The sequence below is a fragment of the Salmo trutta genome, chromosome 38 (genome assembly GCF_901001165.1).
Source record: "Salmo trutta chromosome 38, fSalTru1.1, whole genome shotgun sequence".
Lineage (NCBI taxonomy): Eukaryota > Metazoa > Chordata > Actinopteri > Salmoniformes > Salmonidae > Salmo > Salmo trutta.
Genome location: NC_042994.1, coordinates 11,738,159 through 11,866,834, shown reverse-complemented (window position 1 = coordinate 11,866,834; position 128,676 = coordinate 11,738,159). Strand labels below are relative to the sequence as shown.

Genomic DNA, 128,676 nt, shown 5'->3' with positions numbered 1-128,676 from the left:
CGTACCTTCAGGCTCTGATCAGGCCCTACACCCAAACAAGGGCACAGCGTTCATCCACCTCTGGCCTGCTCGCCTCCCTACCTCTGAGGAAGCACAGTTCCCGCTCAGCCCAGTCAAAACTGTTCGCTGCTCTGGCACCCCAATGGTGGAACAAGCTCCCTCACGACGCCAGGACAGCGGAGTCAATCACCACCTTCCGGAGACACCTGAAACCCCACCTCTTTAAGGAATCCCTAGGATAGGATAAAGTAATCCTTCTAACCCCCCCCCCTTAAAAGATTTCGATGCACTATTGTAAAGTGGTTGTTCCACTGGATATCATAAGGTGAATGCACCAATTTGTAAGTCGCTCTGGATAAGAGCGTCTGCTAAATGACTTAAATGTAAATGTAAATGTGAGTCAAACGTGGTTTCCATATGTTTGTGTTTGATACCATTCCATTTATTCAATTCAAGCCATTACAATGAGCCCGCCCTCCTATAGCCACAGACGTCTATTCAACGTTGGTTCAACCAGTGTGTGACCAGTGGGTAGGCTTCTGTTGGCCTACTTATGGGCATTTTAGTTTACAAGCTGTGACTACATTTTTAGAAGTTTGCTGTAAAAATGTATTCAAATTATTTTAGCCATTTTTCTCACAGCAAACGTGAATATCAAATGAGCCCATTGAACGCATAGACATTTCTGTGTTCCTGAGCTTAGACGTTTGACACCTGACAGATCTTACAACGCCCGGATAGGTTTTTTTAGTATCAGCTAACCATATGTTGTAGAAATATGTCAGTTGATGACAGTCGATGACGTGTCATGCAACCATTGGTTAATGCAAGCAACGTCTGAGCAGAGGAGCGCAACCATTGGGCTTGTTCGACATTGCAGGCGACTGCCGAATAACTGATCTACAAATCCCCTTGCATTATAAATAACAACTCTTGAATATTTGTAGATCAGTCAGTCACCATTTACCCACAATGCATCATGGATTTGATGCTCTCGAACATGGCCAATGGTATCTTTTGGTATGGCCAATGGTATCTTGGTATATTCTCCTTCTCCCAAATCCAGTCAGCTGATGTTCTGAAAGAGCTGCAAAATCTGGACCCCTACAAATCAGCTGGGCTAGACAATCTGGACCCTTTCTTTCTAAAATGATCTGCCGAAATTGTTGCAACCCCTATTACTAGCCTGTTCAACCTCTCTTTCGTGTCGTCTGAGATTCCAAAAGATTGGAAAGCAGCTGCCGTCATCCCCCTCTTCAAAGGAGGGGACACTCTTGACCCAAACTGCTACAGACCTATATCTATCCTACCCTGCCTTCCTAAGGTCTTCAAAAGCCATTTCAACAAACAGATTACCGACCATTTCGAATCCCACCGCACCTTCTCCGCTATGCAATCTGGTTTCAGAGCTGGTCATGGGTGCACCTCAGCCACGCTCAAGGTCCTAAACGATATCGTAACCGCCATCGATAAGAAACAATACTGTGCTGCCGTATTCATTGACCTGGCCAAGGCTTTCAACACTGTCAATCCCCACATCCTCATCGGCAGACTCAATAGCCTTGGTTTCTCAAATGATTGCCTCGCCTGGTTCACCAACTACTTCTCTGATAGAGTTCAATGTGTCAAATCGGATGGCCTGTTGTCCGGGCCTCTGGTAGTCTCTATGGGGGTGCCACAGGTTTCAATTCTTGGGCCAACTCTTTTCTCTGTATACATCAATGATGTCGCTCTTGCTGCTGGTGAGTCTCTGATCCACCTCTACGCAGACAACACCATTCTGTATACTCCTGGCCCTTCTTTGGACACCGTGTTAACAACCCTCCAGACGAGCTTCAATGCCATACAATTGTCTTTCTGTGGCCTCCAACTGCTCTTAAATACAAGTAAAACTAAATGCATGCTCTTCAACCGATCGCTGCCTGCACTTGCCCGCCTGTCCAGCATCACTACTCTGGACGGTTCTGACTTAGAATATGTGGACAACTACAAATACCTAGGTGTCTGGTTAGACTGTAAGCTCTCCTTCCAGACTCACATCAAACATCTTCAATCCAAAGTTAAATCTAGAATTGGCTTCCTATTTCGCAACAAAGCATCCTTCACTCATGCTGCCAAACATACCCTCGTAAAACTGATCATCCTACTGATCCTCGACTTCGGCGATGTCATTTACAAAATAGCCTCCAATACCCTACTCAATAAACTGGATGCAGTCTATCACAGTGCCATCCGTTTATCTCTCTGGTCACCCCCAAAGCCAATTCCTCTTTTGGCCGTCTCTCCTTCCAGTTCTCTGCTGCCAATGACTAGAACGAACTACAAAAATCTCTGAAACTGGAAACACTTATCTCCCTCACGAGCTTTAAGCACCAGCTGTCAGAGCAGCTCACAGATCAATGCACCTGTACATAGCCCAGCTATAATTTAGCCCAAACAATCTACCTCTTCCCCTACTGTATTTATTTATTTTGCTCCTTTGCAGCCCATTATTTCTATTTCTACTTTGCACTTTCTTCCAGAACAAATCTACCATTTCAGTGTTTCACTTGCTATATTGTATTTACTTTGCCACCATGGCCTTTTTTGCCTTTACCTCCCTTATCTCACCTCATTTGCTCACATTGTATATATACTTATTTTTCTACTGTATTATTGACTGTATGTTTGTTTTACTCCATGTGTAACTCTGTGTTGTTGTATGTGTCAAACTGCTTTGCTTTATCTTGGCCAGGTCGCAATTGTAAATGAGAACTTGTTCTTAACTTGCCTACCTGGTTAAATAAATAAATACATCTCCCATACCCCTATAAAGGCCTACATGATCATGGTTTTGCTGCCCTCTAGTGAGCATACATTTAACTACTACAGTTTCTGGTACTGTCTGCGAAATGACTGTCACATATTTTCCAGCTTACAAGGGAGGCCACAGCAGAGCATCTATCACTGTAAACACATCTTATACCTGTGTGATGAGGCAGCCTTAGCATGGCCTCATCACCATTTTAAAAGATAATTCATGAAGTTAATATTGTAACGACCCTGGGTTAATAAGCGTGGAAATCAATCCTGCTGCATGAGCATGCTTGTGCGGCACAATCGACAGCGCGCCAAGCCGAGGGTTCGAGGAATGCTCTTTCATTACAATATCTAAAATGTTTGAAAGTATATATGTGTGGTTTGGATAAAGTGAACTAGTGCAGAGCTAGCTGCCATTTTAGGTGTGCCTGACCTTAATTGTTTGCTACTAAGTTGATTGCTCAAGTTGTAGCCAGGTGTGGTGAGATATGCAATTAGCAAGCAGCCCACACATGCTTTCAGTCTCTAAGTAGTAACACTAATCATGTTCTACTTAATGCAGCTCTATGTTTTAAACTAAAATCTACTTGACTAAGTATGGTTATGGACGGCAGGTAGCCTAGTGGTTAGAGCATTGGACTAGTAACCCGAAAGGTTGCAAGCTCGAATCCCTGAGCTGACAACGTAAAAATCTGTCGTTCTGCCCCTGAACAAGGCAGTTAACCCACTGTTCCTAGGCCGTCATTGAAAATAAGAATTTGTTCTAAACTGACTTGCCTGGTTAAATAAAGGTTAAAAACTGCTACAGCCATCTGTTTTTCAAGACAAGCCATGTATCCTGAAATTCTTCATCTGCAATACATTAAAGTATTGCTTTTCTGCAATTTCCACCTATCACCTCCCTTGGCTACTTTGGATCTGCTATTCTACACAACCTAGGGCTGGGGGATATGACGACATATCGTGTGACGATAGAGCATAATATGAAACGATAGAAAAATGTCCAGTTTATTTCGTTGTGTCGCAAATCATCCTTTACGGCAATATTTTTCGTCAATTGGACGACGCTTTGCGTGTGGAAGGAAATTTGCAACACAAACAAACATGGAGGAGTGTTAACGTGACACAGAGCTCGTACTTAAAAGAGGAGCTACTTCGGTCGCATGGACGTGGTTTGGGTATGAAAAGTCAAGACACTAACCAGAAAACCGTCCTCTCCCAAATATGCCGTAGACAACAGGCTCAAACACCACTAACCTCTTACCACCTACGCAATAATCATGTGAAACAGTACGGAGAGTCTACGGATGAGACCCAAGAAAGTACTGTCGAGTGCTCAAAACAAGAGTTTTTTTGCCCGCGGCACACCATATGGCAAAGAATCACGAAGATGGAACGAGATAACAGCTGCCATTACAACTTACATCTGCAAAGACGTAGCCCCAATTTACACGGCCGAGAAACGGGGGTTTCGTGAGTTGGTGCTAGACCCAAGGTACCAAATTGATATGTGACACGTAATAGTTCGTTTCACTCAGCTGCATGTGTTTTCAGGGTTAAGAGCGAGACTAGCTGTAGGTTAATATGTAGATTTGATGCCTTTCTAGTTATCTATAGATAAAATGTATTCATAAGTACTATATGCTTTTGTACAGGTACTGTATATTCAGCGGAATGGGAAATATGTGTTTGTATAATTTCTCTTTGATTCCTTGAAAGTGGAAAGGAAATGGGAGCTCAAACTCTAACTGTATTCCTGCCCTATCTTTCCTGTCCTCTTACAGGATGGAACACCTGCTCCCAGTATCACCTCCTACCTTACCTTGTGCATTCTAAATAGCAAACCTGCCTTAAGTTTCTCACCTTGTTTATATACCCATTAACTTCAACCTATATTAACAAAAGGGCACAGGCCATGGTTGCAAGACAACAGATTGAGCAGGAAAACAGCTAAGAATAGTGACGTAGTGTCTCACAAACGACAAGGCTGCTTCACCACACTTTTCTCACAGTTGATAACGTACACGTGAAGGGTAGGCAAATGGATTCAGCTGCGAGAAAGTATTTGTAGGAGCGAATGGCAGTGGGGCCAGAAAATAATTATAATTTGTACATTGCAAAATGTAGGCCTCATATTTCAATCACTCAACTTGAATGTGTGTGTGTATATATATATATATATATATTAGTGCCTTCGTAAAGTATTCAGACCCCTTGACCTTTTCCACTTTGTTACATTACAGCCTTATTCCAAAATAGATTAAAAAAAATAGTCCTCAGCAATCTACACACAATAGCCAATAATGACAATCCCAAAAAAGATAAGGATATTTTTGCAAATGTATTAAAAAACAACAGACGCTTCATTTACATGAGTATTCAGACCCTTTGCTATGACTCAAAATTGAGCTCAGATACATCCTGTTTCCATTTATCATCCTTGATGTTTGTACAACTTGATAGGAGTCCACCTGTGGTAAATTCAAGTGATTGGACATGATTTGGAAAGGCACACATGTCTGTGTATTTAAGGTCCTACAGTTTACAGTGCATGTCAGAGCAAAAACCAAGCAATGAGGTTGAAGGAATTGTCCTTAGACACAATCCTGTCTCGGAGCTCTAGGCACAGATCTGGGGAACGGTACCAAAAAATGTCTGCAGCATTGAAGTTCCCAAGAACACAGTGGCCTCCATCATTCTTAAATGGAAGAAGTTTGAAACCCCCAAGACTTTTCGTAGAGCTGGCTGCCCGGCCAAACTGAATAATCGGGGGGGAAGGGCCTTGGTCATGGACGTGACCAAGAACCAACCCGATGGTCACTCTGACAGAGCTCTAAAGTTCATCTGTGGAGGTGGGAGAACCTTCCAGAAGGACAACCATCTCTGCAGCACTCCATCAATCAGGACTTTATGGTAGAGTGCCAGACGGAAGCCACTCCTCAGTAGAAGGCACATGACAGCCCGCTTGTTTGCCAAAATGTGCCTAAAGACACTCAGACCATGAGAAACAAGATTCTCTGGTCTGATGAAACCAAGATTGAACTTGATCTAACGTCTCTGGAAATACCAGAAAATAGCTGTGCAGCAACACTCCCCATCCAACCTGACAGAGCTTGAGAGGATCTGTAGCGTCATACCCAAGAAGACTCGTGGCTGTAATTGCTGACAAAGGTACTTCAACAAAGTACTGAATAAAGGGTCTGAATACTTATGTAAATGTAATATCAGTTTAACATTTGCAAAAAAAATTTGAAAACCTGTTTTTGCTTCATTATGGAGTATTGTCTAGATTTAAACCATTTTAGAATAAGGCTATAACGTAAAAAGTCAAGGGGTCTGAATACTTTCTGAATGCACTGTGTGTGTGTATATATACACAGTGCATATGTGGACACCCTTTCAAATGAGTGGATTCGGCTATTTCAGCCACACTGTTGCTGAGAGGCATCAAATAGAGCACACCGCCATGCAATCTCCAAAAACAAACATTGGCAGTAGAATTGCCTTACTAAAGACCTCAGTGACTTAAAGTGGCACTGTCATAGGATTCCAACAAGTCAGTTTGTCAATTTTCTGCCCTGTTAGAGCTGCCACAGTTGTAAGTGCTGTTATTGTGAAGTGGGAAACGTCTGAGTGAAATGGTAGGCCACACGAGGGATCGGCGGCTATTGAAGTGCGTAAAAATAGTCTGTCCTTGGTTGCAACACTCAATACCGAGCTCCAAACTGCCTCTGGAAACAATTAGAGGTCGACCGATTCTGATTTTTCAACGCCGATACCGATTATTGGAGGACCAACAAAAGCCGATACCGATTAAAATCGGGCAAATGTATTTATTTGTAATAATGACAACTATGGCAATACTGAATGAACACTTATTTTAACTTAATATAATACATCAATAAAATCAATTTAGCATCATAAATATGTTCAATTTAGTTTAAATAATGCAAAAACAGTGTTGGAGAAGAAAGTAAAAGTGCAATATGTACCATGTAAAAAAGCTAACGTTTATCCTGTTGGGGGTAGGGGGCAGTATTTGCACGGCCGGATAAAAAACGTACCTGATTTAATCTGGTTATTACTACTGCCCAGAAACTTGAATATGCATATAATTATTGGCTTTGGATAGAAAAGACCCTAAAGTTTCTAAAACTGTTTGAATGGTTTCTGTGAGTATAACAGAACTCATATGGCAGGCAAAAACCTGAGAAGATTCCTTACAGGAAGTGGCCTGTCTGACAATTTCTTGGGCTTCTTGACTCTCTTTATTGAAAACTTAGGATCTCTGCTGTAACGTGACACTTCCTACGGCTCCCATAGGCTCTCAGAAGGCGGGAAAAAGCTGAATGATGTCTTTGCAGCCCCTGGCTGAAAAACATTAGCGCCTTTGGTAAGTGGTCTATCAGAGGACAATGAGACTGAGGCGCGTGCACGAGGCGACCCCATGTTTTTATTTTCTCTCTCTTTGAACGTAAACACGGTTTCCCGGTCGGAATATTATTGCTTTTTTACGAGAAAAATGGCCTAAAAATTGATTTTAAACAGCGGTTGACATGCTTCGAAGTACGGAAATGGAATATTTAGAATTTTTTTGTCACGAAACGCGAAACACCCTTCTTTACCCTTCGGATAGTGTCTTGAACGCACAAACAAAACAGAGGATATTTGAACATAACTATGGATTATTTTGAACCAAACCAACATTTGTTATTGAAGTAGAAGTCCTGGGAGTGCATTCTGACGAAGAACAGCAAAGGTAATCAAACTTTTCTAATAGTAAATCTGACTTTGGTGAGGGCTAAACTTGGTGGGTGTCTAAATAGCTAGCCCGTGATGGGTGGGCTATCTACTCAGAATATTGCAAAATGTGCTTTCACCGAAAAGCTATTTTAAAATCGGACATAGCGATTGCATAAAGGAGTTCTGTATCTATAATTAAAATAATTATGTTTTTTGTGAACGTTTATCGTGAGTAATTTAGTAAATTCACCGGAAGTTTGCGGTGGGTATGCTAGTTCTGAACGTCACATGCTAATGTAAAAAGCTGTTTTTTGATATAAATATGAAGTTGATTGAACAAAACATGCATGTATTGTACAACATAATGTCCTAGGATTGTCATCTGATGAAGATCATCAAAGGTTAGTGCTGCATTTAGCTGTGGTTTGGGTTTATGTGACATTATATGCTAGCTTGAAAAATGGGTGTCTGATTATTTCTGGCTGGGTACTCTGCTGACATAATCTAATGTTTTGCTTTCGTTGTAAAGCCTTTTTGAAATCGGACAGTGTGGTTAGATTAATGAGAGTCTTGTCTTTAAAATGGTGTAAAATAGTCATATGTTTGAGAAATTGAAGTAATAGCATTTCTAAGGTATTTGAATATCGCGCCACGGGATTTCACTGGCTGTTGAGTAGGTGGGACGATTTCGTCCCAAATAGCCCTGAGAAGTTATGTTCCTTGCTCAGAACATGAGAACATATGAAAGCTGGTGGTTTCTTTTTAACATGAGTCTTCAATATTCCCAGGTAAGAAGTTTTAGGTTGTAGTTATTATAGGAATTATAGGACTATTTCTCTATACCATTTGTATTTCATATACACTGTGCCAAATCGGCGTCCAAAAATACCGATTTCAGATTGTTATGAAAACTTGAAATCGGCCTTAATTAATCGGCCATTCCGATTAATCGGTCGACCTCTAGAAAGGAGGGTGGCAAAGTATGGAGGAGTTCTTTACTATCCCCATGAGAAGGACTGTCACCAGGAAGGTATACATTACACTAATTGTGGTTGTCCCCACCTACTCCTGGCTCTCTCTTCTCCTGTAGCTCCAAGGCATAGCGATTGGTCTCTACCATGTCTCCCACCAGCTCCTCTGTCAGAAACAACTTGAAGCACTGCCTCAGATGGAAATGGCAAGGGGCTTTGCACTCCAGACTGGGACTCATCAATGCAAACAGCAGGGCCAGGAGGGTGCAATGGCTGGCAGCCTTCCAGCTACCACAGAACTCCTGTACTTCATCCACTATCGGTCTGCCTCCATCACCACCAGCATCTTCAAATTGAACTAGGACTTTGTCAGTGGACAAGAGTCCTCAGATTCAGGGTTCTCAATGGCTGGGGGGCAGCTCCTCCCTGTCAGAATCTGATTCCTGACTTTCAGACTCATTGTCAGAATTTTTTTAAATCTCCAGAATTTCCATATTTGTGAGTTGTCTCCTTTTGAAAGACATTGCTAATGCTTCAGCTTAGCTCATTAGCTATATACATAAACAACAACACTGAATGGCTCAGAGTGGGAGTGATAGGTTACATGATTGACTGCCTGCATGCGCCATTTGTATTAATAAATCACAATCAGAAATGTTTTGTGTGGTATTATTGATATATTTACTATTTTATTCACGTTTTTCAATTACCGTAAATTCCGGACTATAAGCCGCAACTTTTTTCCCACGCTTTGAACATCGTGGCTTAAACAATGACGCGGCTAATATATTGATTTTTCCCGCTTTCAATTTTTTCTCCCAAAAAAACACATTCTGTGACGTGCTCAGTTTTTTGGCGGCATGAAGCCAATGAAATTGCCGAACGGGTTAAGGTCAAAACTTTTTTGTTTACTGTTTAGATTAAATCGAGCGCTCTCAAACTTCCCATCATTCTGATTACGGTAGTCATTTTGTCACCCTCATCATGGAGAAATACATATGATGCAGCTTTCAAGTTGAAGGCGATTGATCTGGCTGTTGGAAAAGGAAATAGAGCTGCTGCACGGGAGATTGGTCTTAATGAGTCGATAAGACATTGGAAACAGCAGCGTGAGGAATTGACTCAGTGCAAAAAGACAACTAAAGCTTACTGGTCATTTTTTATTTTTTGTTACAAGCCGTGTTTCATTAAGGCTTATTTATTTTTGTTAAAGCCTGTGTAAAGTTCATTTGTTTCAATGTACCGGTAGGCACTTGCGGCTTATAGACATGTGCAGCTTATTTATGTTCAAAATAATACTTTTTTTTTTAAATTCAGTGGGTGCGGCTTATATTCAGGTGCGCTTAATAGTCCGGAAATTACTGTACCGGTGATAAATCGTGTAAGGGCCGCGGCTTTTGTGGCGCGATGGGAAACGATGCTTCGTGGGTGTCAGTTGTTGATGTGTGCAGAGGGTCCCTGGTTCGGGGCGAGGAGAGGGACGGAAGAAACTGTTACATTTGCATAGATTGTAATGGGCACATAGTATGTGTGTAAAATAATTTTTTGGAGGTTGTACTGATTGATGAGCTAAGCTAATTCCAGCTGTGTGTGGAGCCAGGTTTGTTGACATACAATGCATTCTGGGTTTCACGTGATCGTCTGTCTGACCAAAGATGCTATAACAAAATGAGGTGAGTAAGGGTTCACTCATTTTTTGAGAACTTCAGGAAGTGAATGGTGGGATGTGAACGATGGTAGACGATGCTGCGCGCTGAAACTAATCTTCGGATTACTTTCGATTTCTAGAAAGTGTTTTAGTCACCTGTGATGTGATTACTTATACATAGTAATTGCTATTAGCTAATTCATATTGTACTTTATGTCAGCCGAGAGTTAGAAAATATGACCACTTGTGTTGCACCAATCTTTCCTTAGTTAGCGCTAGGACAAATGTAGCCTACATTTTTCCGGTTAGGATGATTGTGTTATGCTATAGATACTTCTGCGAACATCTGAACATTGCATCCAAAAATAAACTGCTCACATTCTGGACATAACTTTGTAAGGACTGTGTTTGTGTACATTTCTGAAAAAAAGTGTGGCCAGCTCAAATGCTGATTGTTGCGTCATTCGAAACTGGTCGTTCTAAATGAGCTTTCTAATCATCGTACGCTTCAGGGACCACTGTAGAACGATCACACCCGTGTGATGGTAGGTGTGAACGGGTTAAGGGATTAAAGATTTAGTTTAAGTATAACTCTGACTTGTGTGATACATTTGTCTCATTTGATAGTAAAGAAATTAACAACCACAGACAGAATAGGGTTACGATTCTTCCTGCTGTGTGTCTGGTGGATAAATGTGATTCCTGGCCATTTCTACATAGACCGAGTCAGGAAAGACCTGGGGTGTGGATCATCCCTGGTTACAGCACCTCTTCACCTGTGAAACAGGAATGTTGCTTCATTCATATCTTATGTGTTACAAGCAATCATTTTTACTAATTCAACCACTTAATTATAAAAAAAATATGCATCCTAATTGCCCTTTGCCCATTTCAGTCACTACAATGACTGACATTGAAAGAACATTGTGTTTTGACAAAGTTTACTGGTAATATGCTCCCAATGTGTTTAGTAGGACTAGGACAACTTGTTAATAAATGACAATGTTTTGAGATGCATGTGATTGACCCATCACCTGGGCAACCATGAGCACACTCACCCGTGGAGTGACCCAGATGAGGAAGATGACACACAGCAGGATGGTCAAGATGCTAATGATGATGATGTTTACCACGCCAGATGGGCACGGCTTCTCATTGGCTGGGTGAAAGGGGGTCAGATACAGAATTGTACAAAAGAAAAACCACTGAAGAACAGTGTTTCTCAACTTTATGGTATCGGGACCAGCAGGCTATGGTTTTTCATATTGAAACTAACACTTGAGAGTTGACTCAATTGGTATTGAACACAAACAGGGACGACAGTCCATGAACCACTAGTCTGGATTCTATATTACACACATTTTTTCTACATGTGAAATTGAGTGTAAAAATACACCTACCATTCACCACGACCAGATTGGAGTCTCTTCCTTGGTTGAAATCAATTTCATACGTGGTTTCATAGAATTTTGTGTAAACACACCAGTAGACTCCTGTGTCCTGTATGGTCAGGTTACTGACGATGATGGTCAGTTGGTCCACAGGTCCCTCAGTCTTCACTCTGTCCCAGTAGCCTTTCCTGGGGGTCAGCTTGGAGTCACGCTGGTAGTAATACAACACCTCCCTGTCCAGCCCAACATACAGGTACATTCCGTCCTGGTCTTTTAGAGTGGTGGAGCACTTCATGGTAAACTTCTCCCCTGTCTTCACCCAGATAATTGCTTCTATAGAAAAGAGAGGAAAGGAAGAGAAACCAAGGTTGTTAGATTCAAAGATGCATATGTACCATACTGATGATTTAACACAGAATCAACCTTGATTGGTGGGAAGAAACAGCTTCCTTACCTGCTGCTGTGGTCAACTCATTGAATGAGAAGTAGAACAACAGCAAACACTTCAGCAGGGACATCACCACAGCTGGCTGTATACCTGTTATATCTAGCCTAGCTGTAGAAGAACGCACGTCTGCACGGTTTCACATTGTACATCACTCTGTCGTTTAATGACGTGCCACTCATCCTGACAACCCATTCATCCGTAAAGCAGCACACTGTCGTAAACCATAACAACGTATAGTATGACGTACAGCACGTCATACCATACATAACATTTCCCCCCCCTTTCCAAAACCAGGGACTGGTACCATATATAAAATGTCCATAGGGCAAGAACCTAGAGTGATACCTGTAAGAAATAAAACATTAACCTTTAAACAGAAGGACTCTCCAAACTAACCAGTTCAGTCCATTAACCTGGAGGTTGACTAAGACACCTACCGGAGCCTAAGAATGAAAAGAGGTTAAGTAGTCCCCCAGATGAGCAGGGCGAGTTCGTGCCCGCATAGGCCTTTCTTCAACCGCCACCGCTTGTGGCTCTGGCCCTTGGGGAGCCCACAGAGGCTGGGGCTCGGGTGGCAGTGGTGGGGGAGGTCCATCCGGTGGCGTCTCTGGCCTGCATGTCTGTTCTGTGTGCATTCGTATTCCTTGAGGAGCAGGGATGCAGGAAAACCCTATACAAATCGTAAAGGTCAAGAAAAAACTGGGAAAAGCTGTCCAAAAGAGGTATGTGGAAGAACCGTATATCAAACAATCAAGCTAGCTCGCTATAGAGTACAGTAACTAACATGTATGTTCTGGGCTGTCTAATTTGTAACTGTAGAGAAAACATATTCGCTAAAGTTCGTCGGCTACTAACTTATACATTATCGTTACAAATGTTATTGCTAGATTCTAGAAGAAACATAGCTAGCTACTTTTTCTCCATCCACCGGATGATTCGACATGGCTACAGTAGCTAGCTAGTTATATGTAACGTTACACTGTATCGTGCAGGGAAGAGCGTGTTCCACGTCGTGCAGAAAGGATTGTGGAAAGTTGACTGATGAGCGCAAGCTGCATCTGTTCAACAGTTTCTACACTGTCCCATACGAGAAACAACAAGCGTTGATTCTCTCCGGCTTAGAACAGGTTAGAAATAAGACAAAACGCCTATTATTATAATTGCTATATTGAACACTTGCATAGTTTAACTTTGACAGTAATGATACGTACATTAACGTTAACTCTAAAAGTGCAGCGTTACACAATGGTGCAAAACAAACTCGTTCTGTGTATAGGTTGGGAGTGTGTGAAAGATGGAGGTCCTGATTAAGCAATACCCTGAATGTGCTACAGTATATTACATTCTGAATGTATCATTGTCAATTTTATTGCAGCATGAGGTGAAACGGAGACGTAAACCTGAGGATACAAAGGAGAACAAACGACGGAAACAAACCTTCAAATACCATGTACAGCAAGCGGGCCAGAGATTGAATGTGTGCAAGGTCACTTTCATTAAGTTATTTACATGAAGGGCATCTGTACTTGAAAGTACTTAAAACATCATATCAGGTGTTAAAAAAGGACATCTTACAAGTGTCATGCAAAATGTCACATATACTGTTCTTCCACAAACTGATATCATCACTGGAGATATACTGTTCTTCCACATTCTAAAAATTAAAACGGCAATAAAGAAATATTTTTTGAAATAACAAAAAAATATCAATAGTTGTTGGAAGATATGAGTATGGTGAATTATTTTTCAACCATAAAACACCTAATGTGGTACACACAATGAATAATATAAAAATAACTGATTATCTTAAAATGGAAAAATTGTCACATATATGGTTCTTCGTCTGTAGGATTCAATTGTTGAATGACGTGTTTGTAGAATGTTAAGTCAATTCAAGTAAAATTGTATTGGTCGCTCGCACACGTCTTATTGCGGGTGCAGTGAAATGCTCCAACAGTGCAGTATTAGCTAACAATACAATACACATATGTATATGATGGTGTTTGTGTATAGACAGTATATGAATATAAAACGTGTGTACAGCAGAGGAGGCTGGTGGGGGGAGCTATAGGAGGACAGGCTCATTGTATAGGCTGGAATGGAATCAATGGAATGGAGGCAGACACGTTTCAATGTGTTTGGTACCATTCCATTGATTCCATTCCAGCCATTACAATGAGCCTGTCCTATAGCGCTTCCCACCAGCCTCCTCTGCTGTACAGCAGTAGTTAAGATGAGCACATAACTTTTAGGATACAGTATGGAGTTAATTAAGTTGTTTTCCAAATTGCATTTTATAGTTTATTTTTAATTGTGTAGAAATTCTGTAAATTAACTCATTTTTTTAATTCATTTTTATCCTTGGAGGGCCAACTTTCTCACCTGCACCTTCCCCTGGGCCACACAACAAATAAAGAACACAATGGTTATAAACAGAGCCAATCACATAGGAAGCCAATCACATAGAATCAATCAATTAGGAGCACTCAATTATGGTAAAACCTTGTGTAGTAATTAAGGGAATTCGTCACACCTGTGACAGTTGGTCATGTTGCATCTGCTTATTGGTCTATTTGGTCTTTTTTTTTATGGGGAAAGTTAGGCCCGTACAACCCCAACAATATCTGGGTTGCATTCAGTAAGTTTTTACGTTCTGGAACGTAAAATGAAATGGAAACGGTGCTGTCCTGAACGACCAGTTGAACAACAGGGAGGGGTTGTGGGGTGGGGAACGCTGTCAGCATGGCCACTGCCTTATAATACGTCACTCATTTCTTCAAGCCACACCCACCAATTGGGAACAAACGTACTGTACCTTAAAGTCTGTTCAAGAACATATAAGAACGTTTTGAGAAAACATGTTGTTCAGTACAAACCGTTCCGCAAGCGAACTGAACTTACCTCTGATCTAACCGCACGTCTGTACATATGCGTCATTATAACAACATAACAACATAGTCTTGCGCTTATTAATTACAGTAATCAGCAGTTGCAGTAACTTGGTCTTGTCTCAGTGAAGATTTCAGTACAATTGTCACGTTGGAAGTCCCTAATTTGCTACCTTTGTTGTCAGTAAGGTATGTATTCTTATCAATTAAATAACTGAATGTGTTTTTTGTCATGCAAAATTGACAATGATATTCCATGCAGAGAAAGATAGTGACACAATTCATGATCCTTAAGGATGAACAGGAGGTGCCATCCTACCTCACCATGAGACATGTCACCGATTGGCTAATTGCAAAGAGGCACTTCATGGAGGAGTGAGTGAAGCTTTGAATGTGAATGGCTATATATAATTTTTTTTCTCAATGTTATGATACACAAGACTTGACACATCAGTAAAGTAAAGTGTATCAAATGTATTGTTGTTCCGTAGTTTTGATAGGCCTACATGATTGTTTGATGGATACTCCCCTCACACTAGGCCCTCCCTGAGTCTGACACTCCTGGCCTACTGTCTGCTGGCTTTTGTTTTTTCCTTTCAATTAAGACCTAGACAACCAGGTGTGGGGAGTTCTTTACTAATTAGTGACTTTAATTCATCAAACAAGTGCAATGGAGGCCGAAAACACGCAGACACTCACCCCTCTGTGGAATGAGCTTGACACGTGCATTAATTTAAAAGCTCCTGAGTGGCGTAGTGGTCAAAAGCTCTGCAACACAGAGAACAAGCTTTCTGACCATTGGGTCAGAACCTGGAACACACAGGTTATGTATTTAAATAAGGTGACGACTTACGGCGCAGACATACTCCAGTTGTCAGAATCCGCCTGAGCCAGGTGCCATTGTGATGGATACACACGACGGTCCTTTCACTCAGATCCCAGATGTTCCTGAAGGCATTGCTGCAATAAAATCCAGGATTTTGTTACGTAGCCCTTTACACTCATACCCGGAACTTCTGCAAATGTTTTGTTGTCGAAGTGAGAAATGCTGTAAATTTAAGAGGACTATGTATTTTTAAAGATGAGACGTTGAGGATTATAATAAATACCACGATGTCATACAAGCAAGCAAAACACCTGTGAGTCCAAATATGCATTCCACATTTCCATATAATAAGACTTACGTCATACACAGTGTCACTGTTTAAGATCACTTTCTTTGATGTACAGTTACAAGATGACATGGCGCCATACCCTGGGTTATTCTGTTTGTCTATTTTGAAGAATATTCACTGCAGCACTCATGACTCCATTCTATGCTTTCCAAACTTATAATCAATTCAAGGGCTTTATTGGCATGGGAAACATATGTTAACATTGACAAAGCAAGTAAAGTAGAGAATTAACAAAAGTGAAATAAACAATACAAATTAACAGTAAACATTACACTCACAGAAGTCCCGAAATAATAAAGACATTTAAAATGTCATGTCTATACAGGTATATAGTGTTGTAACAATGTGCAAATAGTTAAAGTACAAAAGGGGAAATGAATGAAGATAAATATGGTCTTCAAAAAGAAAGGAGGACCAAGGCACTCTTCATATAATTGATTAAAATGCCTTTATTAGTATGGCATGTTCAATAGAAACAATGTTTTTAAAAAACCGACGCGTTTCAGCTGCATGGCCTTCATCAGGGTGTACAAAGAAATAATACAATGTTCTCTGTTTAACAGCTTTTCCAATTAACCCTAATTAGAAGGGGGAGTGGTTAAAATTGATTGGACACACCTAGTAAGCAATAGTATACACACTTTAAAGTGAAATGCTGTAGCTATGTTATCATAAAAATGTAACTCCAAACTAGAAGTATCAGAACACTTAGAAAGGTAGTTCTAACCTTAAATATGTCTGGGCGAAGTGTCAAGAATAAGAAAGCAATACATTCCATAGTACACTAGAACACAGCAAAACATGAACAACGAGTCTAAACATAGCTGAGGGCAATTGAGCAAAGATATCCACTAGATGACAGCAAATGTACCCACCACAACCCTACAGGAAGGGCGAGAAATCCATATCCTCAAAGAAGAGGAGTCACACAGGTACCTCAACAATAGAGGGAGAGGACGCGGAAGAGGCCAACACGGAGGGGGAGGAAGAAATCAAGACTACCCAACCACACGGAGCAGGACCAGAACAAGGCTGTGATCAACATTTCTGGAGAACCCCTTTCTGATGATTGCCTAAGGGTATTGTCTAAAGGACTGTCCTTTGCCCCCACATACTCAACTAATGAATTTAATACAAAGATTGACCTATTTCGTTTCTACATCTGAAGGCCTGGTATAAGCAAAACATCTCTCCAACTACAGACGCCAGTGTCTCAGGTCAGGCAGTTTCTGTTCCCTCAAAAACACCTTTTAAGCCCAAGTCCACCTTTTGTCCCATTGTCCAGAATGCCACACTAAATACATTTGCCAAGAAGGTGAATTTTGATGTGGAAAATCTGTTTAAGGGTAAAATTGACTCCAACCAATCACGACGTAACCTTTCTAAGATAGAGAGGGATGCAGTTGAATCATTGTCCAAAAATGAACGGGTTGTGGTTAAAAAAGCAGACAAAGGTGGCGCTACAGTAGTGTGGAGTAAAGACAAATATGTGACAGAAGCCTACCGTCAATTAGACAATGATGAATTCTACCAATCTCTTAGCTTCAACCCTACAGAGAACCTAAAAATTGAGTTGAAAGGGATCCTCACAGAAGCTAAGGAGAATGGCTACATTTCAGACAATGAGTTCAAATTTCTTTTCAATGGCAGTCCACGTATGGCTTCTTTTTACCTTCTTCCAAAAGTCCACAAAAATCTTGAAAATCCCCCAGGCAGGCCAGTCATTAGTGGTAATGAAAGTCTGACAGAACCCATCTCTAAGTACATTGATTACTTTATTAAGCCTTTTCTGACATCACTCCCAGCCTATCTTCAAGATACCACAGATGTGTTGAACAAAATTAAGGAATTTAATAATATAGGTACAGCTTCCTTTTTAGTCACCATGGATGTGGAGTCTCTTTACACCGCCATTGAACATGAACAAGGTTTGGCAGCTGTGCACCATTTCTTGAGTACCCGACCTGAAACTGAGATGCCTCCTACAGAATTCATTGTCTCACTGACTGAATGGACTCTTAATCATAACATCTTTATCTTTCAGGACCGTATTTTTAAACAGGTCAAAGGATGTGCCATGGGAGCTTGCTATAGCCCTTCCTATGCTGGTTTGTACTTAGGTAAATGGGAAAATGACTTCATTTTGGATCCTTCTAATAACCATATCTTTGACCGGATTATATGGTGGGGACGCTATATTGATGATGTTTGCCTTTTTTGGTCCGGCTCAGAAGATGAACTTATTTCCTTCCACCAATACCTTAACAGCATTAACCCTAACATCAAACTAACTATGGAGTATAGCAAGGATAACATTCATTTTTTGGACCTCGACATCAGTAAAAATGACAAAGGTTGTTTGCACACATCAATCTTTAGGAAGCCTACAGATGGGAATACCATTCTGAGAGCAGCCAGCTTTCACCCCAAAAGGCTAAAAGAGAATATTCCATATGGCCAATTCCAAAGTGTCCGCAGAATTTGCGATCAGGAAACAGACTATGTTGTCAAATCTGCTGAATTGGAGAATCGTTTCTTGAATCGGGGCTACAGCGTCCAGGTCCTGAAAGATGCAGGTATAAGGGCTGGATTACTTGACAGAGAGAACTTGTTGCGAAGGGGAGTGCCTCGTGATGCATCAGAGAGAGTGTATTTTGTTACAAAATACAGCACTGAAGCAGAGAACATTAAAAGAATCATTAAAAATAATTGGGGAATCATCCAAAGTGATACGCTACTACGCCAAGTCTTTCCTGAGCCACCAGTCATAAGCTTTAAGAGATGTCCTACCCTAAAGGACAAATTAGTCCACAGTTATCTTCCGGGTGACTCTCAAAAAACTTGGCTTGGCCACAAACCCAAGGGCTCTTTTAAATGTAACCAGTGCAACCATTGCAGAAATATTGCACAGAAAAAGTATTTAGTTGATACAGCTTCCAAAATGGAGTATTACGTCAAGCATTTCATTAACTGCAAAACCACTCATGTCATCTATAGATTGGAATGTCCACAGTGCAAGGTGTTCTATATTGGACGGACAAAGAGACGCCTTCAAGATCGCCTAGCGGAACACAAGTACGCCATACGGGTAGGCAATGAAGACTACCCCATGGCAAGGCACTACAAGTCCTTACACCATGGCAACCCTGCCTCCCTACAAGCTATGGGTATTGATCATATCCCGTCCTCTATTAGAAAAGGGGACCGCCTTAAACAGTTAAACCAAATGGAAAGTTTTGGGATTTACAAACTACAGGCCACTAGGTACCCGGGTTTAAATGAGGATATGGATTTCTCGCCCTTCCTGTAGGGTTGTGGTGGGTACATTTGCTGTCATCTAGTGGATATCTTTGCTCAATTGCCCTCAGCTATGTTTAGACTCTTGTTGTTCATGTTTTGCTGTGTTGTAGTGTACTATGGAATGTATTGCTTTCTTATTCTTGACACTTCGCCCAGACATATTTAAGGTTAGAACTACCTTTCTAAGTGTTCTGATACTTCTAGTTTGGAGTTACATTTTTATGATAACATAGCTACAGCATTTCACTTTAAAGTGTGTATACTATTGCTTACTAGGTGTGTCCAATCAATTTTAACCACTCCCCCTTCTAATTAGGGTTAATTGGAAAAGCTGTTAAACAGAGAACATTGTATTATTTCTTTGTACACCCTGATGAAGGCCATGCAGCCGAAACGCGTCGGTTTTTTAAAAACATTGTTTCTATTGAACATGCCATACTAATAAAGGCATTTTAATCAATTATATGAAGAGTGCCTTGGTCCTCCTTTCTTTTTGAAGACCAACTCAACCCTTTTACCAAAGAGCACCTTCTGTCTACCAACATTTACTATTGTGGACCTTAGTAGCGCTTCCCTTCCTCCTCTTCCTGAAGATAAATATGGGTTGTATTTACTATAACCTCTTACCCTGAATTGCATTGACTGGTACTGTACACGTAAGACGTAAGCTATTACACTGGAACATTTGATTGCCAAGCTGGGTTGATGTAACGTAACATTTTAACTTCAAACTATAACTCAGGAAATCAAGTTAAGGTATTAACCCTAATATCATATTTTATAACTTTGCTAGTCATGTTGGCAATAGAACAAGCTTTCAAATGATGCCCACCTGTCTCAGATTGTGATTTATAATGGTCCGTTTCTGGATGGCGTAAACAACAACAGTAATTGTGTGATGGCGAGGATGGAAAGTGTTACAAACGAAACTAAAAGTGTGTTTGCTCTTGTTCCTCAGCGGCACAACTAGGAGAGCTCGACAAAACACCTTATAGTTTAGGACTCTTCTTTGAGTCATAAAAATGACTTAGGAACTGTGCACACTTTAGAGAGCGGTGTGGCCACTTGGAGACTCCAGTTAGTCCTCTCACTCAAACCCTTGTCATTGTTTTTGTTTGTGTTGCACCTACACCATATTTTCCAGGAATATTGTTATGTTACTGATGGTATTCAGAGTATTTTCAGATTTAATTAATATTTCTGCTTCTGCTATTGTTGTGTCCTCACCTTTGGTCTAATAACTTTCCCATAATCTACAAACTGTTTCCTTTCAATTGTTACCATGTGTATGCATATGCTTTTCATATTTCTTCTGTAAGAAACATTTTAAATTCAGCCCAATCCATATAGGCCAATTCCCACGAGTGTAAAGGGTTAATATACCACAACCACAAGTTCCCATGTGTTTTGGAATTCAAGTATGGAGAGGGTTAAGGTACCTCAGCAAGTCCAGACCTTCTGACTAGATGCCTTGGAGGAAGCCCTTTGAGGCGTACACTCTGATCTACTTGGACGCACCATCGAAGACTTGTTGAATATATTAAATACATGCGTATCTCATGAGACCTCCTGCACCAGCCATTTTAAATTACATGGAAATTAGTCTTAGGTCTTCAGCGGTCGCATATATCATTAAGTGGACACGCACACAAAGGATGTAAGGGTCCCCTTTCTCAGGATCAGCTCTCACACAGTGAGGAAGAAGGACCTTGCTGTTTGTCTGGACATCCTGTTTGGGTTTAGAGTTTATAAGAATGTAAATACCTTCGCAAATAAAGTACTAAATATAAATCAGGAGAGTGCAGTCATTTGAAAAGTTGATAAAGTAATAAAGTTTAGTCAATCTGCATTTCATGCCTTCAGTTAACAAGACAGGACACGTTCATGGATATGTCTGCTGTTTGTCTAACTGCAACCAGGATATGAATGCACACACGGGAAGTGTTTTCACCTATTGAGAGAAATTGTAACACTGTTAATACATTGCGTATGAGTGGAGATGTTTGCGTTAGACATTACATTAATTACTACACTTCTACTACATTTGTATACTCACATCCTTGGTCTCAATTTCTGCTGCTAGCTCCGTTTCTGCTTCTAGCTGGGAAAACCTTGTGACTATAATTGGATCTGTTGAGATGAAAAATAAAAAAAGTGACAAACATAGCACTTGCATGGTTATGATTCGAAAGTGTTAGACTTTTCATGACCCATGTTTGACAACAGTGACATTAAGACTACGTTTATCGTTTGCAAACTCCCCTCCCTGGTCAGTGATGATGTGGTCCACAAGTCCAAAATCAAGAAGTTTGTTGATGACTATTGAAGCGATCTCTGTTCCTGATTTGCCCTCCAAGGGTTCAGCAATTACCCATTTGCTGAAGAGGTCAGTCATGGTTAGGGCGTGCTGTTTACCAGACGCTGTTCTCTTCTCGAGGGCCAATGAGATTGATGCCCAGGACAGACTATAACTGTCTAACTTTGATAGGAAGCATCATAAGGGCCCTAGCCTAGCATTTGGTTTGGTACAGCGGCGGTTAATATCAGCCTCGCTGTGTGCCTATCCGACCGATGCAACATGTTGCAGTTTTGTTGTTTGTCATCTCCACCTGCCGTGCATATTATTATAATGGATATATCCAAATAATTGGCAATAGAAACTAAGGTAAAACAAATGAAAATGCACATAGTTTGCTGTCATTTCAGCTGCTTGATGTGATTGCTGTAACGCTGAATTTCCACGATACGGATTGAATTGGCTAGCTAGCAAAGCAGAAGTAACGCCAGTCACAAAGTTAGCACTTACCTAGTAGATAGTTTCTTCCTGCAGATGTTTCCAGGTACTGTTTTGAGATAACTGTCTTGAACAAATATATGCCCTATCAATCAAAAAAGTGGAGCCAAGACTTTGCAATCGCATACAAAACTCCTCACATAAACCCTCAGCACTTTGAAGCGCGAGTCCGGATTGGCAGACGTAGCAAATGCACGCACCCACAGAAAAGTTTTTAGAGGTCAAGGGAAGGTGAGAGAGAGACATCTGCAGAAGCTCAGCCATCCACACAAAGAGTGCTGTGAGAAATGTTACATGACGTCACGATCAGAATGACGTTTAAACGAAGCTTAAAGAGGGGGTGAAGAGCTTCAACCTCCTTGGGTTCGACAGCTCTTTGTTTGAGTCCAAGGCCACTGTCCTCGATGCCCTGATGGACAGAGGTGAAGTTCTGGATGGCCAACCTACCAGTGATCCCAGACTCTCAGCATGCCTATAGAAAAGGGCACTTAACATGTACTGCGCTGATACAAATGACTGATGATTGGTTGAAATAAATTGATAATAAGATGATTGTGGGAACTGTGCTGTTAGATTTCTGCGCAGCCTTTGACAGTATTGACCATTACATGCTGTATAGGGAAAACTTGCGTTATGGCTTTTCAACCATATTGTGGATTCAGAGCTATCGATCAAATAGGTTTTCTTTCATGAACGCTTCTCTAATGTCAAAGTGTGGTGTACCGCAGGGTAGTTATTTAGGCCCTCTACTCTTTTCTATTTTTACTAATGACCTGCCACTGGCATTAACCTCTCTGGGCTAGGTGGGACGTTTGCGTCCCACCCTAGTCAACAGCCAGTGGAATCGCGTTGCGTGAAATACAAATACCTCAGAAATGCTATTACTTCAATTTCTCAAACATATGACTATTTTACACCATTTTAAAGACGACTCTCGTTAATCTAACCACATTGTCCGATTTCAAAAAGGCTTTACAGCGAAAGCAAAACATTAGATTATGTCAGGAGAGTACACAGCCAGAAATAATCAGACACCCATTTTTCAAGCTAGCATATATGTCACAAAAACCAAAACCACAGCTAAATGCAGCACTAACATTTGATGATCTGCATCAGATACGAGTTCTGTTATACTCACAGACACCATTCAAACAGTTTTAGAAACTTTAGAGTGTTTTCTATCCAAATCTACAAATTATATGCATATTCTAGTTTCTGGGCAGGAGTAGTACCCAGATTAAATCGGGTACGTTTTTTATCCGGCCGTGAAAATACTGCCCCCTATCCCAAACAGGTTAACACTGTCAATGCTTATTTACAAGTCTTCTCCGTCACATACATTGCTTATCATATCCTGCCCCATGTTACATAATCTACTGCAAGCCTAACGGTTTCTCCCCTCCCTGTGTGGGGAGACCTTCTTCCTGTTATCAGTTTCACAGTAGTCACAAGTTGTCTGCTGTCTGTTAACAGTTCCCCTTTTTCCTTGAATGTCTTGCTTACATTGCTAAATCCTTAAGCTTCAACTTTTCCTACACACACACACATTAGTACCTTCATCTTATAATCACTCGGTTATACATTTTCAGGGTGAAATCATTTAGTCAAACCTTTAGTCATATAATTTTCATTACATAAACAAATTTGTGTAAAACATTTTTGGGGCATATGGAACATTTCTGGGATCTTTTATTTCAGCTCATGAAACATGGGACCAACACTTTACATGTTGCATTTATATTTTTGTTCAGTGTAAATTCAATGGTTGAAAAGATGGGGAGAGGTTTGTCTGTAATAAAGAGATGCTCTGCTTTTTTGACACCACACTCCACAGAACAAGTCCTTCAGGCTCTAGTTTAATCTTATCTTGATTATTGTCCAGTTATATGGTCAAGTGCTGCAAAGAAAGACCGAGTTAAGACGCAGCTGGCCCAGAACAGAGCGGCATGTTTTGCTCTCCATTGTAATTAGAGGGCTAATATTAGTACTGTGCATGCCAGTCTCTCTTGGCTAAGAGTTGAGGAAACATTGACTGCGTCACTTCTTGTTTTTAGAAGAAACAACGTGTTGGAAATTCCAAATAGTTTGCATAGTCAACTTACACACATAACACATAACACACACCCCAACAGACATGCCACCAGGGGTCTTTTCACAGTCTCCAGGTCCAGAAAAGGGAAGCATACAGTATTATACAGAGCCATGAGTGCATGGAATTCCCTTCCATCTTATATAGCGCAAGTAAACAGCAAACCTGGTTTAAAAAACAAATAAAGCAACACCTCACAGCACAATGCCTCTCCCCATGACCCACTTGGTGTTGTGTATATACTGACATGTATGTGTAACTAATAGATGCGCACACACACACACACACACTACATGTTAATGTTTTTAAATGTAAATGTAAATCGTAAAGTCTTTTGTCTGTAATGTCGGACCCCAGTAAAAGTAGCAGGTGTCATTGGCGTCGGCTAAGGGGGATCCTAATAAATCAAATCAAACAGGACAGTGGGAATCGAATTTCAATATTGAAATAGTTTTGCAAATTTCGAGAGACAGACAACAACATTTATACAAACCCCCGTTGTTGCAAACCAAACTTTAGGCTATAAGCAAGGGGAAGTAATGTCTAGATGCTTTGTACAGTGGCGATCCAGTTAATCAATTGGCCGGCTGGGCTGATGGGACAGTGGATGCGCAGGGATTTCTCAGATGGAACAGAAAACAAGATGCTCGTGTTTGCGTTATAGGTCTACCCGTGCTAAACTGGTTCTTTGTAGAGCGCGTCTCAACCAACCACAATGCTTGATTTGACCAACCCGTTGTAGAAGACACAAAACAACATCGGCCTTAAGAATTCTGATTAAGAGTAAGATTTATACGTTAAGAAAAAGTTTGACTTTTAAGACACACTTCTCTCTCAACATGTCTCTCCATAATAAATAACTAGTAGAGTGTGTGAGAGTGGGGATACAGCCTGCGCTCCATATTCGTATGCCATGCAGGGTAGGCTCTGTGTGTTTGGTTGTTGAGTTATTCACTCACTGGTTTCTGAAAATGATGGCGTGTAAAAGAGATGCATTTATGTTCCCCTGAGGTGTTGGGTATAGTTTCGCATGTGTCTGCTGCCACCACATCAGAAGCCACTGTCACCAGCAGCACACGGAGGTCTGGCTTACAGGATATGTGTGACATTAATAGAGTACTTGACTTATTGTTATGATTTTGGATATGATTGTAGAAGATAGTATGTTGAAAAAACAACTTCATGATGCTGCTCATGTATATTGACATTTTAATGGGACATTTATTAGAAAATATTAAAACACATCTATATGTTACTCTTGGCGTTAGGCTCTGCTCCTTTGGGGTAGCTCACTGTCAGAGCATGCGTAATGATGACATAATAATAATAATAATAATGACAATAATAATAATAATAAACAGCGAACAAGGCAGATGGAGTCTGGGGTGGGTGGTCAGAAAGCGGTAGAGTGAATCTAATTGGTGCAATATCAGCTGATGCAAATACTCTGGTTCCCTGTCTGAACTTGTCTTCACTTGGTTGAGATAGAAAGCTTTCCAAAACATACAATATAGCTGAACATCCCCAATGCGTACCACATACACAAATACAACATAAACATCAATACACAAGTTAAATTACACATGAATATATCAATACTTTGATTAAAAGGCAAATGGTGAGAATATTTTCTTCCTTTAAAAAGATACAATACACAGTTACAACTATTTTAAAGTGAAAAAAGCTGTTAGGAAGTTGAAACATAAGTAAAAAAGGGACTCATAGTGTAAGACAAATACTTCGTCACTTGGTAAAAATGAATAATTATTTTTTCATGAAACATTTTTACTCAGATCATTATGGTTTTTACCTACTAGCTATCTCAACTAAAACCATAGAATAATCAAATGTAATGTAAAAATGGCTTATATCCTGATGTACCTGATGAAGTTTAGGCAGCTAAAATATTTGTACCTATGATAAAATATAATAAAAGTCTTAACAAACAGTTCTCATTTTAACTTTGTGGCAGACACCATGCACAGGAACAGCTTTTCACCTAAAAACACTAGAGAACAACACAGCCGACACTATTGTTCAGAACTAAAACCAATATAAATCTTATGACCTGATGTATTGAAAAAAGTTATAGAGAGGCCTCCATCACTATCAACTGTACACCTTATGGACTAAAACAGGGATATTCAACTGGTGGTCCATGGGCCAGATCCGGCCCATTCAGTAATTTAGACTGGCCCTTTGATCAATTCTGACCATTCATAAAAGATTTGCATCAAAATCCGAAGTTTAGTGCCAAAATGAAAAGCACTATGGTTGTTGTCTAAATTACTTCTAAGAATCTTTTAATAGATAAAATGGTGAGCAAGCATTGGGCCTGTTCAATGAGGAGAAATTTTTTTGGTTGCACATAAACTCACGTTGATCGAGCACTTTCCACTTCTTCCCTAACTACTTTTAGCACCATTTCATTAGAAGAAAAGTGCTTTATTTGTGTGTGTGTGTCGCATGTGGAAAATGTCCGGCCCCCCTGCAATTAACCTTTTTTACATCTGGCCCCCGTAAGAATATAGTTGAATAGCCCTGGAATATAACATTGGCTGTTCCCTCCTATACTTTCCATATAGAGATTTTATTCACACACATAAGCATGGTATGGTGCGACACATACAAACAATTTACCACTAAGACTTGCATTGAGGCTAGAACTGTGAAATACAGCAGAACAGGCTTTTCAATTCTGAAAAAGCAAAGAAGCAATATTCAGAAAAGTCATTTGAAGAAGCTACTCAGTAGTCCTAGTTCCTCCTTTGGTAGACGCAGAATAGGGGTACGATTCTACCTGCTGTGTGTCTGGTTGATAAATGTGATTCTTGGCCATTTCTACATAGACCGAGTCAGGAAAGACCTGTGGTGTGGATCATCCCTGGTTACAGCACCTCTTCACCTGTGAAACAGGAATGTTGCTTCAGTCATAGCTAATCAAATGGCAACCAAGACTATTTGAACCGGTACCCCCTGTAAATAGCCCAGCTTTACTTATTTACTGCTGCTCTTTAATTATTCGTTTTTCTTACCTTTATTTCTTCCTAGGTATTTTCTTAAAACTGGATTGTTGGTTAAGGGCTTGTAAGTAAGCATTTCACTCTAAGGTCACTCCCGCCGAAGTCGGTCCCTCTCCTTGTTCGGGCGGCGTTCGGCGGTCGAACGTCACCGGTTTTCTAGCCATCGCCGCACCACCTTTCATTTTCCATTTGTTTTGTCTTGTTTTCCCGCACACCTGGTTTAATTCCCCTCATTGGTTCGTTACGTGGGTCTGCTGTCCGTGACCGGTTCATCTATTGGGTCCACACGTCACCCTCCTCTGGTCATCCAGGCATCGGTCGGACGGTGCGCTGTTTGAGTGGGAAGTACTGGTGGCCTACCTTGGCCAAGGACGTGAGGGTTTATGTTTCCTCCTGCTCGGTGTGCGCCCAGTGTAAGACTCCTAGGCACCTGCCCAGAGGTAAGCAACACCCCTTACCCGTTCCACAACGGCCATGGTCGCACCTGTCGGTCGAAATCCTTATCGATCTTCCCCCCTCACAGGGGAACACCACCATCCTGGTCGTTGTGGATCGTTTCTCTAAGTCCTGCCGTCTCCTCTCTGCCCGGTCTCCCTACGGCCCTACAGACTGCAGAGGCCTTGTTTACGCACATCTTCCGGCACTACGGGATGCCTGAGGATATAGTGTCTGATTGGGGTCCCCAGTTCACATCGAGGGTCTGGAGAGCATTCATGGAACGTCTGGGGGTCTCGATCAGCCTTACCTCGGGTTTCACCCCGAGAGTAATGGGCAGGTGGAGAGAGTGAACCAGGATGTGGGTAGGTTTCTGCGGTCTTATTGCCAGGATCGGCCGGGGGAGTGGGCGGCGTTCGTGCCCTGGGCCAAGATGGCTCAGAACTCGCTCCGCCACTCCTCCACTAACCTCTCCCCCTTCCAGTGCGTACTGGGGTACCAGCCGGTTCTGGCGCCTTGGCATCAGAGTCAGATCGAGGCTCCTGCGGTGGACGCTGCCCATGTTCACCTATAGCGGGCCGTGCTGCACCAGAAAGCCAGCGTAGACCGTCACCGCAGTGAGGACCCGGTGATCGCACCGGGGGACCGGGTCTGGCTCTCGACCCGAAACCTGCCCCTCCGCCTGCCCTGCCGGAAGCTGGGGCCGCGGTTTGTGGGGCCATTTAAAGTCCTGAGGAGACGGAACGAGGTCGTTCCATGTGTCTCTCCTCAGGCCGGTGGTGGCTGGCCCGCTCCAGGAGTCTGAGGTGTGGGAGGTTCCTCCGCCCTCTCTGGACATCGAGGGGGCCCCGGCGTACTCCGTTTGCTCCATACTGGATTCGAGGCATCAGGCGGGGGGCCTTCAGTACCTCATGGAGTGGGAGGGGTACGGTCCGGAGGAGAGATGCTGGGTTCCGGTGGAGGACGTGTTGGACCCTTCACTGCTGCAGGAGTTCCACCGTCGCCGTCCGGATCGCCCTGCACCTCGCCCTCTGGGTTGTCCCCGAGGCCGGTGTCGGCGCGCGACTTTAGCCGCATGTCGGGGGGGGGGTATTGTCACAACTCCCGCCGAAGTCGGTCCCTCTCCTTGTTCGGGCGGCGTTCGGCGGTCGACGTCACCAGTCTTCCAGCCATCACCGCTCCACCTTTTATTTTCTATTTGTTTTGTCTTGTTTTCCCGCACACCTGGTTTAATTCCCCTCATTACTCTACGTGTATATTATCCTCTGTTCCCCCCCATGTCTGTATGTGGTATTGTTCGTTCGTTACGTGTGTGACGCTACAGGCTGGTTTTGCACCGGGTATTGTTGTAACCCGTGGTTTTGTTATTTTTGTAATTTGTGCGCTATCTCTTTTTTCCTTGGGCCGGAGTGTTGTGACGCAGTTGTGTCCGGCTGTTTTCCTCTGCCTGAATAAAGTGTGCCTGTTCACTCATCTCTGCTCTCCTGCACCTGACTTCCTTCGACCAGTTGCGCACACTCCAACATCTACACCTGTTGTATTCAGCGTATGTGACAAATAAAATTTGATATCTTATAATGCGCTACAAGCAATCAATTTTTACTAATTCAACCACTTTTTAATTATTCTTGGACATTGATAAAAACAATTATGCATCTGAATTGCCCTTTGCCCATTTCAGTCATTACAATGACTGGCATTAAAGGGATATTGTGTTGTGACAGTGTTTAGAACAAAAAGTAGATCTGTATACTGGTATTATGATCCCAATGTGTTTAGTAGGACTAGGACAACTTGTTAATAAAGGACAATGTTTTGACAGATATATGCGATTGACCCATCACCCGGGAAACCATCAGCACACTCACCCGTGGAGGGAGACAGATGAGGAAGATGGCACACAGCAGGATGGTCAAGAGGCTGGTGATGATGATGATGATGATGATGTTTACCATGCCAGATGGGCATGGCTTCTCATTGGCTGGGTGAAAGGGGGTCAGCGTTACTGCAGTAGCTGTAGGACATGGCAGCTGTGGGGCATCGTCTATGGAAGAAATCACCAAATTAGAAAATCTAATCAGTATGCTGCAGCACTCACACAAAATAACTATCCGATACAGAATTGTACAAAAGAAAAACCACTGAAGAACAGTGTTTCTCAGCTTTTCTGTATCGGGACCAGCAGGCTATGGTTGTTTATATTGAAACTAACACTTGAGAGTTGACTCAATTGGTCTGAAACACCTCAGGGACCGCTGCCAGTCCATGAACAACAGATTGAGAAACACTAGTCTGGATTCTATTTTAGACACATTTTTTCTACATGTGAAATTGACTGTTCATTCATGAGAAGAGTAAAACGCATCACATCTAGAGTTGTAAACATACACCTACCATTCACCACGACCAGAGTGGAGTCTCTTCCTTGGTTAATATCATTTTCAGACGTGGTTTCATTGAATTTTGTGTAAACACACCAGTAGACTCCTGTGTCCTGTATGGTCAGGTTACTGACGATGATGGTCAGTTGGTCCACAGGTCCCTCAGTCTTCACTCTGTCCCAGTAGCCTTTCCTGGGGGTCAGCTTGGAGTCACGCTGGTAGTAATACAACACCTCCCTGTCCAGCCCAACATACAGGTACATTCCGTCCTGGTCTTTTAGAGTGGTGGAGCACTTCATGGTAAACTTCTCCCCTGTCTTCACCCAGAGAATGGCTTCTATAGAAAAGAGAGGAAAGGAAGAGAAACCAAGGTTGTTAGATTCAAAGATGCATATGTACCATACTGATGATTTAACACAGAATCAACCTTGATTGGTGGGAAGAAACAGCTTCCTTACCTGCTGCTGTGGTCAACTCATTGAATGAGAAGTAGAACAACAGCAAACACTTCAGCAGTGACATCACCATCACCACAGCTGTCTGTATACTGTTGTCTGTCTCTGTCTGACATCTACTTATAAATACACAGGAAATAGGATACATCTGACATAACAGTCCCTCACAGTCAACCACACCTTCATGTATTACTGCAGTGGTTCCCAACCTTTCGCGGTTACTGTACCAACAACTGAATGTTGCCCTGCCTGGAGTACCCCCTTATGCATTTTACCAGTAAGCCTATGGTCTAAACATGAGTCTTCTTATGTTCCTACTGTGGATAGGCCAAGTACCTCCATGGGTCCTAGTACCCCTGGTTAAGAACCACTGTATTACTGAACACTATACACAATCTAATTTAGACTTATTTATTGAATCAAATTCTCTATATATGTTATTACAATTTCAATGGTTTATTGTGTTGGACATAGCATATGTTGAGTGGAGAGTTCAAATGGATTGCATTGTTATAAAAACACAACAGCAGATCCAACTGAAAACTCACATATCTACAGGCATGTTAAAGCATATCAAAGTTACATCATGTTATGTTCATGTTATTTATCTGTCAGATGCTGATTTTTCTCAATGTTAATCAAACTCACCTCATATCTCTTCTCACGCTTTGCATCAGAATTTGAATGCGAGGAGAGAATTCCCTCTAGTGGACTTGTTGCTTCTGTTCAGTGTCACGTCTAACTTTAGTTCACTCAATCCAGGGTTGTAAATAATGTGGAGGGACCACCAGAACATTACATTTACATTTACGTCATTTAGCAGACGCTCTTATCCAGAGCGACTTACAGTAGTGAATGCATACATTTCATACATTTTTTTTTTTTTTTTGTCTGTGCTGGCCCCCCGTGGGAATCGAACCCACAACCCTGGTGTTGCAAACACCATGCTCTACCAACTGAGCTACAGGGAAGGCTAACATGTCCAATAAGAAATGAATACAACCCTGTACTGTCACTGGGCTAAAAAATGACAGTCTTTAGGTACTTTAACCACTTATATAACATGTATTGATGGGGGGAAACAAGACATTCTTTGTACAGTAATTGTATAACTGTTTCTTACTATGTGTTTCCTGCTTTTGGTTCCTTGAGCTAAACTTATTAAAACAGTTTCAATCTTAGAACATGAAAGAATACAGATTATTCTCTCCATCGATTATGATTTTAATTTGTTTAAAGATTGTAATAATTAAAAACAACAATTGAAAACCTTCCTTTCATGCCATTTACTAAACCTTCCATGTAACAACTTTCTCACTGCCTTACAGCAGTTCCTGCTTAGTACTGTGTAGAGAAGTATAGAAGAGAAGTCGAGTAGTAGAGAAATAGCTCTGTAGCAGCCTTTACCTCTAAACCAAGCAAAAATGAAATAGTGAACTGCACATACAGAGAAAGAATCCCTCCTATAACTGTACGTAATTTACTCAACAGCCTCATTTCTGGTTTACACCCTTTAGTATATTACATTTCTATTGCACGGTTGGTCCTTTTGGGTCTGGTATTTGGTCAGTTCAGTGATAATTAAGGTAGAATGTAAACAATAGGCCCCTATGATCCCCAATGATTTCCTCAAATCATAACGAGCGTCTGTGCGCATTGACGTGTCACATGATCAACATGATGAAATGATTTATAACAACTTTTTTATTCCTGCTCAAAGCCAAATGCTTTATTAGCAAAGTAGCCTCCTTGTGTATCATGTGCTTTCTTTATCATCATTGTTTATCACTTCAATCGAAAATTGCTTGTTACAATTCTGAGGAGTATTTTTTTTTATTGCAATTTATCAGGGGGTGCTGCAGCACAGCCAGCACCCCTACTTCCCACAGCTATGATTTCAGTAGCAGCCCCCGTTTGAGTTTTTTGAATCCCGCTGGTCCTGAATCACTCATCTCTGAAATTAGTGTATTTTACTGGTCATTTTAATAATGTTTACATACTATTTTACCCATTTCATATGTATATACTGTGTTCTAGTCAAGGTCATCCTATTCAACTATTGCTGTACATATACTATTCTATCCACGTATTCTTCAGATATACTATTCTATCCACGTATTCTTCAGATATACTATTCTATCCACGTATTCTTCAGATATACTATTCTATCCACGTATTCTTCAGATATACTATTCTATCCACGTATTCTTCAGATATACTATTCTATCCACATATTCTTCAGATATACTATTCTATCCACATACTGTCCACAATGTCTATACATACCATCACATACTGTACCAGTCAAAAGTTGACACACCTACTCATTCCAGGGTTTTTATTTATTTTTACTATTTTCTACATTGTAAAATAATAGTGAAGACATCAAAACTATGAAATAACACATATGGAATCATGTTGTAACCAAAAAAGTACTAAAGATTCTTCAAAGATGCCACCCTTTGCCTTGATGACAGCTTTGCACACTCTTGGCATTCTCTCAACCAGCTTTGGGACCGCAGTGTAGAACATGGGAAGCTTTAAGTTCCTCGGCGTACACATCACTGACAAAACGGAAATGAATGAAAAACACTAAAAAACACTGTGGCATCAGCATGTGTTATTTTCCCATTCTCTGATCCACTTGATCACAGGAGCCCGACCTGTGGTCCTGAACGTTGGGAACGAGTGGGAAGCACAGATGGGGTCTGAGAAGAGCCAGCGAGCAGAGGTATGCTGTGACACACACACCACTATGTGTATTAATAGAGTACAGAGAGGGCCAGAGCAGAGGTATGCTGTGACACACACACCACTATGTGTATTAATAGAGTACAGCCTAGAGAGGGCCAGCATGTCACAGCCACAGAGAGCAGGAAGGAGAAGGAAAAAGGGATGATGCATAATGAGACCGACAGAGGCCTTAATTGCTAGAGAAGTGCAGGGGGCTCTCCTCTAGATGGAGAACACTCAGTCTGCATACACACACTGGTCAGAGGGGAGAGAAGAAACATTTTAAAAAAAGAGAGAGAAAGAAAAAAAAGGAGAGAGTCTGATAATAAAAAGGAGAGAAAAGGAGTAGAGGCGACTGACCTGTACTGCTCCCTGCGTCTAAGTGTAGGCTCTTTGACTTGTATAATGACAAGTCATACAAGTAATGAAAATCCAGGGAAATCCAGGCATATGGTACACATGCAGACATGTAGGGAAAAACACTAGCCCATAGATCATTAAACTAAAATATATTCAGAAATTTATATAAAAGAGGTTCAAATTAAAATAATTAAAATACAAAGGAATCAAACTAAGTGCTGAAAATTCAGACAGACAGACAGACATGCACTCAAAAATATCACATCAGCTACAACAAGCCTCCAAGATCTTTTTGAAATAAAGCTACTTGGAATTGATTGGCGGGTGCACAAGAGTGCATTCCCCACTAGTGAAATAACAAATTCCCCAACAACCCGAATTCGCATCACTTATGTCATGCTCTGGTCGTTTGGGCACGATTTAGTAAACGTTTTCCCCCCCAAAAATAAATGGAGTATTCGTCCAAGTATTCTTGTACTAGATCCCACTTGTCCTTTCACTGTTCTCACTGTTGGAGTCTAACCCGTAACGGTTTGCCGTAACTTTTGTACCAGTGAGTAAGAATCTCTCAAATACAAAAGATACTCTTACTGTAAGCAGTTTAGAAAGTTTCACCCAGCTGTAGCAGCCTTCAGCCATGGAATGACACATCCTCTCACCGTGCACACACATTTCCATTGGACCATTCCATTCCACATTTCCAGTCAGGTCAGAAGCAGGTGTTACTCAAAACACAGCTGGCTGCAACTTTGCTATACTGTGTAATGTATACAGTAAGTGTATCTTTTGTGTTTGAAAAATGTTGTCATTCATATTAAAGTTAAGTTAGAAATGTTTCCAAACCTGTTTTGCATGCGAGGCGTATTTGCGATTAGATAGAGCATTTGGGCAGCGTCTAAGAGTCAGGGCATTTCCATGACAAGGCTAAAGTGGATGTCCAATGACACAATGTAGTGCAATTGAACTGGAGTCATGACATTATTTGGGCTCCTCTTGTGAAGTCTAAAGGAAACATTTACCTTGATGAAATACAGTACATATGAATTTAAAATGGTTAGTTCCAATGCTGACCTTTTAAAACAACAACATTTTGATCCAGGCTGCCTATACTTGGTCTGCAGAGGAGGCTGGTGGGAGGAGCTATAGGAGGACGGGCTCATTGTAATTTCTGGAATTGAATTTCTGGAACGGAGTCAACAACGCAGCCACTGCTAGCTAGCCTACTTCACCAGCCAGCAGTACTGTATCATTTTAGTCATTTTAGTCAATAAGTTGTCTTTGTCATAGTTTGATAATTGTGTAGTTTAGAGTAATTATCGAGGTTAGCTGGCCAGCTATTTTCGTCCCCCGTGACGCCATTTCCAAACCTAGCCAACTATTACCGACGAGCAGCATTGTAGAAACTAAATACATTACAAAGGAACGTCTTGATTAGTGTTATGTTAGCTAGCTACATAGTTGCCTTTTGTATCATGATAAGGTGTAGTACTGAAACTATCGAGGTTACCTAGCCAGCTACACTTTCAAACAAAGTCAACAACGCAGCCACTGCTAGCTAGCCTACTTCACCGGCCAGCAGTACTGTATCATTTTAATCATTTTAGTCAATAAGATTTTTGCAACGTAAGCTTAACTTTCTGAACATTCGAGACATGTAGTCCACTTGTCATTCCAATCTCCTTTGCATTAGCGTAGCCTCTTCTGTAGCCTGTCAACTATGTGTCTGTCTATGCCTGTTCTCTCTACCTTTGACTCATTCCTCTCTGCCTCCTTCTTTCCACTCCTCTCCTCTTTTGACCTCACCCTCTCACCCTCTCACCTTCCCCCCCTACTCACAAGGCAGGCAATACGCTTGACCTCATCTTTACTAGATGCTGTTCTTCCACTAATCTCATTGCAACTCCCCTCCAAGTCTCCGACCACGACCTTGTATCCTTTTCCCTCTCGCTCTCATCCAACACTTCTCACTCTGCCCCTACTCGGATGTTATTGCGCCGTCCCAACCTTCGCTCTCTCTCTCCCGCTACTCTCTCCTCTTCCATCCTATCATCTCTTCCCTCTGCTCAAACCTTCTCCAACCTATCTCCTGATTCTGCCTCCTCAACCCTCCTCTCCTCCCTTTCTGCATCCTTTGACTCTCTATGTCCCCTATCCTCCAGGCCGGGTCGGTCCTCCCCTCCTGCTCCGTGGCTCGACGACTCATTGCGAGCTCACAGAACAGGGCTCCGGGCAGCCGAGCGGAAATGAGGAAAACTCGCCTCCCTGCGGACATGGCATCCTTTCACTCCCTCCTCTCTACATTTTCCTCTTCTGTCTCTGCTGCTAAAGCCACTTTCTACCACTCTAAATTCCAATCATCTGCCTCTAACCCTAGGAAGCTCTTTGCCACCTTCTCCTCCCTCCTGAATCCTCCCCCCCCTCTCTGCGGATGACTTCGTCAACCATTTTGAAAAGAAGGTCGACGACATCCAATCCTCGTTTGCTAAGTCAAACGGCACCGCTGGTCCTGCTCACACTGCCCTACCCTGTGCTTTGACCTCTTTCTCCCCTCTCTCTCCAGATGAAATCTCGCGTCTTGTGACGGCCGGCCGCCCAACAACCTGCCCGCTTGACCCTATCCCCTCCTTTCTTCTCCAGACCATTTCCGGAGACCTTCTCCCTTACCTCACCTCGCTCATCAACTCATACTTGACCGCTGGCTACGTCCCTTCCGTCTTCAAGAGAGCGAGAGTTGCACCCCTTCTGAAAAAACCTATACTCGATCCCTCCGATGTCAACAACTACAGACCAGTATCCCTTCTTTCTTTTCTCTCCAAAACTCTTGAACGTGCCGTCCTTGGCCAGCTCTCCTGCTATCTCTCTCAGAATGACCTTCTTGATCCAAATCAGTCAGGTTTCAAGACTGGTCATTCAACTGAGACTGCTCTTCTCTGTGTCACGGAGGCTCTCCGCACTGCTAAAGCTAACTCTCTCTCCTCTGCTCTCATCCTTCTAGACCTATCTGCTGCCTTTGATACTGTGAACCATCAGATCCTCCTCTCCACCCTCTCCGAGTTGGGCATCTCCGGCGCGGCCCACGCTTGGATTGCGTCCTACCTGACAGGTCGCTCCTACCAGGTGGCGTGGCGAGAATCTGTCTCCGCACCACGTGCTCTCACCACTGGTGTCCCCCAGGGCTCTGTTCTAGGCCCTCTCCTATTCTCGCTATACACCAAGTCACTTGGCTCTGTCATATCCTCACATGGTCTCTCCTATCATTGCTATGCAGACGACACACAATTAATCTTCTTACCTGATAACCAGGTGGCGAATCGCATCTCTGCATGTCTGGCAGACATATCAGTGTGGATGATGGATCACCACCTCAAGCTGAACCTCGGCACGACGGAGCTGCTCTTCCTCCCGGGGAAGGACTGCCCGTTCCATGATCTTGCCATCACGGTTGACAACTCCATTGTGTCCTCCTCCCAGAGTGCTAAGAACCTTGGCGTGACCCTGGACAGCACCCTGTCGTTCTCCACTAACATCAAGGCGGTGACCCGATCCTGTAGGTTTATGCTCTACAACATTCGCAGAGTACGACCCTGCCTCACACAGGAAGCGGCGCAGGTCCTAATCCAGGCACTTGTCATCTCCCGTCTGGATTACTGCAACTCGCTGTTGGCTGGGCTCCCTGCCTGTGCCATTAAACCCCTACAACTCATCCAGAACGCCGCAGCCCGTCTGGTGTTCAACCTTCCCAAGTTCTCTCACGTCACCCCGCTCCTCCGCTCTCTCCACTGGCTTCCAGTTGAAGCTCGCATCCGCTACAAGACCATGGTGCTTGCCTATGGAGCTGTGAGGGGAACGGCACCTCCGTACCTTCAGGCTCTGATCAGGCCCTACACCCAAACAAGGGCACAGCGTTCATCCACCTCTGGCCTGCTCGCCTCCCTACCTCTGAGGAAGCACAGTTCCCGCTCAGCCCAGTCAAAACTGTTCGCTGCTCTGGCACCCCAATGGTGGAACAAGCTCCCTCACGACGCCAGGACAGCGGAGTCAATCACCACCTTCCGGAGACACCTGAAACCCCACCTCTTTAAGGAATACCTAGGATAGGATAAAGTAATCCTTCTAACCCCCCCCCTTAAAAGATTTCGATGCACTATTGTAAAGTGGTTGTTCCACTGGATATCATAAGGTGAATGCACCAATTTGTAAGTCGCTCTGGATAAGAGCGTCTGCTAAATGACTTAAATGTAAATGTAAATGTGAGTCAAACGTGGTTTCCATATGTTTGTGTTTGATACCATTCCATTTATTCAATTCAAGCCATTACAATGAGCCCGCCCTCCTATAGCCACAGACGTCTATTCAACGTTGGTTCAACCAGTGTGTGACCAGTGGGTAGGCTTCTGTTGGCCTACTTATGGGCATTTTAGTTTACAAGCTGTGACTACATTTTTAGAAGTTTGCTGTAAAAATGTATTCAAATTATTTTAGCCATTTTTCTCACAGCAAACGTGAATATCAAATGAGCCCATTGAACGCATAGACATTTCTGTGTTCCTGAGCTTAGACGTTTGACACCTGACAGATCTTACAACGCCCGGATAGGTTTTTTTAGTATCAGCTAACCATATGTTGTAGAAATATGTCAGTTGATGACAGTCGATGACGTGTCATGCAACCATTGGTTAATGCAAGCAACGTCTGAGCAGAGGAGCGCAACCATTGGGCTTGTTCGACATTGCAGGCGACTGCCGAATAACTGATCTACAAATCCCCTTGCATTATAAATAACAACTCTTGAATATTTGTAGATCAGTCAGTCACCATTTACCCACAATGCATCATGGATTTGATGCTCTCGAACATGGCCAATGGTATCTTTTGGTATGGCCAATGGTATCTTGGTATATTCTCCTTCTCCCAAATCCAGTCAGCTGATGTTCTGAAAGAGCTGCAAAATCTGGACCCCTACAAATCAGCTGGGCTAGACAATCTGGACCCTTTCTTTCTAAAATGATCTGCCGAAATTGTTGCAACCCCTATTACTAGCCTGTTCAACCTCTCTTTCGTGTCGTCTGAGATTCCAAAAGATTGGAAAGCAGCTGCCGTCATCCCCCTCTTCAAAGGAGGGGACACTCTTGACCCAAACTGCTACAGACCTATATCTATCCTACCCTGCCTTCCTAAGGTCTTCAAAAGCCATTTCAACAAACAGATTACCGACCATTTCGAATCCCACCGCACCTTCTCCGCTATGCAATCTGGTTTCAGAGCTGGTCATGGGTGCACCTCAGCCACGCTCAAGGTCCTAAACGATATCGTAACCGCCATCGATAAGAAACAATACTGTGCTGCCGTATTCATTGACCTGGCCAAGGCTTTCAACACTGTCAATCCCCACATCCTCATCGGCAGACTCAATAGCCTTGGTTTCTCAAATGATTGCCTCGCCTGGTTCACCAACTACTTCTCTGATAGAGTTCAATGTGTCAAATCGGATGGCCTGTTGTCCGGGCCTCTGGTAGTCTCTATGGGGGTGCCACAGGTTTCAATTCTTGGGCCAACTCTTTTCTCTGTATACATCAATGATGTCGCTCTTGCTGCTGGTGAGTCTCTGATCCACCTCTACGCAGACAACACCATTCTGTATACTCCTGGCCCTTCTTTGGACACCGTGTTAACAACCCTCCAGACGAGCTTCAATGCCATACAATTGTCTTTCTGTGGCCTCCAACTGCTCTTAAATACAAGTAAAACTAAATGCATGCTCTTCAACCGATCGCTGCCTGCACTTGCCCGCCTGTCCAGCATCACTACTCTGGACGGTTCTGACTTAGAATATGTGGACAACTACAAATACCTAGGTGTCTGGTTAGACTGTAAGCTCTCCTTCCAGACTCACATCAAACATCTTCAATCCAAAGTTAAATCTAGAATTGGCTTCCTATTTCGCAACAAAGCATCCTTCACTCATGCTGCCAAACATACCCTCGTAAAACTGATCATCCTACTGATCCTCGACTTCGGCGATGTCATTTACAAAATAGCCTCCAATACCCTACTCAATAAACTGGATGCAGTCTATCACAGTGCCATCCGTTTATCTCTCTGGTCACCCCCAAAGCCAATTCCTCTTTTGGCCGTCTCTCCTTCCAGTTCTCTGCTGCCAATGACTAGAACGAACTACAAAAATCTCTGAAACTGGAAACACTTATCTCCCTCACGAGCTTTAAGCACCAGCTGTCAGAGCAGCTCACAGATCAATGCACCTGTACATAGCCCAGCTATAATTTAGCCCAAACAATCTACCTCTTCCCCTACTGTATTTATTTATTTTGCTCCTTTGCAGCCCATTATTTCTATTTCTACTTTGCACTTTCTTCCAGAACAAATCTACCATTTCAGTGTTTCACTTGCTATATTGTATTTACTTTGCCACCATGGCCTTTTTTGCCTTTACCTCCCTTATCTCACCTCATTTGCTCACATTGTATATATACTTATTTTTCTACTGTATTATTGACTGTATGTTTGTTTTACTCCATGTGTAACTCTGTGTTGTTGTATGTGTCAAACTGCTTTGCTTTATCTTGGCCAGGTCGCAATTGTAAATGAGAACTTGTTCTTAACTTGCCTACCTGGTTAAATAAATAAATACATCTCCCATACCCCTATAAAGGCCTACATGATCATGGTTTTGCTGCCCTCTAGTGAGCATACATTTAACTACTACAGTTTCTGGTACTGTCTGCAAAATGACTGTCACATATTTTCCAGCTTACAAGGGAGGCCACAGCAGAGCATCTATCACTGTAAACACATCTTATACCTGTGTGATGAGGCAGCCTTAGCATGGCCTCATCACCATTTTAAAAGATAATTCATGAAGTTAATATTGTAACGACCCTGGGTTAATAAGCGTGGAAATCAATCCTGCTGCATGAGCATGCTTGTGCGGCACAATCGACAGCGCGCCAAGCCGAGGGTTCGAGGAATGCTCTTTCATTACAATATCTAAAATGTTTGAAAGTATATATGTGTGGTTTGGATAAAGTGAACTAGTGCAGAGCTAGCTGCCATTTTAGGTGTGCCTGACCTTAATTGTTTGCTACTAAGTTGATTGCTCAAGTTGTAGCCAGGTGTGGTGAGATATGCAATTAGCAAGCAGCCCACACATGCTTTCAGTCTCTAAGTAGTAACACTAATCATGTTCTACTTAATGCAGCTCTATGTTTTAAACTAAAATCTACTTGACTAAGTATGGTTATGGACGGCAGGTAGCCTAGTGGTTAGAGCATTGGACTAGTAACCCGAAAGGTTGCAAGCTCGAATCCCTGAGCTGACAACGTAAAAATCTGTCGTTCTGCCCCTGAACAAGGCAGTTAACCCACTGTTCCTAGGCCGTCATTGAAAATAAGAATTTGTTCTAAACTGACTTGCCTGGTTAAATAAAGGTTAAAAACTGCTACAGCCATCTGTTTTTCAAGACAAGCCATGTATCCTGAAATTCTTCATCTGCAATACATTAAAGTATTGCTTTTCTGCAATTTCCACCTATCACCTCCCTTGGCTACTTTGGATCTGCTATTCTACACAACCTAGGGCTGGGGGATATGACGACATATCGTGTGACGATAGAGCATAATATGAAACGATAGAAAAATGTCCAGTTTATTTCGTTGTGTCGCAAATCATCCTTTACGGCAATATTTTTCGTCAATTGGACGACGCTTTGCGTGTGGAAGGAAATTTGCAACACAAACAAACATGGAGGAGTGTTAACGTGACACAGAGCTCGTACTTAAAAGAGGAGCTACTTCGGTCGCATGGACGTGGTTTGGGTATGAAAAGTCAAGACACTAACCAGAAAACCGTCCTCTCCCAAATATGCCGTAGACAACAGGCTCAAACACCACTAACCTCTTACCACCTACGCAATAATCATGTGAAACAGTACGGAGAGTCTACGGATGAGACCCAAGAAAGTACTGTCGAGTGCTCAAAACAAGAGTTTTTTTGCCCGCGGCACACCATATGGCAAAGAATCACGAAGATGGAACGAGATAACAGCTGCCATTACAACTTACATCTGCAAAGACGTAGCCCCAATTTACACGGCCGAGAAACGGGGGTTTCGTGAGTTGGTGCTAGACCCAAGGTACCAAATTGATATGTGACACGTAATAGTTCGTTTCACTCAGCTGCATGTGTTTTCAGGGTTAAGAGCGAGACTAGCTGTAGGTTAATATGTAGATTTGATGCCTTTCTAGTTATCTATAGATAAAATGTATTCATAAGTACTATATGCTTTTGTACAGGTACTGTATATTCAGCGGAATGGGAAATATGTGTTTGTATAATTTCTCTTTGATTCCTTCAAAGTGGAAAGGAAATGGGAGCTCAAACTCTAACTGTATTCCTGCCCTATCTTTCCTGTCCTCTTACAGGATGGAACACCTGCTCCCAGTATCACCTCCTACCTTACCTTGTGCATTCTAAATAGCAAACCTGCCTTAAGTTTCTCACCTTGTTTATATACCCATTAACTTCAACCTATATTAACAAAAGGGCACAGGCCATGGTTGCAAGACAACAGATTGAGCAGGAAAACAGCTAAAAATAGTGACGTAGTGTCTCACAAACGACAAGGCTGCTTCACCACACTTTTCACACAGTTGATAACGTACACGTGAAGGGTAGGCAAATGGATTCAGCTGCGGGAAAGTATTTGTAGGAGCAAATGGCAGTGGGGCCAGAAAATAATTATAATTTGTACATTGCAAAATGTAGACCTCATATTTCAATCACTCAACTTGAATGTGTGTGTGTATATATATATATATATATATATATATATATATTAGTGCCTTCGTAAAGTATTCAGACCCCTTGACCTTTTCCACTTTGTTACATTACAGCCTTATTCCAAAATAGATTTTAAAAAATAGTCCTCAGCAATCTACACACAATAGCCAATAATGACAATCCCAAAAAAGATAAGGATATTTTTGCAAATGTATTAAAAAACAACAGACGCTTCATTTACATGAGTATTCAGACCCTTTGCTATGAGACTCAAAATTGAGCTCAGATACATCCTGTTTCCATTTATCATCCTTGATGTTTGTACAACTTGATAGGAGTCCACCTGTGGTAAATTCAAGTGATTGGACATGATTTGGAAAGGCACACATGTCTGTGTATTTAAGGTCCTACAGTTTACAGTGCATGTTTGAGCAAAAACCAAGCAATGAGGTTGAAGGAATTGTCCTTAGACACAATCCTGTCTCGGAGCTCTAGGCACAGATCTGGGGAAGGGTACCAAAAAATGTCTGCAGCATTGAAGTTCCCAAGAACACAGTGGCCTCCATCATTCTTAAATGGAAGAAGTTTGAAACCACCAAGACTTTTCGTAGAGCTGGCTGCCCGGCCAAACTGAATAATCGGGGGGGAAGGGCCTTGGTCAGGGACGTGACCAAGAACCAACCCGATGGTCACTCTGACAGAGCTCTAAAGTTCCTCTGTGGAGGTGGGAGAACCTTCCAGAAGGACAACCATCTCTGCAGCACTCCATCAATCAGGACTTTATGGTAGAGTGCCAGACAGAAGCCACTCCTCAGTAGAAGGCTCATGACAGCCCGCTTGTTTGCCAAAATGTGCCTAAAGACACTCAGACCATGAGAAACAAGATTCTCTGGTCTGATGAAACCAAGATTGAACTTGATCTAACGTCTCTGGAGAGACCAGAAAATAGCTGTGCAGCAACACTCCCCATCCAACCTGACAGAGCTTGAGAGGATCTGTAGCGTCATACCCAAGAAGACTCGTGGCTGTAATTGCTGACAAAGGTACTTCAACAAAGTACTGAATAAAGGGTCTGAATACTTATGTAAATGTAATATCAGTTTAACATTTGCAATTTTTTTTTGAAAAAACAGTTTTTGCTTCATTATGGAGTATTGTCTAGATTTAAACCATTTTAGAATAAGGCTATAACGTAAAAAGTCAAGGGGTCTGAATACTTTCTGAATGCACTGTGTGTGTGTATATATACACAGTGCATATGTGGACACCCTTTCAAATGAGTGGATTCGGCTATTTCAGCCACACTGTTGCTGAGAGGCATCAAATAGAGCACACCGCCATGCAATCTCCAAAAACAAACATTGGCTGTAGAATTGCCTTACTAAAGACCTCAGTGACTTAAAGTGGCACTGTCATAGGATTCCAACAAGTCAGTTTGTCAATTTTCTGCCCTGTTAGAGCTGCCACAGTTGTAAGTGCTGTTATTGTGAAGTGGGAAACGTCTGAGTGAAATGGTAGGCCACACGAGGGATCGGCGGCTATTGAAGTGCGTAAAAATAGTCTGTCCTTGGTTGCAACACTCAATACCGAGCTCCAAACTGCCTCTGGAAACAATTAGAGGTCGACCGATTCTGATTTTTCAACGCCGATACCGATTATTGGAGGACCAACAAAAGCCGATACCGATTAAAATCGGGCAAATGTATTTATTTGTAATAATGACAACTATGGCAATACTGAATGAACACTTATTTTAACTTAATATAATACATCAATAAAATCAATTTAGCATCATAAATATGTTCAATTTAGTTTAAATAATGCAAAAACAGTGTTGGAGAAGAAAGTAAAAGTGCAATATGTACCATGTAAAAAAGCTAACGTTTATCCTGTTGGGGGTAGGGGGCAGTATTTGCACGGCCGGATAAAAAACGTACCTGATTTAATCTGGTTATTACTACTGCCCAGAAACTAGAATATGCATATAATTATTGGCTTTGGATAGAAAAGGCCCTAAAGTTTCTAAAACTGTTTGAATGGTTTCTGTGAGTATAACAGAACTCATATGGCAGGCAAAACCCTGAGAAGATTCCTTACAGGAAGTGGCCTGTCTGACAATTTCTTGGGCTTCTTGACTCTCTTTATTGAAAACTTAGGATCTCTGCTGTAACGTGACACTTCCTACGGCTCCCATAGGCTCTCAGAAGGCGGGAAAAAGCTGAATGATGTCTTTGCAGCCCCTGGCTGAAAAACATTAGCGCCTTTGGTAAGTGGTCTATCAGAGGACAATGAGACTGAGGCGCGTGCACGAGGCGACCCCATGTTTTTATTTTCTCTCTCTTTGAACGTAAACACGGTTTCCCGGTCGGAATATTATTGCTTTTTTACGAGAAAAATGGCCTAAAAATTGATTTTAAACAGCGGTTGACATGCTTCGAAGTACGGAAATGGAATATTTAGATTTTTTTTGTCACGAAACGCGAAACACCCTTCTTTACCCTTCGGATAGTGTCTTGAATGCACAAACAAAACAGAGGATATTTGAACATAACTATGGATTATTTTGAACCAAACCAACATTTGTTATTGAAGTAGAAGTTCTGGGAGTGCATTCTGACGAAGAACAGCAAAGGTAATCAAACTTTTCTAATAGTAAATCTGACTTTGGTGAGGACTAAACTTGGTGGGTGTCTAAATAGCTAGCCCGTGATGGGTGGGCTATCTACTCAGAATATTGCAAAATGTGCTTTCACCGAAAAGCTATTTTAAAATCGGACATAGCGATTGCATAAAGGAGTTCTGTATCTATAATTAAAATAATTATGTTTTTTGTGAACGTTTATCGTGAGTAATTTAGTAAATTCACCGGAAGTTTGCGGTGGGTATGCTAGTTCTGAACGTCACATGCTAATGTAAAAAGCTGTTTTTTGATATAAATATGAAGTTGATTGAACAAAACATGCATGTATTGTATAACATAATGTCCTAGGATTGTCATCTGATGAAGATCATCAAAGGTTAGTGCTGCATTTAGCTGTGGTTTGGGTTTATGTGACATTATATGCTAGCTTGAAAAATGGGTGTCTGATTATTTCTGGCTGGGTACTCTGCTGACATAATCTAATGTTTTGCTTTCGTTGTAAAGCCTTTTTGAAATCGGACAGTGTGGTTAGATTAACGAGAGTCTTGTCTTTAAAATGGTGTAAAATAGTCATATGTTTGAGAAATTGAAGTAATAGCATTTCTAAGGTATTTGAAAATCGCGCCACGGGATTCCACTGGCTGTTGAGTAGGTGGGACGATTTCGTCGATTTCGTCCCACCTAGCCCAGAGAGGTTATGTTCCTTGCTCAGAACATGAGAACATATGAAAGCTGGTGGTTCCTTTTTAACATGAGTCTTCAATATTCCCAGGTAAGAAGTTTTAGGTTGTAGTTATTATAGGAATTATAGGACTATTTCTCTATACCATTTGTATTTCATATACACTGTGCCAAATCGGCGTCCAAAAATACCGATTTCAGATTGTTATGAAAACTTGAAATCGGCCCTAATTAATCGGCCATTCCGATTAATCGGTCGACCTCTAGAAAGGAGGGTGGCAAAGTATGGAGGAGTTCTTTACTATCCCCATGAGAAGGACTGTCACCAGGAAGGTATACATTACACTAATTGTGGTTGTCCCCACCTACTCCTGGCTCTCTCTTCTCCTGTAGCTCCAAGGCATAGCGATTGGTCTTTACCATGTCTCCCACCAGCTCCTCTGTCAGAAACAACTTGAAGCACTGCCTCAGATGGAAATGGCAAGGGGCTTTGCACTCCAGACTGGGACTCATCAACGCAAACAGCAGGGCCAGGAGGGTGCAATGGCTGGCAGCCTTCCAGCTACCACAGAACTCCTGTACTTCATCCACTATCGGTCTGCCTCCATCACCACCAGCATCTTCAAATTGCACTAGGACTTTGTCAGTGGACAAGAGTCCTCAGATTCAGGGTTCTCAATGGCTGGGGGGCAGCTCCTCACTGTCAGAATCTGATTCCTGACTTTCAGACTCATTGTCAGAATTTTTTTAAATCTCCAGAATTTCCATATTTGTGAGTTGTCTCCTTTTGAAAGACATTGCTAATGCTTCAGCTTAGCTCATTAGCTATATACATAAACAACAACACTGAATGGCTCAGAGTGGGAGTGATAGGTTACATGATTGACTGCCTGCATGCGCCATTTGTATTAATAAATCACAATCAGAAATGTTTTGTGTGGTATTATAGTTTCAATGTACCGGTAGGCATCTGCGGCTTATAGACATGTGCAGCTTATTTATGTTCAAAATAATACTTTTTTTATATTCAGGTGCGCTTAATAGTCTGGAAATTACGGTACCGGTGATAAATCGTGTAAGGGCCGCGGCTTTTGTGGCGCGATGGGAAACGATGCTTCGTGGGTGTCAGTTGTTGATGTGTGCAGAGGGTCCCTGGTTCGGGGCGAGGAGAGGGACGGAAGAGACTGTTACATTTGCATAGATTGTAATGGGCACATAGTATGTGTGTAAAATAATTTTTTGGAGGTTGTACTGATTGATGAGCTAAGCTAATTCCAGCTGTGTGTGGAGCCAGGTTTGTTGACATACAATGCATTCTGGGTTTCACGTGATCGTCTGTCTGACCAAAGATGCTATAACAAAATGAGGTGAGTAAGGGTTCACTCATTTTTTGAGAACTTCAGGAAGTGAATGGTGGGATGTGAACGATGGTAGACGATGCTGCGCGCTGAAACTAATCTTCGGATTACTTTCGATTTCTAGAAAGTGTTTTAGTCACCTGTGATGTGATTACTTATACATAGTAATTGCTATTAGCTAATTCATATTGTACTTTATGTCAGCCGAGAGTTAGAAAATATGACCACTTGTGTTGCACCAATCTTTCCTTAGTTAGCGCTAGGACAAATGTAGCCTACATTTTTCCGGTTAGGATGATTGTGTTATGCTATAGATACTTCTGCGAACATCTGAACATTGCATCCAAAAATAAACTGCTCACATTCTGGACATAACTTTGTAAGGACTGTGTTTGTGTACATTTCTGAAAAAAAGTGTGGCCAGCTCAAATGCTGATTGTTGCGTCATTCGAAACTGGTCGTTCTAAATGAGCTTTCTAATCATCGTACGCTTCAGGGACCACTGTAGAACGATCACACCCGTGTGATGGTAGGTGTGAACGGGTTAAGGGATTAAAGATTTAGTTTAAGTATAACTCTGACTTGTGTGATACATTTGTCTCATTTGATAGTAAAGAAATTAACAACCACAGACAGAATAGGGTTACGATTCTTCCTGCTGTGTGTCTGGTGGATAAATGTGATTCCTGGCCATTTCTACATAGACCGAGTCAGGAAAGACCTGGGGTGTGGATCATCCCTGGTTACAGCACCTCTTCACCTGTGAAACAGGAATGTTGCTTCATTCATATCTTATGTGTTACAAGCAATCATTTTTACTAATTCAACCACTTAATTATAAAAAAAATATGCATCCTAATTGCCCTTTGCCCATTTCAGTCACTACAATGACTGACATTGAAAGAACATTGTGTTTTGACAAAGTTTACTGGTAATATGCTCCCAATGTGTTTAGTAGGACTAGGACAACTTGTTAATAAATGACACTGTTTTGAGATGCATGTGATTGACCCATCACCTGGGCAACCATGAGCACACTCACCCGTGGAGTGACCCAGATGAGGAAGATGACACACAGCAGGATGGTCAAGATGCTAATGATGATGATGTTTACCACGCCAGATGGGCACGGCTTCTCATTGGCTGGGTGAAAGGGGGTCAGATACAGAATTGTACAAAAGAAAAACCACTGAAGAACAGTGTTTCTCAACTTTATGGTATCGGGACCAGCAGGCTATGGTTTTTCATATTGAAACTAACACTTGAGAGTTGACTCAATTGGTATTGAACACAAACAGGGACGACAGTCCATGAACCACTAGTCTGGATTCTATATTACACACATTTTTTCTACATGTGAAATTGAGTGTAAAAATACACCTACCATTCACCACGACCAGATTGGAGTCTCTTCCTTGGTTGAAATCAATTTCATACGTGGTTTCATAGAATTTTGTGTAAACACACCAGTAGACTCCTGTGTCCTGTATGGTCAGGTTACTGACGATGATGGTCAGTTGGTCCACAGGTCCCTCAGTCTTCACTCTGTTCCAGTAGCCTTTCCTGGGGGTCAGCTTGGAGTCACGCTGGTAGTAATACAACACCTCCCTGTCCAGCCCAACATACAGGTACATTCCATCCTGGTCTTTTAGAGTGGTGGAGCACTTCATGGTAAACTTCTCCCCTGTCTTCACCCAGATAATTGCTTCTATAGAAAAGAGAGGAAAGGAAGAGAAACCAAGGTTGTTAGATTCAAAGATGCATATGTACCATACTGATGATTTAACACAGAATCAACCTTGATTGGTGGGAAGAAACAGCTTCCTTACCTGCTGCTGTGGTCAACTCATTGAATGAGAAGTAGAACAACAGCAAACACTTCAGCAGGGACATCACCACAGCTGGCTGTATACCTGTTATATCTAGCCTAGCTGTAGAAGAACGCACGTCTGCACGGTTTCACATTGTACATCACTCTGTCGTTTAATGACGTGCCACTCATCCTGACAACCCATTCATCCGTAAAGCAGCACACTGTCGTAAACCATAACAACGTATAGTATGACGTACAGCACGTCATACCATACATAACATTTCCCCCCCCTTTCCAAAACCAGGGACTGGTACCATATATAAAATGTCCATAGGGCAAGAACCTAGAGTGATACCTGTAAGAAATAAAACATTAACCTTTAAACAGAAGGACTCTCCAAACTAACCAGTTCAGTCCATTAACCTGGAGGTTGACTAAGACACCTACCGGAGCCTAAGAATGAAAAGAGGTTAAGTAGTCCCCCAGATGAGCAGGGCGAGTTCGTGCCCGCATAGGCCTTTCTTCAACCGCCACCGCTTGTGGCTCTGGCCCTTGGGGAGCCCACAGAGGCTGGGGCTCGGGTGGCAGTGGTGGGGGAGGTCCATCCGGTGGCGTCTCTGGCCTGCATGTCTGTTCTGTGTGCATTCGTATTCCTTGAGGAGCAGGGATGCAGGAAAACCCTATACAAATCGTAAAGGTCAAGAAAAAACTGGGAAAAGCTGTCCAAAAGAGGTATGTGGAAGAACCGTATATCAAACAATCAAGCTAGCTCGCTATAGAGTACAGTAACTAACATGTATGTTCTGGGCTGTCTAATTTGTAACTGTAGAGAAAACATATTCGCTAAAGTTCGTCGGCTACTAACTTATACATTATCGTTACAAATGTTATTGCTAGATTCTAGAAGAAACATAGCTAGCTACTTTTTCTCCATCCACCGGATGATTCGACATGGCTACAGTAGCTAGCTAGTTATATGTAACGTTACACTGTATCGTGCAGGGAAGAGCGTGTTCCACGTCGTGCAGAAAGGATTGTGGAAAGTTGACTGATGAGCGCAAGCTGCATCTGTTCAACAGTTTCTACACTGTCCCATACGAGAAACAACAAGCGTTGATTCTCTCCGGCTTAGAACAGGTTAGAAATAAGACAAAACGCCTATTATTATAATTGCTATATTGAACACTTGCATAGTTTAACTTTGACAGTAATGATACGTACATTAACGTTAACTCTAAAAGTGCAGCGTTACACAATGGTGCAAAACAAACTCGTTCTGTGTATAGGTTGGGAGTGTGTGAAAGATGGAGGTCCTGATTAAGCAATACCCTGAATGTGCTACAGTATATTACATTCTGAATGTATCATTGTCAATTTTATTGCAGCATGAGGTGAAACGGAGACGTAAACCTGAGGATACAAAGGAGAACAAACGACGGAAACAAACCTTCAAATACCATGTACAGCAAGCGGGCCAGAGATTGAATGTGTGCAAGGTCACTTTCATTAAGTTATTTACATGAAGGGCATCTGTACTTGAAAGTACTTAAAACATCATATCAGGTGTTAAAAAAGGACATCTTACAAGTGTCATGCAAAATGTCACATATACTGTTCTTCCACAAACTGATATCATCACTGGAGATATACTGTTCTTCCACATTCTAAAAATTAAAACGGCAATAAAGAAATATTTTTTGAAATAACAAAAAAATATCAATAGTTGTTGGAAGATATGAGTATGGTGAATTATTTTTCAACCATAAAACACCTAATGTGGTACACACAATGAATAATGTAAAAATAACTGATTATCTTAAAATGGAAAAATTGTCACATATATGGTTCTTCGTCTGTAGGATTCAATTGTTGAATGACGTGTTTGTAGAATGTTAAGTCAATTCAAGTAAAATTGTATTGGTCGCTCGCACACGTCTTATTGCGGGTGCAGTGAAATGCTCCAACAGTGCAGTATTAGCTAACAATACAATACACATATGTATATGATGGTGTTTGTGTATAGACAGTATATGAATATAAAACGTGTGTACAGCAGAGGAGGCTGGTGGGGGGAGCTATAGGAGGACAGGCTCATTGTATAGGCTGGAATGGAATCAATGGAATGGAGGCAGACACGTTTCAATGTGTTTGGTACCATTCCATTGATTCCATTCCAGCCATTACAATGAGCCTGTCCTATAGCGCTTCCCACCAGCCTCCTCTGCTGTACAGCAGTAGTTAAGATGAGCACATAACTTTTAGGATACAGTATGGAGTTAATTAAGTTGTTTTCCAAATTGCATTTTATAGTTTATTTTTAATTGTGTAGAAATTCTGTAAATTAACTCATTTTTTTAATTCATTTTTATCCTTGGAGGGCCAACTTTCTCACCTGCACCTTCCCCTGGGCCACACAACAAATAAAGAACACAATGGTTATAAACAGAGCCAATCACATAGGAAGCCAATCACATAGAATCAATCAATTAGGAGCACTCAATTATGGTAAAACCTTGTGTAGTAATTAAGGGAATTCGTCACACCTGTGACAGTTGGTCATGTTGCATCTGCTTATTGGTCTATTTGGTCTTTTTTTTTATGGGGAAAGTTAGGCCCGTACAACCCCAACAATATCTGGGTTGCATTCAGTAAGTTTTTACGTTCTGGAACGTAAAATGAAATGGAAACGGTGCTGTCCTGAACGACCAGTTGAACAACAGGGAGGGGTTGTGGGGTGGGGAACGCTGTCAGCATGGCCACTGCCTTATAATACGTCACTCATTTCTTCAAGCCACACCCACCAATTGGGAACAAACGTACTGTACCTTAAAGTCTGTTCAAGAACATATAAGAACGTTTTGAGAAAACATGTTGTTCAGTACAAACCGTTCCGCAAGCGAACTGAACTTACCTCTGATCTAACCGCACGTCTGTACATATGCGTCATTATAACAACATAACAACATAGTCTTGCGCTTATTAATTACAGTAATCAGCAGTTGCAGTAACTTGGTCTTGTCTCAGTGAAGATTTCAGTACAATTGTCACGTTGGAAGTCCCTAATTTGCTACCTTTGTTGTCAGTAAGGTATGTATTCTTATCAATTAAATAACTGAATGTGTTTTTTGTCATGCAAAATTGACAATGATATTCCATGCAGAGAAAGATAGTGACACAATTCATGATCCTTAAGGATGAACAGGAGGTGCCATCCTACCTCACCATGAGACATGTCACCGATTGGCTAATTGCAAAGAGGCACTTCATGGAGGAGTGAGTGAAGCTTTGAATGTGAATGGCTATATATAATTTTTTTTCTCAATGTTATGATACACAAGACTTGACACATCAGTAAAGTAAAGTGTATCAAATGTATTGTTGTTCCGTAGTTTTGATAGGCCTACATGATTGTTTGATGGATACTCCCCTCACACTAGGCCCTCCCTGAGTCTGACACTCCTGGCCTACTGTCTGCTGGCTTTTGTTTTTTCCTTTCAATTAAGACCTAGACAACCAGGTGTGGGGAGTTCTTTACTAATTAGTGACTTTAATTCATCAAACAAGTGCAATGGAGGCCGAAAACACGCAGACACTCACCCCTCTGTGGAATGAGCTTGACACGTGCATTAATTTAAAAGCTCCTGAGTGGCGTAGTGGTCAAAAGCTCTGCAACACAGAGAACAAGCTTTCTGACCATTGGGTCAGAACCTGGAACACACAGGTTATGTATTTAAATAAGGTGACGACTTACGGCGCAGACATACTCCAGTTGTCAGAATCCGCCTGAGCCAGGTGCCATTGTGATGGATACACACGACGGTCCTTTCACTCAGATCCCAGATGTTCCTGAAGGCATTGCTGCAATAAAATCCAGGATTTTGTTACGTAGCCCTTTACACTCATACCCGGAACTTCTGCAAATGTTTTGTTGTCGAAGTGAGAAATGCTGTAAATTTAAGAGGACTATGTATTTTTAAAGATGAGACGTTGAGGATTATAATAAATACCACGATGTCATACAAGCAAGCAAAACACCTGTGAGTCCAAATATGCATTCCACATTTCCATATAATAAGACTTACGTCATACACAGTGTCACTGTTTAAGATCACTTTCTTTGATGTACAGTTACAAGATGACATGGCGCCATACCCTGGGTTATTCTGTTTGTCTATTTTGAAGAATATTCACTGCAGCACTCATGACTCCATTCTATGCTTTCCAAACTTATAATCAATTCAAGGGCTTTATTGGCATGGGAAACATATGTTAACATTGACAAAGCAAGTAAAGTAGAGAATTAACAAAAGTGAAATAAACAATACAAATTAACAGTAAACATTACACTCACAGAAGTCCCGAAATAATAAAGACATTTAAAATGTCATGTCTATACAGGTATATAGTGTTGTAACAATGTGCAAATAGTTAAAGTACAAAAGGGGAAATGAATGAAGATAAATATGGTCTTCAAAAAGAAAGGAGGACCAAGGCACTCTTCATATAATTGATTAAAATGCCTTTATTAGTATGGCATGTTCAATAGAAACAATGTTTTTAAAAAACCGACGCGTTTCAGCTGCATGGCCTTCATCAGGGTGTACAAAGAAATAATACAATGTTCTCTGTTTAACAGCTTTTCCAATTAACCCTAATTAGAAGGGGGAGTGGTTAAAATTGATTGGACACACCTAGTAAGCAATAGTATACACACTTTAAAGTGAAATGCTGTAGCTATGTTATCATAAAAATGTAACTCCAAACTAGAAGTATCAGAACACTTAGAAAGGTAGTTCTAACCTTAAATATGTCTGGGCGAAGTGTCAAGAATAAGAAAGCAATACATTCCATAGTACACTAGAACACAGCAAAACATGAACAACGAGTCTAAACATAGCTGAGGGCAATTGAGCAAAGATATCCACTAGATGACAGCAAATGTACCCACCACAACCCTACAGGAAGGGCGAGAAATCCATATCCTCAAAGAAGAGGAGTCACACAGGTACCTCAACAATAGAGGGAGAGGACGCGGAAGAGGCCAACACGGAGGGGGAGGAAGAAATCAAGACTACCCAACCACACGGAGCAGGACCAGAACAAGGCTGTGATCAACATTTCTGGAGAACCCCTTTCTGATGATTGCCTAAGGGTATTGTCTAAAGGACTGTCCTTTGCCCCCACATACTCAACTAATGAATTTAATACAAAGATTGACCTATTTCGTTTCTACATCTGAAGGCCTGGTATAAGCAAAACATCTCTCCAACTACAGACGCCAGTGTCTCAGGTCAGGCAGTTTCTGTTCCCTCAAAAACACCTTTTAAGCCCAAGTCCACCTTTTGTCCCATTGTCCAGAATGCCACACTAAATACATTTGCCAAGAAGGTGAATTTTGATGTGGAAAATCTGTTTAAGGGTAAAATTGACTCCAACCAATCACGACGTAACCTTTCTAAGATAGAGAGGGATGCAGTTGAATCATTGTCCAAAAATGAACGGGTTGTGGTTAAAAAAGCAGACAAAGGTGGCGCTACAGTAGTGTGGAGTAAAGACAAATATGTGACAGAAGCCTACCGTCAATTAGACAATGATGAATTCTACCAATCTCTTAGCTTCAACCCTACAGAGAACCTAAAAATTGAGTTGAAAGGGATCCTCACAGAAGCTAAGGAGAATGGCTACATTTCAGACAATGAGTTCAAATTTCTTTTCAATGGCAGTCCACGTATGGCTTCTTTTTACCTTCTTCCAAAAGTCCACAAAAATCTTGAAAATCCCCCAGGCAGGCCAGTCATTAGTGGTAATGAAAGTCTGACAGAACCCATCTCTAAGTACATTGATTACTTTATTAAGCCTTTTCTGACGTCACTCCCAGCCTATCTTCAAGATACCACAGATGTGTTGAACAAAATTAAGGAATTTAATAATATAGGTACAGCTTCCTTTTTAGTCACCATGGATGTGGAGTCTCTTTACACCGCCATTGAACATGAACAAGGTTTGGCAGCTGTGCACCATTTCTTGAGTACCCGACCTGAAACTGAGATGCCTCCTACAGAATTCATTGTCTCACTGACTGAATGGACTCTTAATCATAACATCTTTATCTTTCAGGACCGTATTTTTAAACAGGTCAAAGGATGTGCCATGGGAGCTTGCTATAGCCCTTCCTATGCTGGTTTGTACTTAGGTAAATGGGAAAATGACTTCATTTTGGATCCTTCTAATAACCATATCTTTGACCGGATTATATGGTGGGGACGCTATATTGATGATGTTTGCCTTTTTTGGTCCGGCTCAGAAGATGAACTTATTTCCTTCCACCAATACCTTAACAGCATTAACCCTAACATCAAACTAACTATGGAGTATAGCAAGGATAACATTCATTTTTTGGACCTCGACATCAGTAAAAATGACAAAGGTTGTTTGCACACATCAATCTTTAGGAAGCCTACAGATGGGAATACCATTCTGAGAGCAGCCAGCTTTCACCCCAAAAGGCTAAAAGAGAATATTCCATATGGCCAATTCCAAAGTGTCCGCAGAATTTGCGATCAGGAAACAGACTATGTTGTCAAATCTGCTGAATTGGAGAATCGTTTCTTGAATCGGGGCTACAGCGTCCAGGTCCTGAAAGATGCAGGTATAAGGGCTGGATTACTTGACAGAGAGAACTTGTTGCGAAGGGGAGTGCCTCGTGATGCATCAGAGAGAGTGTATTTTGTTACAAAATACAGCACTGAAGCAGAGAACATTAAAAGAATCATTAAAAATAATTGGGGAATCATCCAAAGTGATACGCTACTACGCCAAGTCTTTCCTGAGCCACCAGTCATAAGCTTTAAGAGATGTCCTACCCTAAAGGACAAATTAGTCCACAGTTATCTTCCGGGTGACTCTCAAAAAACTTGGCTTGGCCACAAACCCAAGGGCTCTTTTAAATGTAACCAGTGCAACCATTGCAGAAATATTGCACAGAAAAAGTATTTAGTTGATACAGCTTCCAAAATGGAGTATTACGTCAAGCATTTCATTAACTGCAAAACCACTCATGTCATCTATAGATTGGAATGTCCACAGTGCAAGGTGTTCTATATTGGACGGACAAAGAGACGCCTTCAAGATCGCCTAGCGGAACACAAGTACGCCATACGGGTAGGCAATGAAGACTACCCCATGGCAAGGCACTACAAGTCCTTACACCATGGCAACCCTGCCTCCCTACAAGCTATGGGTATTGATCATATCCCGTCCTCTATTAGAAAAGGGGACCGCCTTAAACAGTTAAACCAAATGGAAAGTTTTGGGATTTACAAACTACAGGCCACTAGGTACCCGGGTTTAAATGAGGATATGGATTTCTCGCCCTTCCTGTAGGGTTGTGGTGGGTACATTTGCTGTCATCTAGTGGATATCTTTGCTCAATTGCCCTCAGCTATGTTTAGACTCTTGTTGTTCATGTTTTGCTGTGTTGTAGTGTACTATGGAATGTATTGCTTTCTTATTCTTGACACTTCGCCCAGACATATTTAAGGTTAGAACTACCTTTCTAAGTGTTCTGATACTTCTAGTTTGGAGTTACATTTTTATGATAACATAGCTACAGCATTTCACTTTAAAGTGTGTATACTATTGCTTACTAGGTGTGTCCAATCAATTTTAACCACTCCCCCTTCTAATTAGGGTTAATTGGAAAAGCTGTTAAACAGAGAACATTGTATTATTTCTTTGTACACCCTGATGAAGGCCATGCAGCCGAAACGCGTCGGTTTTTTAAAAACATTGTTTCTATTGAACATGCCATACTAATAAAGGCATTTTAATCAATTATATGAAGAGTGCCTTGGTCCTCCTTTCTTTTTGAAGACCAACTCAACCCTTTTACCAAAGAGCACCTTCTGTCTACCAACATTTACTATTGTGGACCTTAGTAGCGCTTCCCTTCCTCCTCTTCCTGAAGATAAATATGGGTTGTATTTACTATAACCTCTTACCCTGAATTGCATTGACTGGTACTGTACACGTAAGACGTAAGCTATTACACTGGAACATTTGATTGCCAAGCTGGGTTGATGTAACGTAACATTTTAACTTCAAACTATAACTCAGGAAATCAAGTTAAGGTATTAACCCTAATATCATATTTTATAACTTTGCTAGTCATGTTGGCAATAGAACAAGCTTTCAAATGATGCCCACCTGTCTCAGATTGTGATTTATAATGGTCCGTTTCTGGATGGCGTAAACAACAACAGTAATTGTGTGATGGCGAGGATGGAAAGTGTTACAAACGAAACTAAAAGTGTGTTTGCTCTTGTTCCTCAGCGGCACAACTAGGAGAGCTCGACAAAACACCTTATAGTTTAGGACTCTTCTTTGAGTCATAAAAATGACTTAGGAACTGTGCACACTTTAGAGAGCGGTGTGGCCACTTGGAGACTCCAGTTAGTCCTCTCACTCAAACCCTTGTCATTGTTTTTGTTTGTGTTGCACCTACACCATATTTTCCAGGAATATTGTTATGTTACTGATGGTATTCAGAGTATTTTCAGATTTAATTAATATTTCTGCTTCTGCTATTGTTGTGTCCTCACCTTTGGTCTAATAACTTTCCCATAATCTACAAACTGTTTCCTTTCAATTGTTACCATGTGTATGCATATGCTTTTCATATTTCTTCTGTAAGAAACATTTTAAATTCAGCCCAATCCATATAGGCCAATTCCCACGAGTGTAAAGGGTTAATATACCACAACCACAAGTTCCCATGTGTTTTGGAATTCAAGTATGGAGAGGGTTAAGGTACCTCAGCAAGTCCAGACCTTCTGACTAGATGCCTTGGAGGAAGCCCTTTGAGGCGTACACTCTGATCTACTTGGACGCACCATCGAAGACTTGTTGAATATATTAAATACATGCGTATCTCATGAGACCTCCTGCACCAGCCATTTTAAATTACATGGAAATTAGTCTTAGGTCTTCAGCGGTCGCATATATCATTAAGTGGACACGCACACAAAGGATGTAAGGGTCCCCTTTCTCAGGATCAGCTCTCACACAGTGAGGAAGAAGGACCTTGCTGTTTGTCTGGACATCCTGTTTGGGTTTAGAGTTTATAAGAATGTAAATACCTTCGCAAATAAAGTACTAAATATAAATCAGGAGAGTGCAGTCATTTGAAAAGTTGATAAAGTAATAAAGTTTAGTCAATCTGCATTTCATGCCTTCAGTTAACAAGACAGGACACGTTCATGGATATGTCTGCTGTTTGTCTAACTGCAACCAGGATATGAATGCACACACGGGAAGTGTTTTCACCTATTGAGAGAAATTGTAACACTGTTAATACATTGCGTATGAGTGGAGATGTTTGCGTTAGACATTACATTAATTACTACACTTCTACTACATTTGTATACTCACATCCTTGGTCTCAATTTCTGCTGCTAGCTCCGTTTCTGCTTCTAGCTGGGAAAACCTTGTGACTATAATTGGATCTGTTGAGATGAAAAATAAAAAAAGTGACAAACATAGCACTTGCATGGTTATGATTCGAAAGTGTTAGACTTTTCATGACCCATGTTTGACAACAGTGACATTAAGACTACGTTTATCGTTTGCAAACTCCCCTCCCTGGTCAGTGATGATGTGGTCCACAAGTCCAAAATCAAGAAGTTTGTTGATGACTATTGAAGCGATCTCTGTTCCTGATTTGCCCTCCAAGGGTTCAGCAATTACCCATTTGCTGAAGAGGTCAGTCATGGTTAGGGCGTGCTGTTTACCAGACGCTGTTCTCTTCTCGAGGGCCAATGAGATTGATGCCCAGGACAGACTATAACTGTCTAACTTTGATAGGAAGCATCATAAGGGCCCTAGCCTAGCATTTGGTTTGGTACAGCGGCGGTTAATATCAGCCTCGCTGTGTGCCTATCCGACCGATGCAACATGTTGCAGTTTTGTTGTTTGTCATCTCCACCTGCCGTGCATATTATTATAATGGATATATCCAAATAATTGGCAATAGAAACTAAGGTAAAACAAATGAAAATGCACATAGTTTGCTGTCATTTCAGCTGCTTGATGTGATTGCTGTAACGCTGAATTTCCACGATACGGATTGAATTGGCTAGCTAGCAAAGCAGAAGTAACGCCAGTCACAAAGTTAGCACTTACCTAGTAGATAGTTTCTTCCTGCAGATGTTTCCAGGTACTGTTTTGAGATAACTGTCTTGAACAAATATATGCCCTATCAATCAAAAAAGTGGAGCCAAGACTTTGCAATCGCATACAAAACTCCTCACATAAACCCTCAGCACTTTGAAGCGCGAGTCCGGATTGGCAGACGTAGCAAATGCACGCACCCACAGAAAAGTTTTTAGAGGTCAAGGGAAGGTGAGAGAGAGACATCTGCAGAAGCTCAGCCATCCACACAAAGAGTGCTGTGAGAAATGTTACATGACGTCACGATCAGAATGACGTTTAAACGAAGCTTAAAGAGGGGGTGAAGAGCTTCAACCTCCTTGGGTTCGACAGCTCTTTGTTTGAGTCCAAGGCCACTGTCCTCGATGCCCTGATGGACAGAGGTGAAGTTCTGGATGGCCAACCTACCAGTGATCCCAGACTCTCAGCATGCCTATAGAAAAGGGCACTTAACATGTACTGCGCTGATACAAATGACTGATGATTGGTTGAAATAAATTGATAATAAGATGATTGTGGGAACTGTGCTGTTAGATTTCTGCGCAGCCTTTGACAGTATTGACCATTACATGCTGTATAGGGAAAACTTGCGTTATGGCTTTTCAACCATATTGTGGATTCAGAGCTATCGATCAAATAGGTTTTCTTTCATGAACGCTTCTCTAATGTCAAAGTGTGGTGTACCGCAGGGTAGTTATTTAGGCCCTCTACTCTTTTCTATTTTTACTAATGACCTGCCACTGGCATTAACCTCTCTGGGCTAGGTGGGACGTTTGCGTCCCACCCTAGTCAACAGCCAGTGGAATCGCGTTGCGTGAAATACAAATACCTCAGAAATGCTATTACTTCAATTTCTCAAACATATGACTATTTTACACCATTTTAAAGACGACTCTCGTTAATCTAACCACATTGTCCGATTTCAAAAAGGCTTTACAGCGAAAGCAAAACATTAGATTATGTCAGGAGAGTACACAGCCAGAAATAATCAGACACCCATTTTTCAAGCTAGCATATATGTCACAAAAACCAAAACCACAGCTAAATGCAGCACTAACATTTGATGATCTGCATCAGATACGAGTTCTGTTATACTCACAGACACCATTCAAACAGTTTTAGAAACTTTAGAGTGTTTTCTATCCAAATCTACAAATTATATGCATATTCTAGTTTCTGGGCAGGAGTAGTACCCAGATTAAATCGGGTACGTTTTTTATCCGGCCGTGAAAATACTGCCCCCTATCCCAAACAGGTTAACACTGTCAATGCTTATTTACAAGTCTTCTCCGTCACATACATTGCTTATCATATCCTGCCCCATGTTACATAATCTACTGCAAGCCTAACGGTTTCTCCCCTCCCTGTGTGGGGAGACCTTCTTCCTGTTATCAGTTTCACAGTAGTCACAAGTTGTCTGCTGTCTGTTAACAGTTCCCCTTTTTCCTTGAATGTCTTGCTTACATTGCTAAATCCTTAAGCTTCAACTTTTCCTACACACACACACATTAGTACCTTCATCTTATAATCACTCGGTTATACATTTTCAGGGTGAAATCATTTAGTCAAACCTTTAGTCATATAATTTTCATTACATAAACAAATTTGTGTAAAACATTTTTGGGGCATATGGAACATTTCTGGGATCTTTTATTTCAGCTCATGAAACATGGGACCAACACTTTACATGTTGCATTTATATTTTTGTTCAGTGTAAATTCAATGGTTGAAAAGATGGGGAGAGGTTTGTCTGTAATAAAGAGATGCTCTGCTTTTTTGACACCACACTCCACAGAACAAGTCCTTCAGGCTCTAGTTTAATCTTATCTTGATTATTGTCCAGTTATATGGTCAAGTGCTGCAAAGAAAGACCGAGTTAAGACGCAGCTGGCCCAGAACAGAGCGGCATGTTTTGCTCTCCATTGTAATTAGAGGGCTAATATTAGTACTGTGCATGCCAGTCTCTCTTGGCTAAGAGTTGAGGAAACATTGACTGCGTCACTTCTTGTTTTTAGAAGAAACAACGTGTTGGAAATTCCAAATAGTTTGCATAGTCAACTTACACACATAACACATAACACACACCCCAACAGACATGCCACCAGGGGTCTTTTCACAGTCTCCAGGTCCAGAAAAGGGAAGCATACAGTATTATACAGAGCCATGAGTGCATGGAATTCCCTTCCATCTTATATAGCGCAAGTAAACAGCAAACCTGGTTTAAAAAACAAATAAAGCAACACCTCACAGCACAATGCCTCTCCCCATGACCCACTTGGTGTTGTGTATATACTGACATGTATGTGTAACTAATAGATGCGCACACACACACACACACACTACATGTTAATGTTTTTAAATGTAAATGTAAATCGTAAAGTCTTTTGTCTGTAATGTCGGACCCCAGTAAAAGTAGCAGGTGTCATTGGCGTCGGCTAAGGGGGATCCTAATAAATCAAATCAAACAGGACAGTGGGAATCGAATTTCAATATTGAAATAGTTTTGCAAATTTCGAGAGACAGACAACAACATTTATACAAACCCCCGTTGTTGCAAACCAAACTTTAGGCTATAAGCAAGGGGAAGTAATGTCTAGATGCTTTGTACAGTGGCGATCCAGTTAATCAATTGGCCGGCTGGGCTGATGGGACAGTGGATGCGCAGGGATTTCTCAGATGGAACAGAAAACAAGATGCTCGTGTTTGCGTTATAGGTCTACCCGTGCTAAACTGGTTCTTTGTAGAGCGCGTCTCAACCAACCACAATGCTTGATTTGACCAACCCGTTGTAGAAGACACAAAACAACATCGGCCTTAAGAATTCTGATTAAGAGTAAGATTTATACGTTAAGAAAAAGTTTGACTTTTAAGACACACTTCTCTCTCAACATGTCTCTCCATAATAAATAACTAGTAGAGTGTGTGAGAGTGGGGATACAGCCTGCGCTCCATATTCGTATGCCATGCAGGGTAGGCTCTGTGTGTTTGGTTGTTGAGTTATTCACTCACTGGTTTCTGAAAATGATGGCGTGTAAAAGAGATGCATTTATGTTCCCCTGAGGTGTTGGGTATAGTTTCGCATGTGTCTGCTGCCACCACATCAGAAGCCACTGTCACCAGCAGCACACGGAGGTCTGGCTTACAGGATATGTGTGACATTAATAGAGTACTTGACTTATTGTTATGATTTTGGATATGATTGTAGAAGATAGTATGTTGAAAAAACAACTTCATGATGCTGCTCATGTATATTGACATTTTAATGGGACATTTATTAGAAAATATTAAAACACATCTATATGTTACTCTTGGCGTTAGGCTCTGCTCCTTTGGGGTAGCTCACTGTCAGAGCATGCGTAATGATGACATAATAATAATAATAATAATGACAATAATAATAATAATAAACAGCGAACAAGGCAGATGGAGTCTGGGGTGGGTGGTCAGAAAGCGGTAGAGTGAATCTAATTGGTGCAATATCAGCTGATGCAAATACTCTGGTTCCCTGTCTGAACTTGTCTTCACTTGGTTGAGATAGAAAGCTTTCCAAAACATACAATATAGCTGAACATCCCCAATGCGTACCACATACACAAATACAACATAAACATCAATACACAAGTTAAATTACACATGAATATATCAATACTTTGATTAAAAGGCAAATGGTGAGAATATTTTCTTCCTTTAAAAAGATACAATACACAGTTACAACTATTTTAAAGTGAAAAAAGCTGTTAGGAAGTTGAAACATAAGTAAAAAAGGGACTCATAGTGTAAGACAAATACTTCGTCACTTGGTAAAAATGAATAATTATTTTTTCATGAAACATTTTTACTCAGATCATTATGGTTTTAACCTACTAGCTATCTCAACTAAAACCATAGAATAATCAAATGTAATGTAAAAATGGCTTATATCCTGATGTACCTGATGAAGTTTAGGCAGCTAAAATATTTGTACCTATGATAAAATATAATAAAAGTCTTAACAAACAGTTCTCATTTTAACTTTGTGGCAGACACCATGCACAGGAACAGCTTTTCACCTAAAAACACTAGAGAACAACACAGCCGACACTATTGTTCAGAACTAAAACCAATATAAATCTTATGACCTGATGTATTGAAAAAAGTTATAGAGAGGCCTCCATCACTATCAACTGTACACCTTATGGACTAAAACAGGGATATTCAACTGGTGGTCCATGGGCCAGATCCGGCCCATTCAGTAATTTAGACTGGCCCTTTGATCAATTCTGACCATTCATAAAAGATTTGCATCAAAATCCGAAGTTTAGTGCCAAAATGAAAAGCACTATGGTTGTTGTCTAAATTACTTCTAAGAATCTTTTAATAGATAAAATGGTGAGCAAGCATTGGGCCTGTTCAATGAGGAGAAATTTTTTTGGTTGCACATAAACTCACGTTGATCGAGCACTTTCCACTTCTTCCCTAACTACTTTTAGCACCATTTCATTAGAAGAAAAGTGCTTTATTTGTGTGTGTGTGTCGCATGTGGAAAATGTCCGGCCCCCCTGCAATTAACCTTTTTTACATCTGGCCCCCGTAAGAATATAGTTGAATAGCCCTGGAATATAACATTGGCTGTTCCCTCCTATACTTTCCATATAGAGATTTTATTCACACACATAAGCATGGTATGGTGCGACACATACAAACAATTTACCACTAAGACTTGCATTGAGGCTAGAACTGTGAAATACAGCAGAACAGGCTTTTCAATTCTGAAAAAGCAAAGAAGCAATATTCAGAAAAGTCATTTGAAGAAGCTACTCAGTAGTCCTAGTTCCTCCTTTGGTAGACGCAGAATAGGGGTACGATTCTACCTGCTGTGTGTCTGGTTGATAAATGTGATTCTTGGCCATTTCTACATAGACCGAGTCAGGAAAGACCTGTGGTGTGGATCATCCCTGGTTACAGCACCTCTTCACCTGTGAAACAGGAATGTTGCTTCAGTCATAGCTAATCAAATGGCAACCAAGACTATTTGAACCGGTACCCCCTGTAAATAGCCCAGCTTTACTTATTTACTGCTGCTCTTTAATTATTCGTTTTTCTTACCTTTATTTCTTCCTAGGTATTTTCTTAAAACTGGATTGTTGGTTAAGGGCTTGTAAGTAAGCATTTCACTCTAAGGTCACTCCCGCCGAAGTCGGTCCCTCTCCTTGTTCGGGCGGCGTTCGGCGGTCGAACGTCACCGGTTTTCTAGCCATCGCCGCACCACCTTTCATTTTCCATTTGTTTTGTCTTGTTTTCCCGCACACCTGGTTTAATTCCCCTCATTGGTTCGTTACGTGGGTCTGCTGTCCGTGACCGGTTCATCTATTGGGTCCACACGTCACCCTCCTCTGGTCATCCAGGCATCGGTCGGACGGTGCGCTGTTTGAGTGGGAAGTACTGGTGGCCTACCTTGGCCAAGGACGTGAGGGTTTATGTTTCCTCCTGCTCGGTGTGCGCCCAGTGTAAGACTCCTAGGCACCTGCCCAGAGGTAAGCAACACCCCTTACCCGTTCCACAACGGCCATGGTCGCACCTGTCGGTCGAAATCCTTATCGATCTTCCCCCCTCACAGGGGAACACCACCATCCTGGTCGTTGTGGATCGTTTCTCTAAGTCCTGCCGTCTCCTCTCTGCCCGGTCTCCCTACGGCCCTACAGACTGCAGAGGCCTTGTTTACGCACATCTTCCGGCACTACGGGATGCCTGAGGATATAGTGTCTGATTGGGGTCCCCAGTTCACATCGAGGGTCTGGAGAGCATTCATGGAACGTCTGGGGGTCTCGATCAGCCTTACCTCGGGTTTCACCCCGAGAGTAATGGGCAGGTGGAGAGAGTGAACCAGGATGTGGGTAGGTTTCTGCGGTCTTATTGCCAGGATCGGCCGGGGGAGTGGGCGGCGTTCGTGCCCTGGGCCAAGATGGCTCAGAACTCGCTCCGCCACTCCTCCACTAACCTCTCCCCCTTCCAGTGCGTACTGGGGTACCAGCCGGTTCTGGCGCCTTGGCATCAGAGTCAGATCGAGGCTCCTGCGGTGGACGCTGCCCATGTTCACCTATAGCGGGCCGTGCTGCACCAGAAAGCCAGCGTAGACCGTCACCGCAGTGAGGACCCGGTGATCGCACCGGGGGACCGGGTCTGGCTCTCGACCCGAAACCTGCCCCTCCGCCTGCCCTGCCGGAAGCTGGGGCCGCGGTTTGTGGGGCCATTTAAAGTCCTGAGGAGACGGAACGAGGTCGTTCCATGTGTCTCTCCTCAGGCCGGTGGTGGCTGGCCCGCTCCAGGAGTCTGAGGTGTGGGAGGTTCCTCCGCCCTCTCTGGACATCGAGGGGGCCCCGGCGTACTCCGTTTGCTCCATACTGGATTCGAGGCATCAGGCGGGGGGCCTTCAGTACCTCATGGAGTGGGAGGGGTACGGTCCGGAGGAGAGATGCTGGGTTCCGGTGGAGGACGTGTTGGACCCTTCACTGCTGCAGGAGTTCCACCGTCGCCGTCCGGATCGCCCTGCACCTCGCCCTCTGGGTTGTCCCCGAGGCCGGTGTCGGCGCGCGACTTTAGCCGCATGTCGGGGGGGGGGGGGGGTATTGTCACAACTCCCGCCGAAGTCGGTCCCTCTCCTTGTTCGGGCGGCGTTCGGCGGTCGACGTCACCAGTCTTCCAGCCATCACCGCTCCACCTTTTATTTTCTATTTGTTTTGTCTTGTTTTCCCGCACACCTGGTTTAATTCCCCTCATTACTCTACGTGTATATTATCCTCTGTTCCCCCCCATGTCTGTATGTGGTATTGTTCGTTCGTTACGTGTGTGACGCTACAGGCTGGTTTTGCACCGGGTATTGTTGTAACCCGTGGTTTTGTTATTTTTGTAATTTGTGCGCTATCTCTTTTTTCCTTGGGCCGGAGTGTTGTGACGCAGTTGTGTCCGGCTGTTTTCCTCTGCCTGAATAAAGTGTGCCTGTTCACTCATCTCTGCTCTCCTGCACCTGACTTCCTTCGACCAGTTGCGCACACTCCAACATCTACACCTGTTGTATTCAGCGTATGTGACAAATAAAATTTGATATCTTATAATGCGCTACAAGCAATCAATTTTTACTAATTCAACCACTTTTTAATTATTCTTGGACATTGATAAAAACAATTATGCATCTGAATTGCCCTTTGCCCATTTCAGTCATTACAATGACTGGCATTAAAGGGATATTGTGTTGTGACAGTGTTTAGAACAAAAAGTAGATCTGTATACTGGTATTATGATCCCAATGTGTTTAGTAGGACTAGGACAACTTGTTAATAAAGGACAATGTTTTGACAGATATATGCGATTGACCCATCACCCGGGAAACCATCAGCACACTCACCCGTGGAGGGAGACAGATGAGGAAGATGGCACACAGCAGGATGGTCAAGAGGCTGGTGATGATGATGATGATGATGATGTTTACCATGCCAGATGGGCATGGCTTCTCATTGGCTGGGTGAAAGGGGGTCAGCGTTACTGCAGTAGCTGTAGGACATGGCAGCTGTGGGGCATCGTCTATGGAAGAAATCACCAAATTAGAAAATCTAATCAGTATGCTGCAGCACTCACACAAAATAACTATCCGATACAGAATTGTACAAAAGAAAAACCACTGAAGAACAGTGTTTCTCAGCTTTTCTGTATCGGGACCAGCAGGCTATGGTTGTTTATATTGAAACTAACACTTGAGAGTTGACTCAATTGGTCTGAAACACCTCAGGGACCGCTGCCAGTCCATGAACAACAGATTGAGAAACACTAGTCTGGATTCTATTTTAGACACATTTTTTCTACATGTGAAATTGACTGTTCATTCATGAGAAGAGTAAAACGCATCACATCTAGAGTTGTAAACATACACCTACCATTCACCACGACCAGAGTGGAGTCTCTTCCTTGGTTAATATCATTTTCAGACGTGGTTTCATTGAATTTTGTGTAAACACACCAGTAGACTCCTGTGTCCTGTATGGTCAGGTTACTGACGATGATGGTCAGTTGGTCCACAGGTCCCTCAGTCTTCACTCTGTCCCAGTAGCCTTTCCTGGGGGTCAGCTTGGAGTCACGCTGGTAGTAATACAACACCTCCCTGTCCAGCCCAACATACAGGTACATTCCGTCCTGGTCTTTTAGAGTGGTGGAGCACTTCATGGTAAACTTCTCCCCTGTCTTCACCCAGAGAATGGCTTCTATAGAAAAGAGAGGAAAGGAAGAGAAACCAAGGTTGTTAGATTCAAAGATGCATATGTACCATACTGATGATTTAACACAGAATCAACCTTGATTGGTGGGAAGAAACAGCTTCCTTACCTGCTGCTGTGGTCAACTCATTGAATGAGAAGTAGAACAACAGCAAACACTTCAGCAGTGACATCACCATCACCACAGCTGTCTGTATACTGTTGTCTGTCTCTGTCTGACATCTACTTATAAATACACAGGAAATAGGATACATCTGACATAACAGTCCCTCACAGTCAACCACACCTTCATGTATTACTGCAGTGGTTCCCAACCTTTCGCGGTTACTGTACCAACAACTGAATGTTGCCCTGCCTGGAGTACCCCCTTATGCATTTTACCAGTAAGCCTATGGTCTAAACATGAGTCTTCTTATGTTCCTACTGTGGATAGGCCAAGTACCTCCATGGGTCCTAGTACCCCTGGTTAAGAACCACTGTATTACTGAACACTATACACAATCTAATTTAGACTTATTTATTGAATCAAATTCTCTATATATGTTATTACAATTTCAATGGTTTATTGTGTTGGACATAGCATATGTTGAGTGGAGAGTTCAAATGGATTGCATTGTTATAAAAACACAACAGCAGATCCAACTGAAAACTCACATATCTACAGGCATGTTAAAGCATATCAAAGTTACATCATGTTATGTTCATGTTATTTATCTGTCAGATGCTGATTTTTCTCAATGTTAATCAAACTCACCTCATATCTCTTCTCACGCTTTGCATCAGAATTTGAATGCGAGGAGAGAATTCCCTCTAGTGGACTTGTTGCTTCTGTTCAGTGTCACGTCTAACTTTAGTTCACTCAATCCAGGGTTGTAAATAATGTGGAGGGACCACCAGAACATTACATTTACATTTACGTCATTTAGCAGACGCTCTTATCCAGAGCGACTTACAGTAGTGAATGCATACATTTCATACATTTTTTTTTTTTTTTTTGTCTGTGCTGGCCCCCCGTGGGAATCGAACCCACAACCCTGGTGTTGCAAACACCATGCTCTACCAACTGAGCTACAGGGAAGGCTAACATGTCCAATAAGAAATGAATACAACCCTGTACTGTCACTGGGCTAAAAAATGACAGTCTTTAGGTACTTTAACCACTTATATAACATGTATTGATGGGGGGAAACAAGACATTCTTTGTACAGTAATTGTATAACTGTTTCTTACTATGTGTTTCCTGCTTTTGGTTCCTTGAGCTAAACTTATTAAAACAGTTTCAATCTTAGAACATGAAAGAATACAGATTATTCTCTCCATCGATTATGATTTTAATTTGTTTAAAGATTGTAATAATTAAAAACAACAATTGAAAACCTTCCTTTCATGCCATTTACTAAACCTTCCATGTAACAACTTTCTCACTGCCTTACAGCAGTTCCTGCTTAGTACTGTGTAGAGAAGTATAGAAGAGAAGTCGAGTAGTAGAGAAATAGCTCTGTAGCAGCCTTTACCTCTAAACCAAGCAAAAATGAAATAGTGAACTGCACATACAGAGAAAGAATCCCTCCTATAACTGTACGTAATTTACTCAACAGCCTCATTTCTGGTTTACACCCTTTAGTATATTACATTTCTATTGCACGGTTGGTCCTTTTGGGTCTGGTATTTGGTCAGTTCAGTGATAATTAAGGTAGAATGTAAACAATAGGCCCCTATGATCCCCAATGATTTCCTCAAATCATAACGAGCGTCTGTGCGCATTGACGTGTCACATGATCAACATGATGAAATGATTTATAACAACTTTTTTATTCCTGCTCAAAGCCAAATGCTTTATTAGCAAAGTAGCCTCCTTGTGTATCATGTGCTTTCTTTATCATCATTGTTTATTACTTCAATCGAAAATTGCTTGTTACAATTCTGAGGAGTATTTTTTTTTATTGCAATTTATCAGGGGGTGCTGCAGCACAGCCAGCACCCCTACTTCCCACAGCTATGATTTCAGTAGCAGCCCCGTTTGAGTTTTTTGAATCCCGCTGGTCCTGAATCACTCATCTCTGAAATTAGTGTATTTTACTGGTCATTTTAATAATGTTTACATACTATTTTACCCATTTCATATGTATATACTGTGTTCTAGTCAAGGTCATCCTATTCAACTATTGCTGTACATATACTATTCTATCCACGTATTCTTCAGATATACTATTCTATCCACGTATTCTTCAGATATACTATTCTATCCACGTATTCTTCAGATATACTATTCTACCCACGTATTCTTCAGATATACTATTCTACCCACGTATTCTTCAGATATACTATTCTACCCACGTATTCTTCAGATATACTATTCTATCCACGTATTCTTCAGATATACTATTCTACCCACGTATTCTTCAGATATACTATTCTATCCACGCATTCTTCAGATATACTATTCTATCCACGTATTCTTCAGATATACTATTCTACCCACGTATTCTTCAGATATACTATTCTATCCACGTATTCTTCAGATATACTATTCTATCCACGTATTCTTCAGATATACTATTCTATCCACGTATTCTTCAGATATACTATTCTATCCACGTATTCTTCAGATATACTATTCTATCCACATACTGTCCACAATGTCTATACATACCATCACATACTGTACCAGTCAAAAGTTGACACACCTACTCATTCCGGGGTTTTTATTAATTTTTACTATTTTCTACATTGTAAAATAATAGTGAAGACATCAAAACTATGAAATAACACATATGGAATCATGTTGTAACCAAAAAAGTACTAAAGATTCTTCAAAGATGCCACCCTTTGCCTTGATGACAGCTTTGCACACTCTTGGCATTCTCTCAACCAGCTTTGGGACCGCAGTGTAGAACATGGGAAGCTTTAAGTTCCTCGGCGTACACATCACTGACAAAACGGAAATGAATGAAAAACACTAAAAAACACTGTGGCATCAGCATGTGTTATTTTCCCATTCTCTGATCCACTTGATCCCAGGAGCCCGACCTGTGGTCCTGAACGTTGGGAACGAGTGGGAAGCACAGATGGGGTCTGAGAAGAGCCAGTGAGCAGAGGTATGCTGTGACACACACACCACTATGTGTATTAATAGAGTACAGCCTAGAGAGGGCCAGCATGTCACAGCCACATTGCGCAGGAAGGAGAAGGAAAAAGGGATGATGCATAATGAGACCGACAGAGGCCTTAATTGCTAGAGAAGTCCAGGGGGCTCTCCTCTAGATGGAGAACACTCAGTCTGCATCCACACACTGGTCAGAGGAAAGACATTTAAAAAAAGAGAGAGAGAAAGAAAAGAAAGGAGAGAGTCTGATACCAAAAAGGAGAGAAAAGGAGTAGAGGCGACTGACCTGTACTGCTCCCTGCGTCTAAGTGTAGGCTCTTTGACTTGTATAATGACAAGTCATGCAAGTAATGAAAATCCAGGGAAATCCAGGCATATGGTACACATGCAGACATGTAGGGAAAAACACTAGCCCATAGATCATTAAACTAAAATATATTCAGAAATTTATATAAAAGAGGTTCAAATTAAAATAATTAAAATACAAAGGAATCAAACTAAGTGCTGAAAATTCAGACAGACAGACAGACATGCACTCAAAAATATCACATCAGCTACAGCAAGCCTCCAAGATCTTTTTGAAATAAAGCTACTTGGAATTGATTGGCGGGTGCACAAGAGTGCATTCCCCACTAGTGAAATAACAAATTCCCCAACAACCCGAATTCGCATCACTTATGTCAGGCTCTGGTCGTTTGGGCACGATTTATTAAACGTTTTCCCCTAAAAAATAAATGGAGTATTCGTCCAAGTATTCTTGTACTAGATCCCACTTGTCCTTTCACTGTTCTCACTGTTGGAGTCTACCCCGTAACGGTTTGCCGTAACTTTTGTACCAGTGAGTAAGAATCTCTCAAATACAAAAGATACTCTTACTGTAAGCAGTTTAGAAAGTTTCACCCAGCTGTAGCAGCCTTCAGCCATGGAATGACACATCCTCTCACCGTGCACACACATTTCCATTGGACCATTCCATTCCACATTTCCAGTCAGGTCAGAAGCAGGTGTTACTCAAAACACAGCTGGCTGCAACTTTGCTATACTGTGTAATGTATACAGTAAGTGTATCTTTTGTGTTTGAAAAATGTTGTCATTCATATTAAAGTTAAGTTAGAAATGTTTCCAAACCTGTTTTGCATGCGAGGCGTATTTGCGATTAGACAGAGCATTTGGGCAGCGTCTAAGAGTCAGGGCATTTCCATGACAAGGCTAAAGTGGATGTCCAATGACACAATGTAGTGCAATTGAACTGGAGTCATGACATTATTTGGGCTCCTCTTGTGAAGTCTAAAGGAAACATTTACCTTGATGAAATACAGTACATATGAATTTAAAATGGTTAGTTCCAACGCTGACCTTTTAAAACAACAACATTTTGATCCAGGCTGCCTATACTTGGTCTGCAGAGGAGGCTGGTGGGAGGAGCTATAGGAGGACGGGCTCGTTGTAATTTCTGGAATTGAATTTCTGGAACGGAGTCAACAACGCAGCCACTGCTAGCTAGCCTACTTCACCAGCCAGCAGTACTGTATCATTTTAGTCATTTTAGTCAATAAGTTGTCTTTGTCATAGTTTGATAATTGTGTAGTTTAGAGTAATTATCGAGGTTAGCTGGCCAGCTATTTTCGTCCCCCGTGACGCCATTTCCAAACCTAGCCAACTATTACCGACGAGCAGCATTGTAGAAACTAAATACATTACAAAGGAACGTCTTGATTAGTGTTATGTTAGCTAGCTACATAGTTGCCTTTTGTATCATGATAAGGTGTAGTACTGAAACTATCGAGGTTACCTAGCCAGCTACACTTTCAAACAAAGTCAACAACGCAGCCACTGCTAGCTAGCCTACTTCACCGGCCAGCAGTACTGTATCATTTTAATCATTTTAGTCAATAAGATTTTTGCAACGTAAGCTTAACTTTCTGAACATTCGAGACATGTAGTCCACTTGTCATTCCAATCTCCTTTGCATTAGCGTAGCCTCTTCTGTAGCCTGTCAACTATGTGTCTGTCTATGCCTGTTCTCTCTACCTTTGACTCATTCCTCTCTGCCTCCTTCTTTCCACTCCTCTCCTCTTTTGACCTCACCCTCTCACCCTCTCACCTTCCCCCCCTACTCACAAGGCAGGCAATACGCTTGACCTCATCTTTACTAGATGCTGTTCTTCCACTAATCTCATTGCAACTCCCCTCCAAGTCTCCGACCACGACCTTGTATCCTTTTCCCTCTCGCTCTCATCCAACACTTCTCACTCTGCCCCTACTCGGATGGTATTGCGCCGTCCCAACCTTCGCTCTCTCTCTCCCGCTACTCTCTCCTCTTCCATCCTATCATCTCTTCCCTCTGCTCAAACCTTCTCCAACCTATCTCCTGATTCTGCCTCCTCAACCCTCCTCTCCTCCCTTTCTGCATCCTTTGACTCTCTATGTCCCCTATCCTCCAGGCCGGGTCGGTCCTCCCCTCCTGCTCCGTGGCTCGACGACTCATTGCGAGCTCACAGAACAGGGCTCCGGGCAGCCGAGCGGAAATGGAGGAAAACTCGCCTCCCTGCGGACATGGCATCCTTTCACTCCCTCCTCTCTACATTTTCCTCTTCTGTCTCTGCTGCTAAAGCCACTTTCTACCACTCTAAATTCCAATCATCTGCCTCTAACCCTAGGAAGCTCTTTGCCACCTTCTCCTCCCTCCTGAATCCTCCCCCCCCTCTCTGCGGATGACTTCGTCAACCATTTTGAAAAGAAGGTCGACGACATCCAATCCTCGTTTGCTAAGTCAAACGGCACCGCTGGTCCTGCTCACACTGCCCTACCCTGTGCTTTGACCTCTTTCTCCCCTCTCTCTCCAGATGAAATCTCGCGTCTTGTGACGGCCGGCCGCCCAACAACCTGCCCGCTTGACCCTATCCCCTCCTTTCTTCTCCAGACCATTTCCGGAGACCTTCTCCCTTACCTCACCTCGCTCATCAACTCATACTTGACCGCTGGCTACGTCCCTTCCGTCTTCAAGAGAGCGAGAGTTGCACCCCTTCTGAAAAAACCTATACTCGATCCCTCCGATGTCAACAACTACAGACTAGTATCCCTTCTTTCTTTTCTCTCCAAAACTCTTGAACGTGCCGTCCTTGGCCAGCTCTCCTGCTATCTCTCTCAGAATGACCTTCTTGATCCAAATCAGTCAGGTTTCAAGACTGGTCATTCAACTGAGACTGCTCTTCTCTGTGTCACGGAGGCTCTCCGCACTGCTAAAGCTAACTCTCTCTCCTCTGCTCTCATCCTTCTAGACCTATCTGCTGCCTTTGATACTGTGAACCATCAGATCCTCCTCTCCACCCTCTCCGAGTTGGGCATCTCCGGCGCGGCCCACGCTTGGATTGCGTCCTACCTGACAGGTCGCTCCTACCAGGTGGCGTGGCGAGAATCTGTCTCCGCACCACGTGCTCTCACCACTGGTGTCCCCCAGGGCTCTGTTCTAGGCCCTCTCCTATTCTCGCTATACACCAAGTCACTTGGCTCTGTCATATCCTCACATGGTCTCTCCTATCATTGCTATGCAGACGACACACAATTAATCTTCTTACCTGATAACCAGGTGGCGAATCGCATCTCTGCATGTCTGGCAGACATATCAGTGTGGATGATGGATCACCACCTCAAGCTGAACCTCGGCACGACGGAGCTGCTCTTCCTCCCGGGGAAGGACTGCCCGTTCCATGATCTTGCCATCACTGTTGACAACTCCATTGTGTCCTCCTCCCAGAGTGCTAAGAACCTTGGCGTGACCCTGGACAGCACCCTGTCGTTCTCCACTAACATCAAGGCGGTGACCCGATCCTGTAGGTTCATGCTCTACAACATTCGCAGAGTACGACCCTGCCTCACACAGGAAGCGGCGCAGGTCCTAATCCAGGCACTTGTCATCTCCCGTCTGGATTTCTGCAACTCGCTGTTGGCTGGGCTCCCTGCCTGTGCCATTAAACCCCTACAACTCATCCAGAACGCCGCAGCCCGTCTGGTGTTCAACCTTCCCAAGTTCTCTCACGTCACCCCGCTCCTCCACTGGCTTCCAGTTGAAGCTCGCATCCGCCACAAGACCATGGTGCTTGCCTATGGAGCTGTGAGGGGAACGGCACCTCCGTACCTTCAGGCTCTGATCAGGCCCTACACCCAAACAAGGGCACAGCGTTCATCCACCTCTGGCCTGCTCGCCTCCCTACCTCTGAGGAAGCACAGTTCCCGCTCAGCCCAGTCAAAACTGTTCGCTGCTCTGGCACCCCAATGGTGGAACAAGCTCCCTCACGACGCCAGGACAGCGGAGTCAATCACCACCTTCCGGAGACACCTGAAACCCCACCTCTTTAAGGAATACCTAGGATAGGATAAAGTAATCCTTCTAACCCCCCCCCTTAAAAGATTTCGATGCACTATTGTAAAGTGGTTGTTCCACTGGATATCATAAGGTGAATGCACCAATTTGTAAGTCGCTCTGGATAAGAGCGTCTGCTAAATGACTTAAATGTAAATGTAAATGTGAGTCAAACGTGGTTTCCATATGTTTGTGTTTGATACCATTCCATTTATTCAATTCAAGCCATTACAATGAGCCCGCCCTCCTATAGCTCATCCCACCAGCCTCCTCTGATAGTCCGTTTTTGATATGAATGATGTTGACCTAACTGCCGCCTTAATGTGCAAAAAATAAAAGCCATATAGGCCTCATGCAGCCAATCAGAATTGATTAGGCTGCTGATTGTTTAAAACAAAAGGCTGTGACAAAATACCCACTGGCCACAGACGTCTATTCAACGTTGGTTCAACCAGTGTGTGACCAGTGGGTAGGCTTCTGTTGGCCTACTTATGGGCATTTTAGTTTACAAGCTGTGACTACATTTTTAGAAGTTTGCTGTAAAAATGTATTCAAATTATTTTAGCCATTTTTCTCACAGCAAACGTGAATATCAAATGAGCCCATTGAACGCATAGACATTTCTGTGTTCCTGAGCTTAGACGTTTGACACGTGACAGATCTTACAACGCCCGGATAGGTTTTTTTAGTATCAGCTAACCATATGTTGTAGAAATATGTCAGTTGATGACAGTCGATGACGTGTCATGCAACCATTGGTTAATGCAAGCAACGTCTGAGCAGAGGAGCGCAACCATTGGGCTTGTTCGACATTGCAGGCGACTGCCGAATAACTGATCTACAAATCCCCTTGCATTATAAATAACAACTCTTGAATATTTGTAGATCAGTCAGTCACCATTTACCCACAATGCATCATGGATTTGATGCTCTCGAACATGGCCAATGGTATCTTTTGGTATGGCCAATGGTATCTTGGTATATTCTCCTTCTCCCAAATTCATTCAGCTGATGTTCTGAAAGAGCTGCAAAATCTGGACCCCTACAAATCAGCTGGGCTAGACAATCTGGACCCTTTCTTTCTAAAATGATCTGCCGAAATTGTTGCAACCCCTATTACTAGCCTGTTCAACCTCTCTTTCGTGTCGTCTGAGATTCCAAAAGATTGGAAAGCAGCTGCCGTCATCCCCCTCTTCAAAGGAGGGGACACTCTTGACCCAAACTGCTACAGACCTATATCTATCCTACCCTGCCTTCCTAAGGTCTTCAAAAGCCATTTCAACAAACAGATTACCGACCATTTCGAATCCCACCGCACCTTCTCCGCTATGCAATCTGGTTTCAGAGCTGGTCATGGGTGCACCTCAGCCACGCTCAAGGTCCTAAACGATATCGTAACCGCCATCGATAAGAAACAATACTGTGCTGCCGTATTCATTGACCTGGCCAAGGCTTTCAACACTGTCAATCCCCACATCCTCATCGGCAGACTCAATAGCCTTGGTTTCTCAAATGATTGCCTCGCCTGGTTCACCAACTACTTCTCTGATAGAGTTCAATGTGTCAAATCGGATGGCCTGTTGTCCGGGCCTCTGGTAGTCTCTATGGGGGTGCCACAGGTTTCAATTCTTGGGCCAACTCTTTTCTCTGTATACATCAATGATGTCGCTCTTGCTGCTGGTGAGTCTCTGATCCACCTCTACGCAGACAACACCATTCTGTATACTCCTGGCCCTTCTTTGGACACCGTGTTAACAACCCTCCAGACGAGCTTCAATGCCATACAATTGTCTTTCTGTGGCCTCCAACTGCTCTTAAATACAAGTAAAACTAAATGCATGCTCTTCAACCGATCGCTGCCTGCACTTGCCCGCCTGTCCAGCATCACTACTCTGGACGGTTCTGACTTAGAATATGTGGACAACTACAAATACCTAGGTGTCTGGTTAGACTGTAAGCTCTCCTTCCAGACTCACATCAAACATCTCCAATCCAAAGTTAAATCTAGAATTGGCTTCCTATTTCGCAACAAAGCATCCTTCACTCATGCTGCCAAACATACCCTCGTAAAACTGATCATCCTACTGATCCTCGACTTCGGCGATGTCATTTACAAAATAGCCTCCAATACCCTACTCAATAAACTGGATGCAGTCTATCACAGTGCCATCCGTTTATCTCTCTGGTCACCCCCAAAGCCAATTCCTCTTTTGGCCATCTCTCCTTCCAGTTCTCTGCTGCCAATGACTAGAACGAACTACAAAAATCTCTGAAACTGGAAACACTTATCTCCCTCACGAGCTTTAAGCACCAGCTGTCAGAGCAGCTCACAGATCAATGCACCTGTACATAGCCCATCTATAATTTAGCCCAAACAATCTACCTCTTCCCCTACTGTATTTATTTATTTTGCTCCTTTGCACCCCATTATTTCTATTTCTACTTTGCACTTTCTTCCAGAACAAATCTACCATTTCAGTGTTTCACTTGCTATATTGTATTTACTTTGCCACCATGGCCTTTTTTGCCTTTACCTCCCTTATCTCACCTCATTTGCTCACATTGTATATATACTTATTTTTCTACTGTATTATTGACTGTATGTTTGTTTTACTCCATGTGTAACTCTGTGTTGTTGTATGTGTCAAACTGCTTTGCTTTATCTTGGCCAGGTCGCAATTGTAAATGAGAACTTGTTCTTAACTTGCCTACCTGGTTAAATAAATAAATACATCTCCCATACCCCTATAAAGGCCTACATGATCATGGTTTTGCTGCCCTCTAGTGAGCATACATTTAACTACTACAGTTTCTGGTACTGTCTGCAAAATGACTGTCACATATTTTCCAGCTTACAAGGGAGGCCACAGCAGAGCATCTATCACTGTAAACACATCTTATACCTGTGTGATGAGGCAGCCTTAGCATGGCCTCATCACCATTTTAAAAGATAATTCATGAAGTTAATATTGTAACGACCCTGGGTTAATAAGCGTGGAAATCAATCCTGCTGCATGAGCATGCTTGTGCGGCACAATCGACAGCGCGCCAAGCCGAGGGTTCGAGGCCTGCTCTTTCATTACAATATCTAAAATGTTTGAAAGTATATATGTGTGGTTTGGATAAAGTGAACTAGTGCAGAGCTAGCTGCCATTTTAGGTGTGCCTGACCTTAATTGTTTGCTACTAAGTTGATTGCTCAAGTTGTAGCCAGGTGTGGTGAGATATGCAATTAGCAAGCAGCCCACACATGCCTTCAGTCTCTAAGTAGTAACACTAATCATGTTCTACTTAATGCAGCTCTATGTTTTAAACTAAAATCTACTTGACTAAGTATGGTTATGGACGGCAGGTAGCCTAGTGGTTAGAGCATTGGACTAGTAACCCGAAAGGTTGCAAGCTCGAATCCCCGAGCTGACAACGTAAAAATCTGTCGTTCTGCCTCTGAACAAGGCAGTTAACCCACTGTTCCTAGGCCGTCATTGAAAATAAGAATTTGTTCTAAACTGACTTGCCTGGTTAAATAAAGGTTAAAAACTGCTACAGCCATCTGTTTTTCAAGACAAGCCATGTATCCTGAAATTCTTCATCTGCAATACATTAAAGTATTGCTTTTCTGCAATTTCCACCTATCACCTCCCTTGGCTACTTTGGATCTGCTATTCTACACAACCTAGGGCTGGGGGATATGACGACATATCGTGTGACGATAGAGCATAATATGAAACGATAGAAAAATGTCCAGTTTATTTCGTTGTGTCGCAAATCATCCTTTACGGCAATATTTTTCGTCAATTGGACGACGCTTTGCGTGTGGAAGGAAATTTGCAACACAAACAAACATGGAGGAGTGTTAACGTGACACAGAGCTCGTACTTAAAAGAGGAGCTACTTCGGTCGCATGGACGTGGTTTGGGTATGAAAAGTCAAGACACTAACCAGAAAACCGTCCTCTCCCAAATATGCCGTAAACAACAGGCTCAAACACCACTAACCTCTTACCACCTAACAAGAATCATGTGAAACAGTACGGAGAGTCTACGGATGAGACCCAAGAAAGTACTGTCGAGTGCTCAAAACAAGAGTTTTTTTGCCCGCGGCACACCATATGGCAAAGAATCACGAAGATGGAACGAGATAACAGCTGCCATTACAACTTACATCTGCAAAGACGTAGCCCCAATTTACACGGCCGAGAAACGGGGGTTTCGTGAGTTGGTGCTAGACCCAAGGTACCAAATTGATATGTGACACGTAATAGTTCGTTTCACTCAGCTGCATGTGTTTTCAGGGTTAAGAGCGAGACTAGCTGTAGGTTAATATGTAGATTTGATGCCTTTCTAGTTATCTATAGATAAAATATATTCATAAGTACTATATGCTTTTGTACAGGTACTGTATATTCAGCGGAATGGGAAATATGTGTTTGTATAATTTCTCTTTGATTCCTTCAAAGTGGAAAGGAAATGGGAGCTCAAACTCTAACTGTATTCCTGCCCTATCTTTCCTGTCCTCTTACAGGATGGAACACCTGCTCCCAGTATCACCTCCTACCTTACCCAGTGCATTCTAAATAGCAAACCTGCCTTAAGTTTCTCACCTTGTTTATATACCCATTAACTTCAACCTATATTAACAAAAGGGCACAGGCCATGGTTGCAAGACAACAGATTGAGCAGGAAAACAGCTAAGAATAGTGACGTAGTGTCTCACAAACGACAAGGCTGCTTCACCACACTTTTCACACAGTTGATAACGTACACGTGAAGGGTAGGCAAATGGATTCAGCTGCGGGAAAGTATTTGTAGGAGCGAATGGCAGTGGGGCCAGAAAATAATTATAATTTGTACATTGCAAAATGTAGACCTCATATTTCAATCACTCAACTTGAATGTGTGTGTGTATATATATATATATATATATATATTAGTGCCTTCGTAAAGTATTCAGACCCCTTGACCTTTTCCACTTTGTTACATTACAGCCTTATTCCAAAATAGATTTAAAAAAATAGTCCTCAGCAATCTACACACAATAGCCAATAATGACAATCCCAAAAAAGATAAGGATATTTTTGCAAATGTATTAAAAAACAACAGACGCTTCATTTACATGAGTATTCAGACCCTTTGCTATGAGACTCAAAATTGAGCTCAGATACATCCTGTTTCCATTTATCATCCTTGATGTTTGTACAACTTGATAGGAGTCCACCTGTGGTAAATTCAAGTGATTGGACATGATTTGGAAAGGCACACATGTCTGTGTATTTAAGGTCCTACAGTTTACAGTGCATGTCAGAGCAAAAACCAAGCAATGAGGTTGAAGGAATTGTCCTTAGACACAATCCTGTCTCGGAGCTCTAGGCACAGATCTGGGGAACGGTACCAAAAAATGTCTGCAGCATTGAAGTTCCCAAGAACACAGTGGCCTCCATCATTCTTAAATGGAAGAAGTTTGAAACCACCAAGACTTTTCGTAGAGCTGGCTGCCCGGCCAAACTGAATAATCGGGGGGGAAGGGCCTTGGTCAGGGACGTGACCAAGAACCAACCCGATGGTCACTCTGACAGAGCTCTAAAGTTCCTCTGTGGAGGTGGGAGAACCTTCCAGAAGGACAACCATCTCTGCAGCACTCCATCAATCAGGACTTTATGGTAGAGTGCCAGACGGAAGCCACTCCTCAGTAGAAGGCACATGACAGCCCGCTTGTTTGCCAAAATGTGCCTAAAGACACTCAGACCATGAGAAACAAGATTCTCTGGTCTGATGAAACCAAGATTGAACTTGATCTAACGTCTCTGGAGAGACCAGAAAATAGCTGTGCAGCAACACTCCCCATCCAACCTGACAGAGCTTGAGAGGATCTGTAGCGTCATACCCAAGAAGACTCGTGGCTGTAATTGCTGACAAAGGTACTTCAACAAAGTACTGAATAAAGGGTCTGAATACTTATGTAAATGTAATATCAGTTTAACATTTGCCAAAAAAAATTCATTATGGAGTATTGTCTAGATTTAAACCATTTTAGAATAAGGCTATAACGTAAAAAGTCAAGGGGTCTGAATACTTTCTGAATGCACTGTGTGTGTGTGTATATATACACAGTGCATATGTGGACACCCTTTCAAATGAGTGGATTCGGCTATTTCAGCCACACTGTTGCTGAGAGGCATCAAATAGAGCACACCGCCATGCAATCTCCAAAAACAAACATTGGCAGTAGAATTGCCTTACTAAAGACCTCAGTGACTTAAAGTGGCACTGTCATAGGATTCCAACAAGTCAGTTTGTCAATTTTCTGCCCTGTTAGAGCTGCCACAGTTGTAAGTGCTGTTATTGTGAAGTGGGAAACGTCTGAGTGAAATGGTAGGCCACACGAGGGATCGGCGGCTATTGAAGTGCGTAAAAATAGTCTGTCCTTGGTTGCAACACTCAATACCGAGCTCCAAACTGCCTCTGGAAACAATTAGAGGTCGACCGATTCTGATTTTTCAACGCCGATACCGATTATTGGAGGACCAACAAAAGCCGATACCGATTAAAATCGGGCAAATGTATTTATTTGTAATAATGACAACTATGGCAATACTGAATGAACACTTATTTTAACTTAATATAATACATCAATAAAATCAATTTAGCATCATAAATATGTTCAATTTAGTTTAAATAATGCAAAAACAGTGTTGGAGAAGAAAGTAAAAGTGCAATATGTACCATGTAAAAAAGCTAACGTTTATCCTGTTGGGGGTAGGGGGCAGTATTTGCACGGCCGGATAAAAAACGTACCTGATTTAATCTGGTTATTACTACTGCCCAGAAACTAGAATATGCATGTAATTATTGGCTTTGGATAGAAAAGACCCTAAAGTTTCTAAAACTGTTTGAATGGTTTCTGTGAGTATAACAGAACTCATATGGCAGGCAAAAACCTGAGAAGATTCCTTACAGGAAGTGGCCTGTCTGACAATTTCTTGGGCTTCTTGACTCTCTTTATTGAAAACTTAGGATCTCTGCTGTAACGTGACACTTCCTACGGCTCCTATAGGCTCTCAGAAGGCGGGAAAAAGCTGAATGATGTCTTTGCAGCCCCTGGCTGAAAAACATTAGCGCCTTTGGTAAGTGGTCTATCAGAGGACAATGAGACTGAGGCGCGTGCACGAGGCGACCCCATGTTTTTATTTTCTCTCTCTTTGAACGTAAACACGGTTTCCCGGTCGGAATATTATTGCTTTTTTACGAGAAAAATGGCCTAAAAATTGATTTTAAACAGCGGTTGACATGCTTCGAAGTACGGAAATTGAATATTTAGAATTGTTTTGTCACGAAACGCGAAACACCCTTCTTTACCCTTCGGATAGTGTCTTGAACGCACAAACAAAACAGAGGATATTTGAACATAACTATGGATTATTTTGAACCAAACCAACATTTGTTATTGAAGTAGAAGTCCTGGGAGTGCATTCTGATGAAGAACCGCAAAGGTAATCAAACTTTTCTAATAGTAAATCTGACTTTGGTGAGGGCTAAACTTGGTGGGTGTCTAAATAGCTAGCCCGTGATGGGTGGGCTATCTACTCAGAATATTGCAAAATGTGCTTTCACCGAAAAGCTATTTTAAAATCGGACATAGCGATTGCATAAAGGAGTTCTGTATCTATAATTAAAATAATTATGTTTTTTGTGAACGTTTATCGTGAGTAATTTAGTAAATTCACCGGAAGTTTGCGGTGGGTATGCTAGTTCTGAACGTCACATGCTAATGTAAAAAGCTGTTTTTTGATATAAATATGAAGTTGATTGAACAAAACATGCATGTATTGTATAACATAATGTCCTAGGGTTGTCATCTGATGAAGATCATCAAAGGTTAGTGCTGCATTTAGCTGTGGTTTGGGTTTATGTGACATTATATGCTAGCTTGAAAAATGGGTGTCTGATTATTTCTGGCTGGGTACTCTGCTGACATAATCTAATGTTTTGCTTTCGTTGTAAAGCCTTTTTGAAATCGGACAGTGTGGTTAGATTAACGAGAGTCTTGTCTTTAAAATGGTGTAAAATAGTCATATGTTTGAGAAATTGAAGTAATAGCATTTCTAAGGTATTTGAATATCGCGCCACGGGATTCCACTGGCTGTTGAGTAGGTGGGACGATTTCGTCCCGCCGGTCCTAGAGAGGTTATGTTCCTTGCTCAGAACATGAGAACATATGAAAGCTGGAGGTTCCTTTTTAACATGAGTCTTCAATATTCCCAGGTAAGAAGTTTTAGGTTGTAGTTATTATAGGAATTATAGGACTATTTCTCTATACCATTTGTATTTCATATACACTGTGCCAAATCGGCGTCCAAAAATACCGATTTCAGATTGTTATGAAAACTTGAAATCGGCCTTAATTAATCGGCCATTCCGATTAATCGGTCGACCTCTAGAAAGGAGGGTGGCAAAGTATGGAGGAGTTCTTTACTATCCCCATGAGAAGGACTGTCACCAGGAAGGTATACATTACACTAATTGTGGTTGTCCCCACCTACTCCTGGCTCTCTCTTCTCCTGTAGCTCCAAGGCATAGCGATTGGTCTCTACCATGTCTCCCACCAGCTCCTCTGTCAGAAACAACTTGAAGCACTGCCTCAGATGGAAATGGCAAGGGGCTTTGCACTCCAGACTGGGACTCATCAATGCAAACAGCAGGGCCAGGAGGGTGCAATGGCTGGCAGCCTTCCAGCTACCACAGAACCCCTGTACTTCATCCACTATCGGTCTGCCTCCATCACCACCAGCATCTTCAAATTGAACTAGGACTTTGTCAGTGGACAAGGGTCCTCAGATTCAGGGTTCTCAATGGCTGGGGGGCAGCTCCTCACTGTCAGAATCTGATTCCTGACTTTCAGACTCATTGTCAGAATTTTTTTAAATCTCCAGAATTTCCACATTTGTGAGTTGTCTCCTTTTGAAAGACATTGCTAATGCTACAGCTTAGCTCATTAGCTATATACATAAACAACAACACTGAATGGCTCAGAGTGGGAGTGATAGGTTACATGATTGACTGCCTGCATGCGCCATTTGTATTAATAAATCACAATGAGAAAATGTTTTGTGTGGTATTATTGATATATTTACTATTTTATTCACGTTTTCAATTACCGTAAATTCCGGACTATAAGCCGCAACTTTTTTCCCACGCTTTGAACATCGCGGCTTAATTAAACAATGACGCGGCTAATATATGGATTTTTCCCGCTTTCAATTTTTTCTCCCAAGCATGAAGCTTTCATTAGACCAAACCTCTACGGGCCACGGTGGCAGTATTGAGAATTTTGAAAAAAATACGTGCCCATTTTTAACTGCCTCCAACACCAACTCAGAAGCTAGGATATGCATATTATTAACACATTCGGATAGAAAACACTCTGAATTTTCTAAAACAGTTTGAATGGTGTCTGTAAGTATAACAAAACTCATATTGCAGGCAAAAACCTGAGAAAAATAGATTTTAAAAAAATGAGAATTTTGTGGCTGTACTATTTAGTGTCATTGTTTATTAGATACCATAGTGAGAAAGGATTCAGTTCGCAACTCCTACGGATTCCACTAGATGTCAGCGATCTTTATAAAGTTGTTTGAAGCTTCCATGATTAACAGGGAGCAAATTAGAATGCATTGAAGTTGACGTCCGTGGGATGTCGTCACTTCCATTATGGCCTGCACCTGCGCAATCATGAGACACGAGACATTTTTAAAAAACGTTTTTCTAGACACAGGTGAAGTCGGGTTGAAACATTACTGATGTTTCACGTTAAAAATGGCTCTAAAGATTGATGCTAAACAACGTTTGACATGTTTGAACAAACATAAATAGATTATTTTTGTAACTTTTTTAACTTTTTGCCGTGACTTCACACACCCCCCCCGCGCTACTTTTTAGTAGCCACCGAAGCGCTAACAACATGGAACAACTTGGAGTTATTTGGACATCAATTATGAACTTTGTCAAAAGAAACCACATTTGTTGTGGACCTGGAATTCCTGGAACTGCCAATGGATGAAGATAATCAAAGGTAATGGATTATTGACAATAGTATTATTGATATTACATGGTTACAAGATGATGCTAAGCTAATTAGGCTAGCTTATTGTTCTTAGCACAGCACCTGGTTTATTGCAACTTGTGATTTCCCAGTAAAGTTATTTTGAAATCTGGCAAGACAGTATCATTTACGAAATGTTAAACTCTAATTATTTGAATGACAATATTATAATTTACCAATGTTTTCGAATAGTAATTTTGAAAATTTTAACGTTGTTCACCGGAAGCATTTCAGAGAAGAAAAAAATCAGAATTTCACCGCTACTGTAAAATGCGGTATTTGGATATAAATATGAACTTGATGGAACAAAAAATGCATGTATTGTATAACATAATGTCCTAGGAGTGTCATCTGATGGAGATTGTCAAAGGTTGGTGCATAATTTTAGCTGGTTTCTGCTTTTGGTGACGCCTGACCTTGAATTGAAAATGGATGTTTGTACTTTTGTGGCTATGTACTGTCCTAACATAATCTAACTTTATGCTTTTGCCGTAAAGCCTCTTTGAAAATCGAACAATGTGGTTAGATTAAGGAGATGTTTATCTTTTAAATGGTGTAAAATAGTTGATTGTTTGAGAAATTGAAATTATTAGATTTTTGATGTTTTGAATTTCCAGCCTTGCTAGCAATCCCGTCTCAGGGTTCATTGCTAACCCGTGGCCTCAACAGGTTTTAAGGTCAAAACTTTTTTGTTTACTGTTTAGATTAAATCGAGCGCTCTCAAACTTCCCATCATTCTGATTACGGTAGTCATTTTGTCACCCTCATCATGGAGAAATGCATATGATGCAGCTTTCAAGTTGAAGGCTATTGATCTGGCTGTTGGAAAAGGAAATAGAGCTGCTGCACGGGAGCTTGGTCTTAATGAGTCGATAAGACATTGGAAACAGCAGCGTGAGGAATTGACTCAGTGCAAAAAGACAACTAAAGCTTACTGGTCATTTTTTATTTTTTGTTACAAGCCGTGTTTCGTTAAGGCCTATTTATTTTTGTTAAAGCCTGTGTAAAGTTCATTTGTTTCAATGTACCGGTAGGCACCTGCGGCTTATAGACATGTGCGGCTTATTTATGTTCAAAATAATACTTTTTTTTAAAATTCAGTGGGTGCGGCTTATATTCAGGTGCGCTTAATAGTCCGGAAATTACGGTACCGGTGATAAATTGATGAGCTAAGCTAATTCCAGCTGTGTGTGGAGCCAGGTTTGTTGACATACAATGCATTCTGGGTTTCACGTGATCGTCTGTCTGACCAAAGATGCTATAACAAAATGAGGTGAGTAAGGGTTCACTAATTTTTTGAGAACTTCAGGAAGTGAATGGTGGGATGTGAACGATGGTAGACGATGCTGCGCGCTGAAACTAATCTTCGGATTACTTTCGATTTCTAGAAAGAGTTTTAGTCACCTGTGATGTGATTACTTATACATAGTAATTGCTATTAGCTAATTCATATTGTACTTTATGTCAGCCGAGAGTTAGAAAATATGACCACTTGTGTTGCACCAATCTTTCCTTAGTTAGCGCTAGGACAAATGTAGCCTACATTTTTCCGGTTAGGATGATTGTGTTATGCTATAGATACTTCTGTGAACATCTGAACATTGCATCCAAAAATAAACTGCTCACATTCTGGACATAACTTTGTAAGGACTGTGTTTGTGTACATTTCTGAAAAAAAGTGTGGCCAGCTCAAATGCTGATTGTTGCGTCATTCGAAACTGGCCGTTCTAAATGAGCTTTCTAATCATCGTACGCTTCAGGGACCACTGTAGAACGATCACACCCGTGTGATGGTAGGTGTGAACGGGTTAAGGGATTAAAGATTTAGTTTAAGTATAACTCTGACTTGTGTGATACATTTGTCTCATTTGATAGTAAAGAAATTAACAACCACAGACAGAATAGGGTTACGATTCTTCCTGCTGTGTGTCTGGTGGATAAATGTGATTCCTGGCCATTTCTACATAGACCGAGTCAGGAAAGACCTGGGGTGTGGATCATCCCTGGTTACAGCACCTCTTCACCTGTGAAACAGGAATGTTGCTTCATTCATATCTTATGTGTTACAAGCAATCATTTTTACTAATTCAACCACTTAATTATAAAAAAAATATGCATCCTAATTGCCCTTTGCCCATTTCAGTCACTACAATGACTGACATTGAAAGAACATTGTGTTTTGACAAAGTTTACTGGTAATATGCTCCCAATGTGTTTAGTAGGACTAGGACAACTTGTTAATAAATGACACTGTTTTGAGATGCATGTGATTGACCCATCACCTGGGCAACCATGAGCACACTCACCCGTGGAGTGACCCAGATGAGGAAGATGACACACAGCAGGATGGTCAAGATGCTAATGATGATGATGTTTACCACGCCAGATGGGCACGGCTTCTCATTGGCTGGGTGAAAGGGGGTCAGATACAGAATTGTACAAAAGAAAAACCACTGAAGAACAGTGTTTCTCAACTTTATGGTATCGGGACCAGCAGGCTATGGTTTTTCATATTGAAACTAACACTTGAGAGTTGACTCAATTGGTATTGAACACAAACAGGGACGACAGTCCATGAACCACTAGTCTGGATTCTATATTACACACATTTTTTCTACATGTGAAATTGAGTGTAAAAATACACCTACCATTCACCACGACCAGATTGGAGTCTCTTCCTTGGTTGAAATCAGTTTCATACGTGGTTTCATAGAATTTTGTGTAAACACACCAGTAGACTCCTGTGTCCTCTATGGTCAGGTTACTGACGATGATGGTCAGTTGGTCCACAGGTCCCTCAGTCTTCACTCTGTTCCAGTAGCCTTTCCTGGGGGTCAGCTTGGAGTCACGCTGGTAGTAATACAACACCTCCCTGTCCAGCCCAACATACAGGTACATTCCGTCCTGGTCTTTTAGAGTGGTGGAGCACTTCATGGTAAACTTCTCCCCTGTCTTCACCCAGATAATTGCTTCTATAGAAAAGAGAGGAAAGGAAGAGAAACCAAGGTTGTTAGATTCAAAGATGCATATGTACCATACTGATGATTTAACACAGAATCAACCTTGATTGGTGGGAAGAAACAGCTTGCCTTACCTGCTGCTGTGGTCAACTCATTGAATGAGAAGTAGAACAACAGCAAACACTTCAGCAGGGACATCACCACAGCTGGCTGTATACCTGTTATATCTAGCCTAGCTGTAGAAGAACGCACGTCTGCACGGTTTCACATTGTACATCACTCTGTCGTTTAATGACGTGCCACTCATCCTGACAACCCATTCATCCGTAAAGCAGCACACTGTCGTAAACCATAACAACGTATAGTATGACGTACAGCACGTCATACCATACATAACATTTCCCCCCCCTTTCCAAAACCAGGGACTGGTACCATATATAAAATGTCCATAGGGCAAGAACCTAGAGTGATACCTGTAAGAAATAAAACATTAACCTTTAAACAGAAGGACTCTCCAAACTAACCAGTTCAGTCCATTAACCTGGAGGTTGACTAAGACACCTACCGGAGCCTAAGAATGAAAAGAGGTTAAGTAGTCCCCCAGATGAGCAGGGCGAGTTCGTGCCCGCATAGGCCTTTCTTCAACCGCCACCGCTTGTGGCTCTGGCCCTTGGGGAGCCCACAGAGGCTGGGGCTCGGGTGGCAGTGGTGGGGGAGGTCCATCCGGTGGCGTCTCTGGCCTGCATGTCTGTTCTGTGTGCATTCGTATTCCTTGAGGAGCAGGGACTTTCCTGAGGCGGCTGGCGTGCCAGCGTGATCCATTGCTCAACATGAATGTGGCGGGCCCCAGTTGTCGACTGACCTGCAGGGGTTCCGACCAGAATGAGGCCATTTTGTTGCACCGCTGAGGCCGTCGGGCTCGGACCCAGTCAGACACTTGGATGATCGACTTCTTCACCCTGTGTGCCTTGTCAAAACGCTGTTTCATTTCTCTTTGGTGCCTGGTCACTGCCTGTTTTTCTTGGGTGCACCTAGTCGCCGGTTCTGCAACTCTCTGTGTTCTGAGTCTGTCCAGTGGCAGTTCCATCTCACGACCTAGCATGAGAGATGCCGGGGAGGCCTGTGTTGTTGTGTGTTTGCTTGCTCTGTAGTGCATTAGCGTTTGATTCAAAGCAGTTTGGAACGTGCACCCCTGGACTAGGTGCGCTCTGATGCCGTTCTTCAGCGTTTGGTTGAAGCGTTCCACCCCTCCGTTAGCTTGTGGGTTGTAGTAGGCCGTGCGGATGTGTTTGATTCCCTTGTTGCTGAGATATGAGGAGAACTCGGCAGAGATTAGCTGGGGCCCATTGTCCGTGGTAAGGGTGAGGGGCAGGCCCCACCTTGTGAACAGGCTGTCTAGGATGTCCACGATGGCCTGTGCTGTGACAGTTCCGACAGGAACCACTTCTGGCCACTTAGAGTGGAGGTCATACACCACCACCAGGAAGCGCTGATGGTGAGGGACTGCGTGACCATGGATCTCGCCACAGATGTCCAGTTGGATGTGCTCCCAGGGGCGGGACGGCCATGCGAGAGGCTGCAGGGGGGGTGGGGCAGACTGTCCTGTTTTCCCACTGAGGAGGCATGCAGCACAATCCCTGACCAGGGCTTCAATGTCGTGGTCGATGCCTGGCCACCACACAAGGTCTCGACATCGCTGTTTGACCTTCACTATGCCCAAGTGCCCCTCGTGCGCCATGAACACGCGCACGCAGACCACTTGGGACCACAGTGCAAAACCCTCGAGAGACACAGACTTCTTCCCAGCAAGACAGTTCGTGCTTCACCCTGGCGAAAGTCGCCAGCTCTTCCGGCACGTGTGCTGGCCATCCAGTGCGTATGTAGGTGCGCAGGGTAGACAGTGTGGGATCCTGTTCCGATGCTTGCTTCAGCTCCTCCAGTGAGACGACTGACTGAAGAGGAGCGTAAAGCATTTGTACGAGCTCTGTTTCGTTGTCGTCTGGCAAGACGGTCGGAGTAGGAGCGTTAAAGGAGCGTGAGAGGAGGTCTGACACCACGTTATCCCTCCCTGGAGTGAACTTCAGCTGATAGTCGTACTGTCTGAGGCGGTCGGCCCATCTGTGCAGCCAAAGTGGCTTGTGGCCAGTTCCTGATGCCGACAGTAGCGTTGTGAGGGACTGGTGGTCGGTTCGGAGCGTGAACAGACGGCCATAGAGGTAGAGGTGGCACCTTTCGCACGCCCAGACACAGGCCAGTGCTTCTCGTTCGCCCACAGAGTACCGTTGTTCTGTGGGGCTCAGGGCCCTTGACGCGAAGGCGACGGGCCTCTCAATACCATTCTGCAGCTGTGAGAGGACAGCTCCTAGTGCTCCAGCTGAGGCGTCACATGTGACAATGGTGGGGCAGACGGGGTCAAAGTGAGCCAAGACTGGGGCTGTGGTGAGCTGGCTCTTCAGTGAGCGGACCGCGTCTGAGCAGGCTGCCGTCCAGGCCCATGGCTCATCCTTCTTGAGGAGCTGGTGAAGGGGCGCTGTGGTCTGGGAGTAGTGGGGCAGAAACCGGAGGTAGTAAGCTGTCATGCCCAAGAATGATGCCACCTGAGAGGCTGAGGTCGGTTCCGGGATCCTGTGGACGGCTTCAATGTTCGACATGAGTGGGGCAATGCCTTTGGCCGACAGGCGGAACCCCACAAACTCGACGGCTGGAGCTGCAAAGGTGCATACCATACATAACAATACCGCTGTCTGTCATCTACTTATAAAGACAGGAAATAGGAAACATCTGACATCACAATCCCTCACAGTCAACCACACCTTCATGTATTACTGCAGTGGTTCCCAACCTTTCGCGGTTACTGTACCACCAACTGAATGTTGCCCTGCCTGGAGTACCCGCTTATGCATTTTACCAGTAAGCCTATGGTCTAAACATGAGTCTTATGTTCCTACTGTGGATAGGCCAAGTACCTCCATGGGTCCTAGTACCCCTGGTTAAGAACCACTGTATTACTGAACACTATACACAATCTAATTTAGACTTCTTTATTGTATCAAATTCTCTATACATGTTATAATAGTTTCAACGGCTTATTGTGTGACAAAAAATATGGTGAGTGTAGAGTTCAGATGGATTGCATTGTTATAAAAACACAACAGACCCATCTGTAAATTAACTTTATGGCATTCACATAACAACAGGCATGTTAATAATAAGGATCCGCACCTTTTTTTTTATTTACATTTTTGACAATTTTCGCCCAAATATTTGTAGATGGAAAAGTTATTTCTTGTTGTATTATTACAATCCATAACATTATTTTTGTTTCATTATTTGCCTCCTCTATGAGAACTTTGTAATTTTTAGGATAGCCATGGAGTAGTCTTTGTGTCTGTGAACAATTGGTTATCAATATACAGTTTATCGACTATGAGAGCTACGCGTTTCCCTTTCAATACATTTCCCTTGAAGATTGGATACAGAACTTTGCGCCGGTCTGCAATTTCCTTTGGGAACTGGTCATTCATGCCAGCAAGTATTTTACCCAGGCTTTTAACCATACTTTTTTATTTAAAGAAAGCAAATTTGGCAACGATTGGGCGTTCATACCTGCGCCTTCTCTGCCCAAAGCGGTGTACACGTTCGAGTTGGGATTTTATCCATAGCTTCGCGTGGAATCTGAAGCGCTTTAAGGAGGAACTACACATTCAGGAACGTCTCCTTTCTCTTGGATACCTGTAAGTAACAGATCATCTCTCATGGATCTAGTCTGTATGTAAAGTAAGGCTTCTCTCAGAACGGTGTTCTCCTTTTTAAGTTCATTAACTTACGTTTCAATCTTATTGACGGTCACTTTTAGCTTGTTTGTGTCTTTCTCCAATGTCGCAGCTTTTTCGTGACTCGTCTCGAGGCTTGCCTTCAACTCTTTTATATCCTTACTGACTAGTTCAAGTATGCCCAGTTTGTCATTTATTGATTTTTAACAGATCGGTTTCGACCTTTACTATTCCCGATGGTGAAAAGATTAAATCGTCTGTAGAAGAGTCACGTTTTCGTTTTGAGATAGGTTCCCCTCTTACTCTCCGTCATGTTTGGGTGTTGCTTGTTTTCGTAATATTTGTCGATACATTTTTCTAGTCTTATGATTTGTTTTGTGTTGTTATCCAGATTGAAGGTTATTACCCACCAGATTGTGAAGTGCTAATATTTAGTCTAACTTACCGATATTGAATATTACGTTTGTATCTTGAGGTGATCTACATTACTGTTTCCAGTCCGCCATCTTGGTTTTTCTAGTGGACACGGGGGAAATGTTAGGACATTTCTAAGGGCCTGTGACTGACAGGGGCCCCAAAAAAATATTAGAACATTAGGTACATTTGTTTCAATATTAAAATATTATCATATATATTTTAGTTTTACAATGTACTAATGTACTAATAAAACTAACAGTTTCTTTTTCTTTTCTTGTTTTTTGCAAAAAGTAAGCATCCGGAGAGCATCTGTATATGGATATTGGATCACTACGCACATGATGCCCACAGGCTGAGAACCAGACTGAGAACACGATATGTCTCAAAGTAATGGCTGGATTGACATCAAATCTGTTGTGCACAATCAAGACCCCAAGTGGAAGAAACCTATTGATTTGGTGACCACATGACCTTTCCTTTTGCGCCACCAGGCCTTTTCATTTCCATTTAGTTTTCCATTTCCACTTTTACAGCTGCTTATTTTCTAGTTGGTATGTATACTTAGTTCAAAAATCTGCTGCTGATTTTATTATTTTGTTTGTTATTTCATTCTATAGATGATAATGTTAATTTATTTTAATTGAAGAGGTTAATGTATATTTAAGTTATATTTATTTTAAGTTATTCATTCATGTTAAGAGAATTTTCTATTCAAGAATTTGACCATTAAAATTACATTTAGACTGTATAAGATGACCTTTAGCACATTTCTTAGAGGGTATCAGTCTTGCGTCAAATAGTGAATTCCACTGTATGCAGAATGTCTGCACAGTGTTATTTTTTCACAGCTCACTGTCAGTAAATATCATACAGTAAATATTGGACTACAAGAGAGTTGCAAGCCTGCAAAGGTAGAGTTATTTAAAGATTTGAATGGGTCGATTGGGTTCTGGAAGTGTGTGGTTACAGCAATTGCGCAGGGTTGGTGTGGCCTGTGGTGGTGGGGCCTAATGTGATATCTTTTCATGGGGCCCAAAATCCCTGACGGCACCCCTGTTCAGTGTCACATGTCTAACTTAAGTTCAATCAATCCAGGGTTGTAAATAATGTGGAGGGACTACCAGAACATGTCCAATAACATTTTACATTTTAGCCATTTAGCAGACGCTCTTATCCAGAGCGACTTACAGTAGTGAATGCATACATTTCATACATGTTTTTTTTCTTCCCCCGTACGGGTCCCCGTGGGAATCAAACCCACAACTCTGGCGTTGCAAACACCATGCTCTACCAACTGAGCCACACGGCACCAAACATTTGTTTTTGTTTTCCGCTGCAAATTGTTTTGCTACAACTCTGTACTGTCACTGGGCTAAAAAAGGACAGTCTTTAGGTACTTTAACCATTTGCATAATATGTAAGGATGGGGGGGAGATACATACATACATACATACATACATACATACATACATACATACTTTGTTCAGTAATTATATAAATGTTTCTTACTATGGGTTTCCTGCTTTTGGTTCCTTGAGCTAAACATATTAAAACAGTTTCAATCTTAGAACATGAAAGAAGGCAGACTATTCTCTCCATCAATTATGGTTTTCATTTGTTTAAAGATTGTAATAATTAAAACAATTGAAAACTTTCATTTCATTTACAAAACCTTCCATGTAACAATTTTCTCACTGCCTTACAACAGTCCCTGCTTGGTACTATGTAGAGAAGAGAAGTCGAGCAGTAGAGAAGTAGCCCTGTAGCAGCCTTTACCTCTAAGCCAATCAAAAACGAAATAGTGAACTGCACATACAGAGAAAGAATCCCTCCTATAACTGTACGTAATTTACTCAACAGCCTCATTTCTGGTTTACACCATTTAGTATATTGCATTTCTATTGCACGGTTGGTCCTTTTGGGTCTGGTATTTGGTCAGTTTAGTGATGAAGGTAGAATGTAAACAATTTTTTTTTTTTAATTTTATTTCACCTTTATTTAACCAGGTAGGCAAGTTGAGAACAAGTTCTCATTTACAATTGCGACCTGGCCAAGATAAAGCAAAGCAGTTCGACAACATACAAAAACACAGAGTTACACATGGAGTAAAACAACATACAATCAATGATGCAGTAGAAAAAAATAAGACTATATACAATGTGAGCAAATGATGTGAGATAATGGAGGTAAAGGCAAAAAAATGCCATGGTGGCAAAGTAAATAAAGTATGGCAAGAAAAAACACTGGAATGGTAGATTTGTAGTTTGAAGAAAGTTAAAAGTTAAAATATAAATAATATGGTGCAAAGGAGCAAAATAAATAAAATAAATAAATACAGTAGGGGAAAAGGTAGTAGTTTGGGCTCAATTAAAGATGGGCTATGTACAGGTGCAGAGATCTGTGAGCTGCTCTGACAGCTGGTGCTTAAAGCTAATAGGCCCATATGATCCCCAATGATTTCCTCAAATCATAACGAGCGTCTGTGCGCATTGACTTGTCACATGATCAACATGATGAAATTATTTATAACAACTTTTTTATTCCTGCTCAAAGCCAAATGCTTTAGTAGCAAAGTAGCCTCCTTGTGTATCATGTGTTTTCTTTATCATCATTGTTTATTACTGCAATCAAAAGTTGCTTGTTAACATTTAGAGCATCAACCAGTCCTACGGGGGGGTATTTTTTAAAATGTTTATTGCAATATATCAGGGGGTGCTGTAGCACACCCAGCACCTTTACTTCCCACAGCTATGATGGCAATAGCAGCATTGTGTTAGTTTTTTGGACTACCGCTGGTCCCGAATCACTCATCTTTGAAATGAGTGTATTATTGCATTTTACTGGTCATTAGGGTTGCACATTTTGGGGAATATTCAGAGGTGGAAACTTTCCGTGGGAATTAATGTAAATATATGCACATTAATATTAATACCATTTAAATGTAGACAGAAACATAAACCTTTTACCATATCATAAGTAGACATAATTGCAAATTATTAAATCCTTCCAATATCATTTTTTTTTAACTATTTAGTTACGAATTGAACTTTAATTAAATGAGTTGACTCTTCACATGGGATGATTTCACTGAACAATAAAAGAAAGGAAATATTGAATGATCCCCAATAATCCATCTCATCATCTGTAAAATGATAGTCTAGAAGCTAAAGCTTTGGTTGTCTTCCTCTCAGGCTTCCAAGTCTTCTCCCTGGACCTCCTCAATGTCCACCTCTTAAACATCAGACTCTGAGGCCTCATCTTCACTGTCACTCTACAACCTTGTTGATAATGACTCGTTGTCAGACTCAAAAAGCCTCAAATTTGCCCGGATGGCCACCAATTTTTCAAGCCTTGTATTGGTCAGTCTGTTGCGTGCTTTGGTGTGTGTGTTCCCAAACAAGGACCAGTTGCGCTCTGAGGCAGCTGATGTTGGTGGGATTTGGAGGATGATGGAGGCAACGGGAAAGAGCCTCAGATCCACAAAGTCCCTTCCACCAGGTGGCTGATGAGATATGTTGGCACGACTGCCATATTGCATCTCCATCCCAAAGCCCTTGCTTGGAAGTGTACATCGCCAGACTGCCAAGAACCTTGCCCTCATCCAGGCCAAAGTGGCGAGACATGGTAGTGATGACACCATAGGCCTTGTTGACATCTGCACCAGACAGGATGCTCTTGCCAGCATACTTGGGGTCCAATATGTATGCTGCGGCATGTATGGGCTTCAGGCAGAAGTCTTCACGCTTTTTGATGTATTTCAGAACTGCAGTTTCCTCTGCTTGGAGCAACAGTGAAGTGGGCAGGGCAGTACAGATTTCTTCTCTTACATCTGCAAGCAGAGTCTGAACATTAGACATGATGGCATTGTCTCCCTCAATCCGTGCAATGGCTACTGCTATAGGTTTCAGGAGTTTCAGGCTGCTTACCGCTCTCTCCCAATCATCCAGGAGGATCCTCTTGATGGGGCTGTCCATATCGGCAAACTGTGATATGGCCATTACTTGGAGAAACTCCTTCCCCTCCAGGAGACTGTCAAACATGATGACAACACCATCCCAACGGGTGTTGCTGGGCAGCTTCAATGTGGTGCTCTTATTCTTCTCACTTTGCTTGGTGAGGTAGATTGCTGCTATAACTTGATGACCCTTCACATACCTAACCATTTCCTTGGCTCTCTTCTAGAGTGTATCCATTGTTTTCAGTGCCATGATGTCCTTGAGGAGCAGATTCAATGCATGAGCAGCACAGCCAATGAGTGTGATATGAGGGTAGGACTCCTCCACTTTAGACCAAGCAGCCTTCATGTTCACAGCATTGTCTGTCACCAGTGCAAATACCTTCTGTGGTCCAAGGTCATCGATGACTTCCTTCAGCTCATCTGCAATGTAGAGACTGGTGTGTCTGTTGTCCCTTGTGTCTGTGTTCTTGTAGAATACTGGTTGAGTGGTGGAGATGATGTAGTTTATTATTGCTTGCCCACGAACACACGAACATGCTTGACCTTCACTTGAACTCTGTTGAACTCTGAATCCAGCAAATGAGTAGATAAAGCATGTCTGGTTGGAGGGGTGTATGCTGGGCGAAGAACATTCAGAAATCTCTTCCAATACACATTGCCTGTGAGCATCAGAGGTAAACCAGTTGAACACACAGCCCGAGCAAGACATTCATCAGCATTTCGCTATGTTCCTCCATTGAGTCAAAAAAACTTTTGATTCCAGGAGGACCATGAGCTGTTATCGATAAGGTGTCTGATTCATCATTTTCACCTCGATTAGAAGTAGAGGGACTTTTGTCAGAGGTTGCTTGTTGTGAGCGCTGAGGGAACTTTATGCACTTGGCCAGATGATTCGGCATCTTTGTTGAATTCTTCACATATGATTTGGCACAGTATTTGCAAATGTACACAGCTTTTCCTTCTACATTAGCTGCAGTGAAATGTCTCCACACATCAGATAGTGCCTGTGGCATTTTCATGTAAAGATGGTAAAGATTAGAAAAAAATTCCATGTACAGATAAATAGTTAAGCAGTTAGATTAAACAAATCCTTTGTAAGATAAATGTTTTAAAATGAAACATGTATGGAAAAGGCGAATTAACACGCCTCAGTTAGCAGGCTCAAGCTAAAACCCACATGGTAGCAAAAAATAAATGTTAGAAATGATTTAAACACACTTTGCTGTAGGATACTATTTACTAGTTAACAAAGATCGTGTATGTCATATAAAATACACTGCTCAAAAAAATAAAGGGAACACTAAAATAACACATCCTAGATCTGAATGAATGAAATAATCTTATTAAATACTTTTTTCTTTACATAGTTGAATGTGCTGACAACAAAATCACACAAAAATAATGAATGGAAATCCAATTTATCAACCCATGGAAGTCTGGATTTGGAGTCACTCAAAATTAAAGTGGAAAACCACACTACAGGCTGATCCAACTTTGATGTAATGTCCTTAAAACAAGTCAAAATGAGGCTCAGTAGTGTGTGTGGCCTCCACGTGCCTGTATGACCTCCCTACAACGCCTGGGCATGCTCCTGATGAGGTGGCGGATGGTCTCCTGAGGGATCTCCTCCCAGTCCTGGACTAAAGCATCCGCCAACTCCTGGAAAGTCTGTGGTGCAATGTGGCGTTGGTGGATGGAGCGAGACATGATGTCCCAGATTTGCTCAATTGGATTCAGGTCTGGGGAACGGGCGGGCCAGTCCATAGCATCAATGCCTTCCTCTTGCAGGAACTGCTGACACACTACAGCCACATGAGGTCTAGCATTGTCTTGCATTAGGAGGAACCCAGGGCCAACCGCACCAGCATATGGTCTCACAAGGGGTCTGAGGATCTCATCTCGGTACCTAATGGCAGTCAGGCTACCTCTGGCGAGCACATGGAGGGCTGTGCGGCCCCCCAAAGAAATGCCACCCCACACCATGACTGACCCACCGCCAAACCGGATGTTGCAGGCAGCAGAACGTTCTCCACGGCGTCTCCAGACTCTGTCACGTCTGTCACATGTGCTCAGTGTGAACCTGCTTTATCTGTGAAGAGCACAGGGCACCAGTGGCGAATTTGCCAATCTTGGTGTTCTCTGGCAAATGCCAAACGTCCTGCACGGTGTTGGGCTGTAAGCACAACCCCCACCTGTGGACGTCGGGCCCTCATACCACCCTCATGGAGTCTGTTTCTGACCGTTTGAGCAGACATATGCACATTTGTGGCCTGCTGGAGGTCATTTTGCAGGGCTCTGGCAGTGTTCCTCCTGCTCCTCCTTGCACAAAGGCAGAGGTAGCGGTCCTGCTGCTGGGTTGTTGCCCTCCTACGGCCTCCTCCACGTCTCCTGATGTACTGGCCTGTCTCCTGGTAGCGCCTCCATGCTCTGGACACTACGCTGACAGACACAGCAAACCTTCTTGCCACAGCTCGCATTGATGTGCCATCCTGGATGAGCTGCACTACCTGAGCCACTTGTGTGGGTTGTAGACTCCGTCTCATGCTGCCACTAGAGTGAAAGCACCGCCAGCATTCAAGTGACCAAAACATCAGCCAGGAGGCATAGGAAATGAGAAGTGGTCTGTGGTCACCACCTGCAGAACCACTCCTTTATTGGGGGTGTCTTGCTAATTGCCTATAATTTCCACCTGTTGTCTATTCCATTTGCACAACAGCATGTGAAATGTATTGTCAATCAGTGTTGCTTCCTAAGTGGACAGTTTGATTTCACAGAAGTGTGATTGACTTGGAGTTACATTGTGTTGTTTAAGTGTTCCCTTTATTTTTTTGAGCAGTGTATTTTCACCCCACCCAGTATTGTAATCAAAACTTACCAGACAGCATGTAGTCCCTGGCTCAGACAGTGTAGTAGTGTGGGCTCAATAGCATCTCATTAGTTTGCAAGATCTTCAGAATCAGCTGTACATGTGATGGAAGAATGCACTGCACATGTGATGGAAGAATGCAGTGTGCATGGAGAGGGTTGCAATTCCATTGAATTGGGGATAGTTTAACCAAAATATGCCTCAAGACCTAGAATTGCCTTATGTGTAGCCCACAAAAAAGGTTCACTGTTATAACCTAACGTCTTTTGATGAATTTAAGCAAAATATCCCAAATTCCCGGGCTTAACTTCCCATGGAAATTTCCCGGAAAGTTTCCAACCCTTTCCAACCCTACTGGTCACTTTAATAATGTTTACATACTATTTTACCCATTTCATATGTATATACTGTATTATAGTCCATTCTATTCAACTATTGCTGTACATATACTATTCTATCCACGTATTCTTCAGATATACTATATATTCTATCCACATGCAGTCCATAATGTTTATTCATCCCACATTGCTCATCCTAATATTACTACATTTCTTAATTCCATTCTTTTACTTTTAGATTGGTGTGAATTGTTGTTTATCGTTAGATGTTACTGCACTGTTGGAGCTAGGAACACAAGCATTTCACTACACAATAACATCTGCTAAACATGTGTATGCGACCAATAAAATGTAAAACAGTAGTGGTTGTGTCATACCCTGGCCGAGGGGCTAAATTCAGTTCGGTATCAAAGGCATCAATAGCTCAATACAAACTATTTAAAATAGGCTACTAAAATCATTCAAATCCAGATGAATAGGAAAATGCAGTTAGCAGTAACAGAGACTGACTTTAGGACCATGTGGACACCTGGGAGAAGGAGGGAAGGCTGTTTGTATGGCTGGCTGAATTTAGGGAGTGCAGAGATCTGTATTTAATGACGAGAAGCTCATGTCTCCACCCTAACAATGGGAGTAGTTGGCAGGAAGGCAGGCGACAAAATAAACCCATACAAATGCATTGGGCTTATTTTGGACAAATTTTGGCAAGAGCGGAACCTCTCAATTCGCCTGTTCCTCTCTGTGGAGAGCACAGGAGGTTGTCGAGGGGTAGTAGTGGCTGGAACCAAGCAAATGGAATGGCATCATACACATGGAAACCATGTGTTTGCTGTACCATGTGTTTGATGTACCATGTGTTTGATGACACACAGCTGTACATTTCAATGAAACATGGTGAAGCCCCAAAATTGCCCTCGCTAGAAGCCTGTGTCTCAGACATAAGGAAGTGGATGGCTGCAAACTTTCTACTCTTAAACTCAGACAAAACAGAGATGCTTGTTCTAGGTCCCAAGAAACAAAGAGATCTTCTGTTGAATCTGACAATTAATCTGGATGGTTGTACAGTTGTCTCAAATAAAACTGTGAAGGACCTCGACATTACTCTGGACCCTGATCTCTCTTTTGAAGAACATATCAAGACTGTTTCAAGGACAGCTTTTTTCCATCTACGTAACATTGCAAAAATCTGAAACTTTCTGTCCAAAAATGACGCAGAAAAATTAATCCATGCCTTTGTTACTTCTAGGTTGGACTACTGCAATGCTCTACTTTCCGGCTACCCGGATAAAGCACTAAATAAACTTCAGTTGGTGCTAAATACGGCTGCTAGAATCCTGACTAGAACCAAGAAATGTGATCATATTACTCCAGTGCTAGCCTCGCTACACTGCCTTCCTGTTAAGGCAAGGGCTGATTTCAAGGTTTTACTGCTAACCTACAAAGCATTACACAGGCTTGCTCCTACCTATCTTTCCGATTTGGTCCTGCCGTACATACCTACACGTACGCTACGGTCACAAGACGCGGGCCTCCTAATTGTTCCTAGAATTTCTAAGCAAACAGCTGGAGGCAGGGCTTTCTCCTATAGAGCTCAATTTTTATGGAATAGTCTGCCTACCCATGTGAGAGACGTAGACTCAGTCTCAACCTTTAAGTCTTTACTGAAGACACATCTCTTCAGTAGGTCCAATGATTAAGTGTAGTCTGGCCCAGGGGTGTGAAGGTGAACGGAAAGGCTGGAGCAACGAACCGCCCTTGCTGTCTCTGCCTGGCCGGTTTCCCCTCTTTCCACTGGGATTCTCTGCCTCTACCCCTATTACGGGGGCTGAGTCACTGGCTTACTGGTGCTCTTCCATGCCGTCCCTGGGAGGGGTGCGTCACTTTAGTGGGTTGAGTCACTGACGTGGTCTTCCTGTCTGGGTTGGCGCCCCCCCTTGGGCTGTGCCGTGGCGGAGATCTTTGTGGGCTATACTCGGCCTTGTCCCGGGATGGTATGTTGGTGGTTGGAGATATCCCTCCAGTGGTGTGGAGGCTGTGCTTTGGCAAAGTGGGTTTTATCCTACCTGTTTGGCCCTGTCCGGGGGTTTCATCGGATGGGGCCACAGTGTCTCCTGACCCCTCCTGTCTCAGCCTCCAGTATTTATGCTGCAGTAGTTTATGTGTCGGGGGGCTAGGGTCAGTCTGTCACATCTGGAGTATTTCTCTTGTCTTTTCCGGTGTCCTGTGTGAATTTAAATATGCTCTCTCTAATTCTCTCTTTCTCTTTCTTTCTATCTCTCTCTCGGAGGACCTGAGCCCTAGGACCATGCCTCAGGACTACCTGGCTTGATGACTCCTTGCTGTCCCCAGTTCACCTGGCTGTTCTGCTGCTCCAGTTCCAACTGTTCTGCCTGCAGCTATGGAACCCTGACCTGTTCACCGGACGTGCTACCTGTCCCAGACCTGTTGTCCCAGACCTGCTGGAACCCTGACCTATTCACCGGACGTGCTACCTGTCCCAGACCTGCTGTTTTCAACTCTCTAGAGACAGCAGGAGCGGTAGAGATACTCTCAAAGATCGGCTATGAAAAAGCCAAATGACACTTGACACCAAATGACACTCGTGGAATAACCGTTTATGTGCACCACTCAGAATGGACGGACAAGCGCACAACTTTTCTGTTGCTGATGAAAATCGCCGAAATGTGGGAAAGAAACGTAAAAGAATGGAAAGACGGGCAAAGAAAGATCTTACGGGATGCAGGAAAACCCTATACAAATCGTAAAGGTCAAGAAAAAACTGGGAAAAGCTGTCCAAAAGAGGTATGTGGAAGAACCGTATATCAAACAATCAAGCAAGCTCGCTATAGAGTACAGTAACTAACATGTATGTTCTGGGTTGTCTAATTTGTAACTGTAGAGAAAACATATTCGCTAAAGTTCGTCGGCTACTAACTTATACATTATCGTTACAAATGTTATTGCTAGATTCTAGAAGAAACATAGCTAGCTACTTTTTCTCCATCCACCGGATGATTCGACATGGCTACAGTAGCTAGCTAGTTATATGTAACGTTACACTGTATCGTGCAGGGAAGAGCGTGTTCCACGACGTGCAGAAAGGATTGTGGAAAGTTGACTGATGAGCGCAAGCTGCATCTGTTCAACAGTTTCTACACTGTCCCATACGAGAAACAACAAGCGTTGATTCTCTCCGGCTTAGAACAGGTTAGAAATAAGACAAAACGCCTATTATTATAATTGCTATATTGAACACTTGCATAGTTTAACTTTGACAGTAATGATACGTACATTAACGTTAACTCTAAAAGTGCAGCGTTACACAATGGTGCAATACAAACTCGTTCTGTGTATAGGTTGGGAGTGTGTGAAAGATGGAGGTCCTGATCAAGCAATACCCTGAATGTGCTACAGTATATTACATTCTGAATGTATCATTGTCAATTTTTATTGCAGCATGAGGTGAAACGGAGACGTAAACCTGAGGATACAAAGGAGAACAAACGACGGAAACAAACCTTCAAATACCATGTACAGCAAGCGGGCCAGAGATTGAATGTGTGCAAGGTCACTTTCATTAAGTTATTTACATGAAGGGCATCTGTACTTGAAAGTACTTAAAACATCATATCAGGTGTTAAAAAAGGACATCTTACAAGTGTCATGCAAAATGTCACATATACTGTTCTTCCACAAACTGATATCATCACTGGAGATATACTGTTCTTCCACATTCTAAAAATTAAAACGGCAATAAAGAAATATTTTTTGAAATAACAAAAAAATATCAATAGTTGTTGGAAGATATGAGTATGGTGAATTATTTTTCAACCATAAAACACCTAATGTGGTACACACAATGAATAATGTAAAAATAACTGATTATCTTAAAATGGAAAAATTGTCACATATATGGTTCTTCGTCTGTAGGATTCAATTGTTGAATGACGTGTTTGTAGAATGTTAAGTCAATTCAAGTAAAATTGTATTGGTCGCTCGCACACGTCTTATTGCGGGTGCAGTGAAATGCTCCAACAGTGCAGTATTAGCTAACAATACAATACACATATGTATATGATGGTGTTTGTGTATAGACAGTATATGAATATAAAACGTGTGTACAGCAGAGGAGGCTGGTGGGAGGAGCTATAGGAGGACAGGCTCATTGTATAGGCTGGAATGGAATCAATGGAATGGAGGCAGACACGTTTCAATGTGTTTGGTACCATTCCATTGATTCCATTCCAGCCATTACAATGAGCCTGTCCTATAGCGCTTCCCACCAGCCTCCTCTGCTGTACAGCAGTAGTTAAGATGAGCACATAACTTTTAGGATACAGTATGGAGTTAATTAAGTTGTTTTCCAAATTGCATTTTATAGTTTATTTTTAATTGTGTAGAAATTCTGTAAATTAACTCATTTTTTAAATTCATTTTTATCCTTGGAGGGCCAACCTTCTCACCTGCACCTTCCCCTGGGCCACACAACAAATAAAGAACACAATGGTTATAAACAGAGCCAATCACATAGGAAGCCAATCACATAGAATCAATCAATTAGGAGCACTCAATTATGGTAAAACCTTGTATAGTAATTAAGGGAATTCGTCACACCTGTGACAGTTGGTCATGCTGCATCTGCTTATTGGTCTATTTGGTCTTTTTTTTATGGGGAAAGTTAGGCCCGTACAACCCCAACAATATCTGGGTTGCATTCAGTAAGTTTTTACGTTCTGGAACGTAAAATGAAATGGAAACGGTGCTGTCCTGAACGACCAGTTGAAAAACAGGGAGGGGTTGTGGGGTGGGGAACGCTGTCAGCATGGCCACTGCCTTATAATACGTCACTCATTTCTTCAAGCCACACCCACCAATTGGGAACAAACGTACTGTACCTTAAAGTCTGTTCAAGAACATATAAGAACGTTTTGAGAAAACATGTTGTTCAGTACAAACCGTTCCGCAAGCGAACTGAACTTACCTCTGATCTAACCGCACGTCTGTACATATGCGTCATTATAACAACATAACAACATAGTCTTGCGCTTATTAATTACAGTAATCAGCAGTTGCAGTAACTTGGTCTTGTCTCAGTGAAGATTTCAGTACAATTGTCACGTTGGAAGTCCCTAATTTGCTACCTTTGTTGTCAGTAAGGTATGTATTCTTATCAATTAAATAACTGAATGTGTTTTTTGTCATGCAAAATTGACAATGATATTCCATGCAGAGAAAGATAGTGACACAATTCATAATCCTTAAGGATGAACAGGAGGTGCCATCCTACCTCACCATGAGACATGTCACCGATTGGCTAATGGCAAAGAGGCACTTCATGGAGGAGTGAGTGAAGCTTTGAATGTGAATGGCTATATATCATTTTTTTTTCTCAATGTTATGATACACAAGACTTGACACATCAGTAAAGTAAAGTGTATCAAATGTATTGTTGTTCCGTAGTTTTGATAGGCCTACATGATTGTTTGATGGATACTCCCCTCACACTAGGCCCTCCCTGAGTCTGACACTCCTGGCCTACTGTCTGCTGGCTTTTGTTTTTTCCTTTCAATTAAGACCTAGACAACCAGGTGTGGGGAGTTCTTTACTAATTAGTGACTTTAATTCATCAAACAAGTGCAATGGAGGCCGAAAACACGCAGACACTCACCCCTCTGTGGAATGAGCTTGACACGTGCATTAATTTAAAAGCTCCTGAGTGGCGTAGTGGTCAAAAGCTCTGCAACGCAGAGAACAAGCTTTCTGACCATTGGGTCAGAACCTGGAACACACAGGTTATGTATTTAAATAAGGTGACGACTTACGGCGCAGACATACTCCAGTTGTCAGAATCCGCCTGAGCCAGGTGCCATTGTGATGGATACACACGACGGTCCTTTCACTCAGATCCCAGATGTTCCTGAAGGCATTGCTGCAATAAAATCCAGGATTTTGTTACGTAGCCCTTTACACTCATACCCGGAACTTCTGCAAATGTTTTGTTGTCGAAGTGAGAAATGCTGTAAATTTAAGAGGACTGTGTATTTTTAAAGATGAGACGTTGAGGATTATAATAAATACCACGTTGATGTCATACAAGCAAGCAAAACACCTGTGAGTCCAAATATGCATTCCACATTTCCATATAATAAGACTTACGTCATACACAGTGTCACTGTTTAAGATCACTTTCTTTGATGTACAGTTACAAGATGACATGGCGCCATACCCTGGGTTATTCTGTTTGTCTATTTTGAAGAATATTCACTGCAGCACTCATGACTCCATTCTATGCTTACCAAACTTATAATCAATTCAAGGGCTTTATTGGCATGGGAAACATATGTTAACATTGACAAAGCAAGTAAAGTAGAGAATTAACAAAAGTGAAATAAACAATACAAATTAACAGTAAACATTATACTCACAGAAGTCCCGAAATAATAAAGACATTTAAAATATCATTATGTCTATACAGGTATATAGTGTTGTAACAATGTGCAAATAGTTAAAGTACAAAAGGGGAAATGAATGAAGATAAATATGGGTTGTATTTACTATAACCTCTTACCCTGAATTGCATTGACTGGTACTGTACACGTAAGACGTAAGCTATTACACTGGAACATTTGATTGCCTAGCTGGGTTGATGTAACGTAACATTTTAACTTCAAACTATAACTCAGGAAATCAAGTTAAGGTATTAACCCTAATATCATATTTTATAACTTCGCTAGTCATGTTGGCAATAGAACAAGCTTTCAAATGATGCCCACCTGACCCAGATTGTGATTTATAATGGTCCGTTTCTGGATGGCGTAAACAACAACAGTAATTGTGTGATGGCGAGGATGGAAAGTGTTACAAACAAAACTACAAGTGTGTTTGCTCTTGTTCCTCAGCGGCACAACTAGGAGAGCTCGACAAAACACCTTATAGTTTAGGACTCTTCTTTGAGTCATAAAAATGACTTAGGAACTGTGCACACTTTAGAGAGCGGTGTGGCCACTTGGAGACTCCAGTTAGTCCTCTCACTCAAACCCTTGTCATTGTTTTTGTTTGTGTTGCACCTACACCATATTTTCCAGGAATATTGTTATGTTACTGATGGTATTCAGAGTATTTTCAGATTTAATTAATATTTCTGCTTCTGCTATTGTTGTGTCCTCACCTTTGGTCTAATAATTTTCCCATAATCTACAAACTGTTTCCTTTCAATTGCTACCATGTGTATGCATATGCTCTTCATATTTCTTCTGTAAGAAACATTTTAAATTCAGCCCAATCCATATAGGCCAATTCCCACGAGTGTAAAGGGTTAATATACCACAACCACAAGTTCCCATGTGTTTTGGAATTCAAGTATGGAGAGGGTTAAGGTACCTCAGCAAGTCCAGACCTTCTGACTCGATGCCTTGGAGGAAGCCCTTTGAGGCGTACACTCTGATCTACTTGGACGCACCATCGAAGACTTGTTGAATATATTAAATACATGCGTATCTCATGAGACCTCCTGCACCAGCCATTTTAAATGACATGGAAATTAGTCTTAGGTCTTCAGAGTGTCGCATATATCATTAAGTGGACACGCACACAAAGGATGTAAGGGTCCCCTTTCTCAGGATCAGCTCTCACACAGTGAGGAAGAAGAACCTTGCTGTTTGTCTGGACATCCTGTTTCGGTTTAGAGTTTATAAGAATGTAAATACCTTCGCAAATAAAGTACTAAATATAAATCAGGAGAGTGCAGTCATTTGAAAAGCTGATAAAGTAATAAAGTTTAGTCAATCTGCATTTCATGCCTTCAGTTAACAAGACAGGACACGTTCATGGATATGTCTGCTGTTTGTCTAACTGTGCAACCAGGATATGAATGCACACACGGGAAGTGTTTTCACCTATTGAGAGAAATTGTAACACTGTTAATACATTGCGTATGAGCGGAGATGTTTGCGTTAGACATTACATTAATTACTACACTTCTACTACATTTGTATACTCACATCCTTGGTCTCAATTTCTGCTGCTAGCTCCGTTTCTGCTTCTAGCTGGGAAAACCTTGTGGCTATAATTGGATCTGTTGAGATGAAAAATAAAAAAAGTGACAAACATAGCACTTGCATGGTTATGATTCGAAAGTGTTAGACTTCTCATGACCCATGTTTGACATCAGTGACATTAAGACTACGTTTATCGTTTGCAAACTCCCCTCCCTGGTCAGTGATGATGTGGTCCACAAGTCCAAAATCAAGAAGTTTGTTGATGACTATTGAAGCGATCTCTGTTCCTGATTTGCCCTCCAAGGGTTCAGCAATTACCCATTTGCTGAAGAGGTCAGTCATGGTTAGGGCGTGCTGTTTACCAGACGCTGTTCTCTTCTCAAGAGGGCCAATGAGATTGATGCCCAGGACAGACTATAACTGTCTAACTTTGATAGGAAGCATCATAAGGGCCCTAGCCTAGCATTTGGTTTGGTACAGCGGCGGTTAATATCAGCCTCGCTGTGTGCCTATCCGACCGATGCAACATGTTGCAGTTTTGTTGTTTGTCATCTCCACCTGCCGTGCATATTATTATAATGGATATATCCAAATAATTGGCAATAGAAACTAAGGTAAAACAAATGAAAATGCACATAGTTTGCTGTCATTTCAGCTGCTTGATGTGATTGCTGTAACGCTGAATTTCCACGATGCGGATTGAATTGGCTAGCTAGCAAAGCAGAAGTAACGCCAGTCACAAAGTTAGCACTTACCTAGTTTCTTCCTGCAGATGTTTCCAGGTACTGTTTTGAGATAACTGTCTTGAACAAATACATGCCCTATCAATCAAAAAAGTGGAGCCAAGACTTTGCAATCGCATACAAAACTCCTCACATAAACCCTCAGCACTTTGAAGCGCGAGTCCGGATTGGCAGACGTAGCAAATGCACGCACCCACAGAAAAGTTTTTAGAGGTCAAGGGAAGGTGAGAGAGAGACATCTGCAGAAGCTCAGCCATCCACACAAAGAGTGCTGTGAGAAATATTACATGACGTCATGATCAGAACGACGCTTAAACGAAGCTAAAAGAGGGGGTGAAGAGCTTCAACCTCCTTGGGTTCGACAGCTCTTTGTTTGAGTCCAAGGCCACTGTCCTCGATGCCCTGATGGACAGAGGTGAAGTTCTGGATGGCCAACCTACCAGTGATCCCAGACTCTCAGCATGCCTATAGAAAAGGGCACTTAACATGTACTGCGCTGATACAAATGACTGATGATTGGTTGAAATAAATTGATAATAAGATGATTGTGGGAACTGTGCTGTTAGATTTCTGCGCAGCCTTTGATAGTATTGACCATAACATGCTGTATAGGGAAAACTTGCGTTATGGCTTTTCAACCATATTGTGGATTCAGAGCTATCGATCTAATAGGTTTTCTTTCATGAACGCTTCTCTAATGTCAAAGTGTGGTGTACCGCAGGGTAGTTATTTAGGCCCTCTACTCTTTTCTATTTTTACTAATGACCTGCCACTGGCATTAAACAAAGCATGTGTGTCCATGTATGCTGATGATTCAACCATATCCGCATCAACAACCACAGCTAATGAGGTCACTGAAACCCTTAACAAATAGTTGCAGACAGTTTTGGAATGGGTGGTCAGTAATAAATGCAACATGCAACAATTTCAATGATTTTACTGAGTTACAGTTCATATAAGGAATTCAGTCAATTAAAATAAATAAATTGGGCACTAATCTACAGATTTCGCAGGAATGGGAATACAGATATGCATCTGTTGGTCACAGATACCATAAAATAAAAAGGTAGAGGTTTGTGGCTAGTGGAATGTTTTCCTGCTCCTCTTTAATGGCTGTGCGAAGTTGCTGGATATTGGTGTGAATTGGATCATGCTGTCATATCTGTCGATCCAGAGCATCCCAAACATGCTCAGTGTGTGACATGTCTGAGTATGCAGGCCATGGAAGAACTGGGACATTTTCATCTTCCAGGAATTGTGTACAGATCCTTAAAACATGGGGCTGTGCACTATCATGTTGAAACATGGGGTGATGGTGACGGATTAATGGAATGACAATGGGCCTCAAGATCTCCTAACGGTATCTCTGTGCATTCAAATTGCGATCGATAAAATGCTCTTGTGTGTGTTGTCCTTAGCTCATGCCTGCCCATACCATAACCCCACCGCCACCATGGGAGACTCTGTTCACAACGTTGACTTCAGCAAACCGCTCACCCACACGACGCCATACAGGTGGTCTGCAGTTGTGAAGCCGGTTGAACGTACTGCCAAATTCTCTAAAACGATGTTGGAGGTGGCTTATGGTAGAGAAATGTATATAAAATGATCTGGCAATAGCTCTGGTGGTCATTCCTGCAGTCAGCATGCCAATTACACAATCCCTCAAAACTTGAGACAACTTGGCATTGTGTGGTGTGACAAAACTGCACATTTTAGAGTGGCCTTTTATTGTTCCCAGCAGAAGGTGCACCTGTGTAATGATCATGCTGTTTAATTAGCTTATTGATATGCCACAACTGTCATGTGGATGGATTATCTTGGTAAAGGAGAAATGCTCACTAACACCAATGTAAACTGTTACGTGAATTAAGTTATCAATGTTCTTAAACCGAACTTCAATTAAACTACTCAGTCTGCCCCCCAGAGGGTGTAAGATTCTGGTTGAATGAAGCAGACTGTCAGTAGTTGCTAGGAGTGGTGGTAGGAGTCAGGCGCAGAGAGCAGAGGTAAGGAACTTTGTGTTTATTAAATAAAACACAACACGATCGTCGCCAACACAACCGGCGTGGAAAAAATGCAAAGTGCCCAGAACAGGTGCACAGCATGCATAAAATATCACAGTAGTAGATTGCCAGCACATCCAAATACAAAACACAACCTGACGCTAAATAATCCCGCACAAACCTGGGCGGGCTAACCAGGCTTAAATAACCAAAATCAAAAGACCCAAATGAGGAACAGGTGCAAACAATAAGACATACCAAACGAAAAGGAAAAAGGGATCAGCGGCGGCTAGTAGGCCGGTGATGACGACCGCCGACCGCCGCCCGAGCAGGCAGGGGAGCCACCTTCGGTGGGATTCGTGACAGTACCCCCCTCCTGACGCGCGGCTCCCGCAGCGCGCCGCCACCGACCTCGAGGGCGACCCGGAGGACGAGGCGCAGGGCAATCCCCATGAAGGCGGTGGAACTCCCTCAGTAGTGGGGGGTCTAAAATGTCCTTCCTGGGTACCCAGCACCTCTCCTCCGCGCCGTACCCCTCCCAGTCGACGAGGTACTGTAGGCCCCCCCCCCCGAAGTCTGGAGTCCAGAATGGCGCATATCTTATATGCCGGGGACCCCCCAATGTCCAGCGGGGGGGGGAGGAACCTCCGGCACCTCACTTTTCTGCATGGGACCAACCACCACCGGCCTGAGGAGAGACACATGAAACGAGGGGTTAATACGGTAGTAAGATGGAAGTTGTAACCGGTAACACACCTCGTTTATCCTCCTCAGGACTTTAAACGGCCCTACACACTGCGGGCCCAGCTTCCGGCAGGGCAAGCGGAGGGGCAGGTTTCTAGCCGAGAGCCAGACTCGATCCCCTGGTGCAAACACAGGGGTCTCACTGCGGTGCTGGTCAGCGCTCTTCTTCTGCCGTCCACTCGCCTTTGTGAGTGCGTCTTGGACGGCTCTCCAAGTGTCCTTCGAGCGCTGCACCCAATCCTCCACCGCAGGAGCCTCGGTCTGGCTCTGGTGCCATGGAGCCAGGACCGGCTGGTAGCCCAACACGCACTGGAACGGTGACATGTTGGTTGATGAGTGACGTAGAGAATTTTGGGCTATTTCTGCCCATGGCACGTATCTCGCCCATTCCCTGGGCCGGTCCTGGCAATACGTCCTTAGAAACCTACCCACCTCTTGGTTCACCCTCTCCACCTGCCCATTACTCTCGGGGTGGAAACCCGAGGTCAGGCTGACCGAGACCCCCAAACGTTCCATGAATGCCCTCCAAACTCTGGACGTGAACTGGGGACCCCGATCAGAAACAATGTCCTCAGGCACCCCGTAGTGCCGGAAGACATGGGTAAACAGGGCCTCCGCAGTCTGCAGAGCCGTAGGGAGACCGGGCAACGGGATGAGACGACAGGACTTCGAGAACCGATCCACAACGACCAGGATAGTGGTGTTCCCCTGAGATACGGGAAGGTCAGTGAGGAAGTCCACTGACAAGTGTGACCACGGCCGCTGTGGAACGGGGAGGGGGTGTAATTTCCCTCTAGGCAGGTGTCGAGGAGCCTTGCTCTGAGCGCACACCGAGCAGGAGGAAACATAAAACCGCACGTCCTTACCCAAGGTGGGCCACCAGTACTTCCCCCTCAGGTTCCGCACTGTCCTCTCGATCCCAGGGTGACCCGAGGAGGGGAGATTATGGGCCCATCGAATCAATCGATCACGGAGACCAAGCGGTACGTACTGAACACCTGCCGGACACTGCGATGGTGCAGGTTCCGACCGTGACGCCCACTCGATCTCCGCGTCCAACTCCCATACCACCGGAGCTACCAAGCACGACGCTGGAAGAATGGGAGCCGGATCGATGGCCCTCTCCTCGGTGTCATATAGGAGGGACAGTGCATCGGCCTTCGTGTTCTGTGAACCTGGCCGATAAGAGATCGTGAACCGGAAACGGGTAAAGAACATGGCCCACCTGGCCTGACGCGGATTCAGTCTCCTAGCTGCCCGGATGTACTCGAGATTACGGTGGTCAGTCCAGATGAGGAAAGGGTGCTTAGCCCCCTCAAGCCAATGTCTCCACACCTACAGAGCCTTGACAACAGCTAACAACTCCCTGTCCCCCACGTCATAGTTCTGCTCCGCCGGCCCGAGCTTCCTAGAAAAGAAAGTGCACGGGCAGAGTTTGGGTGGCGTGCCCGAGCGCTGTGATAGCACGGCCCCCACCCTAGTCTCAGACGAGTCCACCTCCACTATGAATGCCAAAGAGGGATCCGGATGAGCCAGCACTGGAGCGACGGTAAACAGCTCCTTCAGGCGACTGAACGCTCTGTTCGCCTCTGCTGACCAGCGCAAGCGCGCCGGACCCCCCTTCAGCAGTGAGGTAATGGGAGCAGCAACTTGACCAAAGCCCCGGAGGTATCCGATAGTAATTGGCAAACCCTAAAAACCGCTGCACCTCCTTTACCGTGGTCGGAGTCGGCCAATTACGCACGGCTTTAACACGGTCAATCTCCATTACCACCCCCGAGGTGGAAATGCGATACCCCAGGAAGGAAACGGCTCGTTTGAAAAACTCACATTTCTCAGCCTTGACGTACAGGTCCTTCTCCAGCAGTCGCCCAAGCACCTTGCGCACCAGGGAGACATGCGCAGCGCGGGTGGCGGAATAAATCAGGATGTCGTCAATATACACCACCACCCCCTGCCCGTGCAGGTCCCTGAGAATCTCGTCAACAAAGGATTGAAAGACGGCTGGAGCATTCTTTAACCCATACGGCATGACGTGGTACTCATAGTGGCCCGATGTGGTACTGAATGCGATTTTCCACTCGTCTCCTCCCCGGATATGCACCAGACTGTAAGCGCTCCTGCGGTCCAGTTTCGTGAAAAAACGCGCGCCGTGAAATGATTCCACCGCCGTAGCGATGAGAGGTAGTGGGTAACTGAACCCTACTGTGATGGAATTTAGACCTCGATAATCAATGCACGGACGCAACCCTCCATCCTTTTTCTTCACGAAAAAGAAACTCGAGGAGACGGGTGACATGGAGGGCCGAATGTACCCCTGTCTCAGAGATTCCGTGACATATGTCTCCATAGCCAACGTTTCCTCCTGTGACAATGGGTACACATGACTCCTAGGAAGTGCAGCGTTTACCTGGAGATTTATCACGCAATCCCCTCGTCGATGAGGTGGTAATCGGGTCGCCCTCTATTCTGAGGGAATGCGCACAGTGGAAACCTGGTCTGGACTCTCCACCGTCGTCGCACCGATGGAAACTCCCTTAAACCTGCCTGAGCACTCCTCTGACCACCCTCTGAGAGCCCCCTGTCTCCACGAAATATTGGGATTGGGATTGGCCAGCCAGGGAATCCCCAGCACCACCGGAAGCGCAGGAGAATCAATGAGGAAGAGACTAATCCGTTCCCCATGATCCCCCTGCGTTACCATGTCCAGTGGCACCGTGGCCTCCCTGACCAGTCCTGACCCTAATGGTCGGCTATCTAAGGAGTGCACGGGGAAAGGTTGGTCCAACGACACCAGGGGAATCCCTAGCCTTAATGCGAGCCCACGATCCATAAAGTTCCCAGCTGCGCCTGAATCGACTAGCGCCTTATGCTGGAAAGAGGGAGAAAACAAGGGGAAAGTTACTAAAACGAACATATGACCAACAGGGAGCTCTGGGTGAGGTTGGTGCTTACTCACCTGAGGTGAACGAGGAGTGCTCCGCCTGCCATCCCGATTCCCAGAGGAGCTCCCCCAGCACCGGTCGGTAGTGTGTCCTCTCCGACAACACTGGGTACAAGAGGAGCCTCCTCCTCCGGTTCCCCTGTACGCGGTCCCCCCTAGCTCCATAGGGATGGGAGCTGGAGGACCTGGAGGTGGAACCAACAGGGCCCTGTCTGGACGCCCGCGCGCAGCCAGCAGGTTGTCGAGACGAATGGACATGTCCATTAGTTAATCTAGTGAGAGGGTAGTGTCCCGACAGGCTAGCTCACGGCGGACGTCCTCCCGGAGGCTACACCGATAGTGGTCCATCAGGGCCCTGTCGTTCCACCTCGCTCCAGCAGCCAAGGTCCGGAACTCCAGAGCAAAGTCCTGTGCGCTCCTCGTCTCCTGCCGCAGGTGGAACAGCCGTTCACCCGCCGCCCGGCCTTCTGCTGGGTGGTCGAACACGGCCCGGAAACGGCAGGTGAACTCGGGGTAGTGATCCCTTGCCGAGTCTGGGCCATACCACACTGCGTTGGCCCACTCCAGGGCACGTCCCGTTAAGCAGGAGACGAGGACGCTTACGCTCTCCTCTCCCGAGGGAGTCGGACGAACGGTAGCCAGGTACAACTCCAACTGTAGCAGGAACCCCTGGCACCCAGCCGCCGCTCCATCGTACTCCCTGGGGAGAGCCAGGCGTAGGGCTCCGGGTCCGGACGTCGGTGGAGGGGTAGATGGTGGAGGGGGAATAGGTGCTGGGGATGCGGTAGGGAGGCCACTCCTCTCCCATCGGTCCATCCTCTCCATCATCTGGTCCATCGCTGAGCCGATTCGGTGGAGGATGGTGGTATGGTGGAGGACCCGTTCCTCCATCGATGGGAGAGGAGGGGAGGCTGCTCCTGCTGACTCCATAGCTGGTGCGGGATTCTGTCAGTAGTTGCTAGGAGTGGTGGTAGGAGTCAGGCGCAGAGAGCAGAGGTAAGGAACTTTGTGTTTATTAAATAAAACACAACACGATCGTCGCCAACACAACCGGCGTGGAAAAAATGCAAAGTGCCCAGAACAGGTGCACAGCATGCATAAAATATAACAGTAGTAGATCGCCAGCACATCCAAATACAAAACACAACCTGACGCTAAATAATCCCGCACAAACCTGGGCGGGCTAACCAGGCTTAAATAACCAAAATCAAAAGACCCAAATGAGGAACAGGTGCAAACAATAAGACATACCAAACGAAAAGAAAAAAGGGATCAGCGGCGGCTAGTAGGCCGGTGACGACGACCGCCGAGCGCCGCCCGAGCAGGCAGGGAAGCCACCTTCGGTGGGATTCGTGACACAGACGGAGAGCCAGCTTACAATTGGTCAGAATGTTTATTTACGAGAGCTCTGAATATCATACAATGTACACAGCCTTTTACACCTAACATTTGGTCATACCATATGTCATACCCCTTACGACTGCCCCTCCTCTTCTTTAACACTGTCAATGCTTATTTACAAGTCTTCTCCATCACATACATTGCTTATCATATCCTGCCCCATGTTACATAATCTACTGCAAGCCTAATGGAGACCTTCTTCCTGTTATCAGTTTCACAGTGGTCACAAGTTGTTTGCTGTCTGTTAACAGCTCCCCTTTTTCCTTGAATGTCTTGCTTACATTGCTAAATCATTAAGCTTCAACTTTTCCTACACACACACACATTAGTACCTTCATCTTATAATCACTCGGTTATACATTTTCAGGGTGAAATCATTTAGTCAAACCTTTAGTCATATAATTTTCATTACATAAACAAATTTGTGTAAAACATTTTTGGGGCATATGGAACATTTCTGGGATCTTTTATTTCAGCTCATGAAACATGGGACCAACACTTTACATGTTGCATTTATATTTTTGTTCAGTGTAAATTCAATGGTTGAAAAGATGGGGAGAGGTTTGTCTGTAATAAAGAGATGCTCTGCTTTTTTGACACCACACTCCACAGAACAAGTCCTTCAGGCTCTAGTTTAATCTTATCTTGATTATTATCCAGTTATATGGTCAAGTGCTGCAAAGAAAGACCGAGTTAAGACGCAGCTGGCCCAGAACAGAGCGGCATGTTTTGCTCTCCATTGTAATTAGAGGGCTAATATTAGTACTGTGCATGCCAGTCTCTCTTGGCTAAGAGTTGAGGAAACATTGACTGCGTCACTTCTTGTTTTTAGAAGAAACAACGTGTTGGAAATTCCAAATAGTTTGCATAGTCAACTTACACACATAACACATAACACACACCCCAACAGACATGCCACCAGTGGTCTTTTCACAGTCTCCAGGTCCAGAAAAGGGAAGCATACAGTATTATACAGAGCCATGAGTGCATGGAATTCCCTTCCATCTTATATAGCGCAAGTGAACAGCAAACCTGGTTTAAAAAAACAAATTAAGCAACACCTCACAGCACTATTCCTCTCCCCCATGTGACCTACTTGGTGTTGTGTATATACTGACATGTATGTGTAACTGATAGATGCGCACACACACACACACCATGTTAATGTTTTTAAATGTAAATCGTAAAGTCTTTTGTAAGGTCGGACCCCAGTAAAAGTAGCCGGTGCTAATGGGGATCCTAATAAATCAAATCAAACAGGACAGTGGGAATCGAATTTCAAAATTGAAACAATTTAGCAAATTTCGAGAGACAGACAATGTTTATACAACCCCCCGTTGTTGCAAACCAAACGTTAGGCTATAAGCAAGGGGAAGTAATGTCTAGATGCTTTGTACAGTGGCGATCCAGCTAATCAATTGGCTGGCTGGGCTGATGGGACAGTGGATGCCCAGGGATTTCTCAGATGGAACCGAAAACAAGATGCTCGTTTTTGCGTTATAGGTCTACCCGTGCTAAACTGGTTCTTTGTAGAGCGCGTCTCAACCAACCACAATGCTTGTTTTGACCAACCCGTTGTAGAAGACACAAAACCACATCGGCCTTAAGAATTCTGATTAAGAGTAAGATTTATACGTTCAGAAAAAGTTTGACTTTTAAGACACACTTCTCTCTCAACATGTCTCTCCATAATAAATAACTAGTAGAGTGTGTGAGAGTGGGGATACAGCCTGCGCTCCATATTCGTATGCCATGCAGGGTAGGCTCTGTGTGTTTGGTTGTTGAGTTATTCACTCACTGGTTTCTGAAGATTATGGTGTGTAAAAGAGATGCATTTATGTTCCCCTGGGGTGTTGGGTATAGTTTCGCATGTGTCTGCTGCCACCACATCAGAAGCCACTGTCACCAGCAGCACACGGAGGTCTGGCTTACAGGATATGTGTCTGTGTGACAGTAACAGAGTACTTGACTTATGGTTATGATTTTGGATATGATTGTAGAAGATAGTATGTTGAAAAAACAACTTCATGATGCTGCTCATGTATATTGACATTTTAATTGGACAATTATTAGAAAAAATTAAAACACATCTATATGTTACTCTTGGCGTTAGGCTCTGCTCCTTCGGGGTAGCTCACTGCCAGAGCATGCATTATGATAACATAATAATAAACAGTGAACAAGGTATGCTATACTAATCCCCCTGACTGAAACAAAAGCAGTGCCCAAACAGGTGGAGTCTGGGGTGGGTGGTCAGAAAGCAGACATGCAGGGCGAGTATTGCATGTTACAGCATAGCATGTCGACAAAAACACCAGTGCATAGCTTGCACGCAGCAGCCATCATGGAATGAGTGTGTATTACCTGATTGACTAAATAGACCGCCATATTACAGTAGAGTGAACCTAATTGGTGGCATGATGTCAAGCAAAGAGGCACTGAGTTTGAAGGTAGGCCTTGAAATACATCCACAGGTACACCTCCAATTGACTCAAATGATGTCAATTAGCCATGGCTTTAGAAGCTTCTAAAGCCATTACATTATTTTCTGGAATTTTCCAAGCTGTTTAAAGGCACAGTCAACTTAGTGTATGCAAACTTCTGACCCACTGGAATTGTGATTAATTGAAATAATCTGTCTGTAAACAATTGTTGGAAAAATGACTTGTGTCATGCACAAAGTAGATGTCCTAACCGACTTGCCAAAACTATAGTTTGTTAACAAGAAATTTGTGGAGTGATTGAAAAACGAGTTTTAATTAGTCCAACATAAGTGTATGTAAACTTCCGACTTCAACTGTATACAAATACAACATAAACATGAATACACAAGTTGAATATGACTATTAATTATGTATCAATATTTTGATTAAAAGGCAATAAACGGTGTGTATATGTTTCTCACCCCAAAACATATTTTACACAATAACTGGTTTTCAAAGTGGAAATAATGTTTAGGAAGTTGAAACTGACTCGTAGGCTTATATCCTGATGTACCTGATAAAGTTAAGGCAGCTAAAACATTTGTACCTATGATAAAATATAGTAAAGGTTTTAACAAACTGTTCTCATTTTAACGTTGAAGCTCTTTTGACTTTGTAGCAGACCCCATGCACAGGAACAGCTTCCTGAGTGGTCCAGTGACCTAAAAACACTACACACCACAGCCTACAGCACTGTTTCAAACTAAAACCAATATAAAACTTATGACTTGATGTACTGAAAAAAAGGTATTGGTAGGCCTCCATTGCTATAAACTTTACACCTTATGGACTAAAACAGGGATATTCAACTGGCGGCCCACGGGCCAGATCTGGCCCATTTATTAATTTAGACTGGCCCTTCGATCAATTCTTCATAAAAGATCAACATTCATAAAATATCTGCGCCAAAATCTGACGTTCAGTGCCAAAATGAAAAGCACTATAGTTATTGTCTTATTTATTGAAAAAAAAAAAAAAATGGTGAGCGAGCGTTGAGCCTTTACTTTTATTGGTGTGTGTGCATTGCATGTGGAAAATGTCCGCCCCCCCCTGAAATAAAACTTCTTTACATCTAGCACCCGTAAGAATATAGTTGAATAGCCCTGGAATATAACATTGGCTGTTCCCCTCCTTCCCGCTGGTCTTCTGTTGAAATACGAATACTTATCACATAGAGATTTTATTCACACACATAAGCATGGTATGGTGCGACACATACGTGCACACACACACACAGACAATTTACCACAAAGACTTGCATTAAGGCTAGAACTGTGAAATACAGCAGAACAGGCTTTTCAATTCTGAGAAAGTAAAGAAGCAATATTCAGAAAAAGCATTTGAAGAAGCTACTCAGTGGTCCTAGTTCCTCCGTTGGTAGAGACAGAATAGGGGTACAATTCTACCTACGATTCTACCTGTGTGTCAGGTGGACAAGTGTGTTTCCTGGCCATGTCTTCATAGACAGACTCAGGAAAGACCTGGGGTGTGGATCCTCCCTGGTTACGGCACCTCTTCACCTGTGAAACAGGAATGTTGCTTCATTCATATCTTATGCGCTACAAGCAATCATATTGTCTTATTCAACCACTTTTTAATTATTCTTGGACATTGATAAAAAAATAATGCATCTGAATTTCCCTTTGTCCATTTTAGTCACTACAATGACTGGCATTGAAAGGACATTGTGTTTTGACAGAGTTTAGAAAAAAATATAAATCTGCACACCAGTATTACGCTCTTAACATGTTTAGCAGGACGAGGACAACTTTTTGATAAAGGACAACGTTTTGACAGATACACGTGATTGACCCATCACCAAGGCAACCTTCAGCACACTCACCCGTGGAGCGACCCAGATGAGGAAAATGACAGCACACAGCAGGATGGTCAAGAGGCTGGTGATGATGATGATGATGATGATGTTTACCACGCCAGATGGGCACGGCTTCTCATTGGCTGGGTGAAAGGGGGTCAGCGTTACTGCAGTAGCTGTAGGACATGGCAGCTGTGGGGCATCGTCTATGGAAGAAATCACCAAATGGGAAAATCTAATCAGTATGCTGCAGCACTCACACAAAATAACTCTGTCGGAGACAGAATTGCATCAAAGAAAAGCCACTGAAGAACAGTGTTTCTTAACTTGTTTGTATCGGGACCAGCAAACCATGGTTGTTTATATGGAAACTAACACTCGAGAGCTGAGTAAATGAGTCTGGAACACCTGCCTGTCTATGAACCACAGATTGAGAAACACTAGTCTGGGTTCTAGATTACACAAATTTTTTCTACATGTGAAATTGACCGTTAATTCATGAGAAGAGAAACATATCACATCCCCTAGAGCCCTCAAACTCAACTCTGGACCTCGAAGCCACTCCTTATTTTCATTGTTCCCCTCTTATCAGGGACTGATATCGACCTGGGACACCAGGTGTGTGCAATTCATTATCAGGTAGAACAGAAAACCAGACGGCTCTGGACCTCGTAGGGTAAGAGTTGAATGCCCCTGCCCTAGAGTGTAATCACATACCTACCATTCACCACCACCAGAGTGGAGCCTTTGCCTTGGGTGCTAAAAATATTGAACGTGGATTTGTTGACTTTTGTGTAAACACACCAGTAGACTCCTGTGTCCTCTATGGTCAGGTTACTGACGATGATGGTCAGTTGGTCCACAGGTCCCTCAGTCTTCACTCTCTCCCAGTAGCCTTTCCTGGGGGTCAGCTTGGAGTCACGCTGGTAGTAATACAACACCTCCCTGTCCCTGTCCAGCCCAACATACAGGTACATTCCGTCCTGGTCTTTTAGAGTGGTGGAGCACTTCATGGTAAACTTCTCCCCTGTCTTCACCCAGAGAATGGCTTCTATAGAAAAGAGGTGAATGAAAAGATAAACCATGATTCAGAGAATTTGTGTAATACATAGATAAACATGTTTCTACAAAAAAAAATGTCATAGTGGAAATTCAAAGGCTGAACCCGTTTTCACCCCAAAAAGGGTTAAACACCAAAAACAAACCTCAAATTGTATTTTTTCTACATACATTTGTTTTCATGTAGGGCACTATACACTACCGTGTCATTTTAGTCTCAAAATGTTTAATACCCATCTGAAAAAACAGGTGCAAACTTTGCATCTAGTGTAAACTTTGCTCCTGGTGCAAAAAGGCTTAACAGAGCCCAAACTGGTGGAGTCTGGGGTGGGTGGTCGGAAAGCAGACATGCAGGGCGAGTACTGCATGTTACAGCATAGCATGTCGACAAAAACACCAGTGCATAGCTTGCACGCAGCAGCCATCATGGAATGAGTGTGTATTACCTGGTTGACTAAATAGACCGCCATATTACAGTAGAGTGAATCTAATTGGTTCAAGATCAGCTGATACAAATACTCTGGTTTCTGTCTGAACTTGTCTTCACTTGGTTTAGATAGAAAGCTTTCCAAACATCCAATATACTGTAAGAAATATAGCTGAACATCACCAATGCGTACCACATACACATACAGTTGATGTCGGAAGTTTACATACACTCAATTAGTATTTGGTAGCATTGCCTTTAAATTGTTTAACTTGGGTCAAACTTTTCAGGTAGCCTTCCTCAAGCTTCCCACAATAAGTTGGGTGGATTTTGGCCCATTCCTCCTGACAGAGCTGATGTAACTGAGTCAGGTTTGTAGGCCTCCTTGCTCGCACACGCTTTTTCAGCTCTGTCCACAAACTATCTATAGGATTGGGGTCATGGCTTTGTGATGGCCACTCCAATACCTTGACTTTGTTGTCCTTATGCCATTTTTCCACAACTTTGGAAGTATGCTTGGGGTCATTGTCCATTTGGAAGACCCATTTGCGACCAAGCTTTAACTTCCTGACTGATGTCTTGAGATGTTGCTTCAATATATCCACAACATTGTCCTTCCTCATGATGCGATCTATTTTGTGAAGTGCACCAGTCCCTCCTGCAGCAAAGCACCCCCACAACATGATGCTGCCACACCCATGCTTCATGTTTGGGATGGTGTTCTTCGGCTTGCAAGCCTCCCCTTTTTTCATCCAAACATAACGATGGCCATTATGGCCAAACAGTTCTATTTTTGTTTCATCAGACCAGAGGACATTTCTCCAAAGAGTACGATCTTTGTCCCCATGTGCAGTTGCAAACCGTAGTCTGGCTTTTTTATGGCGGTTTTGGAGCAGTGGCTTCTTCCTTGCTGAGCGACCTTTCAGGTTATGTCGATATAGGACTCGTTTTACTGTGGATATAGATACTTTTGTACCTGTTTCCTCCAGCATCTTCACAAGGTCCTTTGCTGTTGTTCTGGGATTGATTTGCACTTTTCGCACCAAAGTACATTCATCTCTAGGAGACAGAACACGTCTCCTTCCTGAGTGGAATGACGGCTGTGTGGTCCCATGGTGTTTATACTTGCGTACTATTGTTTGTACAGATGAACCTGGTACCTTCAGGCGTTTGGAAATTGCTCCCAAGGGTGAATCAGACTTGTTGTTGGTGCTGACATCTTCAGGACAGGAATACCGGTTTACTTAACGGAGGAATAAACACACATGTTCATCATTGGTGTCTTAACCAGAACGGGGGAAAATGCACTTTTATTTATTTTCGCACATGCGCAGTCATACATCTCTCATAGGGCATGACTGTACCAGTGTAAGAACACAACTCAACAACATATTAGTCCACATGCCAACACCCCCACTTGCTCTTATACTGTACAAGTCGTATTCAACCTAACTTTATCAACACATTTAGCTTACAGTTATTCATCTCACAAATGTCAGTTTATATTCCAAACATGTAACCCAAGAATTTTTCATTTTTGAACTTCGTTACAGGTTTAGTCAAAACATCTGCAGCCATGTCTGCCGTTGGACAATATTCAATACTTATTTTACCATCACTGAGTGCAGATCGAATGAAATGATATCTGATGTCGACATGTTTACATCTCTGACGACATACTGGGTTCTTTGACAGAGCAATTGCACCTTGGTTATCTTCAAAGATTGTTACTGGTGTACATTGACACTCACTATCCATCTCGCCCAATAACTGTACAAGGTACAAACTTTCTTGTGTAGTAGCAGCCAGTGCCATGTACTCTGCTTCACATGTAGATAAAGGTACTGTTGGCTGGTTCTTAGACCTCCATGAAATGACAGGTCCACATTTAGTTAAACTAAAACAATACCCTGTTATGCTTCGTCTGTCACTTTGATCTGCTGGCCAATCAGCATCACTATATGCTGAGGTTGAGTTTTTCCACCCCCTTTTTGTAACACAACTCCTGATTCATTGTTCCCTTCAAGTACCTCAACACATGTTTAGCTGTTATCCAGTGTTGCTCTTTTGGTTCTGATAGGTATTGTGACAGCTTGCTGACAATCCAACTGATATCCGGTCTTGTACATGTCATTACATATATCAAGCTGCCTATCACTTCACGATACCTTTTTGAATCAATAAGTTCACCATCACCATCAAAGTTTGGTTTTTGTTCACATGGTGTTGACCTTGTTTTACAGTCTGACATACCAAACCTTTCCAGTATCTTGGTTATGTACCTTGTTTGGTTCATCCTTATTTTCCCTTCACTTTGTGTAAAATCAATGCCTAGGAAATGTCCAAGCCTCCCAAGATCTTTCATCTTAAATTTTTCACGTAACATTTCTTTTACACTTGTGAGTGAGTCACTATCACTAGCAGCGATAATTAGATCATCGACCCAAATTATCAAAATTATCCTTTCTGTTGCAGTTTGTTTGTTATAAACACAGTGATCAGCTGGGTTCTGTGTAAAACCATTTTCACTAAGGTGATCATGCAACATTTTGTTCCAGTTCCTTCCTGACTGTTTCAGGCCGTACAGTGACTTGTTCAGTTTGCAGACTAGTTGCTCACCTGTATCTGACCTGACTTCAAAACCCTCTGGTTGCTCCATGTACACTTCACAGTCAATAGGAGCATGTAGATATGCTGTTTTGACATCCATCTGATGTAACTCTAAGTCATACTGAGCTGCTAGCTGCATCAAACAGCGTACTGATGTCATATTTGCAGTTGGAGAAAAAGTCTCCTTATAGTCTATTCCTGCCACTTGACTATACCCCTTTGCAACATATCTTGCCTTGTATGTCTCAGTCTCATCTGAATTGTTTTTGACCGCATAGACCCACCTGCCCCCCACTGCATTTTTACCCTCTGGCAGTGTGGTTAATGTGAATGTATCATTTTCCCTAAGGGAATCCATCTCCTCCTTCATAGCAGTAGCCCAAATCTCTGATTTTGGTGAAATCATTGCTTCTTTGAAGGTTTGTGGTGCATTGCACATTACTCTGTAGCAGTAGTCAACACTAGGTGGTATCTGGTCATCACATTTCACTTTACACTCATAGTCCTTTAAGTACTGGGGTTTCTTCCTCGCTCTGTCTGGATAGCGTGGACTCTGACCATCTGATGTCTCAATTTGCACATCTTGTGTCTCTTCTGAGTTTTGATCTGCCATCTTGGCTTTCGGCATGGGGTTTTCAAATCTCTCCCCATGAAGATCATCACTGATTTCCAAATCTGTCTGAGTTTGGTGTTCGACTACACCTTTTGTAACACACTTGACTAATCTGTTTTTAAGAACTTTCCCAGTGTCTGGGTAGTAGACTAGGTATGCTGGACTATTTTTATCATACCCGACAAAAATACCCTTTTCACATCTTGAGTCTAACTTTTTCTTGTTCTGTCTATATGCATAGCAAACAGATCCAAATTCTTTCATCTTTGAAAGATCAGGCTTTCTCCCAGTAAACATGTAGTGTGGAGTCTGTCCTACACGCTTATTGTAACACCTATTGCGAATTACTGCAGCAGTCATTACAGCATATGTCCACAAGTTCTTTGGTAGGTTGCTTTCAAGTAGCATGCATCTTGCCATTTCGAACAGTGTTCTCCAATTTCTCTCAGCCGTCCCATTTTGATGGGGTGAGTAAGGGGCTGAAGTTTCATGTCTTATGGCGTTCTTACTGAGCAGTGACTGGAACTCTTTGGCTGTGAATTCTGTGCCATTATCTGACCTGACACACTTTATTTTCCCATAAGGGGCCACATCAGCAACAAACTTCTCAGTAGCTTTTACAGTATCACTCTTTGCTTTTAGGAAATACACAAAAACTGCCCCTGAATAATCATCCGTAAATGCTAGAGTATATCTGAACCCATCTTTCGCCTCTGGCTCAATAGGGCCAGCCAAATCAGTGTGCACAAGCTCAAGAGCCGCTTTTGCTTTTTCATCAGGCTCTCTGTTTCTGCTCTGAACAAATTTTCCCTGAGTGCAGATTTCACAGTTGAGGGTAGATTTGTCAATCTTACCTGTGATTTTCATTCCCTCTGTCACATTTTCTAACTTTGACACATCCTCAAAATTACAGTGTCCAAGAATTTTGTGCCATGTGTGAATATCATAGCACCCATGACATCCATCATCATATTCATCACTTACAGTGTTAAGATAGTAAAGTCTATCGTACTCCTCGATGTCAAAAGTGGTACCGTTCTTGTGGATGAGCTTGTTACACCCCTGTCGAAAGTTGACTGAAGCTCCGTTGGCTGGCGCTGCTTTAACAGAGAAAATGTCCTGTGGAAACGACGGCACGTACAGTGCCTTCATCAGCGTTGTTTTTACCCGACGACCCGTGTTGTCTCTCAGGTAAACCTCCGCTGCACCTCTCCTCTCCGCGACACCATTCGTTCTTGTTCCGTCAGCCAGCTCCACGGAATGTTTTTCCGGTTTGAAAGTCTCGTCAAACTCCTTAAACTTCCCGATGTCCGTGACTATATGTGACGTTGCTCCCGTATCAGCCATCAGGCCTTTCTGTTTCAGTCCACTAACCTGACAGTCACTTATCCTGAATGCAAATGTGTGGCATTCAGCATCTGTTGCTTGTTTCACATTGTCTCTTCTTTTTCGTCTGCAATTTGCGTCAGTATGAGTGGAGCTCTTGCAAAAACTACACCACTTTCTCCGTTCTTTGCGCTCTCCAGTAACGGTACATTCCCGGGCCTTGTGCCCTTTCTGGCCACAGTTGAAGCAGGTTATCTCGGTCCCTTTATCTCTCCCTCTTGGCCAGCTAACTTTAATGTTACTTGCCTTCATCACGTTGTCGTCAGTGGAAATGGCGCTAAACTTCTCGGTGCTTTCATAGCTCCTCAACTTGGTTTTGAACTTGCCAAAAGTTGTCGGCTCGTCACTCTGCGTTATGTGGATGGCAAACGGCTTAAATGATTCGGGCAAACCTTTCAGAATCATTGCAATCAACAGCCCGTCACTTAAAGTCTCTTCAGCATTTCTCAGTGCTATAATAGCCGTCTCAGCACAAATTATGTAGTCCGTAACACTTTCGTCAGCGGCTTTCTGAAGAGAAGTTAGTTCAGTGTAGAGGCTAATCACACGTGGCTTCCCTTTACCTGCATAATGTTCCCTCAATATCTTCAACGCTTTTCTCCCATCATCTGCTGCTTCTCTCATTATCAGGGAAAGGCTTTTATCATCCAAAACCTGTATCAATTCGGCGTAGGCTTCTTCATTTTTCTCTCTGTCTTCTTCATCTTCATCCACGCTCAATATGGCGGCCTTTAGCCCAAGCAAACGCAAGTGCCCCAAAAACTTTGTCTCCCATAACTCGTAGTTTTTTTCATCTCCGTCGAAATATAATCTATTCCATCGGCTTCCATGTTCCCTCCTGGGCCCATAACCTGTTGGTGCTGACATCTTCAGGACAGGAATACCGGTTTACTTAACGGAGGAATAAACATTTATATTTTCTGTTTATAAACATAAATATGTTTATAAACATAAATATTTTCGCACATGCGCAGTCATACATCTCTCATAGGGCATGACTGTACCAGTGTAAGAACACAACTCAACAACATATTAGTCCACATGCCAACACTTGTGGAGGTCTACAATTCTTCTCTGAGGTCTTGGCTGATTTCTTTTGATTTTCCCATGATGTCAAGCAAAGAGGCACTGAGTTTGAAGGTAGGCCTTGAAAAACGAGTTTTAATTAGTCCAACGTAAGTGTATGTAAACTTCCGACTTCAACTGTATACAAATACAACATAAACATGAATACACAAGTTGAATATCATATGACTATTAATTATGTATCAATATTTTGATTAAAAGGCAATAAACGGTGTGTATATGTTTCTCACCCCAAAACATATTTTACACAATAACTGGTTTTCAAAGTGGAAATAATGTTTAGGAAGTTGAAACTGACTCGTAGGCTTATATCCTGATGTACCTGATAAAGTTTAGGCAGCTAAAACATTTGTACCTATGATAAAATATAATAAAGGTTTTAACAAACTGTTCTCATTTTAATGTTGAAGCTCTTTTGACTTTGTAGCAGACCCCATGCACAGGAACAGCTTCCTGAGTGGTCCAGTGACCTAAAAACACTACACACCACAGCACTGTTTCAAACTAAAACCAATATAAAACTTATGACTTGATGTACTGAAAAAAAGGTATTGGTAGGCCTCCATTGCTATAAACTTTACACCTTATGGACTAAAACAGGGATATTCAACTGGCGGCCCACGGGCCAGATCCGGCCTATTTATTAATTTAGACTGGCCCTTTGATCAATTCTTCATAAAAGATCAACATTCATAAAATATCTGCGCCAAAATCTGACGTTCAGTGCCAAAATGAAAAGCACTATAGTTATTGTCTTATTTATTGAGATAAAGAAAAAATAAATAAAATGGTGAGCGAGCGTTGAGCCTTTTCTTTTATTGGTGTGTGTGCATTGCATGTGGAAAATGTCCGCCCCCCTGAAATAAAACTTCTTTACATCTAGCACCCGTAAGAATATAGTTGAATAGCCCTGGAATATAACATTGGCTGTTCCCCTCCTTCCCGCTGGTCTTCTGTTGAAATACGAATACTTATCATATAGAGATTTTATTCACACACATAAGCATGGTATGGTGCGACACATACGTGCACACACACACAGACAATTTACCACAAAGACTTGCATTGAGGCTAGTCTTAGTCTCAAAATGTTTAATAAACAATCTGAAAAAACAGGTGCAAGCTTTGCATCTAGTGTAAACTTTGCTCCTGGTGCAAAAAGGCTTAACAGAGCCCAAACTGGTGACTCTACATTCAATGTTAGGAGAAAAAAAAAGTTAGTCTTATTACCTGCTGCTGTGGTTGATGTGCTGAGAGAGACACCGATCAACAGCAGACACCAGTGCAGTAACATCTCCAACACTTAAACCCTGGTTACTGCTGTCTCTCTGTCGGTCTGACTTTTAAAGACAGAGGAAGTGGCGTCTATGTCATCAAAGCCCCTTCTCAACCACCACTCCCTCATCAACCATCAGTATTGAACATTATACACAATATAAACAACAATCCTTAATTTAATTCTATTTTTGAGATCTAGGGTAAAAAGGCCTTGCTGAAGAGCACAACGGTGGAAAGTAGCTCATGGGATATTGAAGCCAGCAACCCTCTGGCTGCCAGTTCACTCAGTTATTGAGGAGAGACTGCCGTCTAGTGTCCAGCTAGAACAAAACAGGCAGAAAGAAAAAGGTTTTATACCCTTCCCCAGAAGAGTGTATTGACATAAGGTTATTAACATAAAATCTATTTGATTGATTAACTAACAAGACTGTTGTTCTACTGTGATAAATAAAATTATAAAAGGCTAACCGAATAACTACAACAGAAGGAAGAGACAGCTATAAATCCTATAAATTCAATGGCATACATATTGTAATTATGTAAATAATCAAAACATAATAGAAACATATGAAATCTGAATGCTACATTTAGCTTAGTTACATAACCCTACATAAGCTTTTGGGGGGGTTTTCTCTCTCAAAATATGTAACCTGTTTGCCTGACGACTCAAACTGAATTATTCCGCTGCTGTATCATTCGCTACATACTTCAGTCTGAGACTGCCATCATTGAAGTCATTTGTGATGACATCAAAATGAGAGGTGTTGTACAAAACCAAGTCATCAGCGATAGGATCATCTCTAACCAATCAGAGTATCAAAGCCAATAATGAATTTT

At 42.6% G+C, this 128,676-nt stretch overlaps 3 protein-coding genes across 7 annotated transcripts; all 3 read right to left on the bottom strand.

Moving 5' to 3' along the window:
* Positions 1-10,787: 10,787 nt before the first annotated feature.
* On the bottom strand, positions 10,788-30,702 carry LOC115178051 (uncharacterized). Of its 3 annotated transcripts, XR_003872541.1 has the most exons (5): positions 30,544-30,700; positions 30,099-30,422; positions 29,573-29,748; positions 21,420-21,493; positions 21,172-21,314 (listed from the first exon to the last, which is right to left on the bottom strand). XR_003872541.1 is itself a non-coding variant. In XM_029739075.1 (4 exons), the coding sequence occupies exons 1-4, from the start codon at positions 30,686-30,688 to the stop codon at positions 10,911-10,913; spliced, it is 672 nt and encodes a 223-aa protein (XP_029594935.1). In that variant the 5' UTR covers positions 30,689-30,702; the 3' UTR covers positions 10,788-10,910. The 3 variants fall into 3 exon arrangements, 2 of the variants coding, with proteins under 2 accessions (XP_029594935.1, XP_029594934.1); XM_029739075.1 differs by lacking the exons at positions 21,172-21,314; positions 21,420-21,493 and adding an exon at positions 10,788-10,937 and having other exon boundaries at positions 30,544-30,702; XM_029739074.1 differs by lacking the exons at positions 21,172-21,314; positions 21,420-21,493 and adding an exon at positions 26,801-27,151 and having other exon boundaries at positions 30,544-30,693.
* A 17,017-nt stretch (positions 30,703-47,719) lies between these two features.
* On the bottom strand, positions 47,720-67,639 carry LOC115177847 (uncharacterized). 3 transcript variants are annotated; one of them, XR_003872515.1, is made up of 5 exons: positions 67,481-67,637; positions 67,036-67,359; positions 66,510-66,685; positions 58,352-58,425; positions 58,104-58,246 (listed from the first exon to the last, which is right to left on the bottom strand). XR_003872515.1 is itself a non-coding variant. In XM_029738840.1 (4 exons), exons 1-4 carry the CDS (start codon positions 67,623-67,625, stop codon positions 47,843-47,845), a joined length of 672 nt encoding a protein of 223 aa, XP_029594700.1. In that variant the 5' UTR covers positions 67,626-67,639; the 3' UTR covers positions 47,720-47,842. The 3 variants fall into 3 exon arrangements, 2 of the variants coding, with proteins under 2 accessions (XP_029594700.1, XP_029594699.1); XM_029738840.1 differs by lacking the exons at positions 58,104-58,246; positions 58,352-58,425 and adding an exon at positions 47,720-47,869 and having other exon boundaries at positions 67,481-67,639; XM_029738839.1 differs by lacking the exons at positions 58,104-58,246; positions 58,352-58,425 and adding an exon at positions 62,365-64,083 and having other exon boundaries at positions 67,481-67,630.
* Positions 67,640-118,728: 51,089 nt separating this feature from the next.
* On the bottom strand, positions 118,729-128,103 carry LOC115178331 (uncharacterized). Its single transcript, XM_029739468.1, has 4 exons — positions 127,792-128,103; positions 120,102-120,431; positions 119,408-119,586; positions 118,729-119,084 (listed from the first exon to the last, which is right to left on the bottom strand). The coding sequence occupies exons 1-4, from the start codon at positions 127,853-127,855 to the stop codon at positions 118,971-118,973; spliced, it is 687 nt and encodes a 228-aa protein (XP_029595328.1). The 5' UTR covers positions 127,856-128,103; the 3' UTR covers positions 118,729-118,970.
* Positions 128,104-128,676: the final 573 nt, after the last annotated feature.

What these genes read in the sequence shown, in the direction of transcription:
- LOC115178051 (XM_029739075.1), bottom strand. Translation starts at nt 30,688, where the DNA reads ATGTATCCTATTTCCTGTGTATTTATAAGTAGATGTCAGACAGAGACA. An exon ending in TGAGTTGACCACAGCAGCAG is followed by an intron (nt 30,423 to 30,543) that starts GTAAGGAAGCTG and finishes TCTTTTCTATAG; the next exon opens with AAGCCATTCTCTGGGTGAAG. An exon ending in CACTCTGGTCGTGGTGAATG is followed by an intron (nt 29,749 to 30,098) that starts GTAGGTGTATGT and finishes TTTCTTCCATAG; the next exon opens with ACGATGCCCCACAGCTGCCA.
- LOC115177847 (XM_029738840.1), bottom strand. Translation starts at nt 67,625, where the DNA reads ATGTATCCTATTTCCTGTGTATTTATAAGTAGATGTCAGACAGAGACA. An exon ending in CACTCTGGTCGTGGTGAATG is followed by an intron (nt 66,686 to 67,035) that starts GTAGGTGTATGT and finishes TTTCTTCCATAG; the next exon opens with ACGATGCCCCACAGCTGCCA. An exon ending in TCATCTGTCTCCCTCCACGG is followed by an intron (nt 47,870 to 66,509) that starts GTGAGTGTGCTG and finishes CCTGTTTCACAG; the next exon opens with GTGAAGAGGTGCTGTAACCA.
- LOC115178331 (XM_029739468.1), bottom strand. Translation starts at nt 127,855, where the DNA reads ATGTTACTGCACTGGTGTCTGCTGTTGATCGGTGTCTCTCTCAGCACA. An exon ending in CACTCTGGTGGTGGTGAATG is followed by an intron (nt 119,587 to 120,101) that starts GTAGGTATGTGA and finishes TTTCTTCCATAG; the next exon opens with ACGATGCCCCACAGCTGCCA. An exon ending in TCATCTGGGTCGCTCCACGG is followed by an intron (nt 119,085 to 119,407) that starts GTGAGTGTGCTG and finishes CCTGTTTCACAG; the next exon opens with GTGAAGAGGTGCCGTAACCA.